Source organism: Acomys minous (assembly GCF_964271855.1).
Source record: "Acomys minous genome assembly, chromosome: 8".
Classification (NCBI taxonomy): domain Eukaryota; kingdom Metazoa; phylum Chordata; class Mammalia; order Rodentia; family Muridae; genus Acomys; species Acomys minous.
Genome location: NC_140489.1, coordinates 15,490,574 through 15,625,889, shown reverse-complemented (window position 1 = coordinate 15,625,889; position 135,316 = coordinate 15,490,574). Strand labels below are relative to the sequence as shown.

Below are 135,316 nucleotides of genomic sequence, written 5' to 3'. Positions count from 1 at the left end.
TTCCCAGCTCTTGCCAGGCTCCACTTTTACTCTCTCTTACATACAACAACCCCCAGATCCCTGACCGTATCAGGAGCTCAAGTAGCCAGGCTGTGGATCTTAGTTCACCTTTCCAAACCAAGCCAGGAGACATTTCTCATCTCTAACAATTTGACAAACTATCAAGGTTTAGTTCCGGTTCAGCACATGCTACTGTAAGAGACACTCTGGGTGACTGACATTGATTGATTGCTGTTATATCTCAGAAGCTGGGCATAAAAGGGGTGGGTTCAGTCCTTCTAGTACTGCTATAATCTGACAGTTTACTCCATTTTCAGGGAAATGGAAGTGGCCCTTTGACCCTCTTGACACAGTCATTTCCGAATTCCAATTGGATAAAAGGAGGTCTGTGAAGACGCTCATGATGACACTTAAGAGCCTGTCCACACCCTACTTCCGGGATGAGGAGCTGTCCTGCTCTGTGGTGGAGCTGGAGATCAGAGGCAATGCCAAGGCTATGTTCATCCTCCCCGACCTGGACAAGATGCAGCAGATGGAAGACAGCTTGGAGCCAGAGACCCTGAAGAAATGGAGGAGATCTCTGAAGACCAGGTGTGTGTCAGCAGGACCCAGAGCTAGCCTGGCTTCTTCCCTTGCTGTGGGCCTGAGGGTCACTGTTTCTGTAGTTCAGAATTTCATGAGTACCCAGTGGAGAGTCAGCAGGGGACATAAGGAAGTGGGTCAAATGTCCCTCTCCTGTCTTGGATTTTTTTTGATGCTTGAATGTACTGTTGTTTTTGTTTTTCACAACATGAGATCAGCTCAAAAGAGGAGCTAAGGTTGCCTCTGTCTCGAACAGGCCTGAAATGACAAGGACTCTTGATTGTATCTCTGGAAGGCAGAGGGAAGTGTGTTGAGTTATCAATGCTGAGAGTCAGCTCTGCTGTGTGGCTCTCTCAGCCCTTGTCAGTCATTCGGTTACCATTCCTAAAATGGTGACTTGAGGACCTTCTATGTGGGAGTCTCTACTTAGATCTTCAGAGTGTATCAGAGACTAAAGCACAAAACTGCTATCCTTATGGGCTTGTTTGACAACTGAGGAAGAGAGAGGATAGAGTGAGGGAATACACTAAATCATTATACAAAAAGTGAGATGAGGAGGGTGAGGATAAAGGGGGAAGTGTCCAGGATAAGAAAAGCTGGAGTATGATCCACTGTGCAATTTCAAATAGAAGGGTCGTTAAGCGATGTCTGATGGTGAGCACAACAGGATCATGATAATCAATAGATTAGGAAGAGGAAAATCACGTGTTTTAAATATGGATGGAAAGGGGGCTGTGAGAGGGCTGTCTGTTGAAGGGTGCCACTCAGACATAAGTTGGGAAGTGGGGGGACCCAGATTGCAGTGATTCGTTTCTCTTTTTTATTCTCAGGAGATTCGATGAGCTCTACCTGCCCAAGTTCTCCATCTCCAAAGACTACAAACTAGATGAGATCCTTCCTGACCTGGGCATCAGGGAAGTCTTCTCCCCACAGGCTGACCTATCTAGGATCACAGGAGCCAAGAACCTGAACCTCTCTGAGGTAAGCCAAAGATTGGTTAACCTTAGGTGCCTGAGTGTGGATGGTGAAGGCCATGTGGGCACATGGGGAAAGGTAAATGTGGTGGGAAATCCCTGTCTTTCTGAGATTCCTCATGGGGGATGGGGTCTGTGATTGGATCTAGACCACAATGGGTACCAACCTCTGCTGCACTGCAGGGACACCACAATCCACTCCAGGGACAAAGCTCGTCCAGACTCAGTTTCTCCACTGCAAAGCTGGGCCAGCATGTCTTGACCATCACATAGAATAGTAGCACTAAAGGGAATATGAAGGGATCTATGGCATTTCTGATGAAAAGCCTAAGAATAGGAGAGAAGATGCCTGAAAAGCATCATACTACATTCCCAGGTACACAGCCTGGGAGTGCCTGATGTTTGCCCATTGCCCACTCAGAGCCCTGGGCTCAGATCTGAATCAGCAGGACACGGTGGTCTAGCAGTGTGAAGTGTGCATTGCTGTTGTACATCCCATGGAGGCTGCACAGGATGCCAGCACACTGGATGTGCCCTAAGAGGATGTCGGGAGGATTCCTGTGTGGAAATGCCTGCCATTGCCTACTCCCGTCCTCCAGTGTGTATTGGGTTTGAGGGCAACACAGATTCAGACACTGAGCAGACCCAGCACATGCTTCATCTCAGACCCTTAACATAGGCATGGAAAACTCAGGGTTATAGTTCATGATAGGAAGAAAGAAATTCACCAGCACATGAGGCCAGCAGGCACTGTGTGCTCCAGGCTTCTCTGCTGCCCTCCCTGGTCTCCAGTGAGTGATGTGTTTCTCCCCTCAGGTGCTCCACAACGCTGTACTGGAAGTGGCTGAGACAAGTGTAAATGGAGAGGCCAGCACAGCACACAAAGACACCTTCCTCTCTCTGAAATTGAAGGCTACATCTATGGCTATGGACAAGCCATTTATGTTCTTTATCACTAGCTCAGACTTTCAGGAAATCTACCTTATGGGCAAGCTCATGGACCCGAATCAAGGCTAGACCTTCCCAAGAGGCAGGGCTTCTTCCCAGGAGCCAGGGAGTGAGTCTTTATGTGGGTGTCTGTGTATATTTTTGCCTCCATGCTGTGACTGGTGAAGACACTCCTGGACTGCACAGTGACCATAACTAACTGTGTGACTCTCACATGCACAGGAGAGTGTGGGTGCTCAGTGCCAGGCTCCCAGACCTTTTGGCAGCACAGCTCATGTTCCTGGACCTGAAATCTGTCTTTATTTCCTATCACTGCCGACTCCCCTGTATCTGCCTCTACCTGTAAGCCTGGACCTGACATATAATCTCAGTCCCAAATTAGGCTCTAGTTATGTCTACCTTCAGCTTCTGCAGTCTTGATGAAGCTATACAAGCTTACCAGCCAATCCATGTGCACTTTAGGCCCTGGACCAAAAAGGGGACCCGCTGCCCTGTGTCTATTTGCATCATTTGTGACTACCCGGTGGCCGGTTCCCATGTCACTCTTTCCCTACTCTAGCTCTGACATCTCCTGCACAGCTATCTACATCTGGCACAGCGTTTGAGCCCTCACTCCTGCAGCTGCATGCAGCCTGTTATTCAGATCAGCTCCTTTCACCCTAGCATTCACACATAAGGCAGATGAGCCATTTTCTAAGTTCTCTGCTGACCAACATCCCATGTCAGATGGACACCTCTGCTATCATCACTCAAAATGGAGAGGTTGGAGCAAAGGATCAATAAATGTATACCTGCACAGAGATTGGCCGGACTGTGTTCATTCAGCTCCTGTTGGCATGGGTGTGGCCTCTATAACCACAGGGCAGGGGAGATATTCAGTCACACTCTGTGACTCCTGTGTTGTCCCTCTTGACCTACATGCTATTGTCAGTCACCTTTAATCAACAAGGAAACTAAGGCAGAGATCTGCTCCACCATATTTCATGACGCATTACCCAGACCAAGTTTCCTGATAACAGAGCTATGCATTCATCAAACCTGAAATCTGACCCTTAGGCATCAGTGTGGGCATGGGCAGGTGGATGAAAAAACAAGACTCTAGGTGCTTCCCAGAGAGCACCCAAAGGGGCCTGGGATCAGGAGGTGAGCTCTGTGACAAGGTCAGAGGAGGATGAGAAGGTGGTCAGAAAATGAGAAAGAATATTTTGGGCAGTGAAAAGAACAATGGAGTCGTTTCCCAGAATCTGAGAGAAGCTCCCTTTGGGTAAAGGACATAACAGCCACTAGATGGCAAAGGGCCTGGCCCTGTGAGATTCTCAAATGCCTCAGAACCACAGAGAAGTTTGGAAGGTGAATCTGTGTTCCTGTCTTGGGAACATAACTGTGAGGTTACTATGTAAATGACTGGGCTGGGCAGAGGTGGTGGGGATTGTCATTGAGAGCAGTTTCAGGGAACATCAGGCCACATCTGGAGAGAAGAGGGGGTGATGCAGCTCACAGGTGGAACCAGTTTAGTGCCCACATAGTGGAAGAGAGGAGGACAAAGTGCATTTGGGTTGGTGTGCGGCATGTTCATGGAGAATCCCATGACCCTAGAAACACAGAGTCCTGGAGGCACAGGGCAAAGTGTGCATTAGATGGAGACATACCGTATTTTCTGGCCTATAAGAAGACTCCCAACTTTTCCAGTTAAAATATAGAGTTTGGCCGGGTGTGGTGGCGCACATCTTTAATCCCAGCACTTGGGAGGCAGAGGCAGGTGGATCCCAGTGAGTTCAAGGCCAGCCTGGTCTACAGTGCTAGGCCAGGACAACCAAGAGTACACACAGAGAGACCCTGCCTCAAAAACTATATATATATATATGTATATATGTATATATGTATATATATATATATATATATATATATATATATATATATATAGAGAGAGAGAGAGAGAGAGAGAGAGAGAGAGAGAGAGAGAATAAGACTACCCTTCTTCCAATGCACACACTATGCAGCATATTCGAGCATATGATGTCTATTTGCAGGCAGGCCACAGCCAGACAGGCACTTTGTTAGTACTACTTCAGATGGTCTAAAATTAGAAGCGTTAAATGAAAAGCTAAATAACTTAAATGAAATTGGCTCAATATCAATTATGATGATGATGATTATTTTGTTATTTTATACTTTATTCTTTTAAAATTTTTTATTTAAGTAATTTATTCAGGTTACATCTAAATCATTATCCCCTCACTTGTATCTTCAAATTCTGCCTCCCTTCCTCTTTCATCATATTTCCCTCCTCTAGATCTGTGACAGAAGGGGACCTTGTCCCCCACTCTAAGATCTCAGCCTATCAGGTCTCTTCCTGGTAGCCTGCTTACTCTTCCTGAGTGTCACCAGATTTCCCCACCAAGGGGAAGTGGTCAAATAGGGGGCACCATAGTTCATGTCAGAGTCAGCGCCACTCTCCCCATAACCATGGAGAGTGTGCTGTCCATTGGCTAGATCTGAATAGGGGGTCTAGGTTTACTGCATGCATTGCCCTTTGTTGACACAGTAGCTTGAGCTGACCCACCTGGGTTCAGATCTGCCAGCCTTAATGGTCTTCTTGTAGGTTTCTAGGACCCTCTGGATCCTTCTATTTCCCCATTCTTCCTTCCCTCTCACATCTAGAGTCTCAATAGGAAGTCTTAGTATCTATCCCAATCTCTGGTTAAGTGAAGACTTTCAGGGGACATCTCTGTTGGGCTAGTGTCCAATTATAAGTGAGTATATACCATGTGTATCTTTCTGGGTATAGATTAACTCACTCAGGATGATTATCTCTAGTTCCATCCATTTGCCTACAAATTTCAGGATTTCCTTGTTTTTAATAGATGAGTAGTATTCCATAGTGTAAATATACCACATTTTCTTTATCCATTCTTCTACTGAGGGATATCTAGGTTATTTCCAGGTTCTGGCTATTATGAATAAGGCTGCTATGAACATGGTTGAGCATTCCATCTTACACCCATATACTATTCTTAATAGCCATATACTATTCTTAATAGCCATAATGGCTTTCTGTACTTTCTCTAAGAAAAAACAAGAAACAGAAAAATATGAAGTGTATACAAGCCTTAGAAGGAAAATTATAGAGACATAAATGAGAATAAAAATACTCACACACTGACGAAAAGTATTTAGACAAGATTTAGAAAGATTTACAAATGAGAATAGGAAAAATTCTCAGACACAGAGAGAGGATTTTAGACAAGAGCCTACCATGCCACCACATAATGAAACAGAAAGGGAGTGGTGTAAGTTTGTTGGAAAATCAGCCTTACTATATCCAGTTATTATACAAGACATACCAGGAGATGCTAGGCACCCTCAAAGTTATAATAAATTTGAATGACATCTTATAGATATATAAGATTTGAAGCAATTTAAGGAAGTAGACATCTGCTATGGTATGTATTCATCCAAGCTTAAGTAGATGTTAAATTCAAAGTCAACCCAGAACAGGATTAACATCCAAGGCTGGAAAGAGTTGACATCAGCAATATTGAAGACTGGTCTTTAGTTACAACAGCAATCATGGTGGAATGATGAAGAGATTGCCATAGAACAATGAAATCAGGCCAGAGGTATTGATGTTTCCCAGGATCAGTTGCTAGGAGAAGGTCAATATGCTGATTTACAAAGGCAGTTGGAATTCCATGATCACACTTTAGCACCATTTTGTCAAGCAGATCTATGTGCTTGAGATAAGGTTGAAGAATGAAGAAAGAGGTCTGGGGTCCTTCACTAAAGTTATGAAAGGCCTAAAAGAAGACTTTACTGAATTTTTGCAGACTGATTTCAGCTATAAATAGAGTAATATCAGATTCAATGGTGAAAAAAGTACTAATTGAAACTTTGGCTTTTGAAAATTATAATTATGAATGCAAAAGAGTAGGATTAGACCTTTAAAGGCAAGAGTAGCACCAGTAGAGGAATGGATTAGGCATGCAGCTGACATTGGATCTTATGCTTATGATGCTAATTTGATAGGAGAAGTCATTTCCAAAAGACTTAGGAAAATATCAAGATGGCAGATATTTTAATTGTGATAAGGAAGGCCATTTGAAAAAGGATTGTATTCAAGGCTTTTCTAGAAAAAATGGTTATTTTTATAGATAATCCAAAAAGAAGACATCAATTTTCTGGAGTATGCAGGTGTATCAAGGGCAGGCATTGGACTAACAAGAGCAGATTATCAAGAGGTAGAGAAGGTAACCCTTCACTCTCAAGGAAGGGCCCAATATTAATTTTGATTAAATCATTCCTTGTCATCATAGGAGAGACTCATCCACAAAGCAATCAATAGATTTAGTGCCTGTTCTATAAAACAGAACTGTTCTGAATGTAATCAAGGACAGAACAGCTTCAACAGATAAAACGAAGCAGTCAAGAATGACCACAAAACAAATATATTGGCAAACTGCTCTAATTGATTAGGGACAAAAGCTAAAAATAAAAACAAATGGCATCAAAATTGAAGGTTTAGTAGACATAGTTGCTGATGTAACAACACTTTCACCAAAATCTTGCCATCCAGATTTGCCTCTTCCAGAAGGAAATACCCAGCTTCTAGGGATTGGAAAGTTGTTTCAGGTAAAACACAAAGTGCCAGATAGATCATATGTATAGGGCCAGAAGGACAAATAGGAACATTAAAGCCATCTGTGTCTAATATAGCCATGAATTTATGGGGACATTATTTGTTACAGCAGTAGAATGCATAGATTAACATTCCTCCAATCTCAGAAGCAATCTATAAAATAAGGAATGCTTCTGAAAAAAAATATTAACAGGTTTTATAGAGAACAGTCACAGACTGTCCAGGTTGTTCATAAGCAGGGCATAACAGGTGTGGGTTTTTCAAAGGTACCAACTGCCCTACTTTAAATTGTCTAACTGACAAGCCTGTGTGGGCGGATCAATTGCCTATGGAAAAAAGGAAAATTACCAGTACTAGAAAATCTGGTACAGGAATGGCAAAGCGCTCAGCACATTGGGGAATATTTCAGCCCATTGAATTCTCCTGTACTTGTCATCAAAAGTAAATCTGGCAAATGGAGTATGTTAAAAGATCTCAGCACAATTAATAAAATTATTCAACCAATCCTATCTTTACAATCTGGAATTCCATCGCCTTCCTTGTTACCTAAGGCATGGCCTACTGTAATGATTGACCTGAAGGATTGCTTTTCCACAATTTCTTTAATTGAACATGAAAGGGAGAGGGCTGCAGTCTCAGTACTTACCATTAATAGAAGCTGCCCAATACAGAGATAGCATTGGAAAGTTTTTACACAAGGAATGTTAAACAGTCTTACCTTTTACCAATATTTTGTGCAACAGCTATTGGCGGTAACTCATAAGTAATTTTCTTAATCCATAATTTACCATTATATTGATGATGACTTGTTGGCTAATTCAGAAATGAGTATTTTAAAAATATTTTTGACGAAATAAATAGAACTTTTCCTTGTTGAAAATTATAGAATTTGCTCCCAAGAAATACAAAGAGGAGATTCAATTAATTATTTAGAATAAAAAATAGGACTATAGAAATTAGACCATAAAGGGTACAAATCTATAGATATCAATTAACATTTTTTAATGATTTTCAAAAATTGCTGGGAGATATTAACTGGCTACGGCCCATAATTGGATTATGCAAGAGCTGAGTAATTTATTTCAAACCTTACAAGGTGGTAAGGATTTAATTAGTCCAAAAAAAAATCCCAAAACAAAACAAAAAAATCAGCTGAGGCTGAGAGAGAATTGCCTTTGGTAGAAAAGAAATTACAGGATGCACATGTGGATTGTTTGGATCCAAAACTAGACTGTATTTTGGTTATTTCATCTTTTACTCATTCTCCCAAGGGAATTCTTATGCAGAGAGACTATAGTATCTTAGAATAGATATTTTTATCACACAAACAAAGTGAAAAAAAAACCAACCTACATAGAAAAGGGTTTTGAATTGATTGTAAAGGGAAAAATAAGACTTTGCCAATTAGCTGGAATAGATCCAGCCAAGATTGTGGTACCTTTTACTAATGCTAAGATTTTTCTCATTATGGGCAGATGATGAACGTTGGCAGAGAGCTCACAGTGAATTTTTGGAGAAGTTAAAAACAGATACCCCCAAAGCAAGCAACTTCATTTCATAGACATTTCAAAGAACTAATTGGATTCTCCATCATATAGTAAAAAGAACTCCAATTTCTGGTGCTCTACTTTTTACACTGATGCCAATAAATGAAAAAAGGGCAGGTTATAAGTCAGAAAATATAAGTAAGGTCATTGAGAGCCCTTATGATTCAGTTCAAATAACAGAATTATATGCAGTTCTGATGGTATTATCAGATTTTCAAGAATCTCTTTATATAGTAACTGACAATCAATATGCTGAAAAAGTTGTTTGGCATATAAAACTGCTGATCTAATTCAGGATGAATCTGACATAACTTCCATATTTATCCTATTACAAGTGACCAGAAAAAATATACATATATGATCTCATATGGTTCTACCAGGCCCTCTAGCACAAAATAATAAAATTGATCAACTATTGATAGGAAATGTGTTAGAGGCTTCAGAGTTTCATTTAAAAAAACACCATGTTAACAACAAAGGTTTACAGAACTAACTTTCTATCTCTTGGAAACAAGCTAAGGAAATCACAAGGCAAAGTCCTACTTGGTTTTATATAAGCAAACTCCATTACTGGCAGGAAGTAACCCAAAACGTACCCAAAGAAATGGGATTTGGCAAATGGATGTCTTTCATTTTCAGAGTATGGAAAATTAAAATATGTGCATCTCACCACAGATACATATTCAGGATTTCAATAGGCAACTGCTTTAAGTTCTGAAAAGGCTGACTTTGTAATCACACAATTAGTAGAAGTTATAGCTATTATGGAGATACCTATACAAATTAAGACTGACAGTGCTCAAGCATATGTCTGTAGCAAAATGTAACAGGGTTTTTTTTTGCATATTACAACATAAAATATATTACAAGAATGCCAAACAATCCTAGAGGAAAAGCAGTTATAAGAAATATCTATTTGGACTATAAAAATAGCTAATAAACAGAAAATGATAATAAAGACCCTCAAAGATAGATTACACAGTGCCTTATTAACATTAGATTGTATAGATGCTAATGAAAAATGACCAACAGCTGCAGGGAGACATTGCGTAGTAGAAAAAAAACTGCTCAATTAAATCAGCTTGTGTGTTTTAAAGATGTGTTGACCACAGAATGGAAACCAGAATATACGTTACATTGGTGAAGAGGATTTGCCTTTGTTTCCACAAGAGAAGAAAAGCTATGGATACCATCAACATCGATAAAGATTAGATTCCAACAGGAGAGATCTCCTAAATGAGGAGAGGTGATAGTTCATCAGATGCTTGGTCATTCAATTCACACTAACATATAAAACTAAAGTTTTCTTCTTAAAGAAAATGGATAGTTTTATGGTTTGATATTACAAACACAATTAAGAGATTCGTAATGTTTTGGGTAACTTTAAAGGGTTAATAAATATCAAACTTGCTTTCTAAATCTCAAAGAGTTGGAGCAATTGGAGCTAAGGAAAAAAATTGAGCAAGGCGGTGGTAACCCATGCCTTTAATCCTAGCAGATACAGACAGATCTCTGTAAGGTAGTGGCTTTCTAAGTTGTAGAGTTACAAAGAATGGAGGAGGGGTGGTTTACATCTTTAATCCCAGCACTTGGGAGACGTATGCCTTTAATCCCAACACTCATGAGACAGAAGCATGCAGATCTCTGAGTTCAAGGCCAGCCTGTTACAGATCAAATTCCAAAAAGAGAAAAACATAGATCTAGGTGTAGACGTTCACATCTTTACTACCAGCACTTGGAAGGCACATGCCTTTCCTCCCAACACTTGGGAGACAAGCAGGCACATAGGAATTACAGAGATTTAATTTTTAAAAACCACTTGAAAACTTAATTTCAAATTGTCAAAAGTACTTTAAATTTTTTCAATGGAGAAATAATACTTTTTCTTTGTCCAAAAAATATCTTGCCCTAGAAAATTTATACCCCACTAAAACTGAACCACCAAGAGTTAGGTTTGAGGCAGGGTTTTGTTTTTTTCTTTCCAGGAGAATAAAAATTTCTAACTAAGGAATCTGAAGACCACTTGACAAATGAAACATCTGAAGAAAAAGGGTGGGTTATTGAGAAAAAAAATGTAACTAGAAAAGGTGTAAATCAGCCAACCCATTTTTAAGAAGATGATGTGCCTTCCAATAGCAAATCTACCTGCATTATGTAACAACACACATCGGAAAAAACTGTTCCGTGTTTCTTCTACTGCCTGTTACTGCACAAACAGTGGACACCCTTGAGTTGACTATAATGTTCAGCTTAGCCAGTGTTGACACTAAGTTGACAAAACACCACCCAGAGATCAGTTTAGGACTACAGCCTGCTCAGGAAATTAAATGTGCTTAGTTCATATGAGACTAACATGAATTTTACAGATATTAGAACAAAAAATACCCCCTCAAAAACAAGCCAAACAACCAAAACCTTAATCAATCATAAAGCTGCCAAATACAAACAAGCTAGACATTGTGGAAATCTTGGCAAAAATAGCTTCATTACTGTAAATAATTTTACTGTATTATAGTTAAATTTTTCCTTTTTCTTTAGATAAAAAGGGGCATATGAAAATAATATTGGGAAAAAAAGAAAATAATATTGGAACAATAGCAAAGAAGGTAGATTATTGAACCTACTCTTATAGATCTTTGTATATCAATACAAAATCATGGTTATAAATTGTTACATTGATATAAATCCTTTGTATATTGATACAAAATTAAGGTTATATTTTGATTACAGCATACTATGTGTTCCCTCTTTTTAATGTATTGTACCTGTGTAATTCTTAAAAATGCAATGTGGTGTTCCAGTCCTTTTGGAAACTATTACAAAAACTGTGTAAGACAATTAAGAACTTCAAAATCAAACCTATGTTTGTATTAGGTACTAGTTTTCTAAGTTTATCAGTAAGTATATAGCTAGAAACTAGTAATTCAGATATAATAGTGATAGATGGGCTTCAAAAAAAACCCTCAGAGTTCTACAGAATATGGCATTAAGGATGTTTTATTAATTTGAGAATTTTTGACAATGGGATATGTCAGACCCTTGCAGCACCCTCCCCCCTTTTGACTTAGCAGAAAATGATGCCCAGCAACACATTCTCCTTTAGGAAATGTCCTCATTGTGTCAAGAATCGTCCTTGTTTCCACTGCAGAGAGAATATTGGACAAATTGGATACTGGAAAGTAAACTGCTAAGATTTGCAAGGAAAATGTAGGCAAGTCCTTCATATTACCCTCTTCACCATAAAGTCTGTCAGATATTCTGAGTCAGAAGGCTGAAGATGATGCGCCAACATTTCAGAGATAGCTTAGGTGACTGTCCAGGAAGACAACAGTATCTGTCATTTCTATAGTTTTGGAAGCTGCTTGCTCTGCACTTGCTGTTTATTCAGAGAATGTTTATCCCTCTAAGGTCACTGATGTGGTTGAAGACTATATAGTTATGGTTTTATAGTTAAACTTATTTGTTTAGGATTTAAGATGTTTTACGTCTAAAGATGGATTTTGACTGGTAATGCAAGTTGTGATACAAAATGATTTAGGTGCAGAATTTTGGACTCACCAAAAAAGGATGGATTATAGAATACTTTCTCCAAGGTTTATAAATATTATAGACTAGAAATTATGAATCTATTTTTGAATCAAATAGTACATAGTTTATTGATGTTAGAGAAAACATCTTTTACTTAGACAAAAAGTGAGGAATGTTGCAGGATCTTTGACCCCATTGTGATCCCCAAGATCGTGAACTGTAAAAAAAAAACAAAAACAAACAACTGTCTTTTATTTAGCATGTTTGATCCATAACACACACTTGTAATCCAAGAACTTTCTGTTAAGCTAACCCTAGGTTAAGAGGCAGAGCACGAATCCAGCAGACAGGGATTAAAGAGTAGGAGGGACTTTGAGTTGAGTGGTTTTTAAGATAACCTGTAGAAGTAAGAGGAGCTCTAGATTTTAGGTTTTCATCTTATAGCTCTGGAGCTCCTAAGCTCCTTGGCCTTTGGCCTTGGGTTTTTTGGTCTTTTCCTCCTGGGCAGCAATCTAAGATAGTGACTCCTTTGGGACCTTTTCCATCAGAATGTGAGCTGAGTAGGAAGGTCAGCTGGGTGCTTTGTCTGCCTCTCTGAGCTGACAGATTTTCACTCCAGCATCAGCCTTCTGAATCTCTACTGGTAAAATACAACGTTTGGGATTTTCATTGAAAACAACAAGGTGCCATTTTCACATGCAGTGTGTGTGTGAGCCTACCAATGTGCTCTGCAGTAGAAACCAGACATGGTAAGGTATTGTGGTGTGACTTCATTTACACGCAATATCCATAACAGTGAAACCTGTGTGTTCATATAGTTGTCAGGAGCTTTGGGGAGGGGAAATTGTGGTGGCTCATCAATGGGTATGAAATCTGCTCAGAAGTGACTAAAATAGTCTGAAACTGGATGAATTGGAAAATCATATAGGTGAATAGGTAAGTTGAGTATAATAGACTTGGGCAGGAATGAAATATGAGACCTGAGGGAAGGTTCATTGAATTTTAGGCATGTGAAAGGGCTGGGAGCAGAGGAAAGACCCAGCAGCTAGATGTGAAATGTCTGTGTGCCCGTGTGTGCGCACAACAGGTGAGAGGTGGAGAGTGGACACCAAGCTCCACTCTTTGGGAGTGATGAGCAGTGCTCCTCTGTCTGTGTCCCTCTCAGGCCTGCTGAGGTTTTGCCCAGTGGCAGTCTTCCTTGACAGGTCACTGGCTTTGCTTGTTACAATGAGGAGAAATAGAAGTGAATTTTAGTGTCATTCCGTCCACTCCTCATTTGGATGCCAAGGAGGAGATATTGGATGGTGAGTTTAATGTCAGTCAGGGCAACCTAGTGATGCACTGTGTCAAAACAAAAATATAGGACAGGGGCTGTGCACATGGATGCACACTTACATTTGGAAACACATAGACACACATTAAATGTTCAAGAATGACACAATGAGTGTGCCTTATTTCTCTATCTTCTGGACATGTTCCATTTCCCAGGCCCCATCTCCATCTGCAATCCCAGAGGTAGGCAGCCATCGAGAGAACAACAGATGAGACCCTTCCCTTAACTCCTGCCCTGTTAGAGCCTGGTTGCAGAGGCATGGTCTGCCCTAGGCCCTCCAAGCTCCATCGTGGCAGGGAGCTCCATCCTCCCGCTCCTGGGTGTGTTCCATCTCCTGGAGCCCCACCCCAACTTGCAATCCTAAAGATCAGAACCCAGCAGGGATGAACAGAGCCTGCCAGCAGAGGCTTGGTCTTCTACTGGCCACATGTGCCATATTCCTTCCTTCAATGTTCCCCTCATATCATCTCCCTGGCACACCCCATTTTGGGGGCCACATCTCCATCTGTAGTCCCAGAGGCAAGCAGCCTTCTGGGAACAAGAGTCCTGAGACAGGCAACTATGTGGGAACAGCACCAACCATTAGGGGGCAGCAGAGACAAACAGTTACCAAGGTCCAACAACTCCCTTTCCATCCCATTTTCTGGACCTCATCTCCATCTACAACACCTACAACAGCATTGAATGAATGCATGAATGTGTGAATGAATGAATGTGTGTATGAAGAATGTATGGATGTTAAATGTGGTGAAAATGAAGCCTGGGTGTTATTAGCAAGCCAAGACACTCACCACAGCAGATGGCCATGTGCAGAAGGGAACAGGTTGGTACTCTTTGTGAAGAAGACCCCGATGACCTTCCCAGATAATCCTCACAGAGAATTTCCAGCAAGCTCAGCTTTCTAGAAGGCTGGGCTTATCTTGGCTTCTCCTTCATAGATGCTGAATGGAGTCCAGAAAGTTCTGGGCTGCCCAAGGCCACATGGAAAAATCAACATCGTGGTATATGGTGGTATAATGACAAATTCTGGCAATAATTATCACAAACACAGAATGATCTAGGGCAAGGGGAATTAGTTTATCACACTGGAAGATGGAGATGGGTCAGGACAATGCCTGTGATCTGAGTCAGGGGCCTGGATCCCTAGGACAAGGTCCCAAAGTTGAGTGTATGATCCAGCTGGGGTATCTGCACCTACTCCATGCCAAGCACTGGAAATAAACAGTGTTTGAGGCAGCAGAGTATCTCCTTGTGAGTGTATCTTCCTGCTAGGAAAGCTTGAAGAATAGGGCATAGCATTCCACAAGCATGTAGGAAAAACAAACAGAGGGAGCAGGAGCTGGAGTGAGGCAGCTCCAAATGAGCAGAGAAATCAAGGAAATGAGCAAATGAGCTGTGCAAATGGCTACAGAACATGGACTCTAAGCAACTGACAGTAAGAGCCAAGGTCCTGATATAGAATACGCTTGGTAAGTTAGAGCAACAGGAAGGAGAGGACAGATGGTACCGGAAGATTTACAAGAACCAGGTCATGCAATGGAGAACAGAGGATCCCTCTGGAATATGACAGGGCCACTGCATGTCTGAGGTGAGAGTCAAGGGATCAGATGGGTCTTTCAAGAAGAGTCTAAAGGCTCAAAGAGTGGAGCCAAGGAGGAGGGAGGTCAGGCTCTTACTAGAACAGCCCCCATACTCCACAGTAGATTTACTTGGGATGTCTCAGGGGGAAGTTTAAAGACTCCACCAAGGCCCATGAAGGGGCTGTGACCTGCTTATCACAGCTGAAAGGAGAGGGAGCTGAGATCTCCAGGTTCTGATCAGCATCAGGAGAATCTGGTGTGTATGGCGTGAGGCATAGAGGGAGAGGCAAGTGTGGAAGAATGTCTTCAGTGGATGTAACAACTGTCAATAAAGTGCTGTTTAGCCAATCAGCTGGGCAGAAGGACAGGAAGTGGAAGGCAGGGCTTCCTAGAGAGGAGGAGGAGCAGGACAGTTGACGGAGGAGAGAGGACAGTTGACAGTTGGAAGGAGGAAAAGAGTCTCTGAGGATCAGAATGGCAAGTCCTTAGGATATATGTGTGTTATGAGGTTTAGAGTAGTTTATTTTAATTTATGAGTAGATTAGTATCAGTTTAGATTCTGCCTGGCATAGTGCTTGCAGCTTTAAAGTACGTTTCAATCTCTCTGTGTCAATTATTGGCTCCCTAGGCTGAACTGATACAATTTATTGTAACAGGCAAGAATGGAGGCCAAACAATCTGAGACCCACTCATGGAAGAGACCCAACCCCTGACACTTTTAACAATGTTCTGCTAGGCTTGCAGACAGGAGCCTAGCATAGCTGTTCTCTGAGAGGCTCCACCCAGCAGCGGATCGAAACATGTTGAGACTCACAGCTAAACATTTAGTGAAGCTTACAGGGTCCTGTGGAAAAGTGGAGGGGGGAGTGGGATAGAAAGACTGGAGGTGACAGGAGATCCACAAGAAGACCAGCAGAGCCAAGTAACCAGGGCCCAGAGGGCCTTGTAGAGACTGAAGAACCAACTAAGGACCATACATAGAATGGGCCTAGACCTCCTACACAGATGTAGCGTATGGGCAGCTCGGGCTTTATGTGGGTCCTCTAGTAATCCAAGTGGGAGTGGTCTCTGATATGACTCTCTGTTGCCTGCTTTTTGATCCCTCACCAGGACACAGGGGGAAAGGACTCACTCAGTCCTAACGTGACCTGATGAGCTGATGTGGGTTAGTAGCGAGGGCTTTTCTGAGGAATTGGGGAGGTTGGTTGTGGAAGAGGGAGGGAGGGTGGGAGCAGGGGAAGAATAGGGACGGAGCTATGATTGTAAAGTGAATAAAATAATGAATTTTTAAAAATAAAAGTAAAAGTAAAAGAATGGAGGCCAAAGACAGCCTGAACACAAGGGCTCTCAGGCCGCTTGCCAGTGCACTGGCAGAGTTTTTCAAGAGCAGATAGAATCTGATAATTCAAATACGTCATTTAATGACTATGGAGAGTGTTGTCAAGCTTATATCGCAATCAGAAATAAGGTGGTGAGTCTTAATGATGGTTCTAATTCTTAGGTGGAAAAGGGTCTTAAGGAGACAAGCCAGTGGAATGGAAGAGTCAAGTTTGGAATGCGAAGAGCCCGTGATTGAGCAAGGGAGAAACACAGAGCAACAGGAAGAAAGACAACCTTGAAAAGGTGGCAGTAGAGAATTTCAGGGTAGGAGAAAATGAGAGACCTGGAAAGGAGGCTGGAAAAATCCAGCCAGAAGGAAGATTCCAGTAACATAGGAACTGAGACATGGGGAGGGATGCAGTAAATACACAATCTAGGGTGTCCCCCCCAAAAAGAGACTCCTCAGAAAGCTGCTCTTTTACATGGTGGACATGCTTCCCTTTACAAAGCATGGGGTGTCTAGGAGCACACAGGGGAGTGAGTTGATGCAACAGCAGGCTTCTGCAATCTTATGAGACAGACAGACACAGAGCAGGCAGCTCCAAAATGCCGCATAAAAAAGTAGGGATGGACAGAGAAGTGGTCAAAGTAGGGTGATATCTTAATTAGGGTTTCTATTGTTGTGATGAAACACCATGAACAATAAGCCAATTGCTGGAGACAGGGTTTCTGTGGCTTCTATAACAATGTTCACCATTAAAGGAAATAAGAACAGGAGCTCAAATAGGGCAGGGCCCTGGAGACAAGAACTGATGCCGAGGCCTTGGAGGGTGCTGCTTAAAGCTTTGATACACATGGCTTGCTGAGCCTGCTGTTGAGAAATCAAAGGATTAAAATGCATATTTCTGGTCACAGTGACAAATTGTAAGACACAGCTGGAGGGAGACTTAAGAACAGCTGCAAGTCTCAGTAGGATGTCCTCACATCTATCCCAATCTCCTGGTAAGTGAAGACTTTCATGGGACGTGCCTTTTGGGCTAGTGTCCAATTATAAGTGAGTATATACCATGTGAGTCTTTCTGCTTCTGGGTTAACTCACTCATTATGATCATTTCTAGTCCCACTCATTTGTCCACAAATTTCGGGATTTCCTTGTTTTTAATAGCTGAGTAGTATTCCATAGTGTAAATGTACCACAGTTTCTTTATCCATTCTTCTACTGATGGACACTTAGGCTGTTTCCATGTTCTGGCTATTATGAATAAGGCTGCTATGAACATGGTTGAGCATATGTCCTTGTTGGGTGGTGGAACATTTTTCTGGGTACATTCCAATGAGTGGAATAGCTGGATCTTGAGCAAGCCCTATTCCCAGTTTTCAAAGAAAACGCCAGATAGATTTCCAAAGTGGTTGTACAAGTTTGCATTCCCACCAGCCATGAAGGAGTGTTCCTCTTTATCCACATCCTCACCATGTCGTGTCACTTGAATTTTTTATCTTCACCATTCTAATGGGTGTAAGATGGCATCTCAGAGTCATTCTGATTTGCATTTCTCAGATGACTAAAGATGTTGAGCATTTCTTTAAGTGTTTCTCAGCCATTCGATATTCCTCTGTTGAGAATTCTGCTTAGTTCTGAGCCCCATTTCTCGATTGGGTTATTTGGCTTGGTGGTGTTTAATTTCTTGAGTTCTTTATATATTTTGGATATTAGACCTCTGTCAGATGTAGGGTTGGTGAAGATCTTTTCCCAGTCTGCAGGCTGTTGCTTTGTTCTCTTGACAGTGTCTCCTGCCTTACAGAAGCTTCTCAGCTTCATGAAGTCCCATTTATTAATTGTTAACCTTAAGGCCTAGGCTGTCGGTAAGAGAAATATAGGAGATGGGGAAATAGAAGGACCCAGAAGGTCCTAGAAACCTACAAGAAGAACATTGTGATGTGTGGATCAGGGCCCAGGAGGGTCTGCTCAAACTGTTACACTAACCAAGGACAATACAATAGTAAACATCAAACCCCTACTCTGATCTACCCAATGGACAGGACATTCTCCACAGTTATGTGGAGAGTGGGGACTGACTTTGACATGGACTCTGGTGCTCCATATTTGACCACCTTCCCTTGGTGGGGAGGCCTGCTGGCACTCAAAGAAAAAATAAGCAGGCTGCCAAGATGAGACTTGATAGCCTATGACCATATAGTGAGAGAGGAGGTCCTCCTCGGTCATAGACCTAGGGGAAGGGAACAGGGTGAAAGCGGGAGGGAGGGAGGAATGAGAGGATACAAATGATGGGATAACAATTGAGTTGTAATCTGAGTAAATTAATAAAAAATTTTTAAAAATTAAAAAAAAAGAATAGCTGCAAGAAAGTTTGCCTCGCTTGAGTCACATGACCACATTCCTTTCTGCCTGCCAGAGATAAGGAAGCCAGATCAAAGGGCCTCGCCCTGTCTCACTGTCTATTTACTTCCCCAGCAACAACCGATTAGGACAGGCCCGGACATTCCCCTGAAACCGTAACTGAGCTCTCCATCAGCAAGGAGGTAAACAAAGAAGATAATAAGAGAGTTGGGGGCCTCAGTGCGCTTGGCATCTGTTCTGTAGCCTGTCACCTTAGGACACTAGACCCCCCTAATGTATCTTTACTGATAAGTACTGCCAAACTGGGACCCCCCTACTTTGGGAACACTAGGAGGGAAAACAACCTATTTTTAAAAAACAACCCTGCAAACCAGGGCACGGGATCTCCTCTTGGTACCACTGCATTGGTGACGGTCTTGGCCCAGGTGGAGCCATAATAAAGATCCTTCATGCTATTACATCGGTTTGCCTCCTGAAGATTCTTGGGGTACTCGAAACCAACACAACACTTGCTTATGAAACCCATGGCAACCAGATCAGAAGTGACCACTCCCACAATGGGTGGGACACTCTCTCTCTCAATTCACTAATTAGGAAAATGCCCTACAGGCTGGCCCACAACCCTATATTTTGGAGGCATTTTTCAATTGAGATTCACTATCTCAGATGACTATGGTTTGTGTCAGGTTAAGATAAATCTAGCCAGCACAAGGGAGAAGAGAAACATCTGGAAAGGACAACTCTATAAAATTTGGAGTTGAATATGGTGGGCAAAGGGATCCAGAAGAATCAAGAGATACATACCCAGAAGTGTCAAAAATTGGAACTTTAGTTCAGTTAAGGTAGACAGGGTCCTTTGAAAGGTGCACAGTATTCCCTCCCTTGTTTCAACACCAAATGTAAGCCAGGAAGCAAGGAAGTCATCAAACTAGACAGCCTCATGGGTAAAATGAAAGATTTACTGGGGATCAAACTGCTAGGGCTATCTCTCCTTCTTGGGGGACAGAGAAAAGAATCAAAATAGCAGATTAGAAAGCAAACCTTACATGACAGCAGGGTAGTGAGCTTTGACCTGATGCATGCTGTCTGAACTGAAGGGGAGGTGGGTCCCTTGCCTGCAGTAGCTGGTATTTGTGGGAATGTTAAGGTGCCTCCTGTCAAACAGAAGTGCATCAAAGACCTCGGCTTTTCATTGTTTATTCAGCAAAAGTCCTTCTTGTTATAATGAGCACATCCATTTTAGAGTCAGTGACTCTGGACCTAACAGGTGACTGCTGAGTCTCTCCTCTACTGTTGACACAAAACCCACAGCTCTCGTCCTAAAGGGAATAAGAGATGCTTTATTCTGAAGCTATTCTGAGTGACAGTGGTGAGAGAACACAGATTTAGGTTACCAAATTTAATGTCCAAAGAGGAAGCAGTTTAACAAAGTGTAAAGCTTTTACAAAACAAACAAAATACATACATCGAGACCTGTTTAAAATGCAAAGGTGTTGCTTGTGCCCATACCTAGTGGGTGATCAAAGGAGATGTTGAAACACACAGCCAAACTTTGGGGTGGAGCGCAGAGAGTCTTATGAAAGAGTTAAGGGAATAGAAGGACCTGGAGGGGCCTGGAGCCAAAAAATCTGGCTCCATGGAACATGGGGCCTGCAGAGACTGATGCACCAACAAGGGCCAAGCATGGTGAGGACCTAGACCCTCTATTCAGATGTAGTCAATAGGCAGTACAGGCTCCTTGCGAGTCAAATAATATAGGGAGTAGGGACTACTTTTGACATGTACTTTGGTGCCCACTCCTTGATCATTTCCCCCTGGTGGGGCATCCATGCCAGGCCTCAGAGGAAGAGAATGCAGGTAGTCCAGACAAGACTTGATAGCCTGGGGGTGACATGGTAGGGGAGAAGGACTCCCCCTTCCTGAAGACTAGTGGAGGAGAAAAGGGAGGGGCTACAATCAGGATGTAAAGTGAATAGATTAAATCATAATAATGATGATAATAATAATAACGTGGGTTGCTGTGAGGGTTTGAAGTTATGACTTCTTAATGCTCTTGCAGAAGACTCAGGTTTGGGTCCAAGTTCTAAAGCAGGGCAGCTCATAACAACCTGCAAATCCATCCCTAGGGTATTGGATACCCTCTTCAGGACACCTTTGGCACCTCGTACACACATACACATGAATAAAAGTTTTTAAATCTTAAAATATTGATAAAATAAATGATTTGAAGCAGAAAAAAATGCATGGGTGGAAACGTCAGAGAGGCAGTTGCCATCCAAATGACAGAAGCTTCTCTATAGACTCAAGATGGCCTCTGCTGGCGATCTTAGGTTTTAGGTTGAAGATAGTTGCCTGTTGACTTCATAGATCCTATTGTCACAATGTTAATTCTGACAGAGGGAGGCAACAAGTAGATGTTCCATAGAGACAGGACTTAGCCCTCGATGACGGAATTAGCCTCTGGGTGGACCTGCTGTGCTCCAGCCTCTCTACAGCACGGACATTCCATCAGCCAGTCAGTCTCTGCACACACAGACTCCATTCAGATTCCCTCCACTACCAGACACAGGCAGCTTCCCCTTCAGTGGTGTGAAGCCAAGGAGTGGAGAGCAAGCCTCTAGAATGTACCCATCCCTGCTTCTAGAACATCCCATAACCTACAGTTATGTAGATGCAGACCAACACTTGTCAACATTGATGTATATGATTATTTATATGTGATTCTCCCTGAAGAAATGGAGAGCTTGAACAAAGAGTTGTATTCTTGAGTGACAGAGTTACTCCAGGACAAATGTTACCTTCGTTTCTAGCTCGTGATGAAAGATTTCAAGGATTAGGTCCTGTCTTTTTGCTCTGATTGCTCTGCTGTTGCATGATGAATAACAGAAGAGAAGCCACAAGAGGAAAGCAGAGGCTTCTTATTTATACTAAAGTTAGGGGGTTTTCCGACAAGGGCGTGGTCCTGCCAGCTGAAGCCTATGAGTCACTGTTACCAGAAACCATCCTCTCTGTCCTTTTCCAATCTGAACTCAAGAACAGAGTGTCTGGGCCTGTGTTTCCTAAGAAGAGGAAGGAATCCCTCAGGAAATATTAAGGCAGCAGTGTGCCCTGGGGAGAGCAACACACCAGGAAGGCAGCAGCAACAAGAAGATCAGAACTCACCTAACACACACTGTGCGCTTACATCTCCTCTGCAGGTAATGCCCTGATACCTTCTCTCTGGGGACTGAGAAAGGAGGCTTCCCAGAACTGTGTGGGTCCTACCTAGAGTGTGAAGTCTTGGTTTGGGGAAGGGTGAGGACTGGTTCCTGCTGTACTGGGGCTGGGATGAGGGAACATTCCTGTAGTGCAGAAAAATCTTCTCTACAATCTGGGTCTCCATGCCTATAGCAAATGCAGGCACAGTGGATCCTCTAGAGTGTACGGAGGCTGCTCCTTCTCATTCTCCACTGACAGGAAGTACTGAGCCCTTGCCTAGCCTGGGGGCTGCTGTAGGAGCCAGCAGGACACAGGACTGGGACAGAGTCCCTCTTCAGGAGGTGGCATGCCTATCATGCTCACAGCTGAGAGGACATGTTTGGGGCCTGGGACCCCACTTCCCTCATAAATCCCATAGGCAAGAAGAAGGGCTCCATCCTCTCCTAGGGAACAGAACAAGACAACAGCTCAGCCAATAAACCAACTCTTCTTCCACACAAACAGACTAGCTGCCTGTTTTCTATGCAAATAATTTTAAACTACCATAATACTGAATGCTTTTCTGAAGAAATGGTGGCTGCACCAGTCTGACAGAGGGAGAAGGCAGCTGAGGCTCCTGGCTCCTCTGCAGGCATGTGGCAGGTAGTGGCCCAGGACACCTTCCTCCCCTGCTCCCTCCTTACTCCTCCTACACTCTTCTAGTCTTCTCTCCTCTCCCCTCCAGCTTCCCTTCTGCTTCCTCACCTTATCCTCCTCCTTACAAACTCCATCCTACTGCCCCACCCAAGTCTTCTATTTTGCATGCCTTCATCTTCTTCTCATGTTGTCTTCTGTCCAGTTGTTCTTCTGCCTCATCTTTCCATTCCTCTAGCACATACTTTTTTCCTCTGATCGCCCCTACAGTGTGGACAGAGAAAGCATTGAGCTGTTGTGTTTACAAAGTTCACCAGCCTTCAGTTGTAGTGCTGTAGGGTATCTTTGGCTCCAGCTCCAGGTATTTATAGAGGACACGGCCCTCTAGACAGTTTCCAAGCCCACTCCTGTGCCTGTGATAAGCCAGACACTTTTACTAATAGTGTAATCTGTGCCACTCAACAGGCTGCCCAGTTTGGTGTACACATTTGCTTTCTACCACATAGCCATCCTGTGTCCAGGTATCAGACACTATCCATTTTTCTTCCTATCAGGGATTCTCTCAAACCTGAGGTAGCTTGGCAGGGATGAAAGAACCGTCTAACAGGAGAATTGATTGCAGCAACAGAACTTCCTACAGTGGTGGCCTCAGAGTGGCTAGGGCACCTCCCATGGATGGTCACACAGACAGCGAGGGGCTGTAGAGCACAACCTCAACGCAGGCCAGGTGGGAAAACTAGGAGTTGCTCATGACAAATCTTGGGCCTCACATACTCAAAGGATCTTTTCTTTTCAAACAGGAGGACAGAGAAATGCCTGGCACCTCACTTAGTAACCTCAGATCAGCTGGCATATCAAGAAGGAATACTTCAGTCCAGGAAGACAAAGGAAATGGGACACAAGTGAAGAGTCTGCCACTGGACTCCAGCAACACTGACTTTGCCTTCAGCCTCTACAAAGAGCTGGTTCTGAAGACTCCAGAGGAAAATGTTGTTTTCTCCCCCTTCAGTATCTCAGCTGCATTGGCTGTCCTGTCCCTGGGAGCAAACAGCAACACCCTTAAAGAGATCCTGGAAGGTCTCAAGTTCAGTCTCAAAGAGAACACTGAGACAGACTTCCACCGGGGATTTCGGCACCTCCTGCACATGCTCAGCCAGCCAGGGGACCAGGTGCAGATCAGCACAGGCAGCGCCATGTTTATTGAAAAGCACCTGCAGATCCTGGCAGAGTTCAAGGATAAGGCACGGGCTCTGTACCAGGCTGAAGCCTTCATGGCCGACTTCCAGCAGCCTCAAGAGGCCAAAAAGCTCATCAATGACTATGTGAGGAAACAGACCCAGGGGAAGATCAAGGAACTCATCTCTGACCTGGATGACAGTGTTTTGATGGTGCTGGTGAATTACACCTATTTCAAGGTGAGACTGGTCACTAGTTTGGGAGTGGAGGGGGAGGATGCTGGCTGGGAACCTGTATTCACAGGTTGGCTGCTGGAAAGGAGGTGTCACAGGCTTGGAGACATGGGTGATTAACTTCTTATTTCTCACAACTCTTAAATCTGCACTATGAGTTTTCTTAGAAAGATGTGCAATTTTTGGTAGAGACTCTATAGAACCACAGAGCTGTGTATCTAAGGGGACGAATTTTATCTGTGATTTGTAACAGCTTACTATCAGAATGCCATACCTTGCACTGCCAGGCTTCCATAAGTGACATGTGTCATGGATACTCCCTCCACAGACAGGTCCCTCAGGCTGCCCATGGCAGACAATGTCTCCCAGAGGATGTTTCCATCCACCAGAGAGTCTCCATCTCTTGCATGTTCCAGCTAGGCTGTGGAGTTTTGCTGTAAGGAGCATGGCTACCCTGACTTTCAGGGTGCAAATGTTATAGGCCAGTTAGTGGAGAGCCGTGGAGGAATTCCTAAGAGGATCTCTCCCCTGGGACTTCTCTGATGACTTGGACCTGGGCATGGAGAGGAGGGATGAGGGGAAAGCTGTCAGATGGATGTGTCAACCAGGCTGTGTTCTGTGTTTAGTGTGTGCGTGTTTCCTCTATTTTGGATTTTGTAAAATAACTACCCTGTGCCCTGTGGAAGGGCACAGTAGCCAGATGCACTCCTTGGCCATAAAGTTGGGTAATGCAATACGTGGCCCAGACTCTTGAAAGACTGGGCTGGACTTCATATGGGTAAAGGTAAGTGGGGTGACATCCAGTGCCCACACCCTCAGCTCCCTGTCTGATATACCAGGGAAGGAGGAGAGGCCCCACAAAGGGAAGCCTGACGAATGTCCTGCTGTGACTAGGGCAGGGGGGGATTTGGATCTGGGCATAGGGAAGTCCAGAGAAGGGGGAGGACAGGCTGTGAGACTATAGACAGGAAACCAACTGGTCATGGACAGGAGCAGAGAAGATCCCAGAGCTGCTGTGCTCTGAAGACAGGAGACACAGAGTGACGGCCTGAAGACGTAGACTGCAGGGCATGGGTGTCTCCACTGGACCCAAAACCCAAACTAAAACACTGCCTGTCTGTGAGGTGGGAAGGTAAATTTAGTCTGCTGCATCCTGGGCCCAAGTTTGTCACAATACCAAGTCCCAAGGTTACACTGCAGATCACCACTTGAACTTGGAATCTGAGGCAAGTCTGAGCAGGGTATCTGTGCTTCATAGAGGTGGGTGTGTACTCCACATGTCTGATGAGGACTCCTACCATGTCTTACTTAGCCCACTATCTACAGAAGCCTGGTGATCCAAGTGTGAGAAGTTGCAGGACCCACAGCTTCACTGTAAGCTCACTCTTGGCCCTGGGCTCTGCCTTCCATTAAAGTGGTTCACACTGAGGGCCAGCATCACCTGACCACTGTGTGCAAGGACTCAGTCTCTTCTTGTTTACTTGAAAACCTGTGCCACAAGCCTTTGTCTTCTAGACATGGTTCTTCCTATGAACCATGAAGAAGGATGAAGAAAGGATCCCCAATTCTTCCCACCATTTGCACCCTCATCTCTCTGTTATACACCACGGTCTCAAATCCCTGAACCTTCTTCAGGATCACTTATCATTCATAATTCTTCATACAACATATTTTTCCCAATCCAAATTGTGTAACCACTAAGGGACTCAGTGTTGTTGACTATATTGATTGCAGTCATAAACCTGGGTTTGGGCAGCGATCGGGTGGATCTGGGATATTTCCAGTGTTGTTACGATCTGATCGCCTGCTCCACATTTAGGCAAATGGAAAACACCCTTTGACCCTCATGACACATTTGAATCCCAGTTCCACTTGGACGAGGAGAGGTCTGTGATGGTGCCCATGATGAAAATTGAGGACCTCACCACACCCTACTTCCGGGATGAGGAGCTGTGCTGCTGTGTGGTGGAGCTAAAGTACACAGGCAATGCCAGCGCCCTCTTCATCCTCCCTGACCAGGGCAAGATGCAGCAGTTAGAAGCCAGCTTGCAGCCAGAGACCCTGAGGAAATGGAAGGACTCTCTGAGCCCCAGGTATGCATGTACAGGATTCATAGCTGGCCTGGCTTTCTGTCCTCCTGACATCTTCTAGCCCACTGTCCCAAGAGCTCAGAGTCTCACTAGTGTCCAGTGTGATGGTGGGGGGTCAGCAGGTACAGGTGACACAAGTTGAATTGTCCTCTGCTGATTCCAAATTATGGGGCCTGATTTTACGGTCAGTTTTATTCTTTTTTTTTTTTTCCGCGACATGGATCTTTTAATTAATTAAACATGGAATCAGCAAAATATGAGAGTTGGAGTTAGCGCACTCTGAGACACCCCCTTTTTATGTTCCACAGTATCATTAAGATTAAGTTTCTTTTTTTTCTTTTTTTTTTGTGCCTATATTTTTTTCCTTTATTAATTTATTCTTGTTACATCTGAGCATATACAGGGGGAGGTAATCCCCCTCAGGAACAGTCATAGGGAAGGGGAATAAGGGGAAAAGAGGAGGGAGGGAAGAATGGGAGGATACAAGGGATGGGATAACCATTGAGATGTAACAGTTTTATTCTTTACAAGTTGAAATCCGCTACAAGAGGAGTAGATGTTTCCTCTGTCTCAGACAGAACTTAAATTACAAGGATTCATGAATGGGTTTTGGAAGACAAATGGAAGTGTGAATGGGATAAAAGCTAAGAATCAGCTCTGCCCTATGTAGATGTCTTATCCCCTAATCATTCATACATTTACATTTTGTGCAATGATGATTTGAAGACCTACTATATGCTAAGTTGATGACTGATGCACTGTGCAATTTTAAATTGAAGGGACATTAGGTGATATCTAAGGGTCAGCATGACAGGGAAAGGACTGCGTTTTGTGGATCTAAGAGGGGAGAGTTCTCAGTAAAGGAATAGCTACCACAAATCACTTGCCTGTCTGCTGTAAACACGCTCAGGTCCTGATGGATAATTAACACATTAGAAAGGGCAAGAGCAAGTGCTCTATGTCCAGATGGGAAGATGGTCTCTCTGCAGTGACAGGGCTTTCTGTGGAGAAGAGACCCAGCTACATGGTGGGTTGATGAGACCATGGAGTCCACTGACTTTCATTTCTCCTTTTCACTCTCAGGATGATCGGTGAGCTCTACCTGCCAAGGTTCTCCATCTCCACTGACTACAGCCTGGAGAAAATCCTCCCTGAGCTGGGAATCAGGGAAGTCTTCTCCTCCTCACAGGCTGATTTGTCTCAGATAACAGGAGACAAGGATCTGTATGTCTCTCAGGTAAGCAAAGAAACATTGGATAGATCACATTGGGTCCTGAATGCGGATGCTGAAGGCAGGTGGCAGGTGATGATTGTCCATGTGTGAGCACACCTGCATTTCTGAGGTTCCCTCTAAACAAGGGACAGCATCTCATCAGGAGACAATAAGAGGTAAGGGCCTATACTTGACTCAGGGCACCATAGATACTACTTGTGCTCTACTGTGGGTGCCACCAAATTGCACTGCTAAGCCAATGTGTAGTGGGTTTGAAGGCAACACAGATTCACACACTGAGCAGACCCAGGGCATGCCTCATCTCACACCCTGTGCAGAGACTTGAAAAACCCAGTGTTAAAATTCATGGTAGCAACAAGAAAATTCACCTGCACATGAAGCCAGCAGTCACTGTATGTTCCAGGGTTCTCTGCTGCCCTCTCTATTCTCCAGTGAGTGATGTGTTTCTAACTCCACAGGTGGTGCACAAGGCTGTGATGGACGTGGCTGAGAAAGGCACAGAAGCAGCTGCTGCTACAGGAGTCAAAGGAGTCCTACTCTGTAGAAAAAGAAGAAGTATGATTGTGCGTTTCAACAGACCATTCCTCATGATTATCTGTCACACTAACAGTCAGCTTATCCTCTTTATGTCAAAAGTCACCAACCCCAGTTGTGACTCCTTTGCCCAGGAACTCAGCAGGGAGCCTGCATGTGATTCTCCGGGTGGCCCCTGCCATCCATGCTCTGATTGGCTGCTTTCTAGCTGCCTTAGAAAGTGACAGGGAGTATTTCTATGGCTCCCACAGGCACAGAAGCCTTTGGATGTCAGTGTCAGGCTCTCAGGCCTCCTGGGACAACCTGCACATGTTTCTCAACCTGGATTCTGTCTTTATTCTTCTTCACTGCTGGCTCCACTTTCTGTGCCTGTTGCCCAGACCTAGGCACTGAAAGTAGCTGCAGTCCCAGCACAAGTTCTGGTCACATCTGCCATAGCTTCCATAGTCTTCTGGGACCATGCAAGCTTAAAGGCCAACCATGTGAATCACTCAGGCCCAGGACGGACAGGAAAAGCTGCTGCACTGAATCTCATTCCACCTGGTGCTGAGTTCATATGTTATGCTTTCCTTTCTCCAGACCCTGCTACCCACTGGGCTGGCAGGGTCTCCTGACCCTCACCACATCTGGTACAGTCTTGGAGTCCTCAACCCTGCAGCTCCATGGGGCATTTTATTCAGATGAGCTCCATTCCGCCATATCCTTCCTACTTAGGGCAGAGGAACCCAGATGACCAACCTCACATGACCAATGATCATTTCTGGTTTCATCACCCAAAACAAAGAGGTAGAGCAAAGGATCAATAAACATATTCCTGCAAAGAAAGTGGCCCATCAATTTTTACTCACCTCCTGTTGACAGGGTGTAGCCTCTAGTGACAAGAGAGCAATATGGATTGTCATTCATACACTGTGATTCATGTTCCAATCCTCTTGCCTCCATGCCATTATCACCACGAGGAAACTGAGGCACAGAGAAGCTTAGCCAGTTTGTCTTTTCTACACAGGTAGCCATTATGGTATTCCAGGTTTTCTGATTCCACAGCGACCATCTTCACCAAGCCAGGAGTCTACCCGTGAGGAATCACAGTGGTAGTGGGGAGGTGGATGATGACACAAGGTGCTGATGCTTCACTATGAGGGGAAAAAATGGGACTGTGGCGAGGGTGGCTACTGTGCTGATGTGAGGAGGAGGAAGATGTGGTCAGATGACCAGAGACAAAGTTGTGGGCAGGGAAAAGAACAATGTGTCCATTTCTGAAGATCACCATGTGTCTTGTCCTTCATGCTTTGCTTATGCCACACAGCCCACCAGGTCTAAGCAAGTCTGACACATATGTCTGACAGAAGTATTCGCCAAGTTTCCATAGCTATACAATTACCAGAGAATCTTTACTATGGAGCACTATGGGATAGACAGAAATAATAGTGGTGGTAATTATAATAACTGTCAACATCCTGGCAGCTTCTTCCACCCTCATACTTCTCCCACCTCTTCAGCCACGTCAGAAACCTTCTCCAGGATTCAGGCTTATGAAGAGCCCTTGCCCATGCCACGTGTGGTTGGCGCAGCTCAGGAGGTTACTGAAGCAGCTGCCACCAGGAATCAAGATGGACCTCCCTGGAGAGGACACTGCCTGCCAGTCTGCAGTTGACCAGGTCCTCCATGGTGTGCATGTGCTCCCCTAACCTGGAACACACTCTCAGAGAGAACAAGCATCACTCCCAGAAGTTACGCAAGTTGTAACTTTCTATGGAGACAGCTGTAAGATGCTCACAGCAGACCTTTTAGGTACAGCCTGCACCATGCAGCATGTACAAAATCTGTAGTGTGTTTATAACAGTTTGCTCACTTTGCTGTGCTCCCACTTAAGCCATGACACAGTATCAAAGAGTAACTGTGCATAGATTCATGGGTCCCCAAGAAGCAGCAACCATGAACTGCCTGTCTCCAAACCCTCACTAGGCAGGCATTGTGCCCCTAAAACCACCACAGCCTAGCTCCAGAGCCTTCAGAAGTGATGAACACAGTGTAAGCAGTTGGCAACGGGGTGTGCTGTTTAGCCTTTGGCATTGGCATCGTACACAGAAGGGAGTCAACAATGAGGCTCACCTCAACAGGGCTAGTGAGGATGCACAGGGTCGTAGGCATGAAAGATGGAACAACTAAGATGTCCAGAAGACCGAAGGGTCCAAAGGGGGAACTCCTGCCTAGGGAGGAACTCACTGTTAGAAACTGCTATGTTGTTGAAATGATCCACCTGAGAAAGATATTGACATCAATGCTATTAAGGCAAAGTCAGTTTTAACTACTATAATTGATAGCCAGAACAAGAATGGGCTGGACCCCTGATATATCTATAGATGCCCAAGATTGAAACTGAGAGAATAATTAAATTGCAGAAAAAAAAACAGACCTTCTATGACATCAGGGTAGGGAGCTTTGAGCTGATTCAGGCCGTCTGCATTGAAGGGGATCTGGGTCCCTTACCTGAAGTAGATGGTATTTGTGCCAAGGAGTGGAGAGCAAGCATCTAGAATGTACCCATCCCTGCTTCTAGAACATCCCTTAACCTACAGTTATGTAGATGCAGACCTGATAACATTGATGTCTGTGATTATTTATGTGTGACTCTCCCTGAAGAAATGGAGAGCATGGACAAAAGTTGTATTCTTATGGAGTGCCAGGACAAATGTAATCTAAATTTCTCCCTGGTGAAACGGGCATTCAAGGATTGGGCTCAGTTGATTTGCTCTGATTGTCCCCTGTTGTATGCTGAATAAAGGAAGAGAAGCCAAAACAGGAAACCAGTGGCTTATTTATACCATAGTTAGGGGTTTTTCCCACAAGGGCGTGGTTCTGCCAGCTGGAGACTATGAGTCAGTGTTACCAGAAACCATCCTGTGTGTCCATTTCCAATCTGAACTCAAGAACGGCTTGTCTGGGCCTGCATTTCCTAAGAAGAACGAGGAGTCCTTTGGAAAATATTTAGGCAGCTGTGTGCCCTGGGGAGAGCAACACATCAGGAGGGCAGCAGCAACAAGAAGATCAGAACTCACCTAACACGCACTGTGAGCTTACATCTCCTCTGCAGGTAATGCCCTGATACCTTCTGTCAGGGGACTGAGAAAGGAGGCTTCCCAGAACTGCGTGGTCCTACCTAGAGTGTGAAGTCTTGGTTTGGGGAAGGGTGAGGACTGATTCCTGCTGTACAGGGGCTGGGAAGAGGGGACATTCCTGTAGTGCAGAAAAATCTTCTCTGCAATCTGAGTCTCCATGTCTATAACAGATGCAGGCACAGTGTATCCTCTAGAGTGAATGGAGGCTGCTCTTTCTCATTCTCCACTGACAGGAAGTACTGAGCCCTTGCCTAGCCTGGGGGCTGCTGTAGGAGCCCGCGGGACACAGGACTGGAACAGAGTCCCTCTTCAGGAGGTGGCATGCCTATCATGCTCACAGCTGAGAGGACATGTTTGGGGCCTGGGACCCCACTTTCCTCATAAATCCCATAGGCAAGAAGAAGGGCTCCATCCTCTCCTAGGGACAGAACAAGACAACAGCTCAGCCAATAAGCCAACTCTTCTTCATCACAAACAGACTAGCTGCCTGTTTTCTATGCAAATAATTTTGAACTACCATAATACTGAATGCTTTTCTGAAGAAATGGTGGCTGCACCAGTCTGACAGAGGGAGAAGGCAGCTGAGGCTCCTGGCTCCTCTGCAGGCATGTGGCAGGTAGTGGCCCAGGACACCTTCCTCCCCTGCTCCCTCCTTACTCCTCCTACACTCTTCTAGTCTTCTCTCCTCTCCCCTCCAGCTTCCCTTCTGCTTCCTCACCTTATCCTCCTCCTTACAAACTCCATCCTACTGCCCCCCCAGTCTTCTATTTTGCATGCCTTCATCTTCTTCTCATGTTGTCTTCTGTCCAGTTGTTCTTCTGCCTCATCTTCCCATTACTCTAGCACATACCATTTCCTCTGATCGCCCCTACAGTGTGGACAGAGGAAGCATTGAGCTGCTGTGTTTACAAAGTTCACCAGCCTTCAGTTGGAGTGCTGTAGGGTATCGAGGACATGGCCTTCTAGACAGTTTCCAAGCCCACTCCTGTGCCTGTGATAAGCCAGACACTTTCACTAATAGTGTAATCTGTGCCACTGAACAGGCTGCCCAGTTTGGTGTACCCATTTGCTTTCTACCACATAGCCATACTGTGTCCAGGTATCAGACACTATTCATTTTTCTTCCTATCAGGGATTCTCTCAAACCTGAGGTAGCTTGGCAGGGATGAAAGAACCCTCTAACAAGAGAATTGATTGCAGCAACAGAACTTCCTACAGTGGTGGCCTCAGAGTGGCTAAGGCACCTCCCATGGATGGTCACACAGACCGCAAGGGGCTGTAGAGCAAAACATCAACCCAGGCCAGGTGGGAAAACTAGGAGTTGCTCATGACAAATCTTGGGCCTCACATACTCAAAGGATCTTTTCTTTTCAAACAGGAGGACAGAGAAATGGCTGGCACCTCACCTAGTAACTTCAGCCACACAGCAGGAATATCAGGGAGGAACACTTCAGTCCAGGAAGACAAAGGAAATGGGACACAAGTGAAGAGTCTGCCACTGGACTCCAGCAACACTGACTTTGCCTTCAGCCTCTACAAAGAGCTGGTTCTGAAGACTCCAGAGGAAAATGTTGTTTTCTCCCCTTTCAGTATCTCAGCTGCATTGGCTGTCCTGTCCCTAGGAGCAAACAGCAACACCCTTAAAGAGATCCTGGAAGGTCTCAAGTTCAGTCTCAAAGAGAACGCTGAGACAGACTTCCACCAGGGATTTGGGCACCTCCTGCACATGCTCAGCCAGCCAGAGGACCAGGTGCAGATCAGCACAGGCAGCGCCATGTTTATTGAAAAGCACCTGCAGATCCTGGCAGAGTTCAAGGAGAAGGCAAGGGCTCTGTACCAGGCTGAAGCCTTCATGGCCGACTTCCAGCAGCCTCAAGAGGCCAAAAAGCTCATCAATGACTATGTGAGGAAACAGACCCAGGGGAAGATCAAGGAACTCATCTCAGACCTGGATGACAGGGTTTTGATGGTGCTGGTGAATTACATCTACTTTAAAGGTGAGACTGGTCACTAGTTTGGGTGTGGAGGGGGAGGATGCTGGCTGGGAACCTGTATTCACAGGTTGGCTGCTGGAAAGGAGGTGTCACAGGCTTGGAGACAGGGGTGATTAACTTCTTATTTCTCACAACTCTTAAATCTGCACTATGAGTTTTCTTAGAAAGATGTGCAATTTTTGGTAGAGACTCTGTAGAACCACAGAGCTCTGTATCTAAGAGGACGAATTTTATCTGTGATTTAAAACAGCTTACTATCAGAATGCCATATCTTGCACTGCCAGGCTTCCATACGTGACATGTGCCATGGATACTCCCTCCACAGACAGGTCCCTCAGGCTGCCCATGGCATACAATGTCTCCTACAGGACATTTCTATCCCATGAGAGAGTCTCCATCTCTTGCATGTTCCAGCTGGGCTGTGGAGTTTTTCTGTAAGGAGCTAGGCTACCCTGATTTTCAGGGTGCAAGTGTTATAGGCCACTTTTAGGGGAGAGCCCTGGAGGAATTCCTAAGAGGATCTCTCCCCTGAGACTTCTCTGATGACTTGGACCTGGGCATGGAGAGGAGGGATGAGGGGAAAGCTGTCAGATGGATGTGTCAACCAGGCTGTGTTCTGTGTTTAGTGTCTGGGTGTTTCCTCTATTTTGGATTTTGTAAAATAACAACCCTGTGCCCTGTGTAAGGGCACAGTAGCCAGACTCACTCCTTGGCCATATGTAGGATAACAGGGTAAGGGGCCCAGACTGATGGAAGACTGCCTGGAATTCATATGGGTAAAGGTAAGTGGGGTGACATCCAGTGCCCACACCCTCAACTCCTTGCCTGACACCGAAGGAAAGGAGAAGAGGCCCCACAAAGTGAAGCCTGACGAATGTCCTGCTGTGACTAGGTCAGGGTGAACTTGGATCTGGGCAGAGGGAAGTCCAGAGAAGGGGGAGGACAGGCTGTGAGACTATAGACAGGAAATCAACTGGCCATGGACAGGAGCAGAGAAGATCCCAGAGCTGCTGTGCTCTGAAGACAGGAGACACAGAGTGACAGGCTGAAGACGTAGACTGCAGGGCATGGGTGCCTCTGCTGGACCCCAAACCAAAGCTAAAACGCTGCCTGTCTGTGAGGTGGGAATGTTAATTTAGGCTGCTGCATCCTGGGCCCAAGTTTGTCACAATACCAAGTCCCACAGTTACACGCAGATCATCACACGAACTTGGACTCTGAGGCAAGTCTGAGCAGGGTATCTGTGCTTCACAGAGGTGGGTGTGTACCCCTCATGTCTGAAAAGGACTCCTAAGCCATGTCTTACTTAGCCCACTATCTACAGAAGCTGGGAGATCCAAGTGTGAAAAGTTGCAGGACCCACAAGCCTCACTCTAAGCTCACTCTTGGCCCTGGGCTCTGCCTTCATTAAAGTGGTTCACACTGAGGACCAGCATCACCTGACCACTGTGTGTGAGGACTAAGTCTTTTCTTGTTTACCTGAAAACCTGTGCCACAAGCCTTTGTCTTTTAGACATAGTTCACCCTAATGAAGAAAGGATCCCCAATTCTTCCCACCATTTGCACCCTCATGTCTCTCTTATACACCGCAGTCTCAAATCCCTGACCTCTGATCAGGATCACATATCATTCATAATTCTTCATACAACATATTTTTCCCAATCCAAATTGGGCAGCAATGGAGTGGAACTGGGATATTTCCAATGTTATTACGATCTGACAGCCTGCTCCACATTTAGGCAAATGGAAAACACCCTTTGACCCTCATGACACATTTGAGTCCCAGTTCCACTTGGATGAGAAGAGGTCTGTGATGGTGTCCATGATGAAAATTGAGGACCTGACCACACCCTACTTCCGGGATGAGGAGCTGTGCTGCTCTGTGGTGGAGCTGAAGTACACAGGCAATGCCAGCGCCCTCTTCATCCTCCCTGACCAGGGCAAGATGCAGCAGTTGGAAGCCAGCTTGCAGCCAGAGACCCTGAAGAAGTGGAAGGACTCTCTGAGGCCCACGTATGTATTACAGGACACAGAGCTGGCCAGGCTTCCTGTCCTGCTGTCGTCCTGTGGCTCACTGTCCCTGTAGCTCAGAGTCTCACTAGTGGCCAGGATGACAGTGGAGAGTCAGCAGGGAACAGGTAGACATGAGTTGAATGCCCCTCTGCTGACTCCAAATTGTAGCGCCTGATTTAACTGTCAGAGTTCTCTTTACAAACTGAGATGAGCTACAAGAGGAGTAGATGTTTCCTCTGTCTTTAACAGGCCTTAAATTACAAGGATTCATAAATGGCTTTAGAAGGCTGAGGAAAGTATGGAAGAGATAAACATCTAAGAATCAGCTCTGCCCTATGTAGCTGCGTTATCCCCTAATCACTCACTCATTCACAGTGTGTAGAATGGTGATTCCTAGATCTACTATATGCCACGCTCTGACCTAGTCCCTGAGAGTAAGTCAGAGACAACGGCAGAAACTTACCCTTGAGGATTCATCTATAGGAAAAGAGAGTGTAGGAATGGTAATAAAACTAATCACCATTTAATAAGTTAAAATGGGGAAAGGTGTGAGGTCCAGAATGGGAATGTCCCGGTGAGTGAAACCTGGCTGAAGGTGCAGTGTGCAATTTTAAATTGAAGGGACATTAGGTGACACCTGAGGGTCAGCATGACAGGGGAAGGACTGCATTTTCTGGATCTGGGAGGGGAGCATTCTCAGTAAAGGAACAGCTAGCACCAATCGCTTCCTGTCTGCTGCAAACACATTAGGAAGGGCAAAAACAAATGTCTATGTCCAGATGGGAAGATGGTCTCTCTGCAGTGAGAGGGCTCACTGTGGAGAAGAGACCCAGCTACATGGTGGGTCGATGGGGCCATGGAGTCCACTGACTTTCATTTCTCCTTTTCACTCTCAGGATGATCGGTGAGCTCTACCTGCCCAGGTTCTCCATCTCCACTGACTACAGCCTGGAGAAAATCCTCCCTGAGCTGGGAATCAGGGAAGTCTTCTCCTCCTCACAGGCTGATTTGTCTCGCATCACAGGAGACAAGGATCTATGCGTCTCTCAGGTAAGCAAAGAAACATTGGATAGATCACATTGGGTCCTGAATGCGGATGCTGAAGGCAGGTGGCAGGTGATGATTGGCTATATGTGAGCACACCTGCATTTCTGTCCCTCTAAAAAACGGACAAATCTCGCCAGGAGACAATAAGAGGTAAGGGCCTATAATTGACTCATGGCACCATAGATATCAACTTGTGCTCTACTGTGGGTGCCACCAAATTGCACTGCCAAGCCAGTGTGTGGTGGGTTTGAAGGCAAAACAGATGCACACACTGAGCAAACCCAGGGCATGCCTCATCGCACACCCTGAGCAGAGACTTGGAAAACACAATGTTAGAATTCATATTAGCAGCAAAGAAATTCTCCTGTACATGAGGCCAGCAGGCGCTGCATGCTCCAGGCTTTTCTGCTGCCCTCTCTATTCTCTAGTTGAGTGATGTGTTTCTAACTCCACAGGTGGTGCACAAGGCCATGATGGACGTGGCTGAGAAAGGCACAGAAGCAGCTGCTGCTACAGGAGTCAAATTTGTCCTATGTTGTCTAAAAATAAGAAGTATGATTGTGCGTTTTGACAGACCATTCCTCATGATTATCTGTCACACTAACAGTCAGCTTATCCTCTTTATGTCAAAAGTCACCAACCCCAAGGTGTGACTCCTCTGCCCAGGATCCCAGGAGGGAGCCTGCATATGATTCCCTGTGTGTCCCTGTCAATCATGCTCTGATTGGCTGCTTTCTAGCTGCCTTAGAAAGTGACAGGCACGATTTCTGTGGCTCCCACAGGCACAGGAGCCTTCAGATGTCAGTGTCAGGCTCTCAGGCCTCCTGGAACAACCTGCTCATGTTTCTCAACCTGGATTCTGTCTTTATTCTTCTTCTTCACTGCTGACTCCACTTTCTGTGCCTGTTCCCCAGACCTAGGCACTGAAAGTAGCTGCAGTCCCAGCACAAGTTCTGGTCACATCTGCCATAGCTTCCATAGTCTTCTGGGACCATGCAAGCTTAAAGGCCAACCATGTGAATCACTCAGGCCCAGGACGGACTGGAAAAGCTGCTGCACTGAATCTCATTCCACCTGGTGCTGAGTTCATATGTTATGCTTTCCTTTCTCCAGACCCTGCTACCCACTGGGCTGGCAGGGTCTCCTGACCCTCACCACATCTGGTACAGTCTTGGAGTCCTCAACCCTGCAGCTCCATGGGGCATTTTATTCAGATGAGCTCCATTCCGCCATATCCTTCCTACTTAGGGCAGAGAAACCCAGATGACCAACCTCACATGACCAATGACCATTTCTGGTTTCATCACCCAAAACGAAGAGGTAGAGCAAAGGATCAATAAACATATTCCTGCAAAGAAAGTGGCCCATCAATTTTTACTCACCTCCTGTTGACAGGGTGTAGCCTCTAGTGAGAAGAGAGCAATATGGCTTGTCATTCACACACTGTGATTCGTGTTCCAATACTCTTGCCTCCATGCCATTATCAGCATGAGGAAACCGAGGAACAGAGAAGCTTAGCCAGTTTCTCTTTTCTACACAGGTAGCCATTATGGTATTCCAGGTTTTCTGATTCCACAGCGACCATCTTCACCAAGCCAGGAGTCTACCCGTGAGGAATCACAGTGGTAGTGGGGAGGTGGATGATGACACAAGGTGCTGATGCTTCACTATGAGGGAAAAAAATGGGACTGTGGCGAGGGTGGCTACTGTGCTGATGTGAGGAGGAGGAAGATGTGGTCAGATGACCAGAGACAAAGTTGTGGGCAGGGAAAAGAACAATGGGTCCATTTCTGAAGATCACCATGCATTCATGCTTTGCTTATGCCACACAGCCCACCAGGTCTAAGCAAGTCTGACACATAATCACCTGGTGGTGACTTTGGCCAAATTGTCTGACAGAAGTAGCGGCCAAGTTTCCATATCTATACAATTACCAGAGAATCTTTACTATGGAGCCCTATGGGATAGACAGAAATAATAGTGGTGGTAATTATAATAACTGTCAAAATCCTGGCAGCTTCTTCCGCCCTTATACTTCCTCCCACCTCTTCAGCCACGTCAGAAACCTTCTCCAGGGTTCAGGCTTATGAAGAGCCCTTGCCCATCCAGGTCAGGTGTGGTTGGCACAGCTGAGGAGGTTACTGAAGCAGCTGCCACCAGGAATCAAGATGGACCTCCATTCAGAGGACACTGCCTGCCAGTCTGCAGTTGACCAGGTCCTCCATGGTGTCCATGTGCTCCCCTAACCTGGAACACACTCTCACAGAGAACAATCATCACTCCCGGAAGTTACGCAAGTTGTAACTTTCTAAGGAGACAGCTGTAGGATGCTCACAGCAGACCCTTTAGGTACAGCCTGCACCATGCAGCATGTACAAAATCTGTAGTGTGTTTATAGCAGTTTGCTCACTTTGCTGTGCTCCCACTTAAGCCACGACACAGTATCAAAGAGTAACTGTGCATAGATTCATGGGTCCCCAAAGAGCAGCCACCAGGAACTGCCTATCTCTAAACCCTCACTAGGCAGGCATTGTGCCCCTAAAACCACCACAGCCTGACTCCAGAGCCTTCAGAAGTGATGAACACAGTGTAGGCAATAGGTAAGGGGGTGTGCTGTTTAGGCTTTGGTCACTGTGACAGCACTTCTGTGATAACCAGCTGAAGGAAGCCAAGGTTTTGTTGGAATCATAGTTTTACAGAGCTCAGTCTAGCATCTGCTGTCTCCAATACTTGGGCTTGACCAAGTCAAACCATTTATATGGAAAGACACTATCATTAGAATGAAGGCAGGGGGCATGCTGGATGGGCAAAGAGCTAGCCACTCATGCATGAGTTTCTGAAGTTTAGTCCCTGAAATGGAAAAGAAAAGGCCAAGTGTGGTAGCATGAACTGTGGTCCCAACTCTAGGGAATGAAAGCAGGTGGTTCCCCTGCACTTTCTGGCTGGCTACCATAGCCAAGCCTTTGGCTTCTGGACCTATAAGCAGACACCATCTTAAACATGAGGGTGGATGGAGAAGGCTAGCTGAGGTTGACCTCTCACCTCCATATGGATAGGCACAGAGATGCACACACACACACAACCACAAACACACTGAAACACATAAATTCTATCTTAGAAGAGGAGGAGAAAGCAGACTGAGGAGAGACTGTATGGTGGATCCCTGGTTTGACTTACACATGGGAGATTTTAAGTTCTCAGAACTGTGAGACTGAGGAGACAATCCCCATGAAGAGAACAAATGTCTGCAAGCTCAGACCCATTGTCTTTGTTAGGGTTCCATAGTTCTGCAACTCCAATAAAGTAAACTGTGTCACTGAGGACTGGCTTAGAGTTCAAAGATTATGTCTGTTACGGTCATGGCAGGAAACATGGCAGAATGCAGCAGGACATGGTACTGGAGAGGGAGCTGAGGATTCTGCATCTGGCTCAACAGGCAGCAGAAGTGAAAGCCACATCACACCACTTGAGATTATGAAACATCAAAGGCCACCCACACAGTGGCACACTTCCATCATCAAGGCCACACCTTCTAATGGTGCTACTCGCGATTGACATATGAGACCATATCATTCAAACATTGAAGTATCTGTCTCTAGAATTCTGAAGATATATAAGGGTTAATTGACAAGAGTCCACCCTTGACACAAGCTGGGATGCTGCACCTTTCTTCAGCTGTTAATGTTACTATGTCATCAATGCCAGGCTCCTTATTGGCCAGAGAGACGAGGGCTATATTGATGGATAGAATGGACGATGCTCTGGTTCAGACTCCTCCCTGGTTCAGCATTAACTGTAGGTATTTGGCATTGGCATCGTACACAGAAGGGGGTCAACAATGAGGCTCACCTCAACAGGGCTACCGATGATGCACAGGATCTTAGGCATGAAAGAAGGAGCAACTAAGATGTCCAGAAGACACAGGGTCCAAAGGGGGAACTCCTGCATAGGTAGGAACTCGCTGTTAGAAACTGCTATGTTGTTGAAATGATCCACCTGAGAAAGATATTGACATCAATGCTCTTAAGCCAAAGTCAGTTTTAATTACTATAATTGATAGCCAGAACAAGAATAGGCTAGACTCCTGATAAATCTATAGATGCCCAAGCTTAGGGGCACAGAATTATTAAAAGCACAGATAACATAGATCATAAGTTACATACAAGTTAGATGTAGGTCAGGTTAATTTTACATTTTCAGTCATGTCTGAGCTTAGTACACATTTCAATAACAATGTGACAAATAACTTTGACTTATGGTTCCTAATATTTGGTTCCCTTTACTTATTCTGGTTTATCATCTGGACCATGGATATGTCAAATATATTCCCAGGCCCAAGTGGCTCTTGTGGGGGAACACATAAAGGGCTGAAACTGTGTGAACCAGTATAAGATGGAGTCAGAGATGATGGACTCCCCTCCTTCAACTCACTGTGAGACTGTGTGTTATCTCTGGCATGTCTCTCCTTACTCTCTCCCTTGGTCATAAGGATGAAAAACGAGACTGGTCTTCTCACTCTTCTGCTGATGAAGAATAAATTGCCCTCAAAACACAGTCTAAATAACAAGCAATATGGATTAACTCCCAGAGCCAGGCACCCATGAGGAACCAGGCTGAGTGGTTGTGATACAAGGCCTCTTGTGAGTCACACTGTCCGCTAAAGACTTGACAAGTACTGGGGGTTCTGTGTTCAAGTTCACGCTCATGATTTTTATTTCATTCAGCTATACTGCTGAGGAAGGAACCCAGGGCCTTGTGTTGTTTGGGCATGCACACTACCACTAAGCTAAACCCTCAGCCATGTCATGGCTTTTGATGGGAAATCTCTCTGAGCCTATTCAAGGGATGGTTCAGACTGAAATTCTGGTGTGGGACAAAGAGAGGTAGTGAGAGACATGGAAAGAGAAGAAGAGGAAGATACAGGAAAATCAAGGCAAAACAGGGAGAAAACTAGGAGGAAGAAAGGAGAGAGGTGATTTGGGGAGGGTTTGAAAGAGGCCTGGAAAGGACTGTCAAAGTGGAGGCTGAGCACACATGTGACGCCAGCACAGGAAGATTACAAGTTTGAGGTCAACGGTGATTTAGGAGTTGTTTTTCTTGTTCCTGGGTAAGAAAACACGACAGACATGGCTTGAAGGTAGAAGGGCTTATTACAGATCTTGGTTCCTTTGAAGAACAGCAGTGTTGCAGGAAAAGTTTTGATTGGTGATGGCAGTGGGTGATGAGCTTTTTCTCTCTGAAGGAACTAGAAACAGAAATCATTATCAGAACTCGGCCACTTAAATCCCTTGAACTCACAGCCTTAGTCAAAGTGAGCACTGGCTCCTGAAGATTTTCAAGCTCTGGGCCTATAAGGTCATTGCACAAAACATAACACTTTTCTACATAGTAAGACTATTTCCTAATCAGAACTGAACAAAACCAGTTATCACTGAGATGTCAGTGATAACTATTGCTTTCTTAGAAAACTCACAATTGATGGCAATATGACTCAGTGATGAAGACCTCAAGATAACGCAGAGCAGGATTCTGGTAAGCAAATACATTCCCTCCTAGCTATTGCAAATGTTTATCAAGCTGATGTTGCAGCCACGATATATTGGAGTTAAAATAAAAAGATGGTGAGGTAGAATGACTGAGGTGGTTAAGAAGCTTAAGGAGACAAGCAAGTGGAGTGGAAGAGTCCAGGTTGACATGGGAAGGGACCATGACTGAACAAGGGGGAGACAGGGCAAGCTGGATGAAGGACAACCTTGAAATGGTGGCATTGAGAATTTCAGATTAAGGAAGAGTGTGAGAGACTTAGAAAATGGCTGGAGGAATCTTACTACAAGGAGAACCCCATAGAAAGGGAGAAAGGGGTTGCCCTAAATGATTTAAGAACAGCATCTCAATCCCTGGTGTCCCCTATAAGAGTGTAACTTCTCAGAAAGATACTCAGTATCACAGTGGAAAGCTATATTTTACACAGATGGGATACTGGAGGAATGGGAGTGTGGCTGTCTGATACACCAGCTTCGCTTGGTCAATGGGCTCTTGGAGTCTAGAAAGACAGAGAGACACCAGGCTTCAGTGACCCCATGAGAGGACAGAAGAGAGGAGGCAACTTCAAAATGTCATTTAAACAAGAAGGGGTAGACATAGGAGTGGGCAGAGTATGAGAATGACTTAGCTAGGGTTTCTATTGTTGTGTTGAAACATGAACAAAAAGCAAGCTGGGGAGGAAATGATATCTTGGCACACACTACTGCAGCAATGCTGGTCAGTGAATGATGTCAGGGCAGGAACTGAAGCAGGGCAGGATCCTGAAGACAAGAGCTTCTGCAGAGGCCATGGAGGTGTGCGTTACTGGCGTGCTCTCCATGGCATGCTCTTTCTGCTTTTGTATGGAACCCAGGACCTGCAGACCAGGGATGTCACCACCCACAGTGGGTTAGGCCCTCCACTTAATTACTGAGAATGCCCTATAGGCTGGCTCACTGGCTCAACTTTGGGAGCCATTTTCTCCTTATAAGTTCTTTCCCCTAGCATATCTATAGTTGGTTTCGAGCTGGAATAAGTCTAGCCAATACAGTGGAAGAGAGAAACAGCTTGAAAGGGCATCTCTAAAATGTGGAGATGAATCTGAGAGGCAGAATCAAGAGTTATAGTCGGAGGTGTATGAAAAATCAGCAGTTTTATTCACTTTGGGTACATAGGTCCCTTAAAAAGGGGCCCAGTGTTCTCTTCCTGATTTCAGCTTCAACTGTAAGCAGAGGACAAGTGATGTCGTCAAACTAGACAATGTTTTGTGTAGAAAGAAAGATTTGTTGGAGTCAAGTGCCAAAGCAATCTCTCTCTCTCTCTCTCTCTCTCTCTCTCTCTCTCTCTCTCTCTCTCTCGATATGAAACTGAGAGAATAATTAAATGGTAGAAAAGAAAACAGACCTTCTATGACATCAGGGTAGGGAGCCCTGAGCTGATTCAGGCTGTCTGCATTGAAGGGGATCTGGGTCCCTTGCCCGAAGTAGATGGTATTTGTGCAAATGTTAGGGTGACTCCTGTCAAACAGATATGGGCCATAGATGATCTTCTTCCCTGATATACAGAGATACACCTTGAGGCTTTGTTTAGCCATTCAAAATGCTGCTTTTTAGAACCAGGACTCCCATTTGAGGGCAATGGCTTTGGATCTAACACCTACCTGCTCACACAAAACCTACAGCTCTCATTGTAAAGTGAAGAAAATATACTTTGTTCTGGAGCCATTTTGAATGACAATGGTCAGAGAACACAGAATTGGGTTACCAAATTTAATGTCCAAAGAGGAATCAGTTTCAGGAAAACTATAGCTTTACAAAATCAAGAAAGTCACAAATCAAGGCATGTTTAAAATGCATGGGTGGGCATCTCAGAGAGGCAGGTGCCTCCAGAAGGTGAAGCTTCTTGTTGGCTCTGTTTCTTACAGTTAAACTTTATTATACAACCCAACTGTTTTACACAAGAGGAAAAAAGGTTAAAAGGAAATAAGAGGGGATATTCCAGTGTCCATGACACAGGACAGGTCCCAATGTGTCTCTGGCTGGTGCACTGGTGAGGCCTGTTCGCTGATCCTTTTCCCGATCCACATGCATTTGAGATGGGTCTGAACACGCTGCTCCTCTCGGTCCTCTCTACCTGCCTGTCTCTCATGTGCAAGGGCCAGTCTCCTCCTCCCATGGAGGGTTGATTAGAAATGCAATAATCCATTTGGAGTTTCTCCCCCAACCCTCTGACTCCCCTCCTTTCTGCTTCCTGATTTCCAGACCCCGGATGGCTCCACCCAGTCTATCTCAAGGTTAATCTCAGGGAGTATCCATGGTGTGTCCAAGGGCAAAGCCCTCCAAGACTGCTTTCACCTATGACAAAGCTTACAATCCTCCCCACAGCTTCTCTATAGGCTCAAGATGCCATCTGTTGGTGTTCTTAGGGTTTGAATTAAAGCTAGTTGCCCATTGACTTCACAGATCCTATTGTCACAATGTTAGTCCTGACAGACTGAGGCAACACATGGATGTTCCATAGAGGCAGAACTTAGTCCCTCATGAGGGACTTAGCCTCTGGGTGGATATGCTGTTCTCCAGCCTCTCTACAGCCCTGACATTCCATCAGCCAGTCAGTCTCTTCACACACAGACTCCATTCAGATTCCCTCCACTGACAGACACAGGCAGCTTCCCCTTCAGTGGTGTGAAGCCAAGGAGTGGAGAGCAAGCCTCTAGAATGTACCCATCCCTGCTTCTAGAACATCCCATAACCTACAGTTATGTAGATGTAGACCAAGTCTTGTCAACATTGATGTCTGTGATTATTTATGTGTGAGTCTCCCTGAAGAAATGGAGAGCGTGGACAAAGAGTTGTATTCCTATTGAGTGACTGAGCTAGTCCATGGCAAATATAATCTAAATTTCTCCCTGGTGACAAGGGCATTCAAGGATTGGGCTCAGTTGATTTTCTCTGATTGTCCCCTGTTGCATGCTGAATAATGGAAGAGAAGCCAAAACAGGAAACCACAGAGGGTTTTCCCACAAGGGCGTGGTTCTGCCAGCTGGAGCCTATGACTAAGTGTTACCAGAAACCATCCTGTGTGTCCATTTCCAATCTGAACTCAAGAACAGCTTGTCTGGGCCTGCATTTCCTAAGAAGAATGAGGAGTCCCTTGGGGGAATATATAGGCAGCAGTGTTCTCTGGAGAGCAACACATCAGGAGGGCAGCAGCAACAAGAAGATCAGAACTCACCTAACACACACTGTGAGCTTACATCTCCTCTGCAGGTAATGCCCTGATACCTTCTCTCTGGGAACTGAGAAAGGAGGCTTCCCAGAACTGTGTGGTCCTGGCATGAGTGTGAAGTCTTGGTTTGGAGAAGGGTAAGGACTAGATCCTGCTGTACTGGGGCTGGGATGCGGGAACATTCCTGTAGTGCAGAAATATCTTCTCTGCAGTCTGAGTCTCCATGTCTATAGCAGATGCAGGCACAGTGGATCCTCTAGAGTGAATGCAGGCTGCTCCTTCTCATTCTCCACTGAAAGGAAGTACTGAGCCCTTGCCTAGCCTGGGGCTGCTGTAGGAGCCAGTGGGACACAGGACTGGAACAGAGTCCCTCTTCAGGAGGTGGCATGCCTACATGCTCACAGCTGAGGGGACATGTTTGGGGCCTGGGGCCCCACTTTCCTCATAAATCCCATAGGCAAGAAGGGCCACCAATAAGCCACGTCTTCTTTCACACAAACAGACTAGCTGCCTCTTTTCTCTGCAAATAATTTTTGAACTATCATATTGCTGAATGCTGTTCTGAAGAAATGGTGGCTGCACCAGTCTGACAGAGGGAGAAGGCAGCTGAGGCTCCTGGCTCCTCTGCAGGCATGTGGCAGGTAGTGGCCCAGGGACACCTTCCTCCCCTGCTCCCTCCTTACTCCTCCTACATTCTTCTAGTCTTCTCTCCTCTCCCCTCCAGCTTCCCTTCTGCTTCCTCACCTTATCCTCCTCCTTACAAACTCCATCCTACTGCCCCCCACCCCGTCTTCTACTTTTGCATGCCTTCATCTTCTTCTCTTCTCATGTTGTCTTCTGTCCAGTTGGTCTTCCTCATCTTCCCACTTCTCTAGCACATACTTTTTTCCTCTGATCGCCCCTACGGTGTGGACAGAGGAAGCATTGAGCTGCTGTGTTTACAAAGTTCACCAGCCTTCAGTTGGAGTGCTGTAGGGTATCGAGGACACGGCCCTCTAGACAGTTTCCAAGCCCACTCCTATGCCTGTGATAAGCCAGACACTTTTACTAATAGTGTAATCTGCCACTAAACAGGCTGCTCAGTTTGGTGTACCTATTTGCTTTCTACCACATAGCCATCCTGTGTCCAGGTATCAGACACTATTCTTTTTTCTTCCTATCAGGGATTCTCTCAAACCTGAGGTAGCTTGGCAGGGATGAAGGAACCCTCTAACAGGAGAATTGATTGCAGCAACAGAACTTCCTACAGTGGTAGCCTCAGAGTGGCTAGAGCACCTCCCATTGATGGTAACACAGCCCGCAAGGGGCAGTCTAGCACAACCTCAACCCAGACCAGGTGGGAAAACTAGAAGTTCCTCATGACAAATCTTGGACCTCACATACTCAAAGGATCTTTTCTTTTCAAAGGAGGACAGAGAAATGGCTGGCACCTCACCTAGTAACTTCAGCCACACAGCAGGAATATCAGGGAGGAACACTTCCATCCAGGAAGACAAAGAAAATGGGACACAAGTGAAAAGTCGGCCACTGGACTGCAGCAACACTGACTTTGCCTTCAGCCTCTACAAAGAGCTGATTCTGAAGACTCCAGAGGAAAATGTTGTTTTCTCCCCTTTCAGTATCTCAGCCGCATTGGCTTTCCTATCCCTGGGAGCAAACAGCAACACCCTTAAAGAGATCCTAGAGGGTCTCAAGTTCAATCTCAAAGAGAACACTGAGACAGACTTCCAACAGGGATATGAGCACCTCCTGCACATGCTCAGCCAGCCAGGGGACCAGGTGCAGATCAGCACAGGCAGCGCCATGTTTATTGAAAAGCACCTGCAGATCCTGGCAGAGTTCAAGGAGAAGGCAAGGGCTCTGTACCAGGCTGAAGCCTTCATGGCCGACTTCCAGCAGCCTCAAGAGGCCAAAAAGCTCATCAATGACTATGTGAGGAAACAGACCCAGGAAAAGATCAAGGAACTCATCTCTGACCTGGATGACAGTGTTTTGATGGTGCTGGTGAATTACATCTACTTTAAAGGTGAGACTGGTCACTAGTTTGGGAGTGGAGGGGGAGGATGCTGGCTGGGAACCTGTATTCACAGGTTGGCTGCTGGAAAGGAGATGTCACAGGCTTGGAGACATGGGTGATTAACTTCTTATTTCTCACAACTCTTAAATCTGCACTATGAGTTTTCTTAGAAAGATGTGCAATTTTTGGTAGAGACTCTATAGAACCACAGAGCTCTGTATCTAAGGGGACGAATTTTATCTGTGATTTACAACAGCTTACTATCAGAATGCCATACCTTGTACTGCCAGGCTTCCATAAGTGACATATGCCATGGATAGTCCCTCCACAAACAGGTCCCTCAGGCTGCCCGTGGCATACAATGTCTCCTACAGGACATTTCTATCCCATGAGAGAGTCTCCATCTCTTGCATGTTCCAGCTGGGCTGTGGAGTTTTTCTGTAAGGAGCATGGCTACCCTGACTTTCAGGGTGCAAGTGTTATAGCCACAGTTAGTGGAGAGCCCTGGAGGAATTCCTAAGAGGATCTCTCCCCTGAGACTTCTCTGATGACTTGGACCTGGGCATGGAGAGGAGGGATGAGGGGAAAGCTGTCAGATGGATGTGTCAACCAGGCTGTGTTCTGTGTTTAGTGTCTGGGTGTTTCATCTCTTTTGGGTTTTGTAAAATAACTACCCTGTGCCCTGTGGAAGGGCACAGTAGCCAGACTCACTCCTTGGCCATATGTAGGATAACAGGGTAAGGGGCCCAGACTGATGGAAGACTGGCTGGAATTCATATGGGTAAAGGTAAGTGGGGTGACATCCAGTGCCCACACCCTCAACTCCCTGCCTGACACCGAAGGAAAGGAGAAGAGGCCCCACAAAGTGAAACCTGACAATAGTCCTGCTGGGACTAGGGCAGGGGGGGATTTGGATCTGGGCATAGGGAAGTCCAGAGAAGGGGGAGGACAGGCTGTGAGACTATAGACAGGAAACCAACTGGCCATGGACAGGAGCAGAGAAGATCCCAGAGCTGCTGTGCTCTGAAGACAGGAGACACAGAGTGACGGCCTGAAGACGTAGACTGCAGGGCATGGGTGCCTCTGCTGGACCCCAAACCAAAGCTAAAACGCTGCCTGTCTGTGAGGTGGGAATGTTAATTTAGGCTGCTGCATCCTGGGCCCAAGTTTGTCACAATACCAAGTCCCACAGTTACATGCAGATCATCACACGAACTTGGACTCTGAGGCAAGTCTGAGCAGGGTATCTGTGCTTCACAGAGGTGGGTGTGTACCCCTCATGTCTGAAAAGGACTCCTAAGCCATGTCTTACTTAGCCCACTATCTACAGAAGCCGGAAGATCCAAGTGTGAAAAGTTGCAGGACCCACAAGCTTCACTCTAAGCTCACTCTTGGCCCTGGGCTCTGCCTTCATTAAAGTGGTTCACACTGAGGACCAGCATCACCTGACCACTGTGTGTGAGGACTCAGTCTTTTCTTGTTTACCTGAAAACCTGTGCCACAAGCCTTTGTCTTTTAGACATAGTTCTCCCTAATGAAGAAAGGATCCCCAATTCTTCCCACCATTTGCACCCTCATGTCTCTCTTATACACCGCAGTCTCAAATCCCTGACCTCTGATCAGGATCACATATCATTCATAATTCTTCATACAACATATTTTCCCAATCCAAATTGGGAAGCAATGGAGTGGAACTGGGATATTTCCAATGTTGTTACGATCTGACAGCCTGCTCCACATTTAGGCAAATGGAAAACGCCCTTTGACCCTCATGACACATTTGAGTCCCATTTCCACTTGGATGAGAAGAGGTCTGTGATGGTGCCCATGATGAAAATTGAGGACCTGACCACACCCTACTTCCGGGATGAGGAGCTGTGCTGCTCTGTGGTGGAGCTGAAGTATGCAGGCAATGCCAGCGCCCTCTTCATCCTCCCTGACCAGGGCAAGATGCAGCAGTTGGAAGCCAGCTTGCAGCCAGAGACCCTGAGGAAGTGGAAGGACTCTCTGAGGCCCACGTATGTATTACACGACCCAGAGCTGGCCAGGCTTCCTGTCCTGCTGTCGTCCTGTGGCTCACTGTCCCTGTAGCTCAGAGTCTCACTAGTGGCCAGGATGACAGTGGAGAGTCAGCAGGGAACAGGTGCACATGAGTTGAATGCACCTCTGCTGACTCCAAATTGTAGCGCCTGATTTAACTGTCAGAGTTCTCTTTACAAACTGAGATGAGCTACAAGAGGAGTCGATGTTTCCTCTATCTTTAACAGGCCTTAAATTACAAGGATTCATGAATGGCTTTTGGAAGGCAGAGGAAAGTATGGAAGAGATAAACATCTAAGAATCAGCTCTGCCCTATGTAGACACATTATCCGTTAATCACTCACTCATTCACAGTGTGTAGAATGGAGATTCCTAGATCTACTATATGCCAAGCTCTGACCTAGTCCCTGAGAGTAAGTCAGAGACCAAGGCAGAAACTTACCCTTGAGGATTCATCTATAGGAAAAGAGAGTGTAGGAATGGAAATAAAACTAATCACCATTTAATAAGTTAAAATGGGGAAAGGTGTGAGGTTTAGAATGGGAGTGTCCCGGTGAGTGAAAGCTGGGCTAAGGTGCAGTGTGCAATTTTAAATTGAAGGGACATTAGGTGACACCTGAGGGTCAGCATGACAGGGGAAGGACTGCATTTTCTGGATCTGGGAGGGGAGCATTCTCAGTAAAGGAACAGCTAGCACCAATTGCTTCCTGTCTGCTGCAAACACATTAGGAAGGGCAAAAACAAATGTCTATGTCCAGATGGGAAGATGGTCTCTCTGCAGTGAGAGGGCTGTCTGTGGAGAAGAGACCCAGCTACATGGTGGGTCGATGGGGCCATGGAGTCCACTGACTTTCATTTCTCCTTTTCACTCTCAGGATGATCGGTGAGCTCTACCTGCCCAGGTTCTCCATCTCCACTGACTACAGCCTGGAGAAAATCCTCCCTGAGCTGGGAATCAGGGAAGTCTTCTCCTCCTCACAGGCTGATTTGTCTCGCGTCACAGGAGACAAGGATCTATGCGTCTCTCAGGTAAGCAAAGAAACATTGGATAGATCACATTGGTTCCTGAATGCGGATGCTGAAGGCAGGTGGCAGGTGATGATTGGCTATATGTGAGCACACCTGCATTTCTGTCCCTCTAAAAAACGGACAAATCTCGCCAGGAGACAATAAGAGGTAAGGGCCTATAATTGACTCATGGCACCATAGATATCAACTTGTGCTCTACTGTGGGTGCCACCAAATTGCACTGCCAAGCCAGTGTGTGGTGGGTTTGAAGGCAAAACAGATGCACACACTGAGCAAACCCAGGGCATGCCTCATCGCACACCCTGAGCAGAGACTTGGAAAACACAATGTTAGAATTCATATTAGCAGCAAAGAAATTCTCCTGTACATGAGGTCAGCAGTCGCTGCATGCTCCAGGTTTGTCTGCTGCCCTCTCTACTCTCTAGTTGAGTGTGTGTTTCTAACTCCACAGGTGGTGCACAAGGCCATGATGGACGTGGCTGAGAAAGGCACAGAAGCCGCTGCTGCTACAGGAATGAAATTTGTCCTATGTTGTCTAATAATAAGAAGTATGATTGTGCGTTTTGACAGACCATTCCTCATGATTATCTGTCACACTAACAGTCAGCTTATCCTCTTTATGTCAAAAGTCACCAACCCCAAGGTGTGACTCCTCTGCCCAGGATCCCAGGAGGGAGCCTGCATGTGATTCCCTGTGTGCCCCTGTCAATCATGTTCTGATTGGCCGCTTTCTAGCTGCCTTAGAAAGTGACAGGCACGATTTCTGTGGCTCCCACAGGCACAGGAGCCTTCAGATGTCAGTGTCAGGCTCTCAGGCCTCCTGGGACAACCTGCTCATGTTTCTCAACCTGGATTCTGTCTTTATTCTTCTTCACTGCTGACTCCACTTTCTGTGCCTGTTGCCCATACCTAGGCACTGAAAGTAGCTGCAGTCCCAGCACAAATTCTGGTCACATCTGCCATAGCTTCCATAGTCTTCTGGGACCATGCAAGCTTAAAGGCCAACCATGTGAATCACTCAGGCCCAGGACGGACAGGATAAGCTGCTGCACTGAATCTCATTCCACCTGGTGCTGAGTTCATATGTTATGCTTTCCTTTCTCCAGACCCTGCTACCCACTGGGCTGGCAGGGTCTCCTGACCCTCACCACATCTGGTACAGTCTTGGAGTCCTCAACCCTGCAGCTCCATGGGGCATTTTATTCAGATGAGCTCCATTCCGCCATATCACTTCTACTTAGGGCAGAGAAACCCAGATGACCAACCTCACATGACCAATGACCATTTCTGGTTTCATCACCCAAAACGAAGAGGTAGAGCAAAGGATCAATAAACATATTCTTGCAAAGAAAGTGGTCCATCAGTTTTTACTCACCTCCTGTTGACAGGGTGTAGCCTCTAGTGACAAGAGAGCAATATGGATTGTCATTCACACACCGTGATTCGTGTTCCAATACTCTTGCCTCCATGCCATTATCAGCACGAGGAAACCGAGGAACAGAGAAGCTTAGCCAGTTTGTCTTTTCTACACAGGTAGCCATTATGGTATTCCAGGTTTTCTGATTCCACAGGGACCATCTTCACCAAGCCAGGAGTCTACCCATGAGGAATCACAGTGGTAGTGGGGAGGTGGATGATGACACAAGGTGCTGATGCTTCACTATGAGGGAAAAAAATGGGACTGTGGCGAGGGTGGCTACTGTGCTGATGTGAGGAGGAGGAAGATGTGGTCAGATGACCAGAGACAAAGTTGTGGGCAGGGAAAAGAACAATGGGTCCATTTCTGAAGATCACCATGTGTCTTGTCCTTCAAAATTTGCTTATGCCACACAGCCCACCAGGTCTAAGCAAGTCTGACACATAATCACCTGGTGGTGACTTTGGCCAAATTGTCTGACAGAAGTATCTGCCAAGTTTCCATATCTATACAATTACCAGAGAATCTTTACTATGGAGCACTATGGGATAGACAGAAATAATAGTGGTGGTCATTATAATAACTGTCAAAATCCTGGCTGCTTATTCCACCCTTATACTTCCGCCCACCTCTTCAGCCACGTCAGAAACCTTCTCCAGGGTTCAGGCTTATGAAGAGCCATTGCCCATCCAGGTCACGTGTGGTTGGCACAGCTCAGGAGGTTACTGAAGCAGCTGCCACCAGGAATCAAGATGGACCTCCCTGGAGAGGACACTGCCTGCCAGTCTGCAGTTGACCAGGTCCACCATGGTGTGCATGTGCTCCCCTAACCTGGAACACACTCTCACAGAGAACAATTATCACTCCCGGAAGTTACGCAAGTTGTAACTTTCTATGGAGACAGCTGTAGGATGCTCACAGCAGACCTTTTAGGTACAGCCTGCACCATGCAGCATGTACAAAATCTGTAGTGTGTTTCTAACAGTTTGCTCACTTTGCTGTGCTCCCACTTAAGCCACGACACAGTATCAAAGAGTAACTGTGCATAGATTCATGGATCCCCAAGAAGCAGCCACCAGGAACTGCCTATCTCTAAACCCTCACTAGGCAGGCATTGTGCCCTTAAAACCTCCACAGCCTAGCTCCAGAGCCTTCAGAAGTGATGAACACAGTGTAGGCAATAGGCAAGGGGGTGTGCTGTTTAGGCTTTGGTCACTGTGACAGCACCTCTGTGATAACCAGCTGAAGGAAGCCAAGGTTTTGTTGGAATCATAGTTTTACAGAGCTCAGTCTAGCATCTGCTGTCCCCAATACTTGGGCTTGAACAAGTCAAACCATTTATATGGAAAGACACTATCATTAGAATGAAGGCAGGGGGCATGCTGGATGGGCAAAGAGCTAGCCACTCATGCATGAGTTTCTGAAGTTTAGTCCCTGAAATGGAAGAGAAAAGGCCAAGTGTGGTAGCATGAACTGTGGTCCCAACTCTAGGGAATGAAAGCAGGTGGTTCCCCTGCACTTTCTGGCTAGCTACCATAGCCAAGCCTTTGGCTTCGGGACCTATAAGCAGACACCATCTTAAACATGAGGGTGGATGGAGAAGGCTAGCTGAGGTTGACCTCTCACCTCCATATGGATAGGCACAGAGATGCACACACACACAACCACAAACACACTGAAACACATAAATTCTATCTTAGAAGAGGAGGAGAAAGCAGACTGAGGAGAGACTGTATGGTGGATCCCTGGTTTGACTTACACATGGGAGGTTTTAAGTTCTCAGAACTGTGAGACTGAGGAGACAATCCCCATGAAGAGAACAAATGTCTGCAAGCTCAGACGCATTGTCTTTGTTAGGGTTCCATAGTTCTGCAACTCCTATAAAGAAAACTGTGTCACTGAGGACTGGCTTAGAGTTCAAAGATTATGTCTGTTATCGTCATGGCAGGAAACATGGCAGAATGCAGCAGGACATGGTACTGGAGAGGGAGCTGAGGATTCTGCATCTGGCTCAACAGGCAGCAGAAATGAGAGCCACATCACACCACTTGAGATTATGAAACATCAAAGGCCACCCACCCACACAGTGGCACACTTCCATCATCAAGGCCACACCTTCTAATGGTGCTACTCGCGATTGACATATGAGATCATATCATTCAAACATTGAAGTATCTGTCTCTAGAATTCAGAAGATATATAATGGTTAATTGACAAGAGTCCACCCTTGACACAAGCTGGGATGCTGCACCTTTCTTCAGCTGTTAATGTTACTATGTCATCAATGCCAGGCCCCTTATTGGCCAGAGAGATGAGGGCTGTATTGATGGATATAATGGACGATGCTCTGGTTCAGACTCCTCCCTGGTTCAGCATTAACTGTAGGTATTTGGCATTGGCATCGTACACAAAAGGGAGTCAACAATGAGGCTCACCTCAACAGGGCTACCGATGATGCACAGGATCTTAAGCATGAAAGAAGGAGCAACTAAGATGTCCAGAAGACACAGGGTCCAAAGGGGGAACTCCTGCATAGGTAGGAACTCGCTGTTAGAAACTGCTATGTTGTTGAAATGATCCACCTGAGAAAGATATTGACATCAATGCTCTTAAGCCAAAGTCAGTTTTAATTACTATAATTGATAGCCAGAACAAGAATAGGCTAGACTCCTGATAAATCTATAGATGCCCAAGCTTAGGGGCACAGAATTATTAAAAGCACAGATAACGTAGATCATAATTTACATACAAGTTAGATGTAGGTCAGGTTAATTTTACATTTTCAGTCATGTCTGAGCTTAGTACACATTTCAATAACAATGTGACAAATAACTCTGACTTATGGTTCCTAATATTTGGTTCCCTTTACTTATTCTGGTTTATCATCTGGACCATGGATATGTCAAATATATTCCCAGGCCCAAGTGGCTCTTGTGGGGGAATACACAAAGGGCTGAAACTGTGTGAACCAGTATAAGATGGAGTCAGAGATGATGGACTCCCCTCCTTCAACTCACTGTGAGACTGTGTGTTATCTCTGGCATGTCTCTCCTTACTCTCTCCCTTGGTCATAAGGATGAAAAACGAGACTGGTCTTCTCACTCTTCTGCTGATGAAGAATAAATTGCCCTCAAAACACAGTCTAAATAACAAGCAATATGGATTAACTCCCAGAGCCAGGCACCCATGAGGAACCAGGCTGAGTGGTTGTGATACAAGGCCTCTTGTGAGTCACACTGTCCGCTAAAGACTTGACAAGTACTGGGGGTTCTGTGTTCAAGTTCACGCTCATGATTTTAATTTCATTCAGCTATACTGCTGAGGAAGGAACCCAGGGCCTTGTGTTGTTTGGGCATGCACACTACCACTAAGCTAAACCCCCAGCCATGTCATGGCTTTTGATGGGAAATCTCTCTGAGCCTATTCAAGGGATGGTTCAGACTGAAATTCTGGTGTGGGACAAAGAGAGGTAGTGAGAGACATGGAAAGAGAAGAAGAGGAAGATATAGGAAAATCAAGGCCAAACAGGGAGAAAACTAGGAGGAAGAAAGGAGAGAGGTGATTTGGGGAGAGTTTGAACGAGGCCTGGAAAGGACTGTCAAAGTGGAGGCTGAGCACACATGTGACATCAGCACAGGAAGATTACAAGTTTGAGGTCAACAGTGGTTTATGAGTTGTTTTCCTTGTTCCTGGGTAAGAAAACACGACAGACATGGCTTGAAGGTAGAAGGGCTTATTACAGATCTTGGTTCCTTTGAAGAACAGCAGTGTTGCAGGAAAAGTTTTGATTGGTGATGGCAGTGGATGATGAGCTTTTTCTCTCTGAAGGATCTAGAAACAGAAATCATTATCAGGACTCGGCCACTTAAATCCCTTGAACTCACAGCCTTAGTCAAAGTGAGCACTGGCTCCTGAAGATTTTCAAGCTCTGGGCCTATAAGGTCATTGCACAAAACATAACACTTTTCTACATAGTAAGACCATTTCCTATTCAGAACTGAACAAAACCAGTTATCACTGAGATGTCAGTGATAACTATTGCTTTCTTAGAAAACTCACAATTGATGGCAATATGACTATGTGATGAAGACCTCAAGATAACGCAGAGCAGGATTCTGGTAAGCAAATACGTTCCCTCCTAGCTATTGCAAATGTTTATCAAGCTGATGTTGCAGCCACGATATATTGGAGTTAAAATAAAAAGATGGTGAGGTAGAATGACTGAGGTGGTTAAGAAGCTTAAGGAGACAAGCAAGTGGAGTGGAAGAGTCCAGGTTGACATGGGAAGGGACCATGACTGAACAAGGGGGAGACAGGGCAAGCTGGATGAAGGACAACCTTGAAATGGTGGCATTGAGAATTTCAGATTAAGGAAGAGTGTGAGAGACTTAGAAATTGGCTGGAGGAATCTTACTACAAGGAGAACCCCATAGAAAGGGAGAAAGGGATTGCCCTAAATGATTTAAGAACAGCATCTCAATCCCTGGTGTCCCCTATAAGAGTGTAACTTCTCAGAAAGATACTCAGTATCACAGTGGAAAGCTATATTTTACACAGATGGGATACTGGAGGAATGGGAGTGTGGCTGTCTGATACACCAGCTTCGCTTGGTCAATGGGCTCTTGGAGTCTAGAAAGACAGAGAGACACCAGGCTTCAGTGACCCCATGAGAGGACAGAAGAGAGGAGGCAACTTCAAAATGTCATTTAAACAAGAAGGGGGAGACATAGGAGTGGGCAGAGTATGAGAATGACTTAGCTAGGGTTTCTATTGTTGTGTTGAAACATGAACAAAAAGCAAGCTGGGGAGGAAATGATATCTTGGCACACACTACTGCAGCAATGCTGGTCAGTGAATGATGTCAGGGCAGGAACTGAAACAGGGCAGGATCCTGAAGACAAGAGCTTCTGCAGAGGCCATGGAGGTGTGCGTTACTGCCTTGCTCTCCATGGCATGCTCTTTCTGCTTTTATATGGAACTCAGGACCTGCAGACCAGGGATATCACCACTAACAGTGGGTTAGGTCCTCCACTTAATTACTGAGAATGCCCTATAGGCTGGCTCACTGGCTCAACTTTGGGAGGCATTTTCTCCTTATAGGTTCTTTCCCCTAGCATATCTATAGTTGGTTTCGAGCTGGAATAAGTCTAGCCAATACAGTGGAAGAGAGAAACAGCTTGGAAGGGCATCTCTAAAATGTGGAGATGAATCTCAGAGGCAGAATCAAGAGTTATAGTCGGAGTTGTATGAAAAATCAGCAGTTCTATTCATTTTGGGTGCATAGGTGCCTTAAAAAGGGGCCCAGTGTTCTCTTCCTGATTTCAGCTTCAACTGTAAGCAGAGGACAAATGATGTCGTCAAACTAGACAATGTGTTGTGTAGAAAGAAAGATTTGTTGGAGATCAAGTGCCAAGGCAATCAATCTCTCTCTCTCTCTCTCTCTCTCTCTCTCTCTCTCTCTCTCTCTCTCTCCCTTTCTCTCTCTCTCTCTCGATATGAAACTGAGAGAATAATTAAATGGTAGAAAAGAAAACAGACCTTCTATGACATCAGGGTAGGGAGCCCTGAGCTGATTCAGGCTGTCTGCATTGAAAAGGATCTGGGTCCCTTGCCCGAAGTATGGTATTTGTGCAAATGTTAGGGTGACTCCTGTCAAACAGATATGGGCCATAGATGATCTTCTTCCCTGATATACAGAGATGCACCTTGAGGCTTTGTTTAGCCATTCAAAATGCTACTTGTTAGAACCAGGACTCCCATTTGAGGACAATGGCTTTGGATCTACCACCTACCTGCTCACACAACATCTACAGCTCTCATTGTAAAGTGAAGAAAATATACTTTGTTCTGGAGCCATTTTGAATGACAATGGTCAGAGAACACAGAATTGGGTTACCAAATTTAATGTCCAAAGAGGAATCAGTTTCAGGAAAACTATAGCTTTACAAATCAAGAAAGTCACAAATCAAGGCATGTTTAAAATGCATGGGTGGGCATCTCAGAGAGGCAGGTGCCTCCAGAAGGTGAAGCTTCTTGTTGGCTCTGTTTCTTACAGTTAAACTTTATTATACAACCCAACTGTTTTACACAAGAGGAAAAAAGGATAAAAGGAAATAAGAGGGGATATTCCAGTGTCCATGACACAGGACAGGTCCCAATGTGTCTCTGGCTGGTGCACTGGTGAGGCCTGTTCGCTGATCCTTTTCCCGATCCACATGCATTTGAGATGGGTCTGAACATGCTGCTCCTCTCTGTCCTCTCTGCCTGCCTGTCTCTCATGTGCAAGGGCCAGTCTCCTCCTCCTATGGAGGGTTGATTAGAAATGCAATAATCCATTTGGAGTTTCTCCCCCAACCCTCTGACTCCCCTCCTTTCTGCTTCCTGATTTCCAGACTCCGGATGACTCCACCCAGTCTATCTCAAGGTTAATCTCAGGGAGTATCCATGGTGTGTCCAAGGGCAAAGCCCTCCAAGACTGCTTTCACCTGTGACAAGGCTTACAATCCTCCCCACAGCCTCTCTATAGGCTCAAGATGCCATCTGTTGGTGTTCTTAGGGTTTGAATTAAAGCTAGTTGCCCATTGACTTCACAGATCCTATTGTCACAATGTTAGTCCTGACAGACTGAGGCAACACATGGATGTTCCATAGAGACAGAACTTAGTCCCTCATGAGGGAATTAGCCAGTGAGTGGACCAGCTGTTCTCCAGCCTCTCTACAGCCCTGACATTCCATCAGCCAGTCAGTCTCTGCACACACAGACTCCATTCAGATTCTCTCCACTGACAGACACAGGCAGCTTCCCCTTCAGTGGTGTGAAGCCAAGGAGTGGAGAGCAAGCCTCTAGAATGTACCCATCCCTGCTTCTAGAACATCCCATAACCTACAGTTATGTAGATGTAGACCAAAGCTTGTCAACATTGATGTCTGTGATTATTTATGTGTGAGTCTCCCTGAAGAAATGGAGAGCGTGGACAAAGAGTTGTATTCTTATTGAGTGACTGAGCTAGTCCAGAACAAATGTAATCTAAATTTCTCCCTGGTGACAAGGGCATTCAAGGATTGGGCTCAGTTGATTTTCTCTGATTGTCCCCTGTTGCATGCTGAATAACGGAAGAGAAGCCAAAACAGGAAACCACGGTTAGAGGGTTTTCCCACAAGGGCGTGGTTCTGCCAGCTGGAGCCTATGACTCAGTGTTACCAGAAACCATCCTGTGTGTCCATTTCCAATCTGAACTCAAGAAAGCTTGTCTGGGCCTGCATTTCCTAAGAAGAGTGAGGAGTCCCTTGAGGGAATACATAGGCAGCAGTGTTCCCTGGGGAGAGCAACACATCAGGAGGGCAGCAGCAACAAGAAGATCAGAACTCACCTAACATGCACTGTGAGCTTACGTCTCCTCTGCAGGTAATGCCCTGATACCTTCTCTCTGGGAACTGAGAAAGGAGGCTTCCCAGAACTGTGTGGGTCCTACCTAGAGTGTGAAGTCTTGGTTTAGAGAAGGGTAAGGACTCGTTCCTGCTGTACTGGGGCTGGGATGCGGGAACAATCCTGTAGTGCAGAAATATCTTCTCTGCAGTCTGAGTCTCCATGTCTATAGCAGATGCAGGCACAGTGGATCCTCTAGAGTGAATGCAGGCTGCTCCTTCTCATTCTCCACTGACAGGAAGTACTGAGCCCTTGCCTAGCCTGGGGCTGCTGTAGGAGCCCGCGGGACACAGGACTAGAACAGAGTCCCTCTTCAGGAGGGGGCATGCCTACATGCTCACAGCTGAGGGGACATGTTTGGGGCCTGGGACCCCACTTCCCTCATAAATCCCATAGGTAAGAAGGGCCACCAATAAGCCACGTCTTCTTTCACACAAACAGACTAGCTGCCTCTTTTCTCTGCAAATAAATTTTGAACCATCATATTGCTGAATGCTTTTCTGAAGATATGGTGGCTGCACCAGTCTGACAGAGTGAGAAGGCAGCTGAGGCTCCTGGCTCCTCTGCAGGCATGTGGCAGGTAGTAGCCCAGGACACCTTCCTCCCCTGCTCCCTCCTTACTCCTCCTACATTCTTCTAGTCTTCTCTCCTCTCCCCTCCAGCTTCCCTTCTGCTTCCTCACCTTATCCTCCTCCTTACAAACTCCATCCTACTGCCCCCCCCCGTCTTCTATTTTGCATGCCTTCATCTTCTTCTCATGTTGTCTTCTGTCCAGTTGGTCTTCCTCATCTTCCCATTTCTCTAGCACATACTTTTTTCCTCTGATCGCCCCTACAGTGTGGACAGAGGAAGCATTGAGCTGCTGTGTTTACAAAGTTCACCAGCATTCAGTTGGAGTGCTGTAGGGTATCGAGGACACGGCCCTCTAGACCATTTCCAAGCCCACTCCTGTGCCTGTGATAAGCCAGACACTTTTACTAATAGTGTAATCTGCCACTAAACAGGCTGCCCAGTTCGGTGTACCCATTTGCTTTCTACCACATAGCCATCCTGTGTCCAGGTATCAGACACTATTCTTTTTTCTTCCTATCAGGGATTCTTTCAAACCTGAGGTAGCTTGGCAGGGCTGAAAGGACCCTCTAACAGGAGAATTGATTGCAGCAACAGAACTTCCTACAGTGGTGGCCTCAGAGTGGCTAGGGCACCTCCCATGGATGGTCACGCAGACCGCAAGGGGCAGTCTAGCACAACCTCAACCCCGGCCAGGTGGGAAAACTAGAAGTTGCTCATGACAAATCTTGGACCTCACATACTCAAAGGATCTTTTCTTTTCAAAGGAGGACAGAGAAATGCCTGGCACCTCACCTAGTAACTTGAGCCACACAGCTGGAATATCAGGGAGGAACACTTCAGTCCAGGAAGACAAAGGAAATGGGACACAAGTGAAAAGTCTGCCACTGGACTCCAGCAACACTGACTTTGCCTTCAGCCTCTACAAAGAGCTGGTTCTGAAGACTCCAGAGGAAAATGTTGTTTTCTCCCCTTTCAGTATCTCAGCCGCATTGGCTTTTCTGTCCCTGGGAGCAAACAGCAACACCCTTAAAGAGATCCTAGAAGGTCTCAAGTTCAGTCTCAAAGAGAACACTGAGACAGACATCCACCAGGGATTTGAGCACCTCCTGCACATGCTCAGCCAGCCAGGGGACCAGGTGCAGATCAGCACAGGCAGCGCCATGTTTATTGAAAAGAACCTGCAGATCCTGGCAGAATTCAAGGAGAAGGCTAGGGCTCTGTACCAGGCTGAAGCCTTCATGGCCGACTTCCAGCAGCCTCAAGAGGCCAAAAATCTCATCAATGACTATGTGAGGAAACAGACCCAGGAAAAGATCAAGGAACTCATCTCAGACCTGGATGACAGGGTTTTGATGGTGCTGGTGAATTACATCTACTTTAAAGGTGAGACTGGTCACTAGTTTGGGTATGGAGGGGGAGGATGCTGGCTGGGAACCTGTATTCACAGGTTGGCTGCTGGAAAGGAGATGTCACAGGCTTGGAGACATGGGTGATTAACTTCTTATTTCTCACAACTCTTAAATCTGCACTATGAGTTTTCTTAGAAAGATGTGCAATTTTTGGTAGAGACTCTATAGAACCACAGAGCTCTGTATCTAAGGGGATGAATTTTATCTGTGATTTATAACAGCTTACTATCAGAATGCCATATCTTGCACTGCCAGGCTTCCATAAGTGACATGTGCCATGGATACTCCCTCCACAGACAGGGCCCTCAGGCTGCCCATGGCATACAATGTCTCCTACAGGACATTTCTATCCCATGAGAGAGTCTCCATCTCTTGCATGTTCCAACTGGGCTGTGGAGTTTTGCTGTAAGGAGCATGGCTACCCTGACTTTCAGGGTGCAAGTGTTATAGCCACAGTTAATGCAGAGCCCTGGAGGAATTCCTAAGAGGATCTCTCCCCTGGGACTTCTCTGATGACTTGGACCTGGGCATGGAGAGGAGGGATGAGGGGAAAGCTGTCAGATGGATGTGTCAACCAGGCTGTGTTCTGTGTTTAGTGTCTGGGTGTTTCATCTCTTTTGGCTTTTGTAAAATAACTACCCAGTGCCCCGTGGAAGGGCACAGTAGCCAGACTCACTCCTTGGCCATATGTTGGATAGCAGGTTAAGGGGCCCGGACTGAAAGAAGACTGGGGGCTGGAATTTATATGGGTAAAGGTAAGTGGGGTAACATCCAGTGCCCACACCCTCAACTCCCTGCCTGACACCGAAGGAAAGGAGAAGAGGCCCCACAAAGTGAAACCTGACGAATGTCCTGCTGTGACTAGGTCAGGGTGAACTTGGATCTGGGCAGAGGGAAGTCCAGAGAAGGGGGAGGACAGGCTGTGAGACTATAGACAGGAAACCAACTGGCCATGGACAGGAGCAGAGAAGATCCCAGAGCTGCTGTGCTCTGAAGACAGGAGACACAGAGTGACAGGCTGAAGAGGTAGACTGCAGGGCATGAGTGTCTCTGCTGGACCCCAAACCAAAGCTAAAACGCTGCCTGTCTGTGAGGTGGGAAGGTAAATTTAGGCTGCTGCACCCTGGGCCCAAGTTTGTCACAATACCAAGTCCCACAGTTACATGCAGATCGTCACACGAACTTGGACTCTGAGGCAAGTCTGAGCAGGGTATCTGTGCTTCACAGAGTTAGGTGTGTACCCCTCATGTCTGAAAAGGACTCCTAAGCCATGTCTTACTTAGCCCACTATCTATGGAAGCCTGGAGATCCAAGTGTGAGAAGTTGCAGGACCCACAAGCTTCACTCTAAGCTCACTCTTGGCCCTGGGCTCTGCCTTCATTAAAAGTGGCTCACACTGAGGACCAGCATCACCTGACCACTGTGTGTGAGGACTAAGTCTTTTCTTGTTTACCTGAAAACCTGTGCCACAAGCCTTTGTCTTTTAGACATAGTTCACCCTAATGAAGAAAGGATCCCCAGTTCTTCCCACCATTTGCACCCTCATGTCTCTCTTATACACCGCAGTCTCAAATCCCTGACCTCTGATCAGGATCACATATCATTCATAATTCTTCATACAACATATTTTTCCCAATCCAAATTGAGCAGCAATGGACTGGAACTGGGAGCAATGGAGTGGAACTGGGATGTTTCCAGTGTTTTTACGATATGATGGCCTGCTCCACATTTAGGCAAATGGAAAACGCCCTTTGACCCTTATGACACATTTGAGTCCCAGTTCCACTTGAATGAGAAGAGGTCTGTGATGGTGTCCATGATGGAAATTGAGGACCTGACCACACCCTACTTCCGGGATGAGGAGCTGTGCTGCTCTGTGGTGGAATTGAAGTACACAGGCAATGCCAGCGCCCTCTTCATCCTCCCTGACCAGGGCAAGATGCAGCAGTTGGAAGCCAGCTTGCAGCCAGAGACCCTGAGGAAGTGGAAGGACTCTCTGAGGCCCACGTATGTATTACCGGACACAGAGATGGCCAGGCTTCCTGTCCTGCTGTCGTCCTGTGGCTCACTGTCCCTGTAGCTCAGAGTCTCACTAGTGGCCAGGATGACAGTGGAGAGTCAGCAGGGAACAGGTGCACATGAGTTGAATGGCCCTCTGCTGACTCCAAATTGTAGCGCCTGATTTTACTGTCAGAGTTCTCTTTACAAACTGAGATGAGCTACAAGAGGAGTAGATGTTTCCTCTGTCTTTAACAGGCCTTAAATTACAAGGATTCATGAATGGCTTTTGGAAGGCAGAGGAAAGTATGGAAGAGATAAACATCTAAGAATCAGCTCTGCCCTATGTAGACACATTATCCGTTAATCACTCACTCATTCACAGTGTGTAGAATGGAGATTCATAGATCTACTATATGCCAAGCTCTGACCTAGTCCCTGAGAGTAAGTCAGAGACTAAGGCAGAAACTTACCCTTGAGGATTCATCTATAGGAAAAGAGAGTGTAGGAATGGAAATAAAACTAATCACCATTTAATAAGTTAAAAATAGGAAAAGGTGTGAGGTTCAGAATGGGAGTGTCCCGGTGAGTGAAAGCTGGCCGAAGGTGCAGTGTGCAATTTTAAATTGAAGGGACATTAGGTGACACCTGAGGGTCAGCATGACAGGGGAAGGACTATATTTTCTGGATCTGGGAGGGGAGCATTCTCAGTAAAGGAACAGCTAGCACCAATTGCTTCCTGTCTGCTGCAAACACATTAGGACGGGCAAAAACAAATGTCTATGTCCAGATGGGAAGATGGTCTCTCTGCAGTGAGATGGCTTTCTGTGGAGAAGAGACCCAGCTACATGGTGGGTTGATGGGGCCATGGAGTCCACTGACTTTCATTTCTCTTTTTCACTCTCAGGATGATCGGTGAGCTCTACCTGCCCAGGTTCTCCATCTCCACTGACTACAGCCTGGAGAAAATCCTCCCTGAGCTGGGAATCAGGGAAGTCTTCTCCTCCTCACTGGCTGATTTGTCTCGCATCACAGGATACAAGGATCTGTATGTCTCTCAGGTAAGCAAAGAAACATTGGATAGATCACATTGGGGCCTGAATGCGGATGCTGAAGGCAGGTGGCAGGTGATGATTGGCTATATGTGAGCATACCTGCATTTCTGAGGTTCCCTCTAAAAAACGGACAAATCTCATCAGGAGACAATAAGAGGTAAGGGCCTATAATTGACTCATGGCACCATAGATACCAACTTGTGCTCTACTGTGGTTGCCACCAAATTGCACTGCCAAGCCAATGTGTAGTGGGTTTGAAGGCAACACAGATGCACACACTGAGCAAACCCAGGGCATGAGAGACTTGAAAAACCCAGTGTTAGAATTCATATTAGCAGCAAAGAAATTCTCCTGCACATGAGGCCAGCAGTCACTGCATGCTCCAGGCTTCTCTGCTGCCCTCTTATTCTCTAGTTGAGTGATGTATTTCTAACTCCACAGGTGGTGCACAAGGCCATGATGGACGTAGCTGAGAAAGGCACAGAAGCAGCTGCTGCTACAGGAGCCAAACTAATCCCATGCTGTGGAATAATTAGAAGTATGATTGTGCGTTTCGACAGACCGTTCCTCATGATTATCTCTCACACTAACAGTCAGGTTATCCTCTTTATGTCAAAAGTCACCAACCCCAGATGTGACTCCTCTGCCCAGGATCCCAGGATGGAGCCTGCATATGATTCTCCGGGTGGCCCCTGCCATTCATGCTCTGATTGGCTGCTTTCTAGCTGCCTTAGAAAGTGACAGGGAGTATTTCTATGGCTCCCACAGGCACAGGAGCCTTCGGATGTCAGTGTCAGGCTTTCAGGCCTTTTGGGAGAACCTGCTCATGTTTCTCAACCTGGATTCTGTCTTTATTCTTCTTCACTGCTGACTCCACTTTCTGTGCCTCTTCCCCAGACCTAGGCACTAAAAGTAGCACCACTCCCAGTACCAGCTCTGGTCACATCTGCCATAGCTTCCATAGTCTTCTGGGACCATGCAAGCTTAAAGGCCAACCATGTGAATCACTCAGGCCCAGGACGGACAGGATAAGCTGCTGTACTGAATCTCATTTCACCTGGTGCTGAATTCATATGTTATGCTTTCCTTTCTCCAGACCCTGCTACTCACTAGTCTGGCAGGGTCTCCTGACCCTCACCACATCTGGTACAGTCTTGGAGCCCTCAACCCTGCAGCTCCATGGGGCCTTTTATTCAGATGAGCTCCATTCCCCCATATCACTCCTACTTAGGGCAGAGGAACCATTTTCTAATTTCCCAGGTGATTAACCTCGCATACAGATGGACCTGTCTGGTTTCATCACTCAAAATGAAGAGGTAGGAGCTAATGATCAATAAACATATGCCTGCAAAGAATGTGGCCCTGCAGTGTTTACTCACCGCCTCTTCACAGCAGTTGGCCTTTACAGAGCATTGTCACTCCCACTCTGTGACACATGTTCCAACACCCTCACCTACATGCTGTTAGCAGCTCCTTTTATTGGTGAGGAAACTGAGGCACTGAGGGGCTTAGCCACTTTGTCACTACCGTGCAGGTAGCCATTATGGTATTCCAGGTTTTCTGATGCCACAGGGACCATGTTCACCAAGTCAGGAGTCTACACCTGAGGGATCACAGTGGTAGTGGGGAGGTGGATGATGACACAAGGTGCTGATGCTTCACTATGAGGAAGGAAATGGGACTGTGAATAGGGTGGCTACCGTGCTGATGTGAGAAGGAGGAAGGGGAGGTGGTCAGATGACCAGAGACAAAGTTGTGGGCAGGGCAAAGACCAATGGGTCCATTTCTGAAGATCACCATGTGTCTTGTCCTTCATGCTTTGCTTATGCCACACAGCTCACTAGGTCTAAGCAAGTCTGACACATTGTCACCTGGCGATTTTGGCCAAATCCTCTGACAGAGGTAACTGTCAAATTCTCATGTGTATATAATTACCAGAGAATATCTACCATGGAGCACTATGGGATAGACAGAAATAATAGTGGTGGTAATTAGGATAACTATCAAATCCCTGGTGGCCTCTTCCACCCTCATACTTCCTCCCACCTCGTCAGCCACGTCAGAAACCTTCTCCAGGGTTCAGGCTTATGAAGAGCCCTTGCCCATCCAGGTCAGGTGTGGTCGGCACAGCTCAGGAGGTTACTGAAGCAGCTGCCACCAGGAACCAAGATGGACCTCCATGCAGAGGACACTGCTTGCCAGTCTGCAGTTGACCAGGTCCTCCCTAACCTGGAACACATTCTCTTAGAGAATAATCATCACTCCCGGAAGTTAGGCAAGTTGTAACTTTCTATGGAGACAGCTGTAGGATGCTCACAGCAGACCCTTTAGGTAGAGCCTACACCACACAACATGTACAAAATCTGGAGTGTGTTATAGCAGTTTGCTCACTTACCTCTGCTCCCACCTAAGGCAGGACACAGTATCTAAGGGTAACTGTGCACAGAATCATGTGTCCCCAAGAGGAAGCCACCATGAACTGTCTGTCTGCAAACCCTCACTAGGCAGGCATTCTGCCCCTAAAAATACCACAGCCTGACTCCAGAGCCTTCAGAAGTGATGAGCACAGTGTAGGCAATAAACAAGGGGGTGTGTCATTTAGTCTTTGGTCACTGTGACAGCACTTTTGTGATAGCCAGCTGAGGGAAGCAAAGGTTTTGTTTGAATTATAGTTTTAGGGAGCTCAGCCCAGCATCTGTTGTCTCCAGTACTCTGGGCTTGATCATGTCAAGCTTTGTACACGGAAAGACACAATCAAGAGAATGAAGGCAGGGGACATGCTAGATGGGGAAAGGGCTAGCCACTCATGAATGAGGTCCTGAGTTTCAGTCCCTGAAATGGAAGAGAAAAGGCCAAGTGTGATAGCATGAATTGTGGTCCCAACTCTGGGAAAGTGAAAGCATATGGTTCCCCAGGACTCCCAGGCCAGCTACCATCTCCACCTATGAAGAGACACTATCTTAAAATAGAGGCAGATAAAGAATGCCAGCTGAAGTTGACCTCTGACATCCTCATGGATAGGCACATAGATGCACACATACCCAACCATAAACACATAGAACTACATAAAATCTATTTTAGAAGAGGAGGAGAAGGTGACTTGAGGAGAGGCTGTATGGTGGAACCTTGGCTTGACTTACATATGTGAGGTTTTAGGTTCCCAGAACTGTGAAACTGAGGAGACAATCCCCAGGAAGGGAACAAATGTCTGTGAGCTCAGACTTTTTTTTTTTGTCAGGGTTCCATGATCATGGCAACTCTTAGAAAGGAAAATGTATCCCGGAGGACTGGCTTAGAGTTCAAAGGTTATGTCCATTATCATCATGGCAGAAAACATGGTAACATGCAGGCAGACATGGTGCTGGAGAGGGAGCTGAGGATTCTGCATCTGGCTCAGAAGTGAAAGCCACATCACACCACTTGAGCTTATGAACATCAAAGGCTGCCCCCACAGTGCCACACTTCCACCATCAAGGCCACACCTTCTAATGGTGCCACTCACCATGGACCTGTGGGGCCATGTCATTCAAACCTAGATGTATCTGTCTCTAAAATTCTGAAGAAATCTAACAGCTGATTGACAAAAAGCCACCTTTCGCACAAGCAGGGATGCTGTACCTTGCTTCAGCTGTTAATGTTACTATGTCATCACTGCCAGGCTGCTTAATGGCCAGAGGTACAAGGACTGTGTTGATGGACAGAATGGATGATTCAGACTCCTGGTTCAGTCTGGTTCAGACTCCTGGCTGATTCAGCATTAACTGGAGGCGTTTGACATTGGCATCTTGCACAGAAGGTAGTCAACAGTGAGGCTCACCACAGCAGGGCTAGTGAGGATGCACAGGGTCTTAGGCATGAAAGATGGAGCAACTAAGATGTCCAGAAGACAGAAGGGTCCAAAGAGGGAACTCCTGCATAGGGAGGAACCCACTGCAAGACACTGCTGTGGTGTTGGAATGATCCAACGGAGATAGATATGGACATCAATGCTATTAAGCCAAAGTAAGTTTTAACTCCTATTGTAATAACCAGACCAAGAGTGGGCCTGACCTCCGAAAAACCTAGAGATGCCCAAGCTCAGGGGCATGGCAAGATCATCATTTACAAGTCAGATGTGGGTCAGATTAATTTTAAATTTTCATTCATGTCTGAGCTTAGTACTTATTTCAGTAACAACGTGGCAAATAATGTTGACTTAGGATTCCTTATTTATTTTGTTCCCTTTCCTTATCCTGGTTGATCATCTGGACCATGGACATGTCAAATATATCCCCAGGCCCAAATGGCTGTTATGGGGGATCACATGGAGGGCTGAGACTGTGTGAACCAGCATAAGATGGAATCAGAGGGTGATGGACTCCCTCCTTCACTTCACTGTGAGACTGTGTGTTTTCTCTGACATGTCTGACCTTATTCTCTCCCTTGGTCCTAAGGATGAAAAAGAGGACTAGTCTTCTCACTCTTCTGATGATGAAGAATAAGTTGACCTCAAAGCACAGCGTGAATAACATCCAACATGGATTAACTCCCAGAGTGATACATCCATGTGGACGTAGGCTGGGTGGTTGTGGCACAGGGCCTCTCGTAAGTCACACTGTAAGCTAAAGACTTGACAAATGCTATGGGTTCTGTGTCCAAGTCCACTCTTATGATTTTTATTTCTTTTTTCCTGTAGTGTTGCGGACTGAACACAGGACCTTGTGTTGTTTGGTAATGCACAGTGCCACTAAGCTAAACCCCCAGCCCTCTCATGGCTTTTAATGGGAAATCTCTCTGAATCTATTCAAGGGGCTGTTCAGACTTAACTTCTGAGTGTGTGACAAAGAGAAGTAGTGAGAGACATGGGAAGAGAAAAAAGATATAGAAAGAGGAAGGGAAAGCAGGATAACAATAGGAGGAGGGGAGGAGAGAGGTCACTTCGAGAGGGGTCGGATAGGCCTCGAAAGGACTGTCAAAGTGGAGGCTGAGCACACGTGTGATGCCAGCACAGGAAGATTACAAGTTTGAGGCCAGCCATGGGGTATGAGTTGTTTTCCTTGTTCCTGGGTCACAATACATGACAGAAATGGCTTGAAGGTAGAAGGGCTTGTTTCATATTTTGGTTTCTTGGCAAGACTGCAGGGTTTCAGGAAAAGTTTTGATTGGTGATGGCAGTGGGTGATGAGCTTGTTCCATCTGAAGGATCAGGAAACTGAGATCTTTATTAGAACTCAGGCACTTAAAACGCTCTATCTCAAAGCTTTAGTCAAAAATGGGCCACTGGTTCCCAAGGAATTTCAAGCCCTGGGCCAATGGGGATCATTGCACAATCAAAGCATAGCATCTCTCTACATCGTAAGCATCTATTTCCTAATCAGAACTGAACAAAACCAGCACAAGCCAAGCCTGTAACACCCTCTATGTTTGCTCCCCACATTCTATCTATGAGATGTCAGTGATAACTCACTGTTTTTTTTCCTCAGAAAACTCACAATTGATGGAAAGATGACTCAGTGATGAAGACCTCAAGATAACGCAGAGCAGGATTCTGGTAAGCAAATATGTTCTTTACTAGCTATTGCAAATGTTTACAAACTTGATGTTGCAGCCAAGATATATTGCAGTTAAAATAAAAGGATGGTGAGGAAGAATGATGGAGGTGGTTAAGAAGCTTAAGGAGACAAGCAAGTGGAGTGGAAGAGTCCAGGTTGACATGGGAAGGGACCATGACTGAACAAGGGGGAGACAGAGCAAGCAGGATGAAGGATAACCTGGAAAAGGTGGCATGAGAATTGCAGAACAGACAGAATGTGAGAGATTCAGAAAATGGCTGGAGGAATCCTGCTAGAAGAAGGAACACAACAGCATAGGAAGGGAGAAAGGGCGTGCCCTAAATGATGTAGGGAAAGAGTCTCAATCCCAGAGTGTCCCCACAAAGAGAGTGACTTCTCAGAAAGATGCTCAGTATCATGCTGGAAAGCTGTATTTTACATAGATGGGGTGCTGGGGGAATGGGGGTGTGGCTGTCTGATACAACAGCATCACTGTTCGATGGGCTCCTGGAGTCTAGAAAGACAGAAAGACAGCAGGCCTCAGTGACCCCATGAGAATACAGAAGAGAGGAGGCAACTTCAAAATGTCATTTAAATGAGAAAAGGTGGACATAAGAGTGGGCAGAGTATGACTTAGCTAGGGTTTCTATTGTTGTGTTGAAACATCATGAACAAAAAGCAAGTTGGGGAGGAAAGGATTTCTTGGCAAACACTGCTGCAGCAATGCTGGTCAGTGAATGTTGTCAGGGCAGGAACTGAAGCAGGGCAGGATCCTGAAGACAAGAGCTTCTGCAGAGGCCATGGAGGTGTGCGTTACTGGCTTGCTCTCCGTGGCATGCTCTGTCTGCATTTGTATGGAACTCAGGACCTGCAGACCAGGGATGTCACCACTAACAGTGAGTTAGGCCCTCCAGTTAATCACTGAGAATGCCCTATAGGCTGGCTCACTGGGTCAACTTTGGGAGGCATTTTCTCCTTATAGGTTCTTTCCCCTAACATAACTATAGTCAGGGTCAAGCTGTCATAAGTCTAGCCAATATAGTGGAAGAGAGAAACATCTGTAAAGGGCAACTCTAAAACTTGGAGTTGAATATGAGAGGCAGGAGTCAGCAGAATCAGGAGATATAGACCAAGGAGTATGAAAAACCAGCACTTCTATTCAGTTAGGGCACATAGGGCCCTTGGAAAGGGGCCCGGTGTTCTCTTCCTGATTTCAGCATAAACTATAAGCAAAAAAAAAGTGATTTCATCAAACTAGACTGGCCATTGGGTAAAAGAAAGATTTGTTGGGGATCAAGTGCCAGGGCAATATCTCTCTGTCTCTCTGTCTCTCTCTGTCTCTCTCTGCTGCTCTGTCTCTGTCTCTCTCTCTCAGTCAGTCAGTCAGTCAGTCTGTCTGTCTGTGTCTCTTTCTCCTTTCCTCTCTCCCTCCCTCTCTCCCTCCTTTCCAGTCCAGTCCTCCTCCTTATCGTCCTCTTCATCCTCCTCCTCCTACTACTACTTCTTCTTCCCCTCCTGTCTCTTCCCCGCCCCTATGTCTTAAGATTGAAACATAGAAGAAGAATCAAAATGGCAGAAAAGAAAACAGACCTTCTATGACACCAGGGTAGGGAGCCCTGAGCTGATTCAGGCTGTTTGCATTGACAGGGATCTGGGTCCCTTGCCTGAAGTAGATGGTATTTATGTGCCTCCTGTCAAACAGATATGGACCATAGATGATCTTCTTCTCTGATACACAGAGATGCGTCTTCAGGCTTTGTTTAGCCATTCAAATGCTACTTGTTAGAACCAGGACTCCCATTTGAAGACAATGGCTTTGGATCTAACACCTGCCTGCTCACACAAAACCCACAGTTCTCATCCAAAAGGGAATTAAAAATACTTTATTCTGGAGCCATTTTAAATGATAATGGTCAGAGAACACAGATTTAGGTTACCAAACTTAATGTCCAAAGAGGACATAGTTTCAGGAAAACTTTAGAGCTTTACAAAATCAAGAAAGTCACAAATCAAGGCAGGTTTAAAATGCATGAGTGGGCATCTCACAGAGGCAGGCACATCCAGAAGCGGAAAGCTTCTCTATAGGCTCAAGATGCCATCTGCTGGCGACCTTAGGGTTTGGATTGAAACTAGTCTGTTGACTTCATAGATCCTATTGTCACAATGTTAGTTCTGACAGAGGGAGGCAACACATGGATGTTCCATAGAGACAGAACTTAGTCCTTCATGAGGGAATTAGCTTCTGGGTGGACCTGCTGTATCCAGCGTCTCTACAGCATGGACATTCCATCAGCCAGTCAGTCTCTGCACACACAGACTCCATTCAGATTCCCTCCACTGACAGACACAGGCAGCTTCCCCTTCAGTGGTGTGAAGCCAAGGAGTGGAGAGCAAGCCTCTAGAATGTACCCATCCCTGCTTCTAGAACATCCCATAACCTACAGTTATGTAGATGCAGACCAACGCTTGTCAACATTGATGTCTGTGATTATTTATGTGTGAGTCTCCCTGAAGAAATGGAGAGCATGGACAAAGAGTTGTATTCTTATTGAGTGACTGAGCAAGTCTAGGACAAATGTTACCTGAATTTCTACCTGTTGTCAGGGGGTCAGGCATTGTGATCTGTCTTTTTGCCTTCACGTGCCCCTGTTCCGCACTGGTTTGAACCCACAATAGGAAACCCCATGGCTTGTTATTTAGAGCACAGTTAGGGGTTTTCCTAACAGGGAGTAGTTCTGCTAGCTTGAGCTTCTAAGTCCTCATTACCACAAATCATCCTGTCTGTCCATTTCCAGTCTGTGCACATGAACAGATTATCTGGGCCAGCATTTCCTAAGAAGAGGGAGGAGTCCCTTGGGGATAAATAGGCAGCACTGTGCACTGTGGAAAGCAACACACCAGGAAGGCAGCAACCTGGACCATCAGGACTCACCTAACACACACACACACACACACACACACACACACACACACACACACACACACACAGAGTCAGCTTACATCCACTGTAGGTAACGCCCCTGATACATTCTCTCTGGGGACTGAAAAAGGAGCCATCTCAGGACCGTGTGGTCCTTGCTATGACCTGGAGGCATATTCTTGGAAAGAGTGAGGAATTGATGCTTAGGTACTAGGTTGGAATAAGGAGACATTCCTGCAGTGCATAAAAATGTTCTATTCAGTCTGGGTCTTCATGTCTATGGCAGATGGAAGCACCCAGGGCTATGCTCCTGGTAAGTGAACGGAGCCTGCTCCTTCTCACCCTTCACAGGCAGGAAGTACTGAGACCTTGCCTAGCCTGAATGCTACTGTAGGAGCCAGCAGGAGACAGGACTGTTAGAGAGTCCCCATGGGAGAGGTGGCATGCCTGCAATGTTCACATCAGAGAGATGACTGGGTCAGGTACCTTACTTCTCTGGTAAATCCCATGGCCAAGAAAAAGGGATCTACTTTCTCCCTGGAGGAGAACAGGGCAAAAGCTCAGCCACTGCGGCAGGTCTTCTGCTACACAAACAGACAAGCCTGCTTTCTGTGGAAATCATCTCAAACTATAATAGTGCAGAATGCTTTTCTGAAGAAATGGCTTCATCAGCCAGACAGACGGTAAAGTCAGCTGAGGCTCCTGACTCCTCTGCAGGCACCCTGCTGCCCTGGGACCATGTGGCTGGGCTCCAGCACCTCCCTGCCCTGCTCCTCCTATTCTTCTCCTACACTCTTCCAGCCTTCCGTCCTCTTCCCTCCATACCCCTTTTCTTCCTCACCTCATCCTCCTCCCTCCACCTCCAATCCTAATGCCCCCCCTCTTCCTTCTACTTTCACATGCCTTCTTTTTTTCTCTCTCTCTCCTCATTTTGTCCTCTTTCCTCTCTATTCTTTTTCCTCATCTTCCCATTCCTATAGAATCTACAGTGTGGACAGAGTCTAAAGTTCAGCAGTTGCATTTACAAAGATCGCAAGCCTTCAGTTGTAATAGTTTAGGGTTCCTGTTGCCCCAGTTGTGGCAAATGTGTATGGGGGAGATGACCCTTTCGGATGTTTTTCAAGTCCACTGCACACTCCCAGGAAGATGCTTTAGATTCAGCCTAGGACCTTGTGATTTCTTAAACATGTCATCTGGAGGTTGGGCAGGTGGGGGGGTCCTGTGCTACCTAACTGGTCCAGGTATATTTCCCTGAATCCTGACTACAAGTTGGTGTTAGGAAAAGGCTCACCTGCAGAAGAAGTTAGACACGGTCTTCAAAAACTTCAGAGACCTACAGAATATGGCGTTTAAAGGTGTTTTTATTGTCTTAAGGATTCTTTGACAATAAGACAGGTTAACTCCTGCCAACACCCAGACTACCTCAAAGCAGATGATGAACATCAAAGAATTTCCTTATGGAGACGGCTTCAAATTTGGGTCAAATGTCCTCATTTCAACCACTGATAAAATTCTGCCTAAAAATAGGCAAGCTTGCATTCAGACAGAGTCAATGGCCAAACTCTGCCACAGCAGGGTCAGCAAGTCCTCAACAGTTCCCACCTCACAAATATGTATGTCAGATATATTGGGCTGAAAGGTTGAAGATAGTGCTCCAATGTTATAGAGAGTCTTGGGTGACTGTTCAGGCAGAAAACTGTCTCTGTCATTTTTTTCACTTTGGAAGCTGAAAACCTGCACTTCCTGTTTACTCAGGTAATTGAATTTATTCCTTATCAAGTCTCTGATGGGGTTGAAGACCAAGTAGTTTAGTTTCATAATTAAACTTAGGGATTAAGATGTTTTTAGGTCTAGATAGATGTTTCAAGTTGATAGAGATGAGATATGATAGATATTGATTTAAATTCAGAATTTTAGACTCACCAAGACAGGAAAATGTTTTCTTCAAGGTTGCCAAATACAAATTGCCAAAACACTAGGAATATAACATTAATATAATTCCTGATTGTTTTTATGGTTCTTCTTGTTTTATGTAATTTATTCTATATAATATAAATGTGTATGTAAAAAATAATAAATAAAGTTTAGAAAACACCTATGACTTGGAACTTTAAAGAAAAGGCTTGGGTGGATTCTGAGGAAGGCATAAACCGAGGATAAAATGGTGAGCAAAGCAGCTTGGGTTAATGATTTGACTTTTATGGAAAAATTAGCTGCCACAGATAGCTGACCTTGGAATTGTCATACTAAAGGTGCCCTTCAGTCAAAAATAAAACTGGCTGAAGAGTTCAAACATTGGCGTTAATAAGAAATAAAATGACATGCTTGCTCCTGGGCTAGTGGGGCATAGACATGGGACTTGCTTCTGCTTCCTGAAACTTAGATAAGGTGGAAATTCTGTAGAATTTTATGCAACCATCACGTGAAATCACTGACTTCACTTCCTCAAAAAACTTTTTTACTTTACTTCCTTAAAAAAACTAAAAAAGAATTGAGGTTTGTGTTCTGTGGTCTGCTTGCTTGTATGCTTGCATGCTAGCAGCTACCAAGAACACTGCCTGTCAATGCGCATCAAACACCTGACTCGAGAATTGATTTTGCACAGCTCCCTTTCATCCCTGCTTCAAGGACCCTCACAATATCTGGAGGTGCTAGAGCTGGTCCCCCGCACTGAATGTGGATGGTGAAGGCCACATGGGTGTGTGAGAATGATCCGTGTGTGAGAACACTTGAATTTCTGAGGTTTCTTCATGCCTGAGAAAACTGATTTACATGCTAGATAGTCCTGCTGAAGAGCTTGTGACTGTCCATCCTCTACTACCTGGATATAACATATGCTGGGAATGTATGGTGTGGAAGTGCTTTTACTTGGTATTAGACCACCACAGGCAACAACCTGGGCTGACCTAAGGTGCCACCGACAGCCCACTGCAGGGCCAAAGCACGTCAAGCCTTGGCTTCCTCACTGCAGAGCTGGGCCGGCACATCTGGACCTGCACCCAGAATAGCCACACTGAAAGTAATAACAGGGATCTATTACAGTTCTAATGAAAAGCCTAAGAGTAGGAGAGAAGCTGTCTTAAGAACACCTTACTACAATTCCCAGATACACAGGCTGCAGTGCCTACAGTTCTGTCCAGTGCCCACCCCCACCCGACCACCAGCCCTGGGCTCAGTTCTATATCAGCACAGCATGGCAGTCTAGGAATGTGAAGCCATGCCCTGCGCATTGCTGTTGCACATCCCACTGAGGCTGGAGCTGGAGGGATGCTGAAACTTACACAGGCTGCCAGCACACTGCCTGTGCCCTGCGGGGATGTTGGGTGGATTCCTGTAGGAAAACTGCCTGCCATTGCCTACTCCCATCCTCCAGTGTGTACTGGGTTTGAGGGCAACACAGATTCAGACACTGAGCAGACCCAGCACATGCCTCATCTCAGACCCTGAGCAGAGACTCGAAAAATTCAGGGTTAGAGATTATGGTAGGAACAAATAAATTCACCTACACATGAGGCCAGCAGGCACTTCATGCTCCAGGCTTCTCTGTTTCCCTCCCTGGTCTCTCATGAGTGATGTGTTTCTCTCCCAACAGCTGGTCCACAAAGTGCTAGGTGTGGCTAAGACAGTCACAGAAACAGCTGCTGCTACAGGAATCAAAATTATGCTAATGTCTGCAAAATTTGATCCTATGATTGTGAATATCAACAGGCCATTCCTGGTGACTATCTTTGATACAAATACTCAGACTTCTCTCTTTATGGCCAAAGTCACAAACACCAAGTGAGGCTAGAACTCCCCGAGAGGTGGGCCTTCTTCCCAGGAGCCAGGGAGTGAGCCTCTGTGAATCTCTGCATTTTGGCCTGCATGCTGTGACTGGTGAGGACACAACTGGACTGCACAGTGACCATGACTAACTGTGTGACTCTCACATGCACAGGAGCCTCTGGGTGCTCAGTGTCCGGCTCCCAGACCTCTTGGCAGCACAGCTCATGTTCTGGAGCTGCAATCTTTCTGTATTCCCTGTCATTGCTGACTCCTGTATCTTTCTCTACCCCAAAGCCTGGGCCTGACATAGAGGCTCAGTCCCAATATAGGCTGTAGTTATGTCTGCCTTCAGCTTCTGCAGTCTTGATGGAACTGTGCAAGCTTACCAGCCAACCCATGTGGACCTCAGGCACAGGACCAAGAAGGAGACCTGCTGCCCTGTGTTTGTTCTCAGCATCTGGGACAACCTGGTGGCCAGTTCTTGTGTCACTCTTTCCCTTCTCCAGGCTCTGACAGCTACTGCACAGCTGCCCACATCTGGCACAGTGTTGGAGCCCTCACTCTTGCAACTGCATGGAGCCTGTTGGTTTCCCTTAGGACTCATACTTAAGGCAGGGAAGCCATTTTGTAAATTCCCAGGACACTGCCTGACATGACAGATGGACACCTCTGCCTTCATCACCCAAAATGAAGAGCTGTGACCAGATGATCAATAAAATATAAGTGCATTGAAAATGGCCAGGCAGTATTCACTCAGCTCCTGTTGGCAGGGGTGTGCCTCTAGTGACAACAGGGAAGTATAGATTGTCACTCAAACTCTGTGACTCCTGCGATGGACCTCTGACCTACTTGCTATTAACAATCCCTTTAATGGAAGAGGAAACTGAGGCATAAAGAGACATATCCACTTCTCATGACCACACAACTAAACACTACGGTATTCCAAGTTTTCTGATGCCATGGGGACCGTCTTCATCAAGCCTGGAGTCTGCTCCTGAGGCATCACAGTGGGTGTGGGCACATAGATGATAAAGCAAGACTCTAGGTGCTTCCCAGAGAGCACCCGAAGGGGCCTGGGATCAGGAGGTGAGCTCTGTGCTAAGGTCAGAGGAAGATGAGAAGGTGGTCAGATGACCAGAAAGAATGTTTTGGGCAGAGCAAAGAACAAGGGAGGCATTTCCCAGAATCTGAGAGAAGGTCCCTTTGGGAAAAGGGCATAACAGTCACTAGATGGCAAAGGGCCTGGCCCTGTGAGATTCTCAAATACCTCAGAGCCACAGGGAGCTTTGGGGTGTCAGTCAGTGTTCCTGCCTCTTGAACATAACTCTGTGTGATTACTATGCAGATGCCTGGGCTGGGTAGAGGTAGTGGGGATTGTCATTGAGGGCAGGTTCAGGGAACATCAGGCCACATCTGGAGAGAAAAGGATGTGACTCAGAACACTAGTTCTGAGCCAGTTTAGTGCCCAGATAGAGGAGGGGAGAAGGCCAAAGTGCATTTGGGATGAGGTGCTGGGTGTTCATGGGAGAATCATGTGAGCCTGGAAACACAGCCAGAGGCCTGCAGACAGAGGTTGAGACATACTTGAGTCTCAAGGCTCCTAAGAACACACATGTGAAATTGTGGTCATCACAGAATTAAACACATGGGATTTCCTTCCCCAGTGAGCACTGAGTTACCAACCCATGAGGACCATGGAGTGAGAGAAGAAGGGACCCATCTATTGAAAGAAGCCAAGTGACCCAGGCATTCCAATGTGCCTGTCACTCAAGGCCCTGGGCTGGACACCACATGCACTCCATGAGTGTGGACATGTCCCAGCTGTATTCCTCCATCCTTTCTGCCTTCATCCCAGGTGTCTAAGGAGCCTGGTGTGAAATACATCTCATGCTGCCTGTGATCTTGTCTTAGAACTTCTGGCCAAGTCTACGTCCACCTCTTAACAGAGTCTAGAACCTGGATGTCAGGGTTTGCTCTCCTCATTCCGTGGCTGTTGAGAGTTTCCCCACATCTTGTCCATCAAATGTTGTAAAAGGAGAGACCCCCTGTGCAATAGAGGTAGCGCACTGTAGAGGCAGAAGATACGTGCCTGGAAACAGTCAGTTCACTTGGGTTAAATGCTTGGGAACTTCTTGCATAGCTCAGTGGTTTCCATATGCTGAACACCCACTTTAAACAAACTTAACAATGGCAAGTTGCTATACTGTTGGGGGTCTCAAAAACTCCATGCATCTTGTCCTTCCCTCCCTGCTTCTGCCACACGGCCTACCAGGTCTAATCAAAGTCTGACACATAGTCATCTTGTGACTTGAGCCAAGTTACCTGACAGAGGTAGTCGCCAAGTTCTCATGCTTACATGTCAATGAATGGTCAGAGAGAATCTACAGGGGACACTGTGGGATGGAGAGTAATAGTGACAACAGTACTCAGTGACCATCAAGGACCTGGCGGCCTCTTCCATCTTCACACTTCTCCAGCCACATCAGAAACCTACTCCAAAACTCAAGCATATGAAGAGCACTTGTCCCTCCAGGAGATGTATGCTTGGCACAGCTCAGGAGGGCTGGAATTCAAAGCCTTCTTCAAACGGGAGGAGAAACGGAGAATGGCACAGTGTCTGTGGAAAAGTTGATACACAAGTCCACTGGAGGTTTGTACTCAGAGGAACAGAAACAAAGGACTTGACAGGCACTGCAGTCAGTGTCCATCATGACTCTTCATAGTTAAGGTCTTGCAAGTCAAGTGGCCACCGATGGGTGAACGGATGAGCAAAGAGAGTTTGCTGTAGCCAAACACTGTTACTATACTAGACTGAGGAGGGAGGTGCCATTTCCTGCTGCAGTGTGTGTGAGCCTGCCAATGTGCTCTGTGAAAGAAACAGACACAATAGGGCATGTGTGGTGTGACTTCATTTACAAGCAATATCCAGAACAGGGGATTCCCATACATATGGAGTGTTCTAATGGTCATCAGGAGATCTGAGGAGGGGAAGTTGGGTGACTCACCAATGGATATGGAAGCTGTTCAGAGTTGACTAAAATAGTGGGAAGATGGATGAACTGGGAAATCACATAGATGGGCAGGTAAGGTGACCATACTAGACTCAGATAGAAATGAAATGTCAGCCCTGAGGGGAGGTTCTCTGAGCTTTTTAAGCATGTGAAAAGGTTGGACAGCAGTGGAAAGGCCCAGCTGCTGGATGTGAAGTGTGTGTGTGTGTGTGTGTGTGTGTGTGTGTGTGTGTGTGTGTGTGTAGTGTAGTGTAGTGTAGTGTAGTGTAGTGTAGTGTATGCAAGTGGAGGAAGGATGGAGACAAGACACCAGGCTCCACCCAGAGTCTTTGGGGGTGGGGAGCAATGCTCCTAAGCCTGTCATTCCCAGCCTGCTGAGGACTTGGCCAGCAGAGGTCCTCCTTGGCAGGTCACTGGATTTGTCCTGCCACAATGAGGAGAAATTGAAGTACATTCTACTGTTAGTCCATCCATTCCTCCTTTGGGTGCCAAGAAGGAGGTATCTGATAGTAAGTTTAAGGTCAATCTGGGCAACCTAGTGGGGCACTGTGTCAAAACAAAAACGTAAGTAAAGGGCTGTCCATGGATGGACACATATATTCACAAACACATAGACACAAAATAACTTACTGTTCAAGAATGACTCAGTGTTAGGGAATTTTCTGAGTATTGTGAGGCTCTGAGTTCGAGTCCACTGGCCTCCCCCAAAAGGAAAACCTATCTTATGAGGATTGTTGACAGAGGTAATGACATTTTTATTTTTGTCATTGGTATTCCTTTTGCTTTGCTCTCACTGACAGAGGGTTGTTGTTGTTGTTGTTGTTGTTGTTGTTGTTGCTGTTGCTATTGTCTGAGGAGAGGCCTGTGCTTAGAAACCAAACTCACCCCATCTTCCTTCATATCCAACATCTGCACAGCATTGTGAGCTCACTGCCACACTAAATCACTAAATGCCACCACGCAAGAAGTCCCCAGGCATTCAACCTAAGTGAACTGACTGTTTCCATTCACATAACTTCTCCCTCCACAGTGTGTCACTTTTATTGCACAGTGGGTCTCTCCTTTTACAACATTTGATGGACAAGATGTGGGGAAACTCTCAACAGCCACGGAATGAGGAGAGCAAACCCTGACATCCAGGTTCTAGACTCTGTTAAGAGGTGGACGTAGACTTGGCCAGAAGTTCTAAGACAAGATCACAGGCAGCATGAGATGTATTTCACACCAGGCTCCTTAGACACCTGGGATGAAGGCAGAAGGGATGGAGGAATACAGCTGGGACATGTCCACACTCATGGAGTGCATGTGGTGTCCAGCCCAGGGCCTTGAGTGACAGGCACATTGGAATGCCTGGGTCACTTGGCTTCTTTCAATAGATGGGTCCCTTCTTCTCTCACTCCATGGTCCTCATGGGTTGGTAACTCAGTGCTCACTGGGGAAGGAAATCCCATGTGTTTAATTCTGTGATGACCACAATTTCACATGTGTGTTCTTAGGAGCCTTGAGACTCAAGTATGTCTCAACCTCTGTCTGCAGGCCTCTGGCTGTGTTTCCAGGCTCACATGATTCTCCCATGAACACCCAGCACCTCATCCCAAATGCACTTTGGCCTTCTCCCCTCCTCTATCTGGGCACTAAACTGGCTCAGCACTAGTGTTTTGAGTCACATCCTTTTCTCTCCAGATGTGGCCTGATGTTCCCTGAACCTGCCCTCAATGACAATCCCCACTACCTCTACCCAGCCCAGGCATCTGCATAGTAATCACACAGAGTTATGTTCAAGAGGCAGGAACACTGACTGACACCCCAAAGCTCCCTGTGGCTCTGAGGTATTTGAGAATCTCACAGGGCCAGGCCCTTTGCCATCTAGTGACTGTTATGCCCTTTTCCCAAAGGGACCTTCTCTCAGATTCTGGGAAATGCCTCCCTTGTTCTTTGCTCTGCCCAAAACATTCTTTCTGGTCATCTGACCACCTTCTCATCTTCCTCTGACCTTAGCACAGAGCTCACCTCCTGATCCCAGGCCCCTTCGGGTGCTCTCTGGGAAGCACCTAGAGTCTTGCTTTATCATCTATGTGCCCACACCCACTGTGATGCCTCAGGAGCAGACTCCAGGCTTGATGAAGACGGTCCCCATGGCATCAGAAAACTTGGAATACCGTAGTGTTTAGTTGTGTGGTCATGGGAAGTGACTATGTTCCTTTGTTCCTCTGTTTCCTCCTCCATTAAAGGTATTATTGATAATAGCAAGTAGGTCAGAGGTCCATCACAGGAGTAACAGAATGTGAGTAACAGTCTATACTTCCCTGTTGTCACTAGAGGCACACCCTTGCCAACAGGAGCTGAGTGAATACTGCCTGGCCATTTTCAATGCACTTATATTTTATTGATCATCTGGTCAAAGCCCTTCATTTTGGGTGATGGAGGCAGAGGTGTCCATCTGTCACGTCAGGTAGTCAGCTGGGAATTTGCCAAATGGCTCCTCTGCCTTAAGTATAAGTGCTAGAGGGAAAGTAGGTGGTCTGGCTAACACCCTCCATGCAGATGCAGGAGTGAGGGCTCCAACACTGTGCCAGATGTGGGCAGCTGTGCAGTAGCTGTCAGAGCCTGGAGAAGGGAAAGAGTGACACAAGAACTGGCCACCAGGTTATCCCAGATGCTGCGAGCAGACACAGAGCAGCAGGTCCCCTTCTTGGTCCTGTGCCTGAGGTCCACATGGGTTGGCTGCTAAGTTTGCACAGCCTCATCAAGACTGCAAAAGCTGAAGGCAGACATAACTACAGCCTATATTGGGACCGAGCCTCTATGTCAGGCCCAGGCTTTGGGGTAGAGAAAGATACAGGAGTCAGCAATGACAGGGAATACAGAAAGATTGCAGCTCCAGAACATGAGCTGTGCTGCCAAGAGATCTGGGAGCCGGACACTGAGCACCCAGAGGCTCCTGTGCATGTGAGAGTCACACAGTTAGTCATGGTCACTGTGCAGTCCAGTTGTGTCCTCACCAGTCACAACATGCAAGCCAAAATGCACACAGAGACTCACATAGAGGCTCACTCCCTGGCTCCTGGGAAGAAGGCCCACCTCTCGGGGAGTTCTAGCCTCTCTTGGGGTTTGTGACTTTGGCCATGAAAAGAACAGTCTCAGTATTTGTGTCAAAGATAGTCATCAGGAATGGCCTGTCGATATTCACAATCATAGGATCAAATTTTGCAGACATTAGCATCATTTTGATTCCTGTGGCAGCAGCTGCTTCTGTGCCTGTCTCAGCCACATCCAGCACAGCCTTGTGGACCACCTGTGGAGAGAAACACATCACTCACTGGCGACCAGGGAGGGAAGCAGAGAAGGCTAGAGTACACAGTGCCTGCTGGCCCCATGTGCTGGTGAATTTCTTTCTTCCTACCATGAGCTCTAATCCCATTTTTTCCAAGTCTCTGCTCAGGGTCTGAGATGAGGCATGTGCTGGGTCTGCTCAGTGTCTGAATCTGTGTTGCCTTCAAACCCAGTACACACTAGAGGATGAGAATAGGCAATGGCAGGCAGTTCCCCACAGGAGTCCTCCCAACATCTCCACAGGGCACAGGCAGTGTTCTGGCAGCTGGTGCAGGTTTCAGCATCCCTCCAGCTCCAGCCTCAGTGGGATGTGCAACAGCAATGCCCAGGGCATGGCTCACATTCCCAGAATGCTATGCCCTGCTGGTACAGATGTGAGCTCAGGGCTCTGATTGGGCAGTGTGCATCTAGGAATGTAGTATGAGGGTCCTAAGACATCTCCTATTCTTAGGCTTTTCATCAGAAGTGCCATAGATCCCTTATTACTTTTGGTGTTGCTATTCTGTGTGCTGCTCAAGACATGCTGGCCCGGCTCTGCCTTGAGGAACTGCTTTGGCCCTGCGGTGGATTTTGGTATATCTGCTATGGGTTGTGGGTGTTCCTGTAGTGGATTGTGGGTGGCCCTGCAGTGGATTGTGGGTCATACCTGCAGGTCAGCCTAGGTTGTTGCCCTTGGTGGTTTAAGACCAAGCACAGCCACTTTCCACCATGCATTCCTGGGTCATGTTCTGTCCATGTGGTAGAGGAGGGACTGGCTAGAAACTCTATAGCAGGGGTATCCAGGATGTAATCCAGTTTTCTCAGACTTGAGGGAACCTCCAAAATTAAAGTGTTCTCACACATGTAGCATCCTCACACACCCATGTGTTCTTCACCATCCTCATTCAGGATCCAACGTGAACTACCCAGTGTTTCTAGGCTTACCTGAGAGACTCTCAGGTCCTTGGCTCCTGTGATCCCAGACAGATCAGCCTGTGTGGAGAAGACTTCCTGGATGCCCAGCTCAGGGAGGATTTTCTCCAGGCTGTAGTCAGTGGAGATGGAGAACTTGGGCAGGTAGAGCTCATCGATCATCCTGAGAAAGAAAAGGAGAAATGAAAGTCAGTGGACTCCATGGCCCCATCAACCCACTCTGTAGCTGGGGCTCCTCTCCACAGAGAGCCCTCTCACTGGAGAGAGGCCATCTTCCCATCTGTACACAGACCGCTTCCTTTTCCCCTTCCTGATGTGTTAATTATTCATCAGGACCTGAGAGTGTTTACATCAGACAGGCAAATGATTAGTGCTAGCTGTTCCTTTACTGAGAACTCTCTCCTCCTAGATGCACATGTCTCCCATGTCCTGCCAATCCACAGACATCACCTAACGACCCTGATATTTGAAATCGCACACTGCATCGTACTCCAGCTTTCCTTATCCTGGACTCTCCTCCTTCTTACCTTCACCCTTCCCATCTTTTAACTTGTTATACAAGTGTTGTTTTCCCCTCCCCCTCCCCTCTCTTCAAGCAAGCCCATGAAGATAAGGTTTGTGCTTCGGTCTCTGATACACTCTGAGGGTCTATGTCAGAGCTTCCCACATAGTAGGTCCTCAAGTCACCATCCCATGAATGGCGAACGACTGAGTGACAAGGAGCTGAGATGGTCACACAGCAGAGCTGACCCTCAAAGTAGGTATGTCACCACACTTCCCTCTGCCTCCCAAAGACACATTCAAGGTTCCTTGTAATTTAAGGCCTGTTAGAGATGGAGGAAACCTCGGCACCTGTTCTAGGGGCTCTCATTTTGTGAACAGCAAAACCAACAGTAAATTCAGACCCCCAAATATGGAGTCAGCAGAGGGAAATGTGTCTCAACTCCACATGTCCCCTGCAGACTTTCCACCATCACACTGGGCACTAGTGAAGTACAGGGACATTGGACCGCAGGTCCACAGCAGGACAGGAAGCCAGGCCAGCTCTGGGTCCTGGAGACACACACCTGGGCCTCAAAGATTCCTTCCATTTCCTCAGGGTCTCTAGTTTTAAGCTGGCTTCCACCTGCTGCATCTTGCCCTGGTCAGGGAGGATGAGCAGAGCGCTGGCATTGCCTGTGTACTTCAGCTCCACCACAGAGCAGGAAAGCTCCTCATCCCGGAAGTAGGGTGTGGTCAGATCCTCAATTTTCATCATGGGCACCTTCACAGACTTCTTCTCGTCCAAGTGGAAGTCCGACTCGAATGTGTCAAGAGGGTCAAAGGGCATCTTCCATTTGCCTGAAGACGAAGCAAATCATCAGAATGAAGCAAATTTTAACAGCACCAGAACAACCCAACCTCCACCCCTTTTATGCTCATCCTCTGAGTTATGTTGGCCATCAAGTCCTCTTCAGTCATCCAGAGTGTCCCTTAGAATTGGGAGAAAAACCTTGGCAGTCATTCAAGCTTCTAACAATAAGAAGTGTCTCCGGGCTTGGTTTGGAAAAGGGAACTTCATAACCACAGCCTGGCAACCTGAACTCCTGACATAGTCAGGGATCTGGGGGTGGGGGGTGTATGTCAGAGAGAGTGAATATGCTGAGACTAGAGCCAGGGGAGAGTCGGGGATCCTTTCTTCCTGGGGGGGGGAACCATGTGTAGAAGGCAGTGGTGCATGGGACAGGTTTTTGGGAAAGCAGGTTGAAAACAATAGAGTTCTCCCACACCGTGAGCAATCATAATGCCACAGACCGTGGGCTAAGTGGTGGGTGATGAGTCGCATCTCACTTAAGGACCATGGCCATCTCCACAAGTCACAGATACCTCCCTCAAGCTTATTCTGGATCCCTGGTTTGTATCCTCACTACCAACAGACATTATAGGACATGGTTGTGAACCTATTTGTTGGCCTCAAGATCAAGTAGCTTTATACATCCATCCCACTTCACAGCCAGGCAGCCTTGGAGCTTGGGTCCTGGGGGTGATTTGAAGGAGTCATGGCCTATAGTCTAGTCCTCAGGCGGTCACTCTGCTTCCACCATTCCCAGCCCTCAGCAGGTCTGAGGACATCCTATACTCCTATCCTTCTGTATGCATACCCTCATTTTCTGTCTATGACCACCTTTATTTTCTGCCTACAGTCTCAGAGCATGGTCTCCTTCTGCCATGAGGTATCTTTTATCCAGCCCCAGATACATCCCAGGTCTTGCTATACACCATGGCTTCTGTGATCTCCTTGCTTATCTACTTGTTCCCTGGTCTCTATCAGGCCAGGTGTTTTAGGTGCAGGATCTCTGGATGCCCCACGCCCCCAATCCTCCTACCCATAACACCTCCGGCTGAGTCTCCAACTATCCTTCACCCAAAACTCATCAGACTCCCTGGCTCAGGAATGTGTCTTGGGAACTCAGACCTTTCAGGCTGTGTGGCTAGCAATTTTACAAAAGCAAAATTACATTAAACAGACCGAACACTGCCTAGCTGACACTTCCTTCTCATTAAATGGCTTTTCTGCATGTCTCTTTACCAGTTGTGGGCCATGCTACTTTCCCCCTTAAGATTAGAGTAACTAGGATTCTTAAGAACAAGTAGTCCTCAGCCCACGTGAGCCCTCCTAGAGACAGAGGCTCTCCAGGAGGGAAGGACACCTCCTGTAGGGGCATATTAGAAATGCCTACAGTGGGCAGCCTGAGACACCTTGTCTCTACAGGAAGTAGCAATGGCTTCTGTCTAACAGACAAGACTGGACATGTGAGCTATGGCATGTCCATATGAGTCACAGCCCATATAATGCCTCTTAGACTGAGAGCTCAGTGTTTCTGGTGAGTATGTACCAAGAAACACACCATTGTCCAGAAACACCCCAGAAAAGAAGTAAGACTTGTGAGTAATAAGAAGTGGGTCATCCGTGTCTCCAAGAATTATAACCTGCTTTCCAGAAGTCAGCCTGTCAACATAGGTACCCAACCAACATCCTTCCCTCCACTCCCCAACCAGTGCCCTTTCTCACCTTTAAAGTAGATGTAATTCACCAGTACCATGAAAACCCTGTCATCCAGGTCTGAGATGAGTTCCTTGATCTTCCCCTGGGTCTGTTTCCTCACATAGTCATTGATGAGCTTTTTGGCCTCTTGAGGCTGCTGGAAGTCAGCCATGAAGGCTTCAGCCTGGTACAGAGCCCTTGCCTTCTCCTTGAACTCTGCCAGGATCTGCAAACGCTTTTCAATAAACATGGCGCTGCCTGTGCTGATCTGCACCTGGTCCCCTGGCCGGCTGAGCATGTGTAGGAGGTGCTCAAAGCCCTGGTGGATGTCTGCCTCAGGGGTCTCTGTGATATTGAACTTGAGACCTTCTAGGATCTCTTCTAGGGTGTTGCTGTTTGCTCCCAGCGACAAGACGGCCAAGGCACTAGAGATACTGAATGGGGAGAAGAGGACATTTTTTCCTGGATTCTTCAAAACCAGCTCCTTGTAGAGGCTGAAGGCAAAGTCAGTGTTGATGGAGGCCAGTGTTAGACTGTCCATTTGTGTCCCGTTGTTTTGGTCCTCTTGGACTGTAGCGTTTATTCCCAATGTACCATCTGGGTAACAGAGCACAGCAGGGCAGATCCCAGACATCAAGATCCCCAGAGCTACAAGGATATCCATCTTCTCTGTCCCCCCTGGCTGAAAAGAAAAGACACTTTGAGTCTGGGAGGACTAGGTATCTCCCTGACCATCTACTAGTTCTCCCATCAGGCCTGCATTGTGCCCTGCTCTGCTGCCCCTTGCTGCCTCTCTATGACAATCCACAGGAAGTACTCTTGACACCCAGATGCCAGTACCTGATCCCATGCATCCTGTAACCACTGGAGGAAGTGCTGTTTCAGTGGCCAATTTTCCTAATAGAAACCCAAGATCTAGAGGTAAAGGGATGTGGCAGGTTCACAGAGCAAGCCAAAGGAGAATGTGGGATGGGCACAAGCTCTGCTTGACTTGGAACCTCTGAGATCAGGTATTAGAAGGACCAGTAGGAGAAGATTCTTCCAGCCCTGCCATGTTACCACATGGTGGTTTTCCCCTCAGGCTTGGAAAGCCTCCTGGTGGGAAGAAGGAAGATGCCATCAGTCTCTGATACCTGGACCAGATTTCATTTTGACTGTCAGGATGGCTGTGTGGTAGCGAGCAAGTGGGTGGACCTCTCTATGCAACTTATTGAATGAGCCAGGTTACATTACTGGTAAAGGTCTGACTTCTTATTGGGTGTTCTGTGTTTGGGGTGGTTGTAGAGAATGTTTAGGTGGCTATCTCCTCCACACACCTCTGGAGTGGAGGTCAAAGGCACCCTGAAGGACTATAGTTGATAAACATGGCTACTACCTTTAGCCTCTGTCTGTTTGTTCAGGTGTCCAAAGGTGAAAGTGGATGGCAGTGAATGGGGAGGAGGGGAAGAAGAGAAGAGAGGGGAGAGGAGGAGGTTGGAGAAAGGAAGGAATGAGAAAGTGGAAGAAAGAGCAGCAGGGAGGTAGGAGGAGGGAGGGGTAGGGAAGGAGTGGGGGAAGGTAAGGAGAAGGAGCAAAGGAAGGAGGAAGGGAGCAGGGATGGAAGCTAGAAGAGCACAGAGGAATTTGGAAGGAGCAGAGGAGGGTGGGTTGGAGCTTAGCCATGGCTGTGGCATGCCTGGTGAAGAGCCAGGGACCTTGCCACTTGGCCACCTTTACCCTGCGCTTCCCTTTCAGAGCGGTGCAACCATGTCTTTGGAAAAAGCACAAAACAACATTTTGGGCCAAAACTATTTCCAGAGAACAAGGCCTGCTCGGTTCGTGCAACAGCTGAGCTGTTGCCTTCTCTGCTTAGCAATGGGATCTAGGAAAGGAATGCGATCCCCGACCCCCAAGATCTCCTGTGCGATGTGAGCTTGGCAGTGCTGCCACCTCCCTCAAAGTCCTGTCTCACCCTAGCTATGACAGCAGCCTACAAGCTGGACAAAGGCTCAGAACTTCCTCCCTGTGGAGGGCCACAAGGAGCAGGCTCCATTCGCTCTCTGGCAGCGTAGCTCACAGCACCACATCTGTGATAGGCACAAGAATCAAAACGGAGAGACGATTTCATGAACCTTAGAGGTGTTTCCTGATTCTAATCCAGTAGAAAAATCCCTGCCTCACCCCCACAAGCATAGGCTGCCGGTCATAGCCAACACCACACAGTCCTGGAAGGTTCCTTTCTCTATCCCTGGAGGGAAGGAATCCTGGCCTTACCTGCAAAGCCAATGCCTGCTGCCAGTCACTGCGGTTGCTGAGTCCTGACGTTCAGGGTTGCCACTTGCCTGGCGTGTTGTTCTCACTGTGCACACGAATGCCTATTTATTCCTGCCACAGACTCCTCCCACCTCTTAGGAAATGCTGGCCTGTACAAGCTGTGCTCTGTGCTCAGACTGGAAATGGACAGACAGGATAATTTCTGGTAACACGGATTTATAGGCCATACCAGAACTACTTACTGACGGGAAAACTCACAACTGTCTTCTAATCGAGCCCACTGGATCTCCTGGGTATGGCCTCCAATGATTAAATGGTTCAAGGTCAATTTGGGAAGGGGTGGGGGAGAAGTTAGAAGCAAAAAAAAAAAAAAAAAAGTATGCCCCACACTTATCACCAAGGAAGGCTGCAGCTGTCCATCCTCCCAGGTCTTTAAAGAAAAATCACATATGAATAAACACATGCTTAATGTTGACTGGACCCTACCAGCATCTCTGTAACTGTCCTGTCCGGCAGGAAAGGACATTCTAAATTGAGGCTTGCTTCTTCCCCCTGCCCCTCTTTATTGGAGTTCCCCAACCTCGCTGTTGGGCAGGAACATCATGGCCAAATGACAGTTTTCCTTTCTCCTTCACTGCTCCTTACCCTCATCCAACTCCTTTGAGAATTCTCCCTCTCCTTCTAGGCTCTGAAGAGCCTCCTTGTCCCTGAATGACACTGATGCTTCCCCGATTCTCTTGCAGACTGTCCCTCATTAAGGTGTGGCACATCTCTCCTTCAGTGGTTTCCCAGCATCTTCCCATTAAGATCCTACTCCAGGACCCTAGTGTTTACCCCTGTCTTTGTCAGTACCACACACAGGCTTACAACGGACCATACAACACCGACTTAATAAAACTAGTCCCCGAAACTACTCAGTTACCCTATAACGCCCATAGATTGCAGGTCATAGCCAACACCACACAGTCTAGAAGGACTTACCCATCCCAAAGCGTGATGGCTGTTAGTGCACATGCTCAGGACCTCAGGATGATTAATGTAGGAGTGGTAACTATCCACCCAGCAGTGCCTAACCCTTATGCTCTACTTTCTCCCATCCCTTCCTCTACTTCTCCCTTTTCTGTTTTAGATTAAGGATGCTTTCTTTACCTTTCCTTCACACCCAGATAAACAGCATCTCATCTGACTTGGACTGTCTGCCCCAGAGGTTCCCAGGGCGTCCCCACTACTTCAGCCAAGCTCTAGCCACTGCCTTCCTCTCTCTCAACCTGTCCCTGGGCTCCTTATTCCAATATGTAGACGACCTTCTACTGTGCAGCCCCTCAGAAGACTTCTGCTTTGGAGCAATATTCAAGAACTGTTCTTCTCGCCAGGCGTGGTGGCTCATGCCTTTAATCCCAGCACTCAAGAGGCAGAGGCAAGCAGATTGCTGTGAGTTCAAGGCCAGCCTAGTCTACAAAGCGAGTCCAGGACAGCCAAGGCTACACAGGGAACCCCTATCTTGAAACACCCCCTCCCCAAAAAAAAACCTCTCTTCTCAAGACCCCTAACCAGCAGGAAGTAGCCAGAGGACTATTAGAACCTATTATTTTGAGATCAAAACAGGAAGAGTATCCTTGCAAGATAAGGGTTCTGTTTTCAGTTAAGACTGTTGAGAGTACGTTTCTGTTTGTCCTGTGCAGGCTAAGGTTTTGGTTTGTAGTTAAAGAAAAAGGTCCTGTTTGTCCTGGGTTAAGTCCTTGTAAGTTATGTAAGACTGAAACAGGAAAAAGATACCTTGCAGGTTAAGGGTCTGTTTGCACTGGGTGTCCTTGGTCACATGTGGGCGAGAGGAGCTTGGGCAGGAAATACGTCAGGATGTGTGCTTTCCCATGCTTGGACCTGATGCTGTGAGTTTTACCTCATCTCTGCCCCCAAGACAGGGTTTCTCTGTGTAACAAGGCCTGGCTGGCCTAGAACAACTTTATAGACCAGGTTGGGCTTGAACACAGAGATCTGGCTGCCTCTGCCTCCAAAGTGCTGAGATTAAAAGTATGTGCCACCACACCTAGCTCAGGTTTTGCCTTTTTAAGCCTCTGCAAAACTTGACTGGTGGTCATTTTCTGGGAACTGGGAGATGGACCTGGCCAAAGCCTAGCCTCGTGGCCAGTATTTAATTAAAATGTGCTTCAAATTGGCTTTAAATTGTGATAGAGGTTTTACTCTGGCCTAGTGGGATTAACAGCTTCTGTTTGCACTTAAGACAGTTAAGAATAAGTTCCGGTTTGCCCTGGGTTATGTCCTTGCAAGTTAAGGTTTTTATTTGTAATGAAGAATAAATTCCTGTGTCTTAGATCTGATGGAAACTGCTCTCACCCCATTCACATGATGTATGTCCTTACCCTTGTTTCTTCCCTTCCATTGAGTCTTTCTAAGAATGTGTAATCACCAACTCTCTCGCCCCTGTCAGCACCTTATCTCTCCTATAAAAGGGACTTCAAGATGCCAGCAAAGGTTGCTCTCTCAAATCCCAGTTTAGAGTGAGACAGGCAGCTGGCCCAGTCCCAGGTGCATCCCAAAATACAGCTTGCTTTAATTGGACAATCTGGATTTGGTCTTTTCTCCTCACAATCCTCAGGTTTAACACTATCTTCAAGAAAAGGCTGGAAGGTTGAGTCCATAGCAGAGACTCCAAAAACAGCAGTTCAAGAAACAATTCCCTAAACAGAAGGGCTTTGTCTGGGTCACCAGAAACCTAAAGGCAGCTTTCTATTTACCAGAAAAGCATATCTCTTAAGGTGAGATTTCTTTACCAGAAACCTCTCCATCTTAGTGTTCTATTGCTGTAAAAAGACACCACAACCAGGGCAACTCTTATAAAAGAGTATTTCATTGGCACCTGGCTTACAGTTTCAGAGGCTTAGCCATTATCATCATGGTGGGAAACAAGGCAACAGGAAGGTGTGGTACCGGAGAAATAGCTGAGAGCTACAGCTTGCTCTTCAGGCTGGGAAAGACTGGAACAGGCAAGGGCTTTTGAAACCTCAAAGTCCACCCACAGTGACACACTTCCTCCAACAAGCAAAACCTATCCAAGAAGGTGACACACACACTGAGTTTTATGATCCTTTTGAGCAGTTCTACCCCCTAATCTCCAAGCATTCAAATATAGCTCCTATAAGAGCACATTATTATTCAAATACAGGTGCCTATGGGAGCACTTTGCTATTCAAATATAGGTGCCTACAGGAACACATTGCCATTTGAATATATGTGTCCATAGGAGCACTTTGCCATTCAAACCACCACAGGTGCTTAATCTTCCCTCAAAGGTCACCTCAGTTGTAGTCAACTCAGATAACTTGTGTCAGTTCAAAGATCCCACCTCACTGACACATGAAATTTGTTTACTTTTCTACCTTTTGAAAAAAATTTATTTCTTTATTATGTATACAGTGTTCTGCCTGCAGGCCGGAAGAAGCACCAGATCTCATTATAGATGGCTGTGAGCTACCATGTTGTTTCTGGGAATTGAACTCAGGACCTTTGGAGGAGCAACCAGTGCTCTTAACCTCTGAGCATCTCTCCAGCCTGCTTTCCTGCCTTTTGGCTTCTTCCTTCTGCTCCTGAAGAAGGGAGAAAGGGAGAAAGACAGAGAGAGATAGACACACACACACACACACATACAGAGAGAGAGAGAGAGAGAGAGAGATCCTTGGATGTTTGACACCCCCCGGAATATTTCTTTTATGCATGAAAAGGTCTAGTTTGGTGATTTTGTTCCTCCCACACACATACAGAGCCTGGCCAAATTTCTGACAGTTTAACTCGCTCCCTGTGTCACTTCTGCTAAATTACTGGGAACCAGCTTGGCATGGTGGCACACACCTTTAGTCTCAGCACTTGGGAGACAGAGGCAGGTGGAGCGATGTGAGTTCAAGGCCAACCTGGTCTGCAAAGCAAGTCCAGAGCAGCCAAGATTACACAGAGAAATCCAGTCTTGAAGACGAAAACAAAACAAAACAAAAAAATTACTGAGAACTCCTGGACTTCCTGGTGTCCTGGCTGCAGGACACATTTCCCTGTCTACCATTGTATAGATTAAATGAAATGCAGTTAGACTTTACATAACACTAGGGATGATTCTGAAAAGTACTTTGTGAAGTGGTCTTGACATTGTGAGAACACTGGGGAGTGGGAGTGTAAGGTCACAAACTAGTGAGTATAGGTCGGGGGAGGTTGGAACCCTGTGATAGCAGGATAAAAATAAAGGAAGTTACCTGCAAGGCAGAGCTGGGAATTTGGAGCAATCTTCAATCTTACAAGGGAACTTGGGAAACAATGATGCTTTCTTGTATGTCCTTTATTTTTGATGTCTCCCTTTATTTTTTTGTGTGTATATATGTATGTAGGTGTGTACACACACACACACACACACACACACACACACACATATATATATATATATATATCACATGCATGTGCATACCCAAAGAGGCCAGAAGAGGGCATCAGATCCCCACGAGCTGGAGTTACAGTCAGTTATAAGCTGCTCTATGTGGATAGTGGGAATCTGACATGATGGGTTCTCAGAAAGGCCAGTGTTTGCTTTTAGCTGACAAGCCATCTCTCCAGCCCCTTTCTCTGGCTTTCTGTTTTTTTTTTTTAATAATTTATTCATATTACATCCTGATTGCTATGCCCTTGCTTGTATCTGCCCTTTGCTACCTTCCCTCCTCCTTCTGCCCTATTCCCCTCCCCTAGACCTCTGACAGGGTGAGCCCTCCTCCCCCACCATCTGACCACAGCCTATCAAGTCTCATCAGGATAGCCTGCAGCCCCTTCCTCCGTGTGTCCTCTAACCTTGGAGAACCAGCTGTCCATTGGCTACATCTGCACAGGGGGGCTAGGTTCTCTGCATGCATTGTCCTTGGTTGGTGCATCAGTTTGTGCAGCCCCCCTGAAGCCAGACTCACCTGCCTTGATGGTCTCTGTGTGAGGCTTCTGAACCCTCTGTGTCCTTCACCCACCCTCCTACACACATTCTTCCATACAACTCTCAGTGCTCCTCCAAAAGTTCAGCTGTGAGTGCCAGAATTTGTCCCAATACCCCCTGGGTGGAGTCTCTCAGAGGACATCTATATTGGGCTGATATCCACTTATAAGTGAGTATATACCATGTGTGTCTTTCTGGGTCTGGGTTACCTCACTCAGGATGGTCATTTCTAGTTCTATCCATTTGCCTGCAAATTTCAAGATTTCCTTGTTTTTAATAGCTGAGTGGTATTCTATTTTGTAAATGTACCAGAGTTTCTTTATCCATTCTTCAGTTGAGGGACATCTAGGTTGTGTCCAGATTCTGGCTATTACAAATAAAGCTGCTATGAACATAGTTGAGCAAATGACCTTGTATGGTACAGCATCTTTCGGGTATATGCCCAGGAGTGGTATAACTGGGTCTTGTGGTAGCACTATTCCCAATTTTGTGAGAAAGTGCCAGATTGATTCCCAAAGTGGCTGAACAAGTTTACACTCCCCCAGCAATGAAGGAGTGTTCCCCTTTTTCCACATCCTCGGCAGCATGTGCTGTCACTTGAGTTTTTTATATTAGCCATTCTGATAGGTGTAAGACAGAATCCCAGAGTTGTTTTGATTTGCATTTCCCTGATGACTAAGGATGTTGAGCATTTCTTTAAGTGTTTCTTGGCCATTCAATATTCCTCTGTTGAGAATTCTGTTCAGCTCTGTACCCCATTTTTTAATTTGATAATTTGGTTTGGTTGTGTTTGATTTCTTGAGTTCTTTATGTGTTTTATATATGAGCTCTTTGTCAGATGTAGGGTTAGTGAAGATCGTTTCCCAATCTGTACTCTGTAGTTTTGTTCTGTTGACAGTGACCTTTGCACCTTATTGTTTAGATATATGCACTGTATCTCTCGAAGACTTTAAATATGAATGGTGTTGGATTTTGTCAAATGATTTTTCAGTTTGCTTATATAGTAAATTGCATTTCTGATCACAGCACCCCGAGAAACACAGAAACAAAAATCATGAGAGTGAACTTGGGCATGGAACCCCCAGCACCTGTCAAGTCTTTAGTCAACAGTGTGACTCAGGAGAAGCCCTGAGCCAGAACCACCCTGCCTGGTTCCTCATGGGTGCCTGGATCTGGGAGTTCATCCATGTTTGCACTATTCAAGCTGTGTTTTGGGGCAATTTATTCTTCACCAGCAGATGAGTGAAAAGACGAGATTCCATCTTAGTCCTTAGGACAAGGGCGAGAATAAAGACAGGCATGTCAGAGATGACATGTAATCACACACCACGGAACTGCCACACTGTGGATTCCCCTCCAGGTAGCTGTCCCCTTGGTCCCCTTCTTTGTTTTAGGCCACCCTGACTACCATGGTTGCTCTGCTCTTCATGCTTAATACCCTCACCAGCATCCTTACCAGCAACTGCTGATGTGGGCTGTGTTGATGACATTCTACTCTGTCAAGTCCCAAGGCCCCACGCCAGTTAGCCCTGACCCAAGCCAGGTCTGAGCCAGAGCATCTGGATTGTGTCCTTCCTCTCCACCAACACAGCCCTGTCCCTCATGACCTGTACCCAGCCTGGCCGTGAGGATACAGGATCCTCAGAGCAGAGGGGCCACTGTTGAGGTCACCTGACTCCTATGCTCTTGTATCTCTTTAAGGACACCACAGGGTTCTGACCTTAGGGGTGGATCCTTGTGCCCACTGACAGTTCAGTTATGATCCTTCCTGCTGCATTATTGCCTGGATCTTGCAGCTCCTGTGTGCTTCGGAGGCCTCTGTGACTAGAGTTTTGCTCTGATATTTTGACAGAGGGGCCTTCTGTGTCTCTCTCTGTAGTGACTCCTCATGTTGGGTATGTGATAAACAGAGCCCTTTACCAGCCTTCTACCTGGTCCCCACTATCCATCCCCAAATGATCTGAGCCTGGACTTCTGTTAGCCTGGGCCACAACACTCTAAAGCTCCTCCATTTTTCTTCAATTGTAACAATTCTGGAACCTAAAATCATTTGGTTTCCAAAACTGAAACAATTTATTTCTATAGATTTTTGCCTTCCTTACGCTATCAACCCCCCTCCCCCAATAATGACTGGCCACAAGTGATATGTATCTAGCCACCAAAAAAAAATTTTTTTTAACTCACTACTCCTTGGTTTTCCTAGCAATGAAAAAAAAAAAAAAACACCTTTTCAATCTCCTTGTTACCCTACTTCCTGAGAAGACTTTAAGGGCCAGCACTGCCCTAATCTCTCCTAAGCCATGCAGCTGCTGAGTGTTATATTTGTTTGGTCCTACTGCAGGACATGGCTGGCATGGCGCACCTGCTACCTAGAGGCGGGTCTTCCCCTCTCCCTCAAGGTCACTATAGAAACCAGACATTTTGATTCACACTCCCTTTCCCTTCCCCCTCCCAAGCTGCTTCCAATAAACCTGCATTTATATTATGGCTTCGTCACCAGTTAGCCCATTCTGGTCTCATCAATCGTCTGGCACCATGACTGGGGGAGCGGGAAGCAGGGTTTAAGCCCCGTTCAGCCTGGCATGCCGGACTCACGGGGCCACTACCCCCTATGCCTCACAGCTCTCCACCTGCTCTGACTCCATCATCGTTAAACCCAGAATTTGAGTATCCAACCTGGCGACTCAGGGCCATGTGGGGATGACTTCTTCCAGCTTCTCCGCCTGAGGCAACTTAGCGCTGTACCCTAGCTGCTGTCGAGAGGCACCCGGTGTCTATTTGAGGTGTCCAAGCCCTCCCTGGACTTGGCTCTGTGAAGTGGTAGCCACAGGAGAGCGAGGTCTCAGGAACAAAGCCAGGCCTTTGTTCCGAGGTAAGCTCATGTTCCAGAGAAATCTGTTCCTGGAATTACCTCGCCAAGCTTAAGCAATCACAGGATATAGAATTGGGATGCCATTTATATAGTCTTGTGATTTGGCAAAGGCTGGGAGCCAGGATTGCCGCTGGGTGTCGTCATCGTTTTTTTTTTTTCCAAATTACATCTGTCCAGGTGTTTTAAAAGCTCATTCTCGCCCCTCCCCCTCCCCATCTCCCACCCTTGCCCCCCCTCCCCCGTCCCCTCCCCCTCTCCCACATGGTCCTGCAAATTCTGCTCACCAACTCCGCCCTTCCAAGGAAAGCCTTGCACATTCCTAGCATTCCTGAGGACTGCCCCAACCCCCCTCACCTGAAGCCATTTCTTTAGATCAGCTATATTTTTATAGATGACTGTCCTCAAACCTGCAAGAGAATCTGTAGTATAAGTACATTTAAATGCTTAATATAAAAGCTTAGTGTGACAGAGACCCCAGCTTCTACTGGTGACCCTAAGACCTCCAAGAAGACTCGGATGCAACCAGAGATGACTCCACCTGGACTGTGATACTGGGCAAATCTGCCCCAGCTGGCCCTGCTGCAAAGGCTGTGCCCAGAACTGTGCACACCTGGAGATTTGACTGCCCCATTTTACTTAGACAAAATAAGGTCGGTCATCCTCCCAAATTCCTCTTCCACAGAAAGACCTCTCAAATATGCTGGGCCAGGGCTGATGCTGTGATGCTGCCCTAAGATCTGTGCCCAGGATGAAGCCACTGACTCCACAGGAGCTCGTGGGGAAGGCCGCCCGGATAAGGGGTAAGCCTCTGTCATATTAATTAATACTTAGGCTGGTTGGCTTATGCTCCCTGTGGTCTTTTTTCTTTTTCAGGTCTCTAGTGGGTTTGAAGATAAGTTTAGCAACAAAGGCCAAGGCTTCAGTTGCCTTTTCAGGACAGTGTAAAGTTTATGTAAGGTCTGAGGATCTAAGAAGTGTTTGAGGGTGAGAAGTATATAAAAACTGTTTCCCCCACTACGCTACTGGACAGGGGCGGGGCTTCCCCTCTCCCAGAGATTCAATATATAAGCCAGACATTTTGGTTCCAGGGTCCCCCTTTTTTCCCCACCTCCCTACCCTCTCTTCTTACCTTCACACCCCACCCCCAGTACATGCTCTCCCTTCCCTTCCCCCTACTGGGCCGCTTCCAATAAATCTGCAATTATATATTATAGCTTTGTCGCAAATTGGCACACTCTTCTTATTTAATCGATAATACTACTTTAATAAATCTCTTATTCAAAAGGGTCATCCATTTCAACATCCCCCCCCTTGGTACCCCAACCTTTGATGCTCTGTACCCTCCTATTCCCAGCATGCTACAAAGCAGAGTTGTCTCAACTTGAGCTGAAAGAATGAAGGGAGGACGGTCCCTGGAAACTGCAGTGCTCTAGAGCAGCCCAGGCTAGCCTCCTGGACTCTGCCATCCTCACTCCTTCACCTCTACATGGGGCAGCATTGTTCTCTCTGTGCCCAGAATACCTCTTTCCACTCCAGTGCTGATTCCCACAGTCCTCTGGACCCTCATATGCTCCTGTGTCTATGACCTCTGAGCTGCCCCCATATGTCCACACTTGTCTCCACAGTATCCCAAAGGATGGGATTATGGGGTCACAGGCCCATAAGAAGCTCTTGCTGGCTTCCAAGTGACGTAAAACACCCTGATCTCTACATCCCCAGGTGCTGTGGCCCTAGCTCTCTGCAGCTGTCCCTCTCCCCGGCACTCCCTAAAGAAGAGATTCCCCTGTAGAGTCTGGGATCCCAATATGAACTGAGGGAAGAAATGCCCTCCCTTTGTGGGGGACTTTGTAGAAGTCTTCTCCCATCCAAATACTAACCAGGCCTGACTCTGCGTAGCTTCTGAGATCAGAGGAGATCAGCATGTTCAAGGGGGGCGGGGCAGGTCCCTGTGGCCTCAACTCTCTCATTAAATCTGCTGAGTTAGCAATGCTTCAGTGGAAGAGGCATGGCAGAGAAGATTCTGTCTCCACTTTGACTGGATGCAATCTCCAACGAGCAAGGAAGGCATTCTTCATGTTTGGCTGTGCATCACACAGCAGGATATCTCCTGGTGTCTTCCTCATGGAAGCAACTCTCTTCTGACTCACCCAAGCCCATCCACACCCCCACTACATTGAACTTCTTTGCCTGTGGTTCCATGACTCCCCCTCCTTTCTGTGAGGTAATGTACGGGCTCCTGACCATCTCAGCTGCTGCTCCTTGCTCATCTCTGCTCCCTCCAAATGGAATTGGCAGGTTCAGAAGCAAAGAGCTTAGGTCTGGGCTAGGGCTTGTTCAGACTGTGCTCATTCCCGCTCCACTACCTCTCTCTATCCCTGTTCCTGTTTTTATGATTAATAAATAAGATATAATATAATACAATAATAAGACAGCAGGCAGCAGATATTATGTTGTAGAAGAGTTTATTAAATGAACATGGGAGGAGAAGGAGTGGAGGGAGGGGTACCCCAGAGAGAGACAGAGACAGAGACAGGAAGAGTGGGAAGAAGAAGAAGGAGGAGGAAGAGGAAGAGAAGGAAGAGGAGGAGGAGGAAGAGGAGGAGGACAAAGAGGAGGAGAAGGAAGAGGAGGAGGAGAAAGAGAAGGAGAAGAAGGAGGAGAAGAAGGGAGAGACCAAGTGGAAATTTTGTCCTTTTGTATGGCCCTGGGCAGGGCCACGCCTCTGTGGCAGTTAAGCAGTTACATCACAGGTAGGCAGACTGAAGCAGAGCTCTAACATTCCTACCTTTTCCTATAACTAAAAAATGAGGAACATTGGATTGCTTTATATACGGTAAATTAAAGTATATAAATACAGGTTCATTGGAAGCAGCTTTTGGCTGTCATGTAAAGGGAAAAGAGATGTCTCAGATGTAAGAAGTCTAGCAAGACACTGGAATATATATGTGGGCAGAAGACAAAGTTAGTAGGTTAGGGAGAAAATTTCCTTTAGGTGTTCATTTGAAACTCTTGGGAGAGCAAAGAGAAAAGGTTTGAAAACAAGGGAAGAGACAATGCTGACAATGTTTGAAACGTTTGGGAGAGCAAAGAAAAGGTTTGGACATGGGAAACTTCCTTTCATTTTTCCCTAGGAAAAGTTTGAACATGGGAGATAAAATAAAAGGTCTGGATATAGGGAGTTTCCTTCCATTTAACCTGATTGCTGGCAATAATTAAAACAGTTTTTTTTTTTGTTCACAAAAGTTATGTATTTAAAAGTCTTATAACTCACAACAATCATAAATGTATACTAAAAAATGAAGTACAACTAAGCTAGCAAAGGAAAAAAAAAAAGAACAATTTGGTTAGTGAGGATAGATAAAAACAAGCCCTCTGTTACCTTGTTGGGTTTTAATTTATATACGTTATAAATCTGTATATATTATCTACATCTACACATATGTATGTATATATTTGAGAATTTTATGTAGGAGCACTGCGGTCACATGATTTATGCCCCCTTGTCCCCCAAATTCCTCTCATGTCACTCTTACACCTTCTTATACCAATGGCCTCTTCTTTAATTATTATTTTGACCCTCAGTTTTTCTGCTGAGTCCATTTGTCACAGGAGCACAAGAGACTCCCCATTTTCACCACTGGCCTTCATTGCTTCCCAGAATTAGAAGGTATGACACTCTTGCTGAAGACACTATGCACTTCGGAAGTGTGGCTTGGAGGGATGGAGGAGCTGCGAGCCTCCTCTCTCAGGACTAGCTCTTATAGTATCCAAAGGTGCTATGCAAGCACATTTGTGTAGTTTTTTTTTTTTTGCCCCTGCATCTTTCAACAGCATATGGCTTGTTCTGCCTTTATTCTTCATCTATATGTATGTTCCCACTCACTAGATTATTTTAAAGCAAATCACAGGCATTGCAAATTGATCCATAGTTTCTTCAATCTGGACTTTGCTTTTTTTTTTAACAGTTTGTTTTTTTGATCTGTCCAAGTTTGGTTGCAGAGATGTGAAAGCTTAGAAGCCCTTAATGTGAGCATAGGAATTTGAGATTCTCTAAAAGGTATCCCAAAGGCATGTTAGAAGGAACCGGCATCTAGACATTTCCAATGGGAAGGTGAAGTCAGTAAACCGTAAGGGCATCCCTAGAATGGATAATGGCTCAAAGAACAGGTGCATAGACCGTCCAGTGACTCATAGGTACTGGACAGGCACCAAGAGCACAGCTCTGTGGCTTAGCTGGCCTGGGGACACAGTCACCTACCTAATACACTAGGAATTTTTCAGAGGCCAAGTGGTGGCAGGGGTGACTGTGTCAGTTCTCACCCAGTGGGGACTGTCCTAGTTGTAGGTCAGCGAGAAGGTCCAGCCACAGTCATAAAGACTGGGGTTGGGTACCTCTACTCCCAGTGAACCAGAGAGGTGTTGATGGTCTCTTGGACCAAGGGAAGCGTTTACGTGGCTAGGAAGGGAGAATTCATCTGGAGTTTGGGTGCAGAAAGGTGGCAATCAGGTAGTTAGGGAGAGGGGAGTGCCAAAACCAGTGAAAAGAGGGCAAAATCCCACCCTCAGAGATAGGCAAGAGGTGAGAGACTTAGGCTTTGGATTGCCGTACTTATCTGGATTCCATTTGACGTGAGAGATAAATTTTCTGTAGCTTAGAAGAATCCTTTTAAGTTCATAAAGGGATATAAATTTTAGAAACATTAGGTCCATCACTGTTTGAAATCTGCAGTGAAATATACATTATTAGACATGTACACATTGAGGCCAAAAGGCAGTAGACATACAGCATAGCAGAGCCTTGGGAAAAGAACTCGGTGTTAAAAGCACAAGTACTCTGAGGTGAGCTTAGGAAAGGCAGAAGCCTTTGGTCTCTGTGGAACAGTAATGAGGGAAGGACAGAAATCTCCTGTAGAGCGGAATACTTGAGGTATAATTTAAGTATAATAAGTCCACGGTTCGGAGGGACCAGGGTGCGGAGGACCTGCTTGCCCCAGCACACGGGAGGAGCACGGACTTTCTCGGATCAGAGCAGCAGTGGCAGAGACAGCAGTGCCACCAGCAGCTCCAGCGGCACCATCGGCGGTGGCTGAGGTTTGCAGCTCAGAGCCTTCCAGTGGAGGCGATTGGTGTGGTGGACAGTGGGAGTTGCTGTGGGAAAGGGGACTCTGGACAGGATTTGGGTCGCATGGTGCCTTGAGACCCAAACTAGACTCAGCAGACAGTTCAGCCCCAGAGTCCTGGGTTTGCTCAGTGAGCTGTGCCGTGGAGAAGCTGACTCAGCTCAGCAAGCAATTCTGCCCGAGGCACAGCTCCCCTGCTGTGACACAGGCTGGGTGGAGTGCTCACTTCCACTCTAGGCTCCAGCTCAGCGCAGCCGCAGTTTTCCTGCTGTGACCCAAGCTGGGTGGAGCCCTCACTTCTACCCTAGGTGCTTGCTCAGCACAGCTGCAGTTTCCCTGCTGTGACGCAGGCTGGGCGGAGCGCTCACTTCCACCAGGTGCTTGCTCAGCGCAGTTGCAGTTTCCCTGCTGTGACGTAAGCTGGACGGAGCGCTCACTTACACCCTAGGTGCTTGCTCAGCGCAGTCGCAGTTTCCCTGCTGTGACGCAAGCTGGGCGGAGCGCTCACTTCCACCCTAGGTGCTTACTCAGCGCAGTCGCAGTTTTCCTGCTGTGGCGCAAGCTGAGTGGAGCGCTCACTTCCACCCTAGGTGCTTGCTCAGCACAGTCGCAGTTTCCTTGCTGTGATGCAAGCTGGGTGGAGCACTCACTTCCACCCTAGGCGCTTGCTCAGTGCAGTCGCAGTTCTCCTGCTGTGGCAGACGGTTCAGGCCCTGACAAACTAGCTGAGCCTGATGCATGGTTCGGGCCCAGTATCCCTGGCTGGACTTGGCAGGGGACCCAAAAGGTTGTGGATACCTTGGCCTGATCCAACGCTCATTCAGAGACCCAGAACGATTGCAGAACCCACAGCAAAGGGGAGCTGAGGATCACTGGCTGTGAGAGCCCAAAACTACAGGGCTAACCTCCTGCCATCCACACCAGTGAAGTATCAGGGCTTCCAGCCTACGGAAAGCGTGAGAAAACAAGTGAATCTATCATCAGACTCCCTCCACCCAACTCTAAAAGTTACCCAACAAAAACAGAGACGGCAAGATGTCTAAAGGACAGCGTAAAAGCATATGCAAAAAACCCCAAAACAACATGGCGTCTCCAGTTCCCAGCTATCCCAAAGAAAACAACCCAGAGAACTCAAATACAACGGAAACACAAGAAAATGACCTCAAATATTTGGTAATGAGGATGATAACGGAGGAAACAAATAAAATTCGAAATCAGATGCAGGAAGACGCAGAAAAGCAGGTGCAAGACATAAAAGAAGCACATAGAGTGGAACTGGAAAATTTTCAGGAAAATGTAAACAACCAGATGAAAGAAATAAAAAAATCCGTTCAAGATATGAAGATGAAAATGGATTCAATGATAAACACACAGACAGAAGAAAAACGAGAACATGAGGCCTCAGAGAAGAAGGCGAATGACACAGTGCTGAGCTTTTCTAACAGAATCCAAGAGATGGAAGAACGAATCTCAAGTCTAGAAGATACAATCACAGATCTTGAAGCAACCATTAAAGAAAATGCCAAATCTGGAAAACTCCTGACACAAAACATCCAAGAAATTAAGGACACCATGAAAAGAAGAAATCTGAGGATAATAGGCATTGAAGAAAGAGAAGATATCAGACTCCAAGGCCCAGAAAATATTCTCAACAAAATCATAGAAGAAAATTTTCCGAATCTAAAGAAAGAGATGCCTATAAACATACAAGAGGCATACAGAACACCAAATAGAATTGACCAGAAAAGAAAAACTGCCCGTCACATAAGAATCAAAACACAAAACATACAGAACAAAGAAAAAATATTAAAAGCTGCAAGGGAAAAGGGCCAAATAACATTTAATGGCAAACCTATCAGAATTACACCCGACTTCTCAGCAGAGACCATCAAAGCCAGAAGGGCCTGGACAGAGATCCTGCAAACCCTAAGAGACCACAGATGCCAGGCCAAACTACTCTACCCAGCAAAACTATCAATAACCATTGATGGAGAAAACAAAATATTCCATGACAAAACCAAATTCAAACAGTACCTATCCACAAATCCAGATTTACAGAAGGTACTAGAAGGAAAACTCCATCCCAAAGGGTCAAGCTACAACCAAAACTACTCAGGAAATAGATAATTATACCATGGCAAAAACACAACTACACAAACGCTTGACTGGAACCAACATCAAAATTAAGACTCTTAATAGTAACTGGTCATTAATATCTCTCAACATCAATGGTCTCAATTCTCCAATAAAAAGACACGGACTAACTGAATGGGTGCATAAACAGGATCCAACATTCTTCTGCATTCAAGAAACACATCTCACCCATAATGATAGGCATTACCTCAGGATAAAAGGTTGGAAAAAATATTCCAAGCAAATGGTCACAAGAAGCAAGCAGGCGTAGCCATTTTAATATCGAACAAAATAGACTTTCAACCAAGATTAATCAAAAGGGATGAGGATGGACACGTCATACTCATCAAACGTAAAGTCAACCAAGATGACATCACAATTCTGAACATCTATGCTCCCAATACAAGGGCACTCACATTTGTAAAAGATCTGCTAAAAAGGCTTAAACCACACATCGATCCCCACACAATAATAGTGGGAGACTTCAACACCCCACTCTCTCTGAAGGACAAGTCATTGAAACAGAAACTAAGCCGAGAAATAATATCATTAACCAATGCCATGGGTCAAATGGATCTAACAGATATCTATAGAACCTTTCACCCAAACAAGAAAGAATATACCTTCTTCTCTGCACCCATGGAACCTTCTCCAAAATTGATCACATCGTAGTTCACAAAGAAAGCCTCAACAGATACAAGAGGATTGAAATAATACCTTGTATCCTCTCAGATCATCATGGGCTTAGGCTGCAATTCAACAACAACAGAAATAACAAAAAGCCTACACGTATGTGGAAACTAAACAACTCTCTGCTAAATGACACCTGGGTCAGGGAAGAAATAAAGAAAGAAATCAAGGAGTTTCTGAAATTCAATGAAAATGAAGGAACAACATACCCAAATTTGTGGGATACATTGAAAGCAGTGCTAAGAGGAAAATTCATAGCACTAAGTGCCTTTAAAAAGAAATTGGAAGCATCACACATAAACACCTTAACGACACAACTGGAAGCCCTAGAAAAAAAAGAAGCAGAAACACCCAAAAGGAGTAGACGTCTGGAAATAATCAAACTCAGGGGTGAAATTAACAAAGTAGAAACTAAGAAAACAGTCCAAAGAATCAACAAGACCAAGAGCTGGTTCTATGAGAAAGTCAACAAGATAGACAGACCATTAGCCAAACTAACTAAAAGGCAGAGAGACAGTATTGAAATCAACAAAATCAGAAATGAAAAGGGAGACATAACAACAGACACTGAAGAAATACAAAGAATCATAAGATCCTACTTTGAAGGCATATATGCCACAAAATTTGAAAATCTAAGGGAAATGGATGATTTTCTTGATCAATTTCACTTGCCAAAGTTGAGTGAAGAACAGATAAACAAGCTACAAGCTAAATAGTCCCATTTCCCCTACAGAAATTGAAGTAATCATTGATAGTCTCCCAACCAAAAAAAGCCCAGGGCCAGATGGTTTCAGTGCAGAATTCTACCAGACCTTCAAGGGCGAGCTAATACCGATACTCTTCAAGCTACTCCAAAAGTTAGAAAGGGATGGAACATTACCAAATTCATTTTATGAGGCCATAGTCTCATTGATACCTAAACCTCACAAAGACTCAACAAAGAAAGAGAATTTCAGACCAATTTCTCTGATGAACATCGATGCAAAAATACTAAATAAAATACTTGCAAAAGGAATACAAGAGCACATCAAAGATATCATTCATCATGACCAAGTCGGCTTCATTCCAGGTATGCAGGGATGGTTTAATATACGGAAATCCATCAATGTAATCCACCACATAAACAAACTGAAAATAAAAAACCACATGATCATCTCTTTGGATGCAGAGAAAGCATTTGATAAAATCCAACACCCATTCATGTTTAAAGTTTTAGAGAGATCAGGAATACAAGGCACTTTCCTCAACATAATAAAGGCTATATATAGAAAACCAATAGCCAAAATCAAAGTAAATGGTGAGATACTCAAGGAAATTCCTCTAAAATCAGGAACAAGGCAAGGCTGCCCACTCTCTCCATATCTCTTCAATATAGTACTCGAAGTTCTAGCCAGAGCAATAAGACAACAAAAGGAGATCAAGGGTATTCAAATGGGAAAGGAGGAAGTCAAATTATCCCTATTTGCAGATGATATGATAGTCTACATAAGTGACCTTCAAAATTCCACCAGAGAACTCCTACAGCTGATAAACACCTTCAGCAAATTGGCTGGATACAAAATTAACTCAAAAAAGTCTGTAGCCTTCCTATACACAAATGACAAGCTTGCAGAGGAAGAAATTAGGAAAACTACACCCTTCACATTAGCCACAAGCAATATAAAGTACTTAGGAGTTACTCTAACTAAGCAAGTGAAGGACTTGTTTGAAAAAAATTTCAAAACTCTAAAGAAAAAGATTGAAGATGACATGAGAAGATGGAAGGATCTTCCTTGCTCATGGATCGGGAGAATTAACATAATAAAAATGGCCATCCTACCAAAAGCAATCTACAGATTCAATGCAATCCCTATCAAAATACCTACACAATTTTTTAAAGACATTGAAAGTTCAATTCTGAACTTCATATGGAAAAACAAAAAACCCAGAATAGCTAAAACAATCTTGTACAATAAAAGGTGCTCCGGAGCAGTCTCCATACCTGATCTCAAACTGTACTATAAAGCAATAGTAATTAAAACAGCATGGTACTGGCACAGCAACAGGCTGGTTGATCAGTGGAATCAAATCGAAGACCCAGATATGAATCCACACACATATGGTCATTTGATTTTCGACAAAGAAGCCAAATCCATTCGATGGAAAAGGGATAGCATCTTCAACAAATGGTGCTGGTCTAACTGGATGTCTATGTGTAAAAAAATGCAACTGGACCCATACTTGTCACCTTGTACAAAACTCAAATCCAAGTGGATTAAAGACCTCAACATAAAACCAGAGACACTAAGTCACTTAGAAGAAAAAATGGGAAAGAGCCTGGAACATATTGGCACAGGAGACAACTTCCTGAACAGAACACCAACAGCCCAGACATTAATGTCAACAATTAATAAATGGGACCTCATGAGGCTGAGAAGCTTCTGTAAGGCAGGAGACACTGTCATGAGAACAAAGCAACAGCCTACAAACTGGGAAAAGATCTTCACCAACCCTACATCTGACAAAGGTTCAATATCCAAAATATATAAAGAACTCAAGAAATTAAACACCACCAAACCAAACAACCCAATTGAGAAATGGGGCATGGAACTAAGCAGAGAATTCTCAACAGAGGAATATCAAATGGCTGAGAAACACTTAAAGAAATGCTCAGCCTCCTTAATCATCAGGGAAATGCAAATCAAAACAACTCTGAGATTCCATCTTACATCCATCAGAATGGCTAAGATCAAAAACTCAAGCGATACCACATGCTGGCGAGGATGTGGGGAGAGAGGAACACTCCTTCATTGCTGGTGGGAATGCAAACTAGTACAACCACTTTGGAAATCTATCTGGTGCTATCTCTGAAAAATGGGAATAGGGCTTCCTCAAGACCCAGCTATTCCACTCCTTGGAATATACCCAGAAGATGCTCCAGCACACAACAAGAAAATTTGCTCAACCATGTTCATAGCAGCCTTATTCATAATAGCCAGAACATGGAAACAGCCTAAGTGTCCATCAGTAGAAGAATGGATAAAGAAACTGTGGTACATATACACTATGGAATACTATTCAGCTATTAAAAACAAGGAATTCCCGAAATTTGTGGATAAATGGATTGAGCTAGAAATGATCATAATGAGTGAGTTAACCCAGAAGCAGAAAGACTCAAATGGTATATACTCACTTATATCTGCATATTAGCCCAAGGGGCATGTCCCACGAAAGCCTTCACTTACCAGGAAACTGAGACAGAGGGGAGGACATTCTAGTGGGACTTTAGATGAGAGAATCATGGGAGAATGGCAAAGTAGAAGGATCCAGAGGGTCCTAGAAGCCTACAAGTAGAACATTATCACACGCAGATTTGGGCCCAAGGGTCCCGCTCAAACTAAGGCACCAGCCAAGGACAATACAGGCGGTAAACCTTAAACCCCTACCCAGATCTAGCCAATGGACAGAACACTCTCCACAGTAGAGTGGAGAGTGGGATATTACTTTCTCACATACTCTGGTGCCTCACATTTGACCATGTCCCCTGGAGGGGGAGACCTGGTGGCACTCAGAGGAAGGACAGCAGGTTACCAAGAAGAGACTTGATACCCTATGAACATATACAGGGGGAGGTAATCCCCCTCAGGAACAGTCATAGGGGAGGGGAATAAGGGGAAAAGGGGAGGGAGGGAAGAATGGGAGGATACAAGGGATGGGATAACCATTGAGATGTAACAAGAATAAATTAATAAAGGAGAAAAAAATGAAAAAAAAAAGAGATGTGGAAACACTATCTCTGCTTCGAGAAATAAATAAATAAATAAATAAAAATTTAAGTATAATAAGAGACATTTTATGAAAAGACAAACCAAAGGAAATTTGAGCTTGGAACTATGATAAGATCAGACAGTGGAATGTTTTACCATAGGTGAATTAGTAAACTAGAACTCCACTCCAAACAGTTAATACAACAACTCCAGGGGCTGGAGAGATGGCTCAGAGGTTAGGTGCACTGATTGCTCTTCCAAAGGTCCTGAGTTCAATTCCCATGATGACTCACAACCATCTATATTGTTATCTGGTGCCCTCTTCTGGCCGACAGGTGTACATGCAGACAGAACATTGTATACATAATAAATAGATAAATCTTTTTTTTTTTTAAATACAACAACAGCATAGCAGCAGGATGGCAACAGTATCCTTTTGGTCCTTTATAACTCACACTTACCAACTTAGCACACATTCTTAGACCTTCTAACAGTCATAACTTGTATTTACCAACCTGAAACACTTTCCTAGACCTTCTAGCATTCATAAAACACCTTCTTGGTCCTTCTAACGTTTATAACTTGTATGTATTACCCTTAAGACACCTTCTTGGGCCCTCCACTGCTATCTTAGATGCTCTCTTTTTTAATTTAAGCTTTTGATAGGTGAAATCGCTGTAAGCAGTCACTGTCATTAGCTAAAAGAACAGGAAGGTAGACTGTGTCTAGACCTGACAGTTAAAAGTTTGGTCTCTTGCATAGGAAGAGGGCTGGGAAGGTATCATGGTAGAATCTGGCCATGTGCCTGTGTAGCCCCGAGTATGAGTTTGAAACATACCTGCAGCATTACCCTGGGCTTGGCGAAGCTGCTGAATCTAAGAGCCATCTGTACTCCACCAGGTCAAGGAGCTTAAAGGCTGGAACTTTCAAAAACTCTCGTGACGCTTGAACCTCCAGTGGCTTGACGCAGAGAACAAGCCTGTGTGTGAGCATTCTGACATCCACAGGCCAATCTGCCAACAAGCAAGGCTGTGGGACCAGTGTCCCCTTCTGGTTATAGCAGCTGTGAGACCGATGTCTCCTTTTGGCTGCATCTGAAACAGGTCCTTGGCATAGATGGCTCAGGCTGGACCCCAGCAGAGGAAGGGATATTGCAGACCTCTATTTTTCCCTCAGGGGTAGTGGCTAAGGCATGGAGTATAGTTTTTGCTGTAGCTGAGCCTGATGGGAAGGCTCTTTTCGGGTATTAAATATTTTACCAGTTCCTATATGGGGCCTCAGGAAACATCGTCAGCCTTTTAATTAAGATGGCAGTGAGACTGCAGTTTTGTCTATATTAAGAATATTTAAATAGACAATTTTGTTCATAGTTTATCTTAATATTTAAAGGCTAAGACTTTAGATTTTATCCCTGTTAAGTTTGGAACGGCAAAAACATAAAAACAGTCCAAAAACACAGTCCATAAAAGAGAACAGAACAGTTTGTGTAGATCAATAATTCACATTTAGAATTTTAGGATAAACAAGTTGTAAGGCTCTGATTTACTTTTTAACATGGTAAACAAATTCATATTAATACAGTAGAATATTATAGAATAATTTAAAAACTGTAGCAAACACATTAGCCAGGAATGGTTGAATCCAGGTTAGCTGGTGACAGGAGGAACAGCATTTATTTGCTTGTCTACTGATTAGTAAAGGCAAAAGTTAGAAACAAAACATTGGATCAGGGTAAAAACATAGCCAATAAGCAATCATATACCCAATAAACAATCATATGGTTTTTGGTTTATTTGGTTTTTTTGTTGTTGTGTTGTTGTTGTTGTTTTATTTTGTTTGTTTTTGGGGGGTTGGGGTTTTTTTGTTTGTTTGTTTTGAAAGCAGACAAGAAATCAAAGACAATTTTTGTTTTTAAGAGTTGGAAAGTATGAATTTAGAGAAAAAGGTGGATTCTTTTTTTGTTTTTGTTTTTGTTTTTGTTTTTTGTTTTTTTTAGCTGAGAGCCAGGTGTATTTAGACCACAATTAACCAAGTTAGCAAAGCTGAGAGTCGCTGGTCACCACTGGGAGGTTATCTATGCCCTGGCCTTCCCTAGCCCACCTTTGGGCAGGCGGGACTCAGGGAGTGCCACTCTTGCTCCTGTACCTCAGGCTGGCCTGTGGTGGGAAAGGGGGAGGGGCCAGGGCAGTGGAGGGAAACAGGCAACTGTCATGTAGCTGGCTGTAAAGATGGCAGCTAGCCACATGGTTGACCCAAATGCTATACCTCCTCTGCCCCCAACCAACAGGGCCATAACAGCGGGTAGATTTAAAATGCTAGCAGGCTGCCATGATGTCCAGCTGTTGTAGCTGACAGCACAGAGACACTGTTGAATAGCAGGCTGCGCAGCGGCTCTGTCGCCAGAGAAGCACGGCTGCGCTGGTGGCTGCAGTCTCTCTGCCAACCCTGTTCCATCCTGTTCTGTCCAAAGTCCCATCCTGGCTGGGCTTTGTGTAGCCTGCTCAGCAGGAATAACCCAAACCAGGAGAATTAGCACAGGGCTTGGGGGTGCCATGCAACAGAGCAGAGAGAAAGCTAAGCAGCAGAAATTGTCTCAGCTTAGAATCACTCGGTCTGAAGACAGGACGGTGATGGGTTAAGACCAGAACGAATGGAGATTTAGAATGAAATTTGGAAGAATGGAGTTTGGGATAAAGGATTCAAGACTTAAGATAGTCATGGAAGAGCTGTTTTAGTACATGGCCACCAATTTTATGATTAATAAATAAGATATAATGTAATAATATAATAAAGTACCAGACAGCAGATATTATGCTATAGAGGAGTTTATTAAATGAGCATTGGGGGAGAAGAAAAGAAGGGAGAGGTACCCCAGAGAGACAGAGACAGAGACAGAGACAGAGACAGAGACAGAGACAGAGACAGAGACAGGAAGAATGAGAAGAAGAAGAAGAAGAGGAGGAGGAGGAGGAGGAGGAGGAGGAGAAGAAGAAGAGAAGAAGAGGAGGAGATGAAGAAGAAGAGGAGGAGACGAAGAAGAAGAGGAGGAGAAGAAGAAGAAAACAACGATGAAGAGGAGGAGGAGGAGGAGAAAAGAAGAAGAGAGAGAGAGAAAGAGAGAGAGAGAGAGAAAGAGAGACCCTGTGGAAGGTTTGTCCTTTTGTATAGCCCTGGGCAGGGCCACACCCTATGGCAGGTAAGCAATGACATCACAGGTAGGCAGACTGAAGCAGAACCGTAACACCTGTCCCCTCCCCACCACCCCAGTTCTCATGGCTTACTTTGCAATTCCCACTGCTGACCTAGAAAGTCTGCTTGTGAGTCTTAAATCCTTTCTTTTACAAAGGAAGTTTACCAGGCATGTGGCAACCAGGAGCTGCAGGCAACCCATCTGATATACTGGATACACAGTAATTAAATCCAAGGACTCCTTTCCCTCCTGTCTAGAGAACCACATTCTGGCTGCAGGGCTGCTCACCAACCCCCTGGTATCTCCCCCCCCCCCGCCCCATTTTCTCTGAAACTTGTAAGAGGGTGTTTTGTCCCTGGGCCTGACATTCTTCAGAGACCCCACCACTATGTGTGTGGCATAAATAACTCTCCTAATTTCTTAAGCCAACGGGCAAGCAGCCTCAGTTTCTAACCTGAGATGTCACAAAAGCGACCTCAAAAGCCATGGGTCAAGTTAGAATGTACCGTGTGTCCGCACTCCCTAGCTTACTCAGGGTCCTGCATGCCGTCGGATCACTGGCGTGCAGGGACAGCACAGCACCGATGTGTGGTGGGCCCTGATGGACCTGAAGGACAGGAGATGATCATGTGCGCTGCAGCACAGAAGATTCACATGGGCTTTGGTGTGTGGCATGCCAGGTGAACAGTTACAAAGCTGGCTAGGCACATTTCCACAGTGAGGAGACATGTTTTGAAGTGACCAATGGAGCAATTTCAGGAAGCAAAGTCTCTCTGGCACTGTGTGCTCTGCTGTCTATGAGAGTCATCATGGGCACTGAGAGGGAAGACAGCACTGCAGGGATGGGTGGGTTGTGGTGACCCTTGGATCTGAGTGGTGGGGTGGCAGGTGAGCTGATTGCATAACTCTGCCTGTTAGGCACAGTGAGCACCACATGTCCATCTAGATCTCAGGGAAGAACCTTAGGGCCTTTACCGTTAACACCCTATTCCTAGGCGGGATCCAGGAAGATGAGCTTTTTTATTCACTTCCTTGATTCATTTATTTATATTTGTGTAAATGCAGGTTGTGATTGGAGAGTATACATATGCAGGTGTGTGTGCATGCACATATTGGTGTCATGGCTGTCCCAGGAGGCTAAGAATGAGTGTTTTGGGGGAGCAGCTGCTATGTGTGCAGAAGCCCTGCACAACAACGCTTGCCCAGTGAGTAGAGACTGATGGAACCTTAGAGATGAAAGGTGAGCAACCCCTCCCCTGCCAATAGCAAGTCGATGTCTCTGCTGATGTGCAGGCTATGAATGAAGGACAGCAAGAGGTTCAGGAGCATTGTCACACTGCAATGTCAGGTATGAGAGACATCAGGAAAACACTCTTGTCCTGTGTCCAAGGCCCTTGTTCCCAAGTGGTCAGAACAGCCACTTCCTTTTCCCTATTTTCCTTCGTGTTCCCCACACAGGTCCTGGCTAGCCTCTGTACTTTCTCTTTCAACAGACCGTGTCTATTTCTGCTCTCCTCCACCAGGTCCCTCTGTCTGGAAGTCCCCTATCTGTTCCAAATTTCTGTCTACTAAGGCATTACTCCTTCTTCAAAGCTGGTTCCATGCTGCCTTTTGGCAAAAACCTTCTGTTCGTCTCTCTGAGATGCTTTTCTGAACATCCCAGGATTGTGTGGCCACTGAGTTCAACACCATCTAGGAAGTTCTAAGACAACACTGACGTGTCATGTGCAATAGAGGTCCCGCATGCTGCTCCCCCTGACACTAGAACCGTGCACAGTGGTGGCTTTGTCTCTGTTTGCTGAGTGAGCTTTCAGAAGCACTGAACCTTGATCTCACACTTGACCTTTAGCTACGACTCCTTTCTGATATCTAACAGACTGGGCCAACAGGGAGAGACTTAACTTGCCAAGGAAGACTAGACATTATGCAAGGGGGGTGGGATGACCCATAAGAAGATCTGATTGAGGATCGTCACTTATTCAGCACAGGCACAGATGAGATGTGTGGATCTGGCCACAGCCGTGTGCCCTGCGGCAAGGCATCACACATATGCCAGGCCTCAGAGTCGGGGCCATCTCTGTCAAAGGCTACTTCTTAGTGTGAAGTAGAGACAACGACAGACCTCGGTAATGAGAAACAAATATGATTTCAATTGAAAAGTGCCCAATGCAGATTGGCACATGCAAGATCTTAGTTCTATCGTGGGCAGTCAAAACTTAAGGCTTCTTAAGGAGCTTGAATGATGGCTCAGTGATTGAAACATACTTACTGCTCTTCCAGTGAACACAAGAAGCACAGCAGTGGCTCTCACCTTCCTGAAATCCAACTCCCAGGAATCAGATGCCCTTTTCTGTGTTCTTCAGGCATCTACAAACACACACACACACACACACACACACACACACACACACACACACACACAGACAGACACACACACACAGACACACACACACACACACACACACACACACACACACACACACACCAATTTTTTAGTAAGGATTTGACCTTGTGTAATAGCTTACCTTGGTTGTCGAATTGACTATATCTGGAACCAACAAAAACCCCAGCTGCTGAGGACTCCTGTATGTGGTGACTTTTCTTGCTGATTGTCTGAAGCAAGAAGACCCACCCTAAATCTAAGCCACACCTTCCGGTAACAGCCAGGTAAAAGGACAAGGAGAAAGGAAACTGCTTTTTGCCTACTTTCCCCTGTCCTGGATGGTAAGTGTATCTGCCCCATAGCTATAGCGTTCCTTATCACCCATATCAGAGACAGCTACTTAAGGATTCCAATGTAGACTGATGGCCGGCTGCTCCTCAGGACTCCCGCTGCCTCCACTGCGAGACTAGAACTGCAGAGACACCCAAGCCTCATGGATTAAAGATCTACCAGATTCCCAGCCTCTCCAATGTGAGACAGTCACTGCTGGACTACCAGGACTGCATCTGTAAACCGCCAATAAATCATCACACTCCCCCCCCCTCCTGTTCCTTTAGAGAACCCTGATTAACACACACCTAGATATTTCCAGTGGACACCCCTCTTCAATATGGTCCAGGAATCAGAGCACGGAGCACAGCTTCATGGAAACCATGGTAATGATCTGAGGGGAGGGGGCAGATGCTCTGATCTGTCGTCAGCTAATGAGGAGGGCACAGTTTGTGGAGGAGTTGCTCTTTAATGTGCCAAATTCCCTCTTTGACAGAGCACAAAAGGGAACTCATCTGAGTCTATCCAGGCTGCGGACACACACACACACCCGTACTCTGCCTTCATTCTACCTACTCAACAGAACCGAAAGCTGAGGGTAGCTGTGCAGTCATACTAGTCCGCTGTTGTGGTTTACATGTAAAAAGCTCCCTGTGTGTCTGAACACTTGGTCCCCAGCTGGTGGTGCTGTTTTGGTCTTTATGGGAACCTTTGGGATCTGGAAGTGAGAGGAAGGAAGTGGGTATTTGGCAGATGTCCCTTTGCTTTATAGCTCAGCCTTGTTTTCTGTCCGGTCTCTGTTTCCTGATATGCTCAGAAGTGAACAGGCAACCTCCCCTGCTACTATGCCTTCCTCACTGTGACAAACTATACCCTCAAGCCATGAGCCAAAAGGCGCTGATATATCACAGTGGTGAGGAAATGACCAATATACCATTAAGCTCGGTTCGAACACTCGCAAGCTATGTGACTGTGTAAGCCTCTTAAACCTCAGAAAGCCTTCCTTTCCCTGTCAGGCAAGCAGGAGTGGTGCCTAGCACCAACTTTGCAACATAGTGACGGTCGCTATCCCCAGGGCTATCTCCACAAGGACAATGAGACCAAGTCTTTGCAAAATGCTTTATTGTCGTTGCCAAGGTGGAAATCAGCAAGTCTGCAATCCAGGTTCTACAGACCTCTGTCATTCCACCGTAGCCAGCCAGGCTCGTGAGTTGATGCCTTTGTTGCTGGTGAGACACTTCTACCCTGATGCTCAAGTACGCTACTGAACTGAGTACTTATGTCAACCACGGCTGACATAGAGCAGCCAACCCACGTAACAATTGCGCAGCACAGTGGATGGACTTCTTGATCTTCGCCTTCATCGTGCTTCATCTATAGAGAAGCAAAGGTCCAGAGCGTAGCGCTGCCATTCCCATGTTACATAGCTACAAGTGCCATTTCAGAACATCCATCCAACCACAATGAGCTGGTAGTTGCTGCTGAAAGGCGGGAGACCAGGTTTAAGGATGACCCTCCCACTGGCCTTTATCTTATAGAGCTATGTCGTGCTAGATTGAGCACAAATGGCCCGCAGTCTGAGCATGACTATGACACAAATATGGTAGTCGGACCTTGGAGAAACCAACGGGCCTCTTTAGGATCAGTGTTAGCAGCTGTTGAAAGATGAGAGCAAGAACACATCTCTTGCAACTGTGATCAAAGAAGCAGTCATCAAACATATTGAACTAATTGTTTACAACACCATGTTAGTCAATCCATGTTATGCAAATTGCTAGCTACAGAGAGTTGGGTGAACTGTAATATATACCTGGCTTGCCCTGGGTAGACCTGTGGGTTACAGAAGGAGTCCCACCTCAGGGCTTGGCCACTTTGCCAACAAAAATGATATTCTTATTTTGAACAATGACTATCAAAAAGGGTTTGTTGAATCTTAACTTCAAAGAGCGTGGTCGAGCAGATCTGAACGTGAAGGCTGTTCCTGTGGCAGCAGCTGCTCTGGTTCCTGACTCGTCTACTTCCACCACGGACTTGTGAATCATCTGCAGGCAGAAAGCAGCGCTGGGTTGTACTGATGCATCATGATAAAAAAAATATTACTTATATTCTAAGAAACCGGAACTTTTGTTCAACCTCCCAGCCAGAGTTAATTACACACGCTGAGGTCTACTGTGTACTCAGCCTGTTTCTTAAACCTGTTTTTAAGAAAGCAATGAAATAATCATTCTTACTTGTCTTGGGTTTCCCGTGCAATCTTAAATTATGAACTCTTCCATGTCCCTGATCTAGAACAATGTATGTGTATCACTTACTAAAGCAGCAAATATAGAAGTTGACAGCAATCTTCTAAAATGAAATGCACTGTGGATACCAGTTATAAATGATCATGTTTGCAGAACTGTTTGATGTTGGGGTACTTGGAGTCAATGACTTAATCCCTTGCAAAACACTGTCAAAGATTTCTGTAAAGTGTTCCATTTCTTTTCCAAGTGATATTTTTTGTGCTGTTGAATAAATACGGAGCAAAACTTCTTGTCAGGGACACACACACACACACACTTACACACAGATACACAGACTAGCATTTAGACAGTCACATATTCCTCTAAAGCTGGTGGCAAATATGGATTCCCATTGTAAGAAGAACAAGGCACAAAGGGATAGATTTGAATCTCAGGGAGAAGGAAATAATATTAGGATAGAATGGAGTGGGATGGGATGAAGCAGAATGCAATAGGGTGAGGTGTGATTGAGCAGGATCAAAGTGATAAGGTGAGCTAGAACTAGATAGAACCTAATTAAATGGAATGGGAGAGGATGGGATGGCGTGGGATGGAGCAGGATGGGGTGGGATGTAGTGGGATGAGGTAGAATGGGATGGGTTAGTAAGGAATAAATAGGACACCATGGGATAAAATGTGATAGGTTACTCTGAAATGGGATAGGATACGATGGGATGGGATGGGATGGGATGGGATGGGATGGGATGGGATGGGATGGGATGGGATGGGATAGGGTGGATAGGATGAAACAGGATGTAATTGGATGTGTTGAAATATAATGGACCAGGATGAGAAATCATGGGTGGGATGAATAGGATGGAATGTGATTTGTTGGAATGTGTGGAGTAGGGTGTCATAGAATGAGTTGAGATGGAGTGGGATGGAATAGGGCAAAATGGAAAATACCAAGTTGGAATAGGACTTAAGAGACTAAGATGGGAGGGAGTGGGTGGGACCGGATAGAATGAGATGGGATGCTGTGCTATGTAATATGATGAGATGGGATAGAAAGGGGCCAGGATAAGATGGTAATTTCTGATACCAGGTGCTAAGGAACTTCTAGACTCACCTCAGACAACTTGATATTGGTGTGGTCAGTAATGCCAGACAAGTCGGCATGGGCGGTGAAGACGTCCCTGATACCCAGCTTGGGGAGGATTTTCTCCAGTTGGTAGGTACCCTCAATGGAGAACTTGGGAAGGTAAAGATCTAAGCGTCTGGAGAAAGCAAGGACCATTCTTAGACAGCATGAGCTTGCTGAGAAGCCCATAGCACCTGCTCTCTGTGTCCTTAAAGACTTTATGGAACCTTCATCTCTGCTGGCATGTCCCTTGCTTTGTACTTGTACTTGGGTTGCCCACCATGATGTCACCCTAGAACCCCAGCTTTCCAGGTCTTATCCCTCAAGCTGGGCCAGGTCCTGGACTAAAGACTTCATAGGAAGTTTTAGGCTTAGAGAGAGGTCACTGCCTGAGGAGACCACCCCACCAGCACTGTAGTCCTAGAGCATGGTCTCCCTAGGGTAGTGGATGTGTCCCCAGAATAGCCTAGAGAGTACCTCTTTGTGGATATCTTAAGCCAGTTCCTCAGCACTCCTTCATTCAGACCACTCTCCATCTGCTTCATCTTGCCCTCATTGGGGAGAATGAACAGAGCAATGGTGCTGTCCTGGTAAGGGATGCCCACAACCGCGCAGGAAAGATTTCGGTCCATGATGTAGTAATACTCATCTTCACGGTTCATCATGGGCACCTGTATGGTCCTCTTGGGGGTCACGTGGAAATCTTCCCGGCGGGTATTTTTGTCACTGAAAGCAACCTGCCACTTGGCTAACGATGAACATGGGGTAGGGATGAAAGAGCACTGGGTTAAAATGAGAGACCCTTGGTTGTGACTGAAGAGTGGAGACCACCCAAAGAGCATCTCTACAAAGCAACCTCAGCAAGAGGAGCAGCCACACCCCTTGGCGTCAAAGGCCAAACCGCACATAACTCTGGGCAGCCTGAACCATTTCTGTTCCTGTCCTCCTGTGTTCCCAAACTCTTGCTGTGGTGGCTCTACTGAGAATGGCCCCCTCAGGTTCATCTCTTTAAGTGCTTGGCCCCTGGTTGGTGGAACTGTTTTGGGAAGGATTAGGAGATGTGGCCTTATGAGAAGAAGCTTGACATTAAGGGTGGGCTTTGAGATTTCAAACACCTGCACCAGGCCCAGTCTCTCTCTTTCTGCTGAGTGCTTGTAGATCAGATGTAAGCTTTCACCTACTGCTCCAGCTTCAAGTTGTCTCCATGATACCATGCTCCTTACCACTGTGGTTCTAGACTCACACTTGGAAGCTATATGCAAGGCCCAGTTAAGTGCTTTATTTTTATCAATCTGGCCTGGTCATCATGCCTTGACATGGCAATAAACACTTGCTTTCAGAGGCCGTTGACTCTTCCTGTTCCCTGTCCTCTTATCCCTGGCCCATATTCTTGTTTCTAGTGGGTGTGGTGCTAGTGTTATTTTGTCATGAAGGCTAATACAATGACCAGATCCTGACTGGTGAATTGCTGACAGTCTTATAAGGATGCTCTGTCTTACATGTGGCTGCTTTCCTGCCGCCCAGCTGGGACCAAGTGAGTTATTCTTTTGTGAGGAAGGGAATGCTATCTTTTGATAAAAGCAGAGAAGAGAGAACATTCAAATGTGAGCCTCAGGCTTACCTTTAAAAAAGATGTAATTTACCAACATCATGACGTAGGTGCTGTCAAGTTCCCTGATCAGGTCTACGATCTTGCCCTTGGTCTTCTCGGCCACATAGTCATTGATCTGCTTCTTAGCACTTTCGGGGTTCCCAAAGTTGGTAGAGAATGCATCTGACATGTATAGCATCTTCATGGCACTCAGGAAGCTGTCTCGAATATGTACTGCTGGGTCTGTAAAAAGGGCACTGCCCAGGCTCAGCTGGAGGCCATCACTAGGCTGGCTGAACCTCTGCAGCAGCTGTTGGAAGCCCTTGTGGAGCTTGTCCTCTTGGCCTTGCCGGAGGCTGAGGCCCAGGGCCTCCCGGATCTGTCTGTTAGCGTGGCTGCCAGCTCCCAGGGAGAGCATGCCCAAGCTCATAGACACACTCATGGGAGAGAAAACAACATTCTGACCAGGAGCTTCTGAAACCAAGGCCCTGTAGAGGCTGAAGGTAAAGTCCTTCCTTCTGGGAGTCACCACAACACCCCTAGAAGACTTCTTAGCCTTCTTTGCCTTGGGGTGGGAGTGGAGGTGGGGGGCCACCCCAAGGCTGAAGAACAGCAGCAGGTAGAGAAGTGGAAGGAGCCTCATCATTGCCCCAGCTCTGAATGGAGGAATAAAAGAGGGAACAGTCATAGATCAAAGTGATCTCCTCAGAGGATGTCCCCATTCACCCTCCAAGAGGATAAGGAGGCTAGGGCCCCAGGACCACAAAGAGAAGTGGTGGTACTCAGTGCTCTGGGGGAGGTGGGATGAAGTGAGGATTGGCTCAAGACAGACTTGCAGACCAACATTCAAGAGGGTTATTTAAAAAAAAATCATCAAACATTTTTCTCGTAATGTCTTAGTAAGTTTAGGATTTTGTACTGAGCGTCATTCATAGGGGACCTTGCCTGAAGCTTGGACAGGTTTGCCTAGGGTTTGTGTCCAACCCACCCACCTCCTCAAGCCCACCTCATCCCATCACAACAGGTGTACTCACTTCATATCCGATGGTTGAGTGTCAAGGTGGCAGTCACCCTGGCTTAGCAGAAGGCAGATGGCAGACTGGGTTGCAGCCTACAAATGCCACTGATCACAGGGACTCTGTCCTGCCCCACCCCACCTCTGCCCTTTTGGGAGCCGGGCTGATTTAAGGCTATCTCGGAGGAGGCCCTGATAAAAGGACAAAAGAACATCGGTCTGTTTCTTTGGTTGGGAGTGATTTGGCATTGACAGTCTGAGCCTGCAGCTGTAGCCTCTGATAAATTATGGTTTCTGTTCCTGGGACTTGGCTTTTTTCCCCCATGGGGAGTGGAATTTTCAGTACCGAGGCCACTGTGTGCTCAGTCTGTGATGTTCTTGAGACATCCTGCTCTCCTTGTGCAACGCTGTCTGATTAGCTCTCCTCTGACTGAGTCCCATTGTGTGATCATTTCTGCTGACTCTGTCTCATTTTGTCCCTGAAAATACTATATAAGATACTGTACTTTTTAAGAAGCTTGTTTGGTATAGGGCATGGTTTGTGCATTCAAGACCTCCTGATCCCGAACTTTATCTTCCTCATCTTCTATTCTTTTTATCTTCTAATCTTCTGGTCCTTTCTCTCAAGATCTTCTTACTAAAGAATGATGAGCTGGTTCAGACCAGGTAGTGCCTGAACAAGGACACCTGAATAAGAGAGAGAAAGTATGGCCATAATTCAAAAACACATTTTTTAAGTTTCCCCCAGAGAAACCTCTTGAAGAAAGAGTTGGAAACATCAGGAGTAAACCATGGGATAGCAAAATTGTTCTTAACATAATGTTTTTATTGATTATTTGGGAGTTTCACATAATGTACCTCAATCACCCTTACATCCCAGTCCTCCCAGGCTCACAAAGTCATACTTGGCTCCTCCTGAGTGAGAAAAGAACAAGTCCAAACTGTGTTGTCCATATATTCACTGGAGCATGGTCAAAGTCCTGGCTTCCAGCCCCTTAAAGATAAGTGGGTCCAAATTCCTTCTATGAGGCCACAATTACATTGATACCTAAACCTCACAAAGACCCAACAAAAAAAGAGAATTTCAGACCAATTTCTCTTATGAACATTGATGCAAAAATACTCAACAAAATACTCGCAAAGCGATTACAACAGCATATCAAAGACATTATCCACCATGACCAGGTAGGATTCATTCCAGGCATGCAGGGATGGTTTAACATACGGAAATCCATCAATGTAATCCATCATATAAACAAACTGAAAGAGAAAAACCACATGATCATCTCTCTTGATGCAGAAAAAGCATTTGACAAAAGCCAACACCCATTTATGTTTAAAGTTCTGGAGAGATCGGGAATACAAGGCACTTATCTAAACATAATAAAGGCTATTTACAGCAAACCAACAGCCAACATTAAATTAAATGGAGAGATACTCAAGGAAATCCCTCTAAAATCGGGAACCAGACAAGGCTGCCCTCTGTCCCCATATCTCTTCAATATAGTTCTTGAAGTTCTAGCCAGAGCAATAAGACATCAAAAGGAGATCATGGGGATCCAAATGGGAAAGGAAGAAGTCAAATTATCCCTATTTGCAGATGATATGATAGTGTACATAAGCGATCCCCAAAATTCCACCAGAGAACTCCTGCAGCTGATAAACACCTTCAGCAAATTGGCAGGATACAAAATAAACTCGAAAAAGTCAGTAGCCTTTCTGTATACAAATGACAAACAGGCAGAGGAAGAAATTAGGAAAACTACTCCCTTCACGATAGCCACAAACAATATAAAATATCTAGGAATAACTTTAACCAAGCAAGTGAAGGACTTATTTGAAAAAAACTTCAAACCTTTGAAGAAAGAGATTGAAAATGACATCAGAAGATGGAGGGATTTACCTTGTTCATGGATCGGGAGAATTAACATAGTAAAAATGGCCATCTTACCAAAAGCAATTTACAAATTCAATGCAATCCCTATCAAAATACCTACAAAATATTTTGAAGATATTGAAAGATTAATTCTCAAATTCATATGGAGAAATAAAAAACCCAGAATAGCAAAAACAATCCTATACAATAAAAGATCCTCCGGAGGAATCTCCATACCTGATCTCAAGCTGTACTACAGAGCAACAGTAATTAAAACAGCATGGTACTGGCAAAGTAATAGGCTGGTGGATCAATGGAATCGAATTGAAGACCTGGAGATGAACCCACACACATTTGCTCACTTGATTTTTGACAAAGAAGCCAAATCTATTCAATGGAAAAATGATAGCATCTTCAACAAATGGTGCTGGTCCAACTGGATGTCTACATGTAGAAAAATGCAATTAGACCCTTATTTGTCACCATGCACAAAACTCAAGTCCAAGTGGATTAAAGACCTCAACTTAAAACCAGAGACATTAACTCAGTTAGAGGAAAAAGTGGGGAAGAGCCTGGGACACATAGGCGCAGGAAACAACTTCCTGAACAGTACACCCACAGCCCAGGCCTTAATGTCAACAATTAATAAATGGGACCTTATGAGGCTGAGAAGCTTCTGTAAGGCAGCAGACACTGTCAAGAGAACAAAGCGACAGCCTACTGACTGGGAAAAGATCTTCACCAACCCTTCATCTGACAAAGGTTTAATATCCAAAATATATAAAGAACTCAAGAAATTAAACACCACAAAACCAAACAACCCAATTGCAAAATGGGGCTTAGAACTAAACAGAGAATTCTCAACAGAGGAATATCAAATGGCTGAGAAACACTTAAAGAAATGCTCATCCTCGTTAGGCATCAGAGAAATGCAAATCAAAACGACACTGAGATTCCATCTTACACCCATCAGAATGGCTAAGATCAAAAACTCAAATGACACCACATGTTGGCGAGGATGTGGAGAGAGAGGAACACTCCTTCACTGCTGGTGGGAATGCAAACTAGTACAACCACTTTGGAAAGCTATCTGGCGTTTTCTCAGAAAAATGGGAATAGGGCTTCCTCAAGACCCAGCTATCCCACTCCTTGGAATATACCCAGAAAATGCTCGAACACACAACAGGGACATATGCTCAACCATGTTCATAGCTGCTTTATACACAATAGCCAGAACATGGAAACAGCCTAAGTGTCCCTCAGTAGAAGAATGGACTAAGAAACTATGGTACATTTACACTATGGAGTATTACTCAGCTATTAAAAACGAGGAATTCCCGAAATTTGTGGACAAATGGATTGACCTAGAAATTATCATAATGAGTGAGTTCACCCAGAAGCAAAAAGAGACAAACGGTATATACTCACTTATATCAAAACACTAGTCCAAGGGATACGTCCCATGAAAAACCTTACTTACCAAGAAAGTGGGTCAGAGGAGAGGACATCCTATTGAGACTTTAGGCGAGAGTAGCATGGAAGAATGGAGAAATAACAGGACCCACAGGGTCCTGGAAACCTACAAGAAGAACTTTATGACAGGCAGATCTGGGTCCTGGGGTCCTCCTCAAACTAAGGCACCAGCCAAGGAGAAATAGGCAGTAAACTTCGAACCCCTACCAAGACCTAGCCGACGAACACGATATTCTCCACTGTTGAGTGGAGAGTGAGATCTGATTCTCACATGAACTCTGGTGCCCCTTTTCTGACCATGTCCCCTGGATGGGGAGGCCTGGTGGCACTCAGAAGAAGGATAGCAAGTTACCAAGAAGAGACTCAATAATCTTAGAGCATACATAGGGGGAAGAAGTCTCCCTCAATCACAGACATAGGGGAGGGGAGAAGGGGGGAAGTGGGAGGGAGGGAGGAATGGGAGGAAACAGGGGAAGGGCTAACAATCAAGATGTAATATGAATAAATTAATTAAAAAAAATAAAAATAAAAATAAAAATAAATAATTTAATAAAAAAAAAAAAAAAGATAAGTGGGTCCATCGCCACCCCAAGCCCATGAGTAGCCATCTATTATGAAGAGCTCTACCTTAGCATCATTATCACAATTTTATGGGTTCTTTTCAATGGCTTCCATGCTACTCGTGGGGGGTGGGGCAGTGAGGTGGGCAGGCTGTCATAGAAGACTTCCATATCCTTCTTCCTCATCTGTGAGTCTATGGTCATAGACATCACTGCAGAAGAAGCTTCCTTGTCCTTTAAAGTCAACAAGAATGTGGATCATAGACTTCCATGTGGTATCTGGTGACAGCACTGGCTATGGACATCAATGTGGCATCAAACAGCAGCACTGACCTCAGCCATCTTTATGTCCTTCACTGGTAACACAGACTACAGACATCAACATGGCCCCTGGGGGCAGCAGGACCATGGACTGAGATATGGCCTCCAGTAGCATCACAGACCATGGAGGTCAACATGGTCTCAGGTGACAACAGAGGCTACCCACATCTACATAGGCCCCAGTGACATCACAGTCCATGGACATCAACATGGATTCATCTTCCCACCCCTCCATTGAAATCCCCTGGCTGTAGTGGCACTGAAAAACCATAGCATGCCACTGCAGTGTTTCCCACAGAGCTCTACATGGAAATACTTATTGCCACGAGCTACTCATCTGGCTCCAGGCCTCTGGTCTCTGAAGCATCGCAAAAATTCAACCACTGATTAGATCTTTCAATCACTTCAGGTTTTCACCTTTGGTGGTGAAGACCTGCTCCAAGACCTGGTTCTGCAGCTCCGGCTTCTCCTTCCAGTGCAGAGCTTGTAGCTGGAGGAGGTGTTGGGGTTGACCAGCTCAAATAGCTCTATCTGAGCCATTGGCTGCCAGGTCAGCAGGGTATTCCAGAGAAGTTCTTTTTTTTTCTTTTAATATTTTTGTTTTTTATACATATACACTTATATTATTACACATATATAAAATAAACTACACACAGCAAGAAGAACAACTAAACAGCTGGGAATTATATTAATAGTACATTCATAGAGTTTTGGCTATTTGTATTTGGCAACCTTGAAGAAAACATCTTTCCTATCTTGGACTCTATAATTCTGAATGTAAATCAAAATCTATCATATCTCATCTCTATCAATTTAAACCTCTATCTAGACCTAAAAACATTCTGTATTTTATTCTAAAAATATTCTACTGAGAAATTGCTTACCCTGTCTTGGCAGAGTTTGGCCGTTGACTCTGTCTGCATCCAAGCTTGCCCATTTTTAGGCAGAATTCTGTCTGTAGCTGAAGTGAGGACATTTTGCCCAGTGGCTTGTTTGCCATATTAAAGTCATCTCCATAAGGAGGTTCTTTGATGTTCATCATCTTCTTTGAGGTGAGCTTGGTGTTGCCAGGAGTTAATCTGTCTTATTGCCGAAGAATCCTTAAAACAATTAAAACATTTTTAAATGCCATATTCCATAGGTCTCTGAGGTTTTTTGAAGACCTTATCTAACTACTTTATCTTTCTATAGAATCTGTGCCTCTGACTAAATGACATGAGGTGCTGGTGCATTTGTCCTAGAGGTGTCATGCCAGTCTGGATAAAGATAACTTCCTAGTACCCCCTAATTGGCAGCATCCTGTTATAATGTCTCCAGAAAAAAAGACTCAACTGGACCTTTTGGCTGTTAGCCACAGCCCTGAACAATGAGATCAGCTATGGGACTTTTGAAAAAAATAAACAGCTATAACATTGACACCTTTGACGTTTGCACTCACTGCTTATGCCAACCTTCCCTACATGTCACTCAACTTGTTCTTCTTCAAGAGAATGTGGACATGTCTAAATTACTGAATCAATTGCTCCCTTTCCAATTGTGGAGATCCCCCTTCTGAGCTGACCAGATTCACTGCACAAAATGCAACCCCTTTAGCTTCCTTCAATATTTGTTCAGTATTATGATTGGGATACTTGTGTTGATGATCCTTTTGATTGTGCTAGGACACATTTCTCAGGTTAGGAAAAACAAGAGTCTCTTAGACTTTCTGAGTACTAGGTCCAAAAACAAAAGAAAACAAAAAACTCTTAGGACAAGTGGCTTACCATGTAGCTGTGGTGCCTATTAGTATACCAAAGTGCATCTTACTAAAAGAAATCTACAGAGTCAATGCAATTCCCATCAAAATTTCAACACAATTTTTTACAGACCTTGAGAAAATTTTCAACTTAATACAGAAAAACAAAAAAGCTAGAATAGCTAAAATCAAGGGTGGAAAGATGGCTCAGAGGTAATGATCACTATTTGCTCATCCAGTGGTCCGGAGTTCAATTCCAAACAACCACATGGTGGTTCATAACCATCTACATTGGAATCTGATGCCCTCTTCTGGCATGCAGGTGTACATGCAGATAGAGCACTCATACACATAAAAATAAATAAACAAACATACAAACAAACAGCTTCTAGAGGTATCACCATCCTTGATTTCAAGCTGTACTACAGAACAACAGTAATAAAAGCTATTGGTAGTGGCACAGAAACATGCAAGTTGATCAATAGAATCAAATAGAAGACTCAGAAATAATTCCACATACCTACAGACGCTTGATTTTTGACAAAGAAGTTAAAACCACACAACGGACAAAAGATAGCATCTTCAACAAACAATGCTGATCTAGCTGGAGGTCTGCATGTAGAAGAATGCAAATTGATCCATATCAATTACCCAGCACAAAACTTAAGTCAAGGGAATAAAAGATATCAATATAAAATAAGATACACTATATCTAATAGAAGAGAAAAAGCTGGGATAGCCTTCAACTCAGTGGCACAGGAAACAACTTCCTGAACAAGAAGTTCAGGCACCAAAATCAACAATTAAAATGTTTAGTCTACTACTTTCTTCCCTGCCCTGGACTCTTCCAGATGCTCCCGGCTATACTCTCCGTTAGACCTACTATAAAATCCTTCTTATCAACCATACCTTGGAGAGGTCATATCTTCATTTTATTCATCTAATGCTCAAAACCCAGGAGGGACATACATGAACTTCCTTCCAAAGGGCTTGACCTTTCCTAACTGAACCGAGAGGCTGATTCAACTCTCCTTCGGTACCTATGGATTGTTTGTTTCTGCTGGCTTTGGCCACCTACAATATCTGACTCCAAATACAGCCACTTCTTCCCTCCAACTGATCTATTTGTCTCTCCTCACCTACTCAGTAACTGTTCTCTCTGTCTCTCTGCCTCTTGCAACCTGCTATACTCTCCAGGATGCCCACCACATGGTCCTCTCTCTACTAAGACACTTACCGCCTCTCTCTACTGGAACCTTTCCTTTCCCCAAAAGCCTCACCCAGCCTACCTCTTCAGCTATTTCTCCTCCACCTGCTCTAGCCACTTGCCTCTGCTCCTCCACTGGGTAAGTGTCATTGGAGCTACCTGTTTTGTCTCTGTTGGATTACTACAAAAGCCCATTGCTGTGCCAGGATGCTCCTTTCTCCCTACTGAGCCCATGCCATGTGGAAAGGGACACCTCTCCTCTGGAATATGGGACATTTCTCTCTGACAAATCTCTCAGTCCACTTGCAGACACTCCAGATTCCTCACACACACACACACACCCAGGCCTATATAACACTTGTTCTCTTCCTCAAAAGACTCAGAGATTTTCTTAAAGCCTTCCTGTGCTACTGCAAACACCTTGGTTTCAGTACAGCTCAATGATCTAGGAATGACACACTCAAATTCAATTTCTTTCAAATGGTAACAACTTATGCCACTGAATGACAAATGATCCAAAAATACCTTATACCTAAATTTTCTCTGCTCTGTGCTACCAAAAGTCTCTTAATTCTAGGCTTTTTCTACTGTCTGCTCTTAAAAATCTTTTACCTTTATGATTTCTTTGTCCTCTGCTCTCAAAAGAATTCTCTAAAAACTACTATGTAAACTCTGTCTCAGCATTTGTAAATTTGTTGGGTATGATTAAAAATTTGAAATAAAATGTTGATAGTTAAAAATATATACATGGTGGCTCAAGTCTTGTTTAGGAAAGCAGTTGTTTTAAACTAGCAACCATGTGGCTCCTACCACCTTGGCTAATGACTGCATCAAGAAGAAAGCAATTACCTGGTTGGCAGCCATCTTTACTAAAGTTAAAAAAACAAGAGTACATGGCCTGGTGGTACATACCAGTAATCCCAGCACTCAGGGAAGCAGAGGCTGGCAGATCACTACGAATTTGAGGCCATCTTTGTCTACAAAGTGAGTCCAGGACAGCCAGGGCTGTCATACAGAGAAACTCTGCCTCAAAAAGCAAACACAAACAAACAAAAACTATATGGCATGTAAGTTAACCACCATCTTGGTTAAGAAGACCACATGGTTCAAGCCAATTAAGGCAACACTCAAAAAGCTTCATCTCATTGAGCCCTCTGCTTAGTATTGTATCTTCCTTCTAGAATAAGAAGGAAACAGCAGGTCTCCAGAGTGTTTTGCACAGGGACGTGTTATTGTGGAAAGATGAACTCCTAAGGTTATAAAGATATACTCAAGTTAACAGAAACTGGCCTAGAGATGTGTGTCTAACTACTTGCATCTCTGCTAAAGGCTCAATACCTCGATACCAAGTTTCTAGAGCGTTTTAGGTAAGAAACAACGTGTTTGATAAATAAGGCATGTCTGAGAAATAGGCTGGTAAGTTCCTAAGGGCTATTGTTCAGGTTAACAGAGGCTGACTTATCAATGTATGCCTGGCCTCTATGTCTTCGCTTTCTTAAGCCTTAGCATTTGGATAAACTGAGTCATACAAGAAACTATAATGGCAAACTATAAAAGGATAAAAAGGTAAATTTCCAGGTACCTCTGTGGACTTTTTTATGGCTTAAATTTTATTTTGCCACTAAAGGATCTTCTATTGAATCTTCAACTCAAATCTCTAAGGCTCAAACTTAACAGGGATAAAAACCTTGATCTTATTAAAGCTACTGACTTTTTGTAAACTGTTAGAGATAGGCATCTGTGTCCAAACTCTCTCTAGATATCCAACCCTAAGGACAGAGGAAAAAATATTAAATGCTTTTAACTGAGAAGCATTTTTTGGGGTCCCCCAGTTTTGCTGTTACTCAAAAGTATGAGTCTGTTGTATTTTTTGCAGTGAAGGCCTCAGTGAAGATTGGAAATATTGGCAGTGTTAATATATCTGAAATTTTTATTTCTTCTGTAAATTTAAGACATTCTTGCATGCTCAGAGAATCTTGACTTCAATCTGCCTGTCCCAGGTAGGATAAGCACACCTGTCAATCAACAGCTGGAGCTTCCCCACTTCCTGCCTATTCCTGAGGGTGCAACCTCCCTCTCTCCCCTTTCCCCTCCACCTGAGACTCTTCACTTCCCTGCCATTATCAGAAGCCTGGGCCTGCACGTTGCAAGTGTAGAGCCAAGATAAAGACACTCTGAGGCCTGGATGAAAGGACAAAAGGACCTAGCTCTGTGTCCTTGCTTGGGAGTGGACATGTCAAGGCCAGTCTGGGGCTGAGGCCAAGGCCTGGAGATAGCTAAGGTGTTGGTTCCCAGGACATGTCTTTTTCCCCTCTCATTACTGTAATGTTCTTGAGATACCTTGTGTTCCCTTGTGCAACATGACTCGGTTAGCTCTCCTCTGACTCAGACCCGTTGTGTGATAGTTCTGCTGGCTCCATAGCCTTTGTCTCCTGAACATAGTGTATAAGATGCCGCACTTCTTTAAAATAAAAAGGCTTGCTTCACCGAGGGCAGAGCTTGTGCAAGACCCAGTTCCAATCTTTGCCTTCTCTCTCTTCTACCGTTTGATCCCCGTGCTCCTCTCTCTCAGAACCCTGTCCCTGAAGAATGAGCTGCTGTTCCACGCCACTGCCCCAGCCTGCATTGTGTCATCCTGTATAGTTTCCAGACAACATTCCAGCCTCAGGCAAAGTGGCCCAGGACACAGGTTCTCATAAGGTTACCGAGTCACTGCTTTCTGAACCCACTTCAATCTCTGCTGTCTAGCCTTGTGAGCACTCCAGGAATCAGAGTGCCAGGTTACTCTAGACTGACACGACAGAGACAGGGAACAGGACACGGCAGAACACCATCCCTTTTCTAGACTCAACTCCATCATTTTCCTGCAGCCAGTTTCCCATGGACCCAGGGAAAAGGGCTTTGAACCACTTCCCTCAGGCCTGTGTGCTTGCTAGATAACAATCCCGTCAGTCTGATAATGGCTACAATGGGAAAGTCTCACATCAGTGGAGACACAGAGGTCATTGTGTCCACCTTGTATGTCCTAAGAACCCAAATGGCGCCCAGAAGGCAGAAAGCCATGTCCCAGATAAGGCATCAGATTAGGCCGCAGGCCTCAAGGACAGGAGCTAAGGTTTTGGGTTCCTGGACTGGGCTCGTTACCTGGAAGAGACTGGTGTTATCAGTCCCATTACTGGAATGTTCTTGAGATACCCTGAATGTTATTTAGTAGGCCTCAGTGTCTAGGCGGCTGACAGTGTCCTTTACTCAGGACAGATTTGCATCCAGGACTTCAGTGGCCTTGTGGTGTTGTCTTTTTCTTACTTGATATGAGGACTCACTCACTCACTCACTCACACACTCAGTCACACACTCACTCACTCACTCACTCTTCCTAACATTGTAGATGGTTTCCAAGACCTGGTATAGAGTGCTGGCTCAGGCCTTATGATGTTTACAAGGTCCTCATGCCATGGGCTTTTAGTTGCTTGCAAAAGGTGGAGCTGGCAGATCCACATGTGGGTCATGTGTGACGTACATAAACTGATCATGATAGGCATCAGCCCAGGGAGCACTGGCCAGCATTCAGGACACTCCCCTGTCCCTCTCCTTGACTTCACCGCCAAGGTATATCCTCTTCTAGGTCAAATGTTGATGTATCAATCCCCAAGGGCATCAGGTAGCCTCATCTGCAAAGAGGGTCCTCACTGCAGATGTAATTAGTTAAAATAAATTCACTTTGCACCAGGGTGGTTCTTTAATCCAACATGGTTTCTCACATCCCCCCTCCCCACTCTCTCTTTCTTTGTGTGGTGTGTGTGTGTGTGTGTGTGTGTGTGTGTGTGTGTGTGTGTGTTGATTAGTGTGTCTGTGTTTGGTGTGTGTGCTTGAGTCTTTGCACATGCATGTGTGTGTTTGTTGTATGTGCTTGTGCATGTGTACATGTGTGTGCTTTTCCATGTGTGCATGTGCGTGTGCATTTATGTACATTGTTTGCAGATAGAGGATACCTTTAAAAGCCATCTATTCTAACCCCTAGGAATTCACCAAATAGCTAGCCTGACTGAGCAGCGACTCTCCGTGACCCACCTGTCTCTGCCTCCTTAGTGTTGGCATTATATGTACGCATCAACATGGGCGGGACTCAGGCTTTGGGTCTCGGGTTTGTAACAAGCAGCTTAGCCTGCTAGATTCAATTGGGTCTTTGATATGATCAACATTTTTCAATGCTCCAGAGCAAAGGGTGTTTTGAAACCTGAGTGACTGGACTCAGTATTTGTCCAATCCTAGGCCAAAGGACAGTGATGCAACCACAGCTGAGTCAGCTTCCATTCCTTACCTGCTCTAGTCATTCATTTCTTTTTACTGCCTGGACAGACACCATACAGTTTACCAGAGGCCAGTGGAGCTGTGGGAATTTGGGGGTTACCAGGCTCTGCCTCTAAGATGTCCCATCTGATAGAGACTAGACTGACACGGGGACAGAAGTGATGCTCAGCCTAGCCATGCATGCTGACAGGATGACAGTCTGGCCTGTGGAGGGAGGTTATGGACAACCATGGTAGCATGTGGGTTCTCAGGTAAGTGCCTGCAAGGGAGAAGCTTAGAGATGAGAAGTTGTAGTAGGAACGGACAATGAAAAGACCTGTCCTTAAAATCACACAGTACAGGCCAGGCAGCCAGCATCAGGTCAGACAGGCGGTGACTATTCGTAGGGCACTTGGATTTTCATCCGGTTTGCAATAGGGAGTCACTGACTGTCTTAGAGAGAGGTGGACCTAAGCACAGCATCAGCTTAAGGAGGCATCAATCTCCTCTTGACTTGCTCCTTGCTGACTTGAGGGTGAGGTGCATTCATCTCCCCTCCATCACACCTAGCTTGTTGCCATAGCAAGCCTAAACTGCCCACTGCTTGCCTTCCACCACCACCCACCTGCAGCTTGCCTTGCACTCACTCACCTGCAGCTTGCCTTCCACCCACCCACCTGCAGCTTGCCTTCCACCCACCCACCTGCAGCTTGCCTTCCACCCCCACACCTGCAGCTTGCCTTCCACCCACCCACCTGCAGCTTGCCTTCCACCCCCACACCTGCAGCTTGCTTTCCACCCACCCACATGTCTGTAGGGTTGAAAGGGGGCATGATCAGGCTCTGGCCTAACTTTAGCCCTTAAAGAGATGTTGAAAACCAGAATCCAACTTGTCACCTGGCAGAGGGGAGGTGGACCCGAGCTCAGCCATGCAATTCTGTGATCTTCAAGGCCTCTAAGCACTTATGTGTCCTTGTGAATATAATATAGAGAAGGAGCATTGAGCTCTAGAATGATCCCTCTCAGCAATGGCTCCCGATTGACCCTCCTCTGCCAGTGTTCTCCTGAGGCTGTCTTGGTCCTACTCAAATCTGTGTTTTAGAGGCCTGAGTGGGGAACAGCTTCCTTGGTTCTATCCCCCTCATTTCCCTTGGCTTCCTGTTTGAGCTACTGGTGGCTCTCTATCTTGGTTTCCTGGGAACAAACCTATTCTTGGGCTTGTGGCTTTGTTACATGTTCTATATAACATGTCTCTATGTGGCCATGGCTATGTCCCATAGTCCCTGATATACTCTGACTCTTCAATAGGTGCTGTCTTAGTTAGGTTTTTTATTGCTGTGAAGAGACACCGTGACCATGGCAATTCTTATACAGGAAAGCACTTAACTGGGGCTGGATTACAGTTCAGAGAAAACTGTGAAGAGAAGTTCTGCCTCAGCTTGGCCTACAGAGAGAAAGGAGAGAGCTGTAGAGTTAGGTGTTGATCTAGAACCTTCTGGAAGCTCAGCCAAGAACTTCAAGGACTGATAATAGAAAAAGAAGTGGCAAGAAAATGTCCCTAGGTTTAGAACTTCCCTTATCCGGGATCCTGTATCCATATATGAATGGCAGCATGTCCAAAAAGAAGGACATGGGGTTGGCTGGGTGGGGACAAAACAAAGCTTGGGGGTGATGTGGGCAGCACAGGGTATGTGGGCTGTGGATCTCATGGAAAGAGTAACAGGGCTGGCATGTGCATAGACCCATATTAAGCCTTCTCACATATAGTAAGTGTGAGTCCATGCGGAAGAGGCACCTATTCTTGTTCCATCTCATATTGAGGATACCAAAGTGCATAGAAGTGAACCCAGAGCCCATGACTTATGACGTTGTATGTGCAGCAAGTGGGAGCAAAATGAGCCATGTAGCTTGTAGATAAAAGGTGAGCAGCCGATGGCAAAGCATTATGGGAATTCTTGTCTGGCTACCAAAGTACAGAGTGATCTGGATCTAGAGAAGAATGGGGAAGCGTCCCTCTGGCTGCACAGTTCCCAGCACTCACTGTCCTAGAACCCCACATTGACGTCAGAGGCCACATTGAAGCTCAGCCTGATGCTGACACAGTAGCCCTTGTAAGCCCCATGGTGTTGCCTTGACAAGGCATCAGCTGGAAACCAGAAGTTTCCTGCAAAGCCAGCCTGCCTCCTCCATGGGTAGGGTTTTGTTCTCCCAGATGCTAGAATCCACGCTGTATCTGAAATGACCAGAGCTAGGGCATGAGGGCATACATATTACTAGGTGGAGAAACTGAGCCCCAAGAAGTGAGGGGACCCCTCTGAAATCTCAGATCACCTCAGCAGCAGGGACAATATATAAAAACCACTATTCTTGGCTCTGGTCCCATGTCCCTACAGCATGCTGTTGGCCACAGCTGTTTGTTCTGGGAGTGGCACTAGTCATATCTCAGGCCATGGGCAGCCTGCCCCTCTGAGCCTTCCTTACTAGATATTATGGTGTGAATCTGATACCTCTACAGCTATGCTGTGAACACATTTCCCAGCTGCTGGCACTTGGTAGAAAGCTATGAACTCTCTGAGAGTTGAGGCTTGTTTGTTCAAGTGAGTCTTTAGGTGTGGGCTTTGGGGACTGGATCCCACCCTCAGTTCTGAGCTCACTGTCTGTTTTCTGGTCCACTGTGACATGAACAACCTCCTCCATCTATGACTGCCACCTCCACACCCACCATGAAGTGAGCTTATTGCCAGGTCTTCCTGCTGTAAGGCACAGAAGCCCTCTGAAACAGTGAGTTGCAAATCTGTCCTTCCTTAAACCATTGCTGGCATGCATGTCACAACGAGGCAAAAGGGACAAAAACACCAGGCTACTGCGCTGATGGCTCAGGCTGTTTCTCTTGGGAGTCTCCCTCTCAGAGCTTTTTCTGCCCCTCTTCTGGAACTAAAAAACACTAACTCTGCTGGGCAAACTGACTTCCCTTCTCTACATACCTGGGGAACCATATGGGTCTTGAGCACCTCACACTCTCCTCTGGAACCAGGTTTGCTACAGAGTCAAGTCTGAAGGTATAGACAAAGGACGTGTTCGCAAATGTCTTCTTCGTGCGAGGCATCATGCACATACCAGAGACTCAGAGCTTTCATTTGGTTTAATCTGTGTGAACTTCCTCCCAGGAGGGCCTCTCCCACTTTCCAGTCCATCTAGCCCGACTCCTTCTTGTACCACTGGCTGCTTTTTAAGTCATGGACCCTTCCCTGTCCCCAGTCATGGGTTCAGAGCCTCTCATACGCAGGCTACCTCAGCCACATCCTCTTGCTGCCAGCAGACCAGCTAGTGCTGGGCAGCTATGCTGTGGGTTGACCACCTTCCCCATGAAAAGGATACTCTGCGTGCTGCTGGAATACATCACCACAAGGAAGGGCTCGTTGAATGAAACGACAGGTATCTCGCATTGGGCAGAAAAAAAGGTGGTAAGGTCAGCAGTGGATGCTGCATCCTCCGTGCCAACTTCATTCACATCAAGGGTGGCCGTGTGGAAAACCTGAGAAAGAGAGAGAGAGGGAGGGAGGGAGAGAGAGAGAGAGAGAGAGAGAGAGAGAGAGAGAGAGAGAGAGAGATCACAGAATTCACAGCCTCTCCAGATGTACAGTAATGATAGTTGCTCCTCCTCATCCCCAAAATTGGTCTATGTATTAGTGTCACCTCCTAGGTCAGTTGCATTGTGGCCATTTTAGGATAAGGGCAATTAAATAAAAAACCATGCAATATCACAAGACAAGAAGCAAGACAGATGTTCATATTCCTCTCTTAGGACTACCCACGTATATGTACTCCCCACATTTACATCATGGATCTCTGCCTTTCCCATGTAAACACCTCATACAGACTCCAGCCCACTCCCTTTGCTGC

At 45.8% G+C, this 135,316-nt stretch overlaps 6 protein-coding genes across 11 annotated transcripts in view; 3 read left to right on the top strand and 3 right to left on the bottom strand.

Moving 5' to 3' along the window:
- The window catches only part of LOC311603732 (serine protease inhibitor A3C-like), a 7,519-nt gene extending 4,213 nt beyond the window's left edge, over nucleotides 1–3,306 (top strand). The window contains exons 3-5 of the mRNA XM_084792826.1: nucleotides 318–591; nucleotides 1,413–1,563; nucleotides 2,373–3,306. Of these exons, the coding sequence (XP_084648952.1) occupies nucleotides 318–591; nucleotides 1,413–1,563; nucleotides 2,373–2,573 (626 nt within the window). The 3' untranslated portion in view covers nucleotides 2,574–3,306. The remainder of the gene's footprint in view (nucleotides 1–317; nucleotides 592–1,412; nucleotides 1,564–2,372) is intronic.
- Nucleotides 3,307–21,801: 18,495 nt separating this feature from the next.
- On the top strand, nucleotides 21,802–30,592 carry LOC311603449 (serine proteinase inhibitor 2.4-like). The gene is made up of 5 exons (XM_084792417.1): nucleotides 21,802–22,004; nucleotides 23,439–24,159; nucleotides 25,867–26,140; nucleotides 27,221–27,374; nucleotides 27,830–30,592. The coding sequence occupies exons 2-5, from the start codon at nucleotides 23,451–23,453 to the stop codon at nucleotides 28,127–28,129; spliced, it is 1,437 nt and encodes a 478-aa protein (XP_084648543.1). The 5' UTR covers nucleotides 21,802–22,004; nucleotides 23,439–23,450; the 3' UTR covers nucleotides 28,130–30,592.
- A 196-nt stretch (nucleotides 30,593–30,788) lies between these two features.
- On the top strand, nucleotides 30,789–65,758 carry LOC311603729 (serine protease inhibitor A3F-like). 6 transcript variants are annotated; one of them, XM_084792817.1, is made up of 11 exons: nucleotides 30,789–30,999; nucleotides 32,403–33,021; nucleotides 34,758–35,031; nucleotides 35,928–36,081; nucleotides 46,237–46,855; nucleotides 48,591–48,864; nucleotides 49,762–49,915; nucleotides 60,096–60,714; nucleotides 62,474–62,747; nucleotides 63,646–63,799; nucleotides 64,235–65,166. In XM_084792817.1, exons 2-11 carry the CDS (start codon nucleotides 32,415–32,417, stop codon nucleotides 64,532–64,534), a joined length of 3,429 nt encoding a protein of 1,142 aa, XP_084648943.1. In that variant the 5' UTR covers nucleotides 30,789–30,999; nucleotides 32,403–32,414; the 3' UTR covers nucleotides 64,535–65,166. The 6 variants fall into 6 exon arrangements, with proteins under 6 accessions (XP_084648943.1, XP_084648944.1, XP_084648948.1 ...); XM_084792818.1 differs by lacking the exons at nucleotides 60,096–60,714; nucleotides 62,474–62,747; nucleotides 63,646–63,799; nucleotides 64,235–65,166 and adding an exon at nucleotides 50,367–51,901 and having other exon boundaries at nucleotides 30,793–30,999; XM_084792819.1 differs by lacking the exons at nucleotides 30,789–30,999; nucleotides 32,403–33,021; nucleotides 34,758–35,031; nucleotides 35,928–36,081 and adding an exon at nucleotides 44,682–44,870 and having other exon boundaries at nucleotides 64,235–65,245.
- A 15,626-nt stretch (nucleotides 65,759–81,384) lies between these two features.
- On the bottom strand, nucleotides 81,385–88,687 carry LOC311603733 (serine protease inhibitor A3N-like). Its single transcript, XM_084792827.1, has 5 exons — nucleotides 88,544–88,687; nucleotides 86,318–86,972; nucleotides 84,333–84,606; nucleotides 83,278–83,428; nucleotides 81,385–82,315 (listed from the first exon to the last, which is right to left on the bottom strand). Exons 2-5 carry the CDS (start codon nucleotides 86,952–86,954, stop codon nucleotides 82,115–82,117), a joined length of 1,263 nt encoding a protein of 420 aa, XP_084648953.1. The 5' UTR covers nucleotides 86,955–86,972; nucleotides 88,544–88,687; the 3' UTR covers nucleotides 81,385–82,114.
- A 26,398-nt stretch (nucleotides 88,688–115,085) lies between these two features.
- Nucleotides 115,086–120,123, bottom strand: SERPINA5 (serpin family A member 5). Its single transcript, XM_084792828.1, has 5 exons — nucleotides 119,971–120,123; nucleotides 118,967–119,592; nucleotides 117,823–118,093; nucleotides 117,334–117,481; nucleotides 115,086–116,024 (listed from the first exon to the last, which is right to left on the bottom strand). The coding sequence occupies exons 1-5, from the start codon at nucleotides 119,973–119,975 to the stop codon at nucleotides 115,839–115,841; spliced, it is 1,236 nt and encodes a 411-aa protein (XP_084648954.1). The 5' UTR covers nucleotides 119,976–120,123; the 3' UTR covers nucleotides 115,086–115,838.
- Nucleotides 120,124–134,537: 14,414 nt separating this feature from the next.
- Nucleotides 134,538–135,316, bottom strand: part of SERPINA4 (serpin family A member 4) — a 5,556-nt gene continuing 4,777 nt past the window's right edge. Inside the window, 1 exon segment of the mRNA XM_084792416.1 lies at nucleotides 134,538–134,948. Within this exon segment, the coding sequence (XP_084648542.1) occupies nucleotides 134,706–134,948 (243 nt within the window). The 3' untranslated portion in view covers nucleotides 134,538–134,705.

What these genes read in the sequence shown, in the direction of transcription:
- LOC311603733 (XM_084792827.1), bottom strand. Translation starts at nt 86,954, where the DNA reads ATGGATATCCTTGTAGCTCTGGGGATCTTGATGTCTGGGATCTGCCCT. An exon ending in GAATTACATCTACTTTAAAG is followed by an intron (nt 84,607 to 86,317) that starts GTGAGAAAGGGC and finishes CTTCGTCTTCAG; the next exon opens with GCAAATGGAAGATGCCCTTT. An exon ending in AGGACCTGAGAGTCTCTCAG is followed by an intron (nt 82,316 to 83,277) that starts GTAAGCCTAGAA and finishes TTCTCTCCACAG; the next exon opens with GTGGTCCACAAGGCTGTGCT.
- LOC311603449 (XM_084792417.1), top strand. Translation starts at nt 23,451, where the DNA reads ATGCCTGGCACCTCACTTAGTAACCTCAGATCAGCTGGCATATCAAGA. An exon ending in TCACAGGCTTGGAGACATGG is followed by an intron (nt 24,160 to 25,866) that starts GTGATTAACTTC and finishes CTCCACATTTAG; the next exon opens with GCAAATGGAAAACACCCTTT. An exon ending in AAGGACTCTCTGAGCCCCAG is followed by an intron (nt 26,141 to 27,220) that starts GTATGCATGTAC and finishes TTTCACTCTCAG; the next exon opens with GATGATCGGTGAGCTCTACC.
- SERPINA5 (XM_084792828.1), bottom strand. An exon ending in AAATTACATCTTTTTTAAAG is followed by an intron (nt 118,094 to 118,966) that starts GTAAGCCTGAGG and finishes GTTCATCGTTAG; the next exon opens with CCAAGTGGCAGGTTGCTTTC. An exon ending in CCAATATCAAGTTGTCTGAG is followed by an intron (nt 116,025 to 117,333) that starts GTGAGTCTAGAA and finishes TTCTGCCTGCAG; the next exon opens with ATGATTCACAAGTCCGTGGT.
- LOC311603729 (XM_084792817.1), top strand. Translation starts at nt 32,415, where the DNA reads ATGGCTGGCACCTCACCTAGTAACTTCAGCCACACAGCAGGAATATCA. An exon ending in GAATTACATCTACTTTAAAG is followed by an intron (nt 46,856 to 48,590) that starts GTGAGACTGGTC and finishes CTCCACATTTAG; the next exon opens with GCAAATGGAAAACGCCCTTT. An exon ending in AGGATCTGTATGTCTCTCAG is followed by an intron (nt 63,800 to 64,234) that starts GTAAGCAAAGAA and finishes CTAACTCCACAG; the next exon opens with GTGGTGCACAAGGCCATGAT.